This window comes from Seriola dumerili, unplaced genomic scaffold (genome assembly GCF_002260705.1).
Source record: "Seriola dumerili isolate Sdu_G_001 unplaced genomic scaffold, Sdu_1.0 BDQW01000002.1, whole genome shotgun sequence".
NCBI lineage: Eukaryota > Metazoa > Chordata > Actinopteri > Carangiformes > Carangidae > Seriola > Seriola dumerili.
In genome coordinates this window covers 5,255,515-5,399,693 of record NW_019174257.1, presented here as the reverse complement: position 1 = coordinate 5,399,693, position 144,179 = coordinate 5,255,515, and the positions used below count along the sequence as shown (strand labels likewise).

At 39.8% G+C, this 144,179-nt stretch overlaps 9 protein-coding genes across 13 annotated transcripts in view; 5 read left to right on the top strand and 4 right to left on the bottom strand.

Moving 5' to 3' along the window:
* tbxa2r (thromboxane A2 receptor) overlaps window positions 1-6,427 on the top strand; it is a 7,334-nt gene extending 907 nt beyond the window's left edge. The window contains exons 2-3 of the mRNA XM_022739254.1: window positions 1,804-2,691; window positions 5,361-6,427. Of these exons, the coding sequence (XP_022594975.1) occupies window positions 1,894-2,691; window positions 5,361-5,684 (1,122 nt within the window). The 5' untranslated portion in view covers window positions 1,804-1,893 and the 3' untranslated portion in view covers window positions 5,685-6,427. The remainder of the gene's footprint in view (window positions 1-1,803; window positions 2,692-5,360) is intronic.
* A 2,668-nt stretch (window positions 6,428-9,095) lies between these two features.
* gipc3 (GIPC PDZ domain containing family member 3) lies at window positions 9,096-22,201 on the bottom strand. The gene is made up of 6 exons (XM_022738544.1): window positions 21,908-22,201; window positions 16,356-16,541; window positions 15,742-15,922; window positions 11,635-11,744; window positions 11,002-11,083; window positions 9,096-9,274 (listed from the first exon to the last, which is right to left on the bottom strand). The coding sequence occupies exons 1-6, from the start codon at window positions 22,199-22,201 to the stop codon at window positions 9,123-9,125; spliced, it is 1,005 nt and encodes a 334-aa protein (XP_022594265.1). The 3' UTR covers window positions 9,096-9,122.
* A 4,719-nt stretch (window positions 22,202-26,920) lies between these two features.
* On the top strand, window positions 26,921-42,930 carry LOC111217166 (GRAM domain-containing protein 2B-like). 5 transcript variants are annotated; one of them, XM_022738936.1, is made up of 13 exons: window positions 26,921-27,094; window positions 36,668-36,841; window positions 37,586-37,649; window positions 37,885-37,957; window positions 38,055-38,158; window positions 38,264-38,362; window positions 38,600-38,671; window positions 39,154-39,222; window positions 39,361-39,460; window positions 39,755-39,844; window positions 40,147-40,246; window positions 40,745-40,852; window positions 41,510-42,930. In XM_022738936.1, the coding sequence occupies exons 1-13, from the start codon at window positions 27,003-27,005 to the stop codon at window positions 41,526-41,528; spliced, it is 1,164 nt and encodes a 387-aa protein (XP_022594657.1). In that variant the 5' UTR covers window positions 26,921-27,002; the 3' UTR covers window positions 41,529-42,930. The 5 variants fall into 5 exon arrangements, with proteins under 5 accessions (XP_022594657.1, XP_022594648.1, XP_022594639.1 ...); XM_022738927.1 differs by having other exon boundaries at window positions 36,665-36,841; window positions 39,364-39,460; XM_022738918.1 differs by having other exon boundaries at window positions 36,665-36,841.
* Window positions 42,931-45,084: 2,154 nt separating this feature from the next.
* LOC111216979 (lens fiber membrane intrinsic protein-like) lies at window positions 45,085-46,970 on the bottom strand. The gene is made up of 4 exons (XM_022738660.1): window positions 46,793-46,970; window positions 46,009-46,149; window positions 45,521-45,655; window positions 45,085-45,155 (listed from the first exon to the last, which is right to left on the bottom strand). The coding sequence occupies exons 1-4, from the start codon at window positions 46,968-46,970 to the stop codon at window positions 45,085-45,087; spliced, it is 525 nt and encodes a 174-aa protein (XP_022594381.1).
* A 3,397-nt stretch (window positions 46,971-50,367) lies between these two features.
* LOC111234756 (WD repeat-containing protein 47-like) lies at window positions 50,368-59,205 on the bottom strand. The gene is made up of 16 exons (XM_022762975.1): window positions 59,048-59,205; window positions 58,674-58,757; window positions 57,974-58,058; window positions 57,131-57,439; window positions 56,360-56,799; window positions 55,403-55,467; window positions 54,982-55,040; window positions 54,239-54,411; window positions 53,894-54,151; window positions 53,503-53,578; window positions 53,106-53,263; window positions 52,555-52,724; window positions 52,252-52,422; window positions 51,874-52,005; window positions 51,196-51,414; window positions 50,368-50,803 (listed from the first exon to the last, which is right to left on the bottom strand). The coding sequence occupies exons 1-16, from the start codon at window positions 59,203-59,205 to the stop codon at window positions 50,661-50,663; spliced, it is 2,700 nt and encodes an 899-aa protein (XP_022618696.1). The 3' UTR covers window positions 50,368-50,660.
* A 4,137-nt stretch (window positions 59,206-63,342) lies between these two features.
* camsap2 (calmodulin regulated spectrin associated protein family member 2) lies at window positions 63,343-113,711 on the bottom strand. The gene is made up of 18 exons (XM_022746974.1): window positions 113,223-113,711; window positions 107,556-107,815; window positions 92,886-93,047; window positions 90,485-90,568; window positions 84,872-84,904; window positions 83,567-83,708; window positions 82,496-82,635; window positions 75,262-75,358; window positions 74,962-75,058; window positions 74,743-74,774; window positions 74,559-74,628; window positions 72,221-74,351; window positions 70,707-70,843; window positions 69,964-70,187; window positions 69,211-69,283; window positions 67,281-67,396; window positions 66,648-66,766; window positions 63,343-65,988 (listed from the first exon to the last, which is right to left on the bottom strand). Exons 1-18 carry the CDS (start codon window positions 113,359-113,361, stop codon window positions 65,683-65,685), a joined length of 4,362 nt encoding a protein of 1,453 aa, XP_022602695.1. The 5' UTR covers window positions 113,362-113,711; the 3' UTR covers window positions 63,343-65,682.
* Window positions 113,712-114,634: 923 nt separating this feature from the next.
* Window positions 114,635-121,322, top strand: ddx59 (DEAD-box helicase 59). Its single transcript, XM_022768604.1, has 8 exons — window positions 114,635-114,677; window positions 115,029-115,907; window positions 116,568-116,750; window positions 116,876-116,965; window positions 117,448-117,699; window positions 119,373-119,525; window positions 120,488-120,616; window positions 121,024-121,322. Exons 2-8 carry the CDS (start codon window positions 115,047-115,049, stop codon window positions 121,276-121,278), a joined length of 1,923 nt encoding a protein of 640 aa, XP_022624325.1. The 5' UTR covers window positions 114,635-114,677; window positions 115,029-115,046; the 3' UTR covers window positions 121,279-121,322.
* Window positions 121,323-122,552: 1,230 nt separating this feature from the next.
* kif14 (kinesin family member 14) lies at window positions 122,553-141,416 on the top strand. The gene is made up of 29 exons (XM_022769291.1): window positions 122,553-123,616; window positions 124,107-124,361; window positions 124,520-124,607; window positions 124,733-124,831; window positions 125,143-125,195; window positions 125,296-125,326; window positions 125,635-125,742; window positions 125,923-126,039; window positions 126,375-126,493; window positions 126,836-127,008; window positions 128,594-128,741; window positions 129,101-129,164; window positions 129,333-129,517; window positions 129,829-129,931; window positions 130,124-130,281; window positions 130,395-130,542; window positions 130,729-130,875; window positions 131,476-131,608; window positions 132,281-132,374; window positions 132,511-132,652; window positions 133,521-133,627; window positions 134,722-134,822; window positions 134,965-135,195; window positions 135,512-135,699; window positions 136,208-136,360; window positions 137,221-137,343; window positions 137,546-137,620; window positions 139,521-139,671; window positions 140,341-141,416. Exons 1-29 carry the CDS (start codon window positions 122,553-122,555, stop codon window positions 140,706-140,708), a joined length of 4,926 nt encoding a protein of 1,641 aa, XP_022625012.1. The 3' UTR covers window positions 140,709-141,416.
* Window positions 141,417-142,772: 1,356 nt separating this feature from the next.
* LOC111234673 (adhesion G-protein coupled receptor D2-like) overlaps window positions 142,773-144,179 on the top strand; it is a 15,353-nt gene continuing 13,946 nt past the window's right edge. The window contains exons 1-3 of the mRNA XM_022762860.1: window positions 142,773-142,779; window positions 142,890-142,926; window positions 143,379-143,403. Of these exons, the coding sequence (XP_022618581.1) occupies window positions 142,891-142,926; window positions 143,379-143,403 (61 nt within the window). The 5' untranslated portion in view covers window positions 142,773-142,779; window position 142,890. The remainder of the gene's footprint in view (window positions 142,780-142,889; window positions 142,927-143,378; window positions 143,404-144,179) is intronic.

The window sequence follows — 144,179 nt, the reverse complement described above, 5'->3', positions numbered from 1 at the left end:
ATGAATAAGGCTTAAACCTATGTGAAAGTGATAGAATTTAAGGTAACATGAAGACATTTTTAAGGACTTGGAAAGGTCTTAAAAACAACAAAAAGTAAAGGTAGGGCAGGCTTAAAAAAGGCTCTTGTTTGGTGGTTTTTGTTGTTTTGTTGTGGTGCAGCAGAACACGGACAGCTGACAGTTCAGCTGCTTTTGTAATACAATACAGCAATGCACAACTGTGCCTTTGCACATCAAAGTGCAAAAAGGTAAAGAATTTAAATTGATGTTTTTTTGTTTATTGTAGTTTGTTCTTTAAGTTTCACACTAATACTACAGGAAGAGATGAGCAAAAGAAGAAACTTAACACAAAATGTGGGAACACATTAGAATAACAGATAGTACTACTAAAAAGACAACTAATGAAATTAAGTCTGTGCTGCATGCTCTTTCTACTCAAGTGCTTCTGCTTTTTAGATCAAGTTTCTGAATGTGTTACCCTCACTGTTAAGGGGTCAGTGTAATATAATATTAATTAAATAATAATAATTATTATAAGGAAACAGCGTCCTGTTATTTGTTTATTTCTCTTGGTAACATAAGCTGTGTATTATTATTGTCTTTTATTTCCTTGCTGTATTTGCTGATGCAATTACCAAATTTACTCCTTCCTTTAAATTTCATCTCTCTAGAGAAACATTTTCCGTTTAGATCATATTTTACGGGTTTATTTGTTTATTCCTTTATCTTATTTCAAGATGATGTCAATATGTCTTCCCATGACACAAATATTTTGTTTAAAGAAAAGGATTTTTGTTTCTTTCCCTTTTCTTTTTTTACTTCACCTTAATTTCAAACCTAAAATATACTTTCACTTTGCATGAAGCCAGTCTCATACAATCTGACTATGGCAGGCCTTTTGGGGACAGATCACTGGGGACATCATCCTATTCTAATTGTGACAGTGTGTGTGTTTATTTCCTGTAAGTGTCCCTGTCAGCACTGTTCACACAACTGCATTTCCTGGCAGGATATGCCAGCTCTCCTTTTCGCTGTCTATTTTGGTTTCTGTATCACTCTCGCCATTGCTGTCACTGTCTACATGTGTTTGTGAAAGTTTTACGTATGTGCTATATCTTAGCTGTTACATTGACTTTATATAGTTTATATGTATGTTTTACCTCCAAATAAAGTGGTTTAGAAACTCTGGCCAGACTGTTGGCTTGTTTGCAACTTGTTTATCTGACCATCTGTCCATCTCCTGTTTCTTGCATGGTCAGACTTTGTTGCATCAGGTCAGCCATGTTCCCAGATCTCAGCAAATACTTTGGTGAATACAGCAATACAAAAATAACCAATAGAAATTATGACAAAATATAACAAAACAACAAATTTTTAATAAAACAGAATAATCATTTAAAGTTTTTAATATAGAGACTACAATGGACTGCCCACCTGTACAGGGTGTTTCCATTCCACTTTCCCTATGCATGCATGGATGGGCTTCAGCCCAGCCTCACATGGCTCTAAATAGGAGTAAGCATGTATAAAAGATAGATGGATGAATAGAAACCAATTTTCAGCACCAATGGTTTTGCATCATGCTGAGTCTGAATGAAGAGTTGGATAAGCACCATTTAGCACTACATCCACAAAAGTAAAAAAAGGAAAGTGCTCCACATAGGTTTTGCCATGAAGGTATCCACAAGAGCATTTCATTTGTGTTTGTGCATTTTTCAAGGCATTTTTAATATTCTAAGTGTTTTCTAACTTTCATTTGTGATGGCTGTCTGGTGATATAACTTTTCTCTTGTTACTTTTGAGGTTGAAGAGAGAAATTAAACTCCTCTGACTGGTATTGTCTTTCCATCCCTGAGTCATCTGAAATCACTGACCCTGCACCCACTGACCACCATGAATGCCTCAGGCCTGCCACTCGCCAACAACACCCCACTCTGCTACTCCATCAACAGCCCTCCATTCAAGTACAACCCCCCCATTGCTTCAGCCTACTACTCAACCATCTTCACCATTCTCGGTCTCCCCTCCAATCTCATTGCCTTCATAGTACTCGTCAAGGCCTTCCGGCGGACGAACAGTTGTTCACGCTCCTTCTTCCTGATCTTCCTGGGCGGCCTGGTGGTCACTGACTTCATGGGTCTTCTGGTCACGGGCTCCATCACAATCTCTTTCCATGTTACGAAATTTAATTGGCGCAATTTAGACCCTTACTGCCACTTCTGCAACTTTATGGGCATGTCCATGGTCTTCTATGGACTGTGCCCACTGCTGCTTGGTGCTGCCATGGCCGTGGAGCGCTTCATTGGCATCAACCGTCCATTTGCACGCTCTGCCAAGATGCCCAAAGGCCGGACGATCTCCATGGTGCTGATGGTGTGGTTTATCGCTGGCTGCATTGCATTGCTGCCCCTAACAGGCATTGGAAGCTACCACATCCAGAAGCCCGGCTCCTGGTGTTTTTTCCTCATTAGCTCCAAGGGAAATGACCTGATCTTCTCCCTGATCTTCTCACTGGTCGGGTTGATGAGCATCGCTGTGTCCTTTTTGCTGAACACGGTGAGCGTGGTGACCCTGATCAAGGTGTGCTGTGGACAGGACAGGAGCCAGCGGAGCCGAGACCATGAAGTGGAGATGATGGTTCAGCTCATCCTGATCATGCTCATCGCTTCTATCTGCTGGTGCCCCCTCCTGGTGAGTGCACCCTATGTTTGTGCATGTAACATGTTTAGATCATCAAATGTTGTAAAAAGTCATTTAACTGTGCTAAATTTGTTCGACTTACAGTAGAACAATATAGAGGAAGTGCTTTCCCCACTGTGGTGATTCAAGCTTTCTTTTGACCTACTTTACTTTAATTTACTTTACTTACCCCTGTAACCAACATCTCCACAAATGGAAGACATTTCCCTGTTATAACCCCATTTTAGCTTAGCGTGTATATTTACATGAAAACATTTAAGGTTAATTTAAGATTATTTAAGGTTGATACAGAGTATTCCAGATGAGATTTCTTCAGGCTGTTAAAAAAAAACAGCAAAAAAATGTTTTCTGAACTTTGATGAAAGAACTATCAACATCACCTATAAGGTGGTTGATAGGAAGATTCAGTCATGATATTGGGTTTCTCAGGTATCTGGAAGCACTTCAAATACCCTTCAAATGTTCTAAGTCCTAAGCTCTTTTTCTCCCAACCTGGTATAAGGTGCCGATTTCCGAAGTAATTTTGTGTGTTAGCACTAAGCATTTTTCACGTCATTTGATGCCACGTTATTTCTCTACTGACTAACCCCCAATCCTTTAATGGCGTTAAATGACACACAAATAGCTTAAAATGCATAGACATAACACACAAAATATCCTCAAGAGTGATGTGCTATTTATACGCCAACCCACAATATCACATAGTTTCTCCACCGTCCCTCTATATACTTCATTTCACCTTAGCAATTCAGCTTCCCAGCTAGCTGATCTGGAAGTTAAGCTGATCTGAGCATGGATCACACAGTCCCTAAAAGCTCTGGTAGGCACCTGATTTCAATTTATGAGCATGGGTGAAACATTGCCTTTAAAGGAAAACTACACTTTATTACAACTTGGATCTTACTTTTTTTCCCCTGGGCTTTAGTTCTGCTGCCTTTTCAATTGCTGGTAAGAAGGCAAACATTGGCAAAAATAGGTCCAAAGGGGGCAACAAACACCTGGTTAGTCATATTTATTTGGAAATAACATAAAGGTGAATTGTAGAATTATAATCCAACAGTCCAGTGTAAACATTATCTACCGCCCAACCTTTTAAGTAAATTATGAACTCCTGTACACCCAGGTTTTCTGTGCAATGATTATTAGCAACATTTCAGCAGTAGCTAATCTGACAAATCTTTCAACTTATTTCTCTTAATAAAACATTGATTGAGAGGAATTAAGTACCCACTGATACCCCCATAACAAACCTGTTCACCATTATGTCATATTGTCATGATTTATAGGTCTGTGGTAAAATAATAGACCTTAACTCCTTAAGTGTGGAATATTTGACGTGAACTTTCAAATATTGTAATACAGTTATTGTTTATATAAAAAAAGAACACCAGTGCAGTCTATGTTGCTTTCGAGCCATTTAAGTTACCACAGTTGTCATCATTTTAGGAATTCACAATAAAGAATAGAAGGGTCAAAGTCCTTCCTGACCGAAAGACATATTTTCCTGCAGTCTTATCTAACCTCAATTATGTGATACCCTGCGCAGATAAAATTTCTGGTGAGCCCAGTGACTTCTGTTGCTGTATCAGAGGACGAGCTTTTGTTCTTCATACGAATGGCCACCTGCAGTCAGATGTTTGACCCCTGGATTTACATCATATTTAACGTGTCCCAACTGAGGCGAGTAAAAAGTAAAACAAAACGCCGAAAGACTACCTAAGCATGTCCTCTGCCAATGAAACTCATGGATGAACTCATCTCTGTATCACAGCTTACCCAGTGCCCTTCAGCTTCCAATTCATCACCCATAAATTCACAGTATTAGTATCAAGCATGCTTCATAGTCCAGCCAGTGTCCCATCTTGGTTTTGCTGCTGCTGTGTATATTTTATTCCATTCCATGAGTTAATAAACATATTGAGATGGTTTCAGCCCATTCTCGTTTTTGTTTGCTTTTGTCTGCTTTCTCTCCCTGAAACTAACAGAGATACCCTTTGATATCTTGACAATCTGCACATTGTAGTCTTAGTCATTTACTCAAACATTTCTTCAGAGCAGAGCTGCAGAAATCCTTATAAAATAAACATCAAAAGGGGTGTTCAGGTTCAGTAATTGTAATGCTCCTGAAAAATGTAATCAAGGTGCAGTCATGCCTCAGAGTTCAAAATAGCCCTGATGCCAGTAAACAAGACCATGAATATTACTGTTTACTTCTTTGCTAGCCACTAAGCTAACTAGAAACTGTGATTCTTGGTTGTTTCAATCCCTGAAGCACCTCTGCCTCTGAGAAAAGTTTGTTTAACTAAAACTGTGGTTTGAACCCAACACTTGAATGCAAGTTTTCTTCTTTTTTTAAAAAAAAAACACTGTATATAATGGATGATGGTAACTGTTAACCACTGGAGAACAGATAGAACACCATCTGAATTTGGAACAGAGTCAACAATAAGCCAATTTGTCATTCCTAAAGGAGCTTGTTAGCTTGTTTTAACCCCACAAGAGATTGTTGGGCTAATGCTATTAAGGCTATTAAGCCATTCCCTCAGTGGACTTACATGTATGTGTCTCTTTCTATTCTCTCCTGCAAATGTTTGCCTTCCTCTTGTTTACCCTCTTGACCTCTCCACCATTCATTTCTCCATCACTATCTCCACCTCCAGATCTTTATTGCACAAACTGTGCTGTCTGGAGCCGAACTCCAGATCAAATACCTACTGCTATGGCTACGCTTCGCCACCTGGAACCAAATCCTTGACCCGTGGATATACATCCTGTTTCGCAGGGCCGTTCTTAAGAGAATCTACCCCCGCTTCGACTGGTCCCGGAGCTCCATTATGACCTTGTACCCACCTTTAAGCAACACCCTGCGCAGGTTCACACGTTCTTCACTGGGGAGCACCCTGGGATCAGATGAGACAGGAGAGACGGGGAAAACAAATGTAATACCCCCATCTAGCTTGAAGCATCCACCTCCTTCTCCATGATTGGTTGGATTTGAGCTGTTTTTGCAGCAGAATGAGGGACATCATTAGGGTCACAGTATGTGTTTGACTGTTTCCAATGTCTGATCAGTTTTTGTCGACGATGAGGAGCACAACATGCAAGGTTGCTCCTATAATCTGAAAGGATTTTGTTACAGCATACCATTGAAATGTTTTTCAGTATTAGCAGCAACACTTTAATTCAGAGCAAAGTATAAAGACAGAGCAGGGATCAAACCTGCAATCCATCAATAAAAACAATCCCGCTTATCACTATATGAAGTCAGCTAAGGCACCTTTTAAGCTGTCTACATGCACTGCCCTTGTACAGTTCCATCAAGTGTTTTTATGATGTTTGAGTTTTAAACACTGTATTACAGTACAGCTGCCTTTTAGGCACATGTACACTTTTGTTTGGGTGTTCGAGTGTCACAATAGACCCAGGAAGAATTATTTACCATAACTGTGTTTTCAGGCTCATGCCCAGTACTGTTCATGTATCGTTCCCTTTCTGAAAGTATTTAAATGAACAGTTTTGACAGTGGAGCTACTGCAAAGCCATGTGTAATAGCACAGAACATGCATCCACATGGGGCGGCACGGTAGTGCAGTGGTTAGCGCTGTCGCCTCAAAGCAAGAAGGTTCCAGGTTCGAGTCCTGGCTCGGACGCGGGATCTTTCTGTGTGGAGTTTGCATGTTCTCCCCGTGCCTGTGTGGGTTCTCTCCGGGTACTCCGGCTTCCTCCCACAGTCCAAAGACATGCAAATGGGGACTAGGCTAATTGGATACTCCAAATTGACCATAGGTGTGACTGTGAGAGTGAATGGTTGTCTGTCTCTATGTGTTTGCCCTGAGATGGACTGGCGACCTGTCCAGGGTGTACCCCGCCTCTCGCCCGAAAAGATGCTGGGATAGGCTCCAGCCCCCCCGCGACCCTACTAGAGGATAAGTGGAAGAAAATGGATGGATGGATGCATCCACATGATTAAGTTGAAATGTCCAAACTTTGCAAAACCCTGGAAATGATCAGTTGCTAACTTTTCCAAACTTTTGGTTCCCATCTCATGCTTGTCTGTCATATACTGTACGGACCCATGCTAGTTTACCATGAAAATACAGTGTTAATGTTAATTAATAGAGTGATTTTTTTTCAAAGTTAACTTCAGAACTCAGATGTAATAAAAGTATTTAAATTATATTATTTTGCACGAAAGGTGACAGTACCTACATAAATAGGTTAAAATTACAAACTGCTATATAAAAAACAATGCCTGTTGTTCGGGTTATATATTTAGTAAATCTGATAAGAAGAAAGCATTACTACTGTAAATGGCCTATTATCTTTGGCGAGTGATATATAAATATATCATACTAAGATGGTAATACATGACTAGTTTCAAAAGCAGCATTTCCACTTCACTATCACTGGTGTGGTTTTGTTCTCCTAATTAGTCATTGGACCACACAAATATTTTTTTAGATCCAGAATTGCTAAGGAGGTAGGGAATTTCAAAATAATTTAATGAATAATTCAATATGGTTACATAAGACCAGAAACATTCCTCTTTGCATTTTTTCTGGGCTTCAGTCCAGTGTTAATGAAACTGTTGTAATTTCTTCCTCCAGAGCCTCTCTGCCTCTCAGAGATGTTTATCAGAAACTTCAAGTCACTGCCTACAGAGAAGGATAAACATGTTCACAGATTACAACACTTGTTTGATAACTCAGTAATTCAGTCTGATAATTTGGGCAATGTCGTGACGAACATTTTAGCTGGATTGTTATAGTTTTGTTGAAAATGACCTCCCTCCTTTTTGTTACAGTACTGGATTACTCAGTCACCCAGCTATGCACATTGATTGTGCACATCATTTGCTTTGAACGTTGTATTATCACTGGTATCAGTGTGATTGGCACTCAATTACTGAACAAATTGACCTGAACAATTACTCATGATGGCTGAGATTCTCTCTTCAGCAGTATCATCCAATGAAAATGTAAGATGTAAAAGTGTAAATGTTGAATGTGTTTGACAGAAATGGCATGTGATTGTACATATACATAAAGGAAATAAACTTCTCTGTTAAACACACACAAGCTTGATAAATATGATTTCAACCTTTTTACTTACAGTTTAAACATGTAAAATGTACCATACATTTCCAGGTCTTCATAAAGAGGTGTAATCATATACAAAGTGTTAAAACAAAACATCACTATCAGACAAATACTGATGTAGAACAATAGCCAGAATGAGTGAAGTTGAGTAAAACAGCATTTTCAAATTTTGTCAGTTCAGTGATTACTTGCCTACATGTGCACTAAGAATATGATTTAATACCTTATTCATGTTGTCTGGTGAGCCAGAAAACATAACTGTAAAAAGAAAACAAAGTTTCATGTGCACTTATCTTCTCTTCAGTAAATGCTATCCAGCGCAGAGACAGACAAATAAACTAAGAACATTGATAAAGGGTACAACAACCTAGTATATTTACATTCTCTCTGAATATGTGACATGTTATTTTAATATTACTGATGATGAAGACCTTCATTTTTACAGGGAACTCCAAGGAACTGGTTTTCATGCACAATAACTAGCTTTATTTGTTTAGTTTTTTATTTTTACATGGGAAATTATGGCTTGGGTTCCTGTTTGACAGTAATGATCATGTGGGAAACTGGATTGCAGAGCAGTGGTTTCACATTGCCCTAGCTGGTGTTCACTCTCATGATTTAATGTTCAGATAATAAGTTTGATTAATGTCTTAAAACAGAAAAGCAAGTCCTGATCAATAACTTACTTGAAGGACTGTGGATATTTTGATTGCAATGATTTTTTTTTTTTTTGAAGATTTAATTGCATGGGTGCCACTTTGCTTGAAAAAGGTGAACCAATTTTATATAAATATAGTGAAAACCTACTAACATTATGTGACACACCGATCTCTAGCTTGTATAGGTTGTTGTTAATGGAGAAGTAGAGTAATACATTCTGACTTTAAAATGACAAATATGTCTCCTCGTTCCTTACCTGCTTTCCCAGTGGGTCTTCATCAGAGCAAAAGAGTTTGCTTATCTGACTTCCTGGATTCCTAGATGACTGGCTGATTGTCGACTGTTTTGCAGTCATGTTTCCTAACTCACTGCTTATGTGTCCTGTAGCCTACAAAATGGTCTATATGTATGGGGAGGGAGGCGTAAAAAAAACTTATCTTTAATCAAAATTTCATTTGGTGAACCAGCACATTTCACTGTTGCAGTTGTCCACCATCAAAAAACAAATTATTGTTATTTGACTGTTCAAAGTGAAATGGTTGAATGAATAGCAGTTCCAATCATGGTTTTATAGTGATTAAAAATTCATGTCAGGGCTAGGAAGGCAATCTTAAAAGCTTCCTTTTTTTCCCCCACTCTCACTTTTGTCTAAACAACAAATGTTTAGATTCTGCCATTCTTGACGTCTCCAATAGCCCCCCATACATCAAACAAGAACACATCAGGGAAAGCAAAATCTCCCAGGACTGAATCCAAGGCCTCTGCAAAGTCATCAGGGTTCTTCTTGTCTTTGCCTGCTTCCACAATTGTGGTTGCTGCAGAGAAAAAGGGGACACAAAAGTTTAAGTTTTCACAGCCAAATGAGTTCTGTTCAAGTTTTGTTCCTCACCAGCCAAGGCCACAACAGGCACCAAAACCCATTTAGGTCAGATTTCTTGTCTTTTACTGCATAAAAGTGGCCCATTGACAAAATGCTGCTTTAAATTTATCCAGAAGTATCACCGTTTCAGGTTTAATTATAATCTCGATGTCAAAAAGGTAGCCAAGACATTAACTAAACTGGAAAAATGCACAATGCAACCCTGTTGATTTGAATTTACTCATAATGCTGCCATTTTTGTTTAACAAAAACACACGATGAAAGATACATTGGCAGTTTCTTGGGAGAAACCCCAGTGATGTCAAATTGTACTTATGAACCTCTGCAATTTTGAATGTGGGTCACAATATTCATGGAACACCCAAGTATGTGTGGGGAAACACTGAAAAGACAAGATGAGCATGAATACTGTGCATATCCCATAGTATCTTCTTCTCATCTACTTATCTTTACATCAGGGCTTACATTAAATATGACATACAGTAAATTAAAATGTACTCAGTCTGCATCTTAATGTGCAGGAAATATATACATTCAAAATGAAAACAACATCTCCCAAAAACTGTATCTTGCATTATGCAGACATACTCAACAATGTTCAAATTGCATTCAAAATGAATGCACTGTCACATTAATTAAATCTGCTCTCATTCATGTGTCACTATCATCTAACTATGTATATTTTTTACCCAAAAAACAGGATCTCAAAAAGACTACCAAGACTTCTATGTGCATGAATATACAGTATATTAGTAAAACATTGACTTGGATCATGATGTACATATAGTAGCTGAATGTTGTAGAATTAGGTCAACAACAGCATTTCCAGTATTTTTCTTATCTTAATTTTCTTAGACCAAAATATGCAAATGTTTATGTAGGCTAACATCCAAGTAAACAACAGAATGAAGGACACATTGAGGAATCATTAACCCATTTTACGTTATATTTAGGTCTGAACAGCCAAGGCCATTGACCTTGAAAGTCTGGGAAAGGGAAAAGTATGTGCCCCCCTCATTGTTTATCTTAAAGTTGCAGTTGTATTGGTAGGGATCTGAAGTGTCCCTCTAATTATGTATAATATTTCTGATAACACTACTTTTAGTATTTATTCTTGACTTTGACAAAAAAAAAGTCTTCCAAATTTTATTTTATTCATTTTAGCATATTGGCATACATGACATCTCCATGATGATCAAACTTCCTTGGCTGAGAATAGCTGTGAAATGTGTGGAAGAAAGCTCTGGGAAAATAAATGCTCAGCTTTTTTTGTTAACCATCATTAGTGCTCCCTCCATTGCAATGACATGACATATTCATCGGGGGTCATCAGAAGGCATTGCCAAAAATGCAGGAGCTCACCAGCTGAAGCCAAATTAAATGTCAAAAATGTTGAGGGGAAATAGGTGCACCCAAAAAAAATATGAACGTACCATATATAGCAAAAATCACACAGAAAATTTGTCTCGGGATCAAAGCAGGCTGGTATATCCCAGCATGCGAGAGGGGCATGCAACCACCATGGATTGTAAAGCCACAGTAAATCCCACAGACTCCTGGGTTTGTGTATGAACAATCTATATATCACTTCCTTACATTCCCTACATGGACTGAAAGGTAATGTCTATTTTAAGGACACAAATGTTCTGTGGATGGTCTTACCCAGCTCCAGATCTCTGATGCCCATGTAGCTCTCCAGCAGGTCATCCACTTTCTTTGTGGCCTGTTCTTCAAACTCATTCTGCTGGCAGAGCAGAGAGGAAATAATACAGAGGTGTTATTTGAAACTCACTGGTGTTCACGCTCTAAATATGGTGATAGAAACTCTGTGAGAGCTCCTCTTCTCATGCCAAAAGTATGCATCAGCCAAGAATATCCTTGGCTACAGTTTATCACTTGCATTTGTGTTATGTAAACATATCAAAGTTTATTGATGAAGATGTCGACTGTTTACTTGAAAAATGTTCCGAATTTGCTGCTTCTTGAAAACCCAATAAACCTTTTCAGCCTCTAGATCTGTGGGTTTCACATCACAGATCAGTGTGGGACAGTAGGCTTTTAATTGGCTGTTAGCATGACTCAGCACATCAAACAACCTCAGAACAAAGGATGTTCAAGATCAACCCGTTTGTAATCGTAACACCTGTACATAAATTATACACAATTCAATTACAGATTCAATGACGATTTTATTATTGTAGTTAAAGAATAAAAACTGTATGAAAAAGACATTATCATATTGCATTCAAACTAAAGTTCCCATCGTCATTGTTCAGCAGAGCGTGTGAACCTCACCACTTCCTGAACTGTAGCAGCACCCTTGGAGCGAAGACGCAGTGTCTCCCTTCCGTTCACCATCTTGCCCTCGTTGGATTTTGGCACTCTGGTCCTCATTCCAATCATGTCTAACCCCCACACACACACACACACACACACACACACACGGATGACAACATTTAATCAAATTAAAAACAGTCTATGGTCCTCTGCAGAGGACTTCTGAAGTTGTATTAGGATGACCGTTGGGTCATATTTCTGACCAAGGCCCTTCTTCGGTTAATCACTTTGACTGGACGGCCAACTCAAGGAAGAGAACACACAAAGCTTCAAAAATAGTTTTATACCCTTGACCTAATCTATGCTAAAACACAGTTTTATGGCAGAGATAAAAGTACAGAGAGTTCCTTGGACTTCATGGCTTGGTTTGTGTCCTGACATACAGTGTGAATTGTGGGAACTTATATACACAGACTTTCTTACCTATGTCCAGTCAATTCAGTTTGCCTGAGGTGGCTTCCAGTCAAGTTTTAGACACATCAAGGACAATTAAAGCAAACAGTATGCACCTGAAGTTCAGTAACTTTGGTTGTGATGTTGAATCTCATCCAAAGAAAAAGTGTTAGAGTCAGTGATGTTTGTATGAAATCGTTCCTTGATTAGAACACTTCCAGTAAACAAGGAGTTCTGTATTAGTTTGAATGTGATCTCATGGATTTCCAGTCCGTCTGTTTCCCCATGTACTCTTGTTTGTGTTAACAATAAAGTTGCTGACTGTGAATCATCTGCTGAGAATTACAGAAAGATATTACCATCATCATTAATGTCCTTTGAGGCCACAATAGCTGCATGGTTTCAGGGATTTCAATGCCGTGTGGGTCAGTTGGTCCACCACTGTGGTCCAGACTAAAATATTTAAACAACTACAGAATGGGTGCCATGAAATTCTGTAGAGAAACCCATGTTCCTCAGGGGATAAATGTGACTTTGGTGACTTAATAACCTTTCATTTAGTGTCACCTTGAGGTCACTTATCACGAACCAGGGAAAGACCAAAACTTCTAGGCTACTGGGATATGACAAATCTTTGTACAGATGTTCACAGATGAATCCCTGACTTTTCCTCCAGCGCCACCATGAGGTTGAAATTTGTGGTCTTGAGTGAAGTGTCTTGACAACTATAAGATGGATTGCCATGAAATTTGGTTCAGATAGAATGAACTGTAATAACTTTGGTGATCCCTTAACGTTTGGTCCAGTCATCGTGTCAAATTTGTAATTTGTCTAATACTTCGATAAATTACCTGCACTACTAAAGAAATTCCCTTCAGCCTCAACTGTGGCTAATTAGCAAATAATGGCACGCTAACACGCTGAATTGAGATTGTGAAGATGATAAACTGAATAGCTACCTGTTAAACATCTGCATGTTTGAATTGTGAGTATGTTAGCAGGCTGATGTGTGTAGCTCAGTCTTTCATTGACATGAGTGATTTTTTTTTTTCTCCCCTCTTTCTTCTTTTCTTCTACATACCAAGTCAGTAACTGTGTTTCTCATGGAGTTATTTTCAACACACCGACTGGGGTTCTGTGTAAAAATGCACATCTGTGTTTTGAATGATACTGGTTCAGAAGAGGAATTGAACCCTTTCCTGAGGGAGGTCAGGGGTCGAAAATCAACTATGTCAACGATACTGAGGAAGATTCTACTGTATGTAGCCTGCTTGTCCCTCTGCAAGCTGCGTTATATGGTCTAATGGTGATGATCAGACCTCTAAAAGAGATAAATACTGCTAATTGGAACCGAAGTTTCACCCACCTGTGGACCTGCCTATATAAATGCGACATGTACTTGTTGCCACCACAAACACTGCAGAATCATGTGGGGCAAGATTAAAAGTTCAGTTGTAAATCAGCATGGCAGATAGCAAACACTAAATAGAAGAACACTAGTTAAAAACACGACTGAGGCCTCAACACTGACACTCAAACTATCAAACTGTTTTTTTGATTTCAGGATTACTGTATTGTACTGTTATATTACACTCCTATTTTCACCACTGTATTTGTGGGTCTGGGTGTTTCTCCTCCTCACCCATATCATTCAAATTGTTAAAATTTTCCTCTATGTCTTGTCTGGTTAAATCAGGGGTTAAAAGTTCATTACTAGGATGATGTCTTACATATATGCAATCTTGAGTTGAGATTGTTTTCTCAAAGATTTTGTTGTCCCTCAGTAACATGAAGTGGGGTTACACTGCAAGAGATACACATTCCTGATTTCAGGAAGTAAGCCCATTGACCATGGATTTGATTTCCTGTCTGATAAGAGAGATTCTGGGCTCCCACCCAGCCGTTTTTCCGCCTCCACGTTCAAGTCAGATGCAATAAATAAACCACTTATATACTTTTGACAGGTAAAATATTTCTTGCAAGGGAAAGAGAAGAAGGATGACCTCATGGACAGAGAGTGTCCCTAAAAAAGGTCATGAGTCCAAAGTGCAAAAAAAGAGTGATCATTACCAAGATAAATAAAGTAATCAGACCTAATCCAATCTTGCCTTAGTGCAACTTAAGATATAAAAACATAAATACAAAATCTGTTCTATTTTTACGTCTCTATTTCTTATGTGGACCAAAATTTTGTGCAGAGACAGTCATCTAAAGTGCCTCACTTTCTAATATGCCTTGCAGTCACACAGCCAAGGAATTTGTAGGTATATGATCCAAATTTTAACTTGCTATACTTACGTGTTCATGTACTATATTTATGATTACCAGTTTGAGTTTTAAAAGTTCAGAGAGAGGAGATTTTGGCCAGCTTTTTAAGGGGTTGAGAAATCCTTAGCAATAAGCTACAATTGGTTTTAGGTTAAGGTATCAGCAATCTTTTCAGTTGGATGTGTAGTTGCAACATTTAAAGGTCAGAATTAGGGGCTAACAAATGCCTCTTGGGAAAAAGGGTCCTCACAGAAGTACAAACATGCATGTGGATGTGTGTACCTGTCCCTAGAGGGCGTTTCATGGTTGTTTTTGTATTCCTATAAAGCTGTATTTCTTTTCTGCTTGTCTTTTGCCTCCAGTTGAATTGTAAACTAAAAATGAACCTTAAAATATTAAAAAGCATCACTGTGCAGTATCCACTTTTTGAAGAGCCTGTGTTTCTCCTGTGGTCGCGATGTGAAAAATCCCTCAAAGCCTTTGTAATTTTGTCTGTGCATGGTTGGGAGTGAAAACTTACTTCAGTAACTGCACTGATATAGCTGATTTTCAATGCACTGCATACTTACTTTCTGACAAAAACCAAAGTATTTTATTTTCCCTGTTATATCACAGAGTCAGTCAGTAAACAGGAACTGGATTTCCTTACAGCCAAAAAGATTTATTTTGTTTCCATCTTTTGCTAATTTTTTACAGTTTATTTTATTGGATTAGCAAGATAAACTATAAAACAGATCCAATTTTGAGCATCCACTGTCACACAATAATGGCTGAAGCTTAACAACCACTACCATCATACTGGTCAATTAACTGTAGCGACAAAGTTAACAACTTTTCCAGACCCACTGGGAGAGTAAACAGTTATTGCCTCCTCTTCCTGTTTGGCTGATGAGAGGGGGAAAAAAAAAAATCAACAGAGTACTGAATTCCATCAACGACTCAGGCTATATGTGGACAACTGGGAAGAGCCTCCTGATTAGGAATGGTACTTCCATGGACAATCCTATCATAAAAAAAAAAGCTTAGGATACAATGGTAGGAAATAGAAATGTTTCTTTTATTCCACTCCTTAATCCAATGTTTTCACTTCCTGCTTCTTGGCACCAATAGTCCTGCTGGTTTTCATTCATCCATTCATGAGTGGCTTTATATTTTGGGATGTGAGTGAATACAAAGTCCCAGATTCAGAAAGAATGGATACTAACATTTTTAGTCCAAATAAGCGTGTCCAAAGACTGAGTGCTAACGGTATCAGTGCACAGGCTCAGTTTCAACTAATGCTGTAAGTAGTGTAAATAATATGTTTGATCTCACAAGCCAGTTTTGACTGATTTCCATGAAGTACAAGTTTAAGATTTATAGTCTGTATGACCGTATACCCAGCACAAAACATTTTCCACTCACCAAAGGCCTTCTTGGGTCCGACCAGGCGGAGAGTGAAGGGTATGCCTCTCGGTTGCTCTTTTAGCATCTTAGCCACCTCATAGTGTCGACACCCTACAATGCTCTGGTCATTAATGGCCTCGATGTGGTCACCAACACATACAGTCTTCAGCCGGTCGATAGTACTGCCCTCTTTTATCCTCTGAAAAACAAAAGAAAAAAATGGATTGAAATTTTTCCACATACACAGTCCTATAAAAGTGCCTGATATTCTATTCATATAAGATGAGCAAACCTATCATTAAACTTTAACGGTGAATATGTATCCTTAATTCTTTAGCAAAATAAAGCTGTTACAAACTAAACCCTTACCGTTTTATGTGACAATAAATGTGAGGTTATCTCTTCAGAAAGAGAGTTTACATTACACATAACATGGAACCAGAAAGTTTAGACTGACCAAATGAGGATTCAAGAGGCTCAGGCTATTTTACTGAGGGTTTTTTTCCTACAACGAAACCTTCAAGCATTTTTTTTTTTTTTTTTTATATAGCCAGCAAGTAACTCAAGTCAGTTCTCAGTTAACAATGTGAATTTATTGTTCTTCAGCCTATTATGCTCTACCAGTCATTCACCTTAATGAAAGCGTATCCAGCTCCATTGTCTGTGATAGTGAGGCCCAATGCATCTTCTGTCTTTGTCACCTCCACCTCCTTGGTTTCTCCTCTGACGTGAGCAAAGATGAAGTCTTCCAGTCCGATCTGTCCCCCCAGTAGTTTCTGCATGTCCACTTTATGAGAGTTCAGAGTGCAGAACAGGATCTGAGGCAAGGACATAGGGGTGGGGGGTGTTGATTGTGAGTTCATTATCATTTTCAGAATCTAATAATCATATTAAGAAAATCAATAGCCTACATTTTGTTTTCAATACATTTTGGTACCTATTGTCTTTTTTGTGCCTACCAATGCACAATAAACATATTTACAATTTTCCACCAAGATGCAACACCAGAACCAAATGAAGGAATTATATTAAAAATACATTTCACTTGAATGTATAGATTTACAACCCTGTTTACAAAAAAGTTGTGATGCTGTGTAAAACGTAAATAGAAACAAAGTGATGATTTGCAAAACAGTGAAACCCCATATTTAATTGAAAATAGCACAAAGACAACACATCAAATGTTAAAACTGAGAAATTTCATTGTTTTGAAAATTATATGCACATTTTGAATTTGATGCCTGCAACATGTTGCCTCACCTGCTCTTTGAACAACACTGTAAGCGTTTGGGAACCGAGGAGACCAATTGCTGTAACTGTGAAAGTGGAATGTTTTCCCATTCTTGCTTCGTGTACGATTTGTTTGGGGTCTCCTTTGTCGTAGTTTATGTTTCATAATAAGCCAAACATTTTCATTGGGTGACAAGTCGGGACTGCAGACAGGCCAGTTTCTGACCAGGACTCATTTGCCACGGAGCTGCCATGCTGTTGTAATACGTGCAGAATGTGGTTTGGCATCGTCTTGCGAAAAGAAGAAAAAAGCAAGGCCTTCCCTGAAAAAGACGTCGTCTACTTGGCAGCATGTTGCTCCAAAACCTGTATATAGCGTTCAGCATTAATGGTGCCTTCACAAATGTGCAGGTTACCCATGCCATGTGCACTAATGCACCTACATACCATCACAGACGCTGGCTATTGAACAGTGCGCTGATACCAAGCCGGATGGTCCCTGTCCTCTTTTGCCCGGAGGACACGGCGTCCATGATTTCCAAAAAGAATTTAAAATTTTGACACGTGAGACCACAGGGCAGTTTTCCCAATTCGCCTCAGTCCATCTTAAATGAGCTCGGAACCAGAGAAGGCGGTGGCCTTTCCGGATCTGGGCTATAGTCTGTACGGTTTCCTCGTTGCATGGAGTCCATGCCGTGATGTCCACTACAGAATCGTGTCTGTTTTTAATGCAGTGCCGTCTGAGGGCCCGAAGACCACGGCCATCCAATATTGGATTTCGGCCTTGTCCCTTGCTTACAGAGATTTCTTCAGATTCTCGGAATCTTTTAATGATATTGTTTGTTGTAGAAATCCCCAAATTATTTGCAATTTTACGTGGAGAAACATTCTCAAATTGTTGCACTTCATTTGCCAGCGCAGTCTTTCACAGAGTGGTGAGCCCCTCCCCATCGTTACCTATTAAGACTGAACCGCTCTTGAATGCTCTCTTTATACCCAGTCATGTTACTCACCTGTTGCCAGTTAACCTAATTAATGTGTAATGTTCAACCAGGTGTTTTCTTTGAGCATTTCACAGCTTTTCCAGTCTTTTGTTGCCACTGTCCCAACTTTTTAAAAACGTTGCAGGTATCAAATTCAAAATGGGCATAAAAACAACGTTTGATGTTTTGACTTTGTGCTATTTTCAATTAAATATGGGGTTTCAATGTTTTGCAAATCACATTCTGTTTCTATTTTACGCAGCGTCCCAACTTTTTTGGTAACGGTTGTAAATCTATGCATCCCAGTGAAATGTATTTCTGATATCACAATGCCTTCATTTGTTTCTGGTCTTGCATCTTAACTGCAGCTAAAACACAAAAGTGACTCTAAAATGAAAATGTAAATGGCACTTGAGAATCTGAAGGAAGGGAATGGGCACAGAAAACAAATGTGCAACTTGAAGAGCTTCCACAGGTAATATTGACTAGTAATTATTAATTAACCATCAACACATGAGAAAGTCTCTGCATTTGATACCAACTTAAACGTTTTTTTTTTCTAAACTTACATTACAAATTAAATAATTGACAAATTAATTTTGAGTTCATTATTTCCTTGCAAAGTATCTTATGTTTTCGAAGATAAGAATAATGCCTTAGCTGTTTACATTTCATGTCATTAAAGCTGTTTATACACAGAAAATGAGATTGAGGCTAATTGTTTCTGCCCTAATCATGCAGCAATACCAGGTTCCTCCTGTTTTGTTACTTATTTAGATGTGCTGTACAGAGATTAAACACCAGATGGCAGTAGAGCCATACAATTAGTTTTTTTCTATTGTGGCCATTTTGTTGTGAGTCATAATTGTGATGCCTCATCAACACCCTTTGTATATTTCAAGTTTAATGTTTAGGCCTAAAAATCAGCAAACAAGCAAGTTAGATTTGTTTTTTCTGTTCTTTAGGAGTTGAGTGCTAAAATCATTGTTGTTTTCAATGGTCAGTGGTTGAATTAAGCATTAGAGTCATTCAATAATAATAAGTAGCTGGTAGTAATACACACTTATGATAAAAAACCTTTTCTCCAAAGTGTCATATGACTAAATCTCAGGACCAAAACATAATAACTGCCATGTATTTTATGTGTTTTAAATAACACCATTCGCACCTTTGATTAGATTGCAGAATTGAACCTGTGAATCTCTCTTACAGTCTACTTATAGTGTATTTCTTATTCTGAAAAATTGAAAAAAAAATCCCCCCTAATTCTTTTTTATACTTTAGAATTATATTTGGATTCAAAAGAAGATCTTGTTTTTGCAAAATTCTCCCAGGTCTTAAATTTGGTATTCTGAAACCAAAAGTTAAAGGTCATGTTTAACTTTATAATCCATAACGGAAATCCAAGATAACCCGGGTGAACTGTTATCGCAATTGGCGCAGTTCCTCTTAGATATTGCACACTGTAATTCTCTTGGCAAGTAGAATAGTCTGACTGCAGTCCAAGGTCTTCTCTGGCATCTGCTCTATAGCTGTACTGTAACTTTATGCTGCTGCTGTTCAGTCCACAGGAGGTCAAGGAAACTGCTGCACTTCTCACTATCACCAACTAATTGACTGATATTTCTCATAGAAAGTCTGACTGCAGTTCAAGGTCTTGTAGATATACAAGTTGTTAAATAAACTATTATCGAAATATTGTCTGATTTAGAAACAAAACCATTCAATGGTGTAATTTAGTGATTCACTTAAGACCAAAAAAACCCAAGAGGACTTACTGACTGTTTCTTGTCATTTTGATTGTAGGTACATTAGAAATAAATTGACAGCATAGTCTGGCCCAATTTAAAATGCTAAAGATTCAAAATTAGTTTTTTTATTTTTTTTTATTGTAATGTATTTGCCACAATGTGATGCTGCAACCTTTGCATTTCTTATTTGTAATAATGTATCCAAAAACAGACACCTTAAAACCCATAGAATCTTGAATCTTACATTATCAGATTATTCCTCTGTGGCACTCCAAGTCATTCAGCATTTTTAGTATTTAGCATTTGGGTTTGGAAACTTGCATAACACTTGCAAACAGGCCAATTCATAGGACACAATCATGACTGGTTGCCTGATAAGATCATCAAGGTTTGTTGCTATGGAATGTATATTACATTACATTATCACTTCATCTCTAGTCATTTATGTTCAGAAGGTAGCAATACACAGATAGGACAAGCCTTCATGGTGGCCTTCATAACAACACTGATAAGTAGAGAGGCCAATGCCGAATATTTATTGTTCTGTTGCTGAGTGTGTTACCATAACATACTTGAGAAAGCAGCAGGACACCAGCATTTTTGCTGGTCATCTTTACTTAAAATTTATAAAAAGGTTCAAATCTTTTTATAAGCAAGTTGCAGTGATACCATTTGTGAATATAATCAGCGATGATGTTTATTTTACAACAAATTGCTGCAGTAAACCAGTTTCCCGAGAAAAGATGTTCACAAGTACAAGATAGAAAATATTGTCTTTCCTGAACTACCATATTCCTCCTGCACATTCTTTGATCACTCTACAGTTGTGTCTTCTGCCAGCTGTTCTGGATAAATGTCCTCTAAATGCCTTTCTGAAATGCAGAAAATTAAGTGCAAGTTCTTCTGTGATATCTGCGTGGAACTCTTTACCTCAAAGAGCCAGTGGCCTTTTGTTTTGCTGAGTATTTAGAGCAGCATCAGGCTGCAGTTTGGTTTTGCTCCGCCCTGACCTACTAAAGGTTGAGTGAGTAGACTTTTTCTCAAGGATTCTGGTCTTGCTACTGCTGCTTTAGCCTAACTGCAAACCACACATTTGATCCACTACCGTGCTGTGAATTAACTGTTTAGTCCCATAATGTTGTATAACCATTACAAATGCTAATTACCTGAAATTTACTATTTGATATCTCTAAAGCACAGACAATACAGTCACTTGTTATAGCTATATTTGAGTTGGTATTTATTGTAATGTTACATCCTGAATTATCTGAAAGGTGAATTATCATTTTTACACATGCACAAATCATATGGAGTACGACTCAGACTGTGAAAATAGTTGTCAACAAATGTCTTTTAATATCTTTTGACGAGCTTTGTCAAGTCTGAGTAAATAACCCAAGTGATGGCATCAAGGGATTATGATTGGCCTTGCATGCTACAACATAATAAAAAGAAAGTGTGTGTGGGCATTTACAAGGCAGAAATGGTATAATGGTAAGTTTCTAATGTGTGCAACATGACAAATGTAGGATCCAGTGTTTCTGGAGATACACCTATATAGGGACTATCTCAGCCTGTGTTGAGACTACACTACATCACTGGAGAGGCCCTTTGAAAGGCTTTTATTTGACCATATTACCTCCTTAAAGTATGCACTGAAATGAAGAACTGCTGCCTTAATGCTGATAATCATCATTCAGATTATTTCCAATGAATTGGGCAAAATAAGTGCAGTAATTATCTGTAACTGTTCAAACAGATCGGAATTTTGAAGATATTTGCTTTCATCTGACAGCATTATCTCTTCTTATTTTGTTATGTGAATAACTTTTAAAGTAAAAATTTTCATCAGTTGGTTTTGTTTTGCCCCAATGTCACTTTCATTACTGTAACTTGCTGTGCCCTACAGTATGTGTGGTGTTTACTGACTACAGAACACTATGTGGTTATTTGTTTCCATTATTGATCCTGGTCAAGGCGCAGACGAGTATAGAGTCTGGCAGACAGTAGCGAGGGCAAATGATCTTCAATAGTGCATCATGGAAAAAAGCCTAGACTGGAAACCTAACGCCTATTTGCCTGCCAGACCAGAAATGGCCTGCCAGACCAGAAATGCAGGAAGGGAATGCAACCATTTGTTTTTTCTCTACATCATCATAAGTGGAAATGGTAATAAGTAGTCTGACAGTGTTTACAAGCATAGCTGGGTTTGTTTTGTACCTCTGACGGGGAGATGTTGAACACTTCTGCGATCTTGGCGTACAGCTCCTTGACATTGGTGAATCCGTGGATGCGGCCTGTGGGACTGCCATGAGCCAGCTGTGTGTGGAAGATGAGCCTAGGTCTTGGGTATTCTGGTGGGCCCGGTGGTGGTGGTGAAGGAGGAGGAAGCGGAGGCGCTGTTGGCTCCACACACCCTTCATTCTGGCTGTGGTTCTGGGCCTTCTGCTCCTCCATGGCTTCAGCCCCTGCTGCCTTAGTGTCCTGCGGGCTCATAGCCTCCCCGTTCTGCATTGGCCCCAGCTCAGGTGTGTGGTCCTCCTCTGGGAGCCCCGGTGCTGCGCTGCTCTGGCAGGGAGAGAAACACTGCCCTTCCTCCTGTTTAGCTGATCAACTAGCCACCCACAGCTTTGTGTTGAAGAGTGCAGATGAATTAATGATGAGAGTAGCCTGGTAACAGTATCTGGAAGAGGCCAGCCAGGCCCTACCAGGTAGAAACCCAATACCCTTTGAGTTGAGGATTGTATGTGTTACACCTGAGACTCTAGCAGCTCATGCAAAGAGAACACAAACAAAACACATGAGGTAAAGGTTTCTTCATAAACTTGACACGGTTGAGAATCTAATTCCCTATATCAGTCTGGCTGCAAGACGTGTTGCACACACATGATCCTGAATGTGTCAACATTCCTCTGGAGTGTGAAAATGCCCCGCATATCTGCAAACTGACTTCCAAAGTGGGCTGTTTAGAAATGGCCACAGACAATGTCCCAGTGTTGTAGGTAAGATGATATCATTGGGTAAGGAGTAAGTGCCCCCACGCCTTCCTTCATTGGCCACATTGAATGCAATAGCCTGTTGCTGGGGTGAATCCTTGGTGATGCACTGACCTTTTTGACCCCACAGAAAGCCCACAGATACACTGTTGATGACAGTTTAGCCCAGTAAACAGATGTTTTTTAATATCAGTTTCCTAACTTACTGTGCTACACATGACTGGAAGGCACTTAAAATAGCTGAGATGGATAGACTGAAACAGATAAAAGACTGTACAAAACTCATCAGCCAACCCAACATGACACAAAGCTTGAGCGAGTGCCTCAGCAGAACGGTTTTGCGAACAGTCTGTTTATTTTGAATAGTGGATAAATAGCCACGCGCTGATTAGCAATGACTTAATCAACATATTCCCATTTTGTTTCGTTATGGTGATCACTTGCCCTTAACAATCTTATTTGTCTCACTTTGTCCCAGGTGATGCGTTACTCATGCGAATCAGGGAAGTTTTCACGTTAGGACACAAAAATCTATCTATGTCCCTTTCACATGTGAAATTCCAAAACAATCCCATTTAAAACATCAGCTGGGAATGTGTTACCAGCACTGTGATTCCATTGTAATAAACCTCAGACAAAGATTCTTTCCAAATTGCATGTAAGGTATGTATTGACACTAAAAGAGGTTTTGAAATGCTCAAATACCTGATTTAAATTCCTAAGGATAAAAATATTTCCTATTTGAATGGCAATCACGTTCCCACAGTGTATGCTTCCAAACCATATTGCTTTACTTCAGTTCATCATTGTATAGTACAGCACTGCAATGCCCTGTTTTCTCCTGCTTCATAAGCATTTCTATACACCTGTGCTGTAATGTGCGTGGCTGCAGCTGTCTCTGCGTCATAGCCTGCTTTTTCCAGGCCAAGGTGCTACTAGCCTCCCAAGGTTAGAGTGTTTACTCCAGCAGCTAATAATAAGGATCTCTCTGGCAAAACTTTCCTTCTGCTACAGATAATAGGCAGTCCTCGGAGCGAAGGACATCTTCCTTACTCCCCTTGCAGTGATAACCTCCATCGACATTTTTCAAAGCAAACAGATGTCTGAGTTAGGCAACATCAGAGATGACAGACAGGCTCTAGTTTCTCAGATGTGTAACTGACAACACAAATACAAATATTTCTTTCGCTGCTTGTTTCTCACTTCCAAAGGACTTGATCTTAACATAAAGCTGTCAGTTTTCTCGGGAGGTGAGACGACAGCAATTTTGTAAATGCTTTGCTTGCAAATTTAGTAGAAAACTAAAGTCTTAGACAAAGTCTAAGCTGAAGGGATTAATGCATGTAAAACTTAAGTTTTATATAAACAGTTCAAACAACAATGTAACATGCAGGATTCAAAACCACAACGGTCAGCAAAACCTTCCTGACTCTACAGTGATTATGTAAGATAGAGAAGTACAAAACAAAATAATGAGAAACCAGTAAATGAAATCATACACATTTTTAAAATCTTCCTTTGTCATGTGAGTTCCAGCTCATTGCTCATTTTGTTTTCGTTTTTCTCAAGAACCCTAAAGCCATTTACAAATATTGACCAGGTCAAGGGTGAGAAATTCAGGATTTCCTGATTCAGACTGTCAATATTAGCAAAATGTGTGGTCCTATAGGACTAATAGCATTTACTATAATAATTAATTATATATTATATAATTCTTTATCTTCTTATTTGTTGTTTGTTTGTTATTGTGCAGTGATGTTTTGAAGGTAATAATCAATTTTTTTCTAATATACTCTTATACTCCATACTCTTATATACTATATAACCCCCTCTGTATTACAATTCACACACTTCACGAACATCCAGATGGCTAAGATATGGCCTAGAGATGCAATATTTGTCTGCTGTGTGATATTGTGCAGTCTCCAAAATCGTCATTTAAAAATTTAGGAGGAGGCCCAATGCTAAATGATGGATCCCATAACTATATCTGTATCATAATGTGTTACCTTATCCAAAAATAATAGTTTCATATCTTTTCTGATGAATAGATATAGTTATTTCCAAAAAGAATGCTGTTGACATAAACACAAAAGGCCACTCTACAAGACAGGGCCTCAAGGTCAGGTAGAAACAATATTGTACATAGTTCATATTCCCAAACATATTTGGGATCAATCAAATTATCTCAAACCAACTAACACAGTGTAGCCGGGGCTGTAAGTCTTGAGTCCTTGGGTAGCTTCCCATTTTGCCCAATTATTAATCCTGCTTTCTCAGTGATGAATCAGCACAGAAAAGCCTGTTACTGCCTACACTCCATCAACACCCCCTTATTACATCACATACGTCCTTATGAAGCGTGATTTCCTCTTCTCTATCTGCTTTGTTTCCTGGCAGCGGAGACAGAAGGGAAGACCGGGGGCCGGCTGGTGTAGGCCAGATTGTGTGAGGGTGGTGTGTTTGCTGTGTCATGTGGCAATACACTGCCTCTTCTGTTCCTGGTGGCGTGGCGACGCCTGAGCTGCCTGGTGAGAAAAAAAAGGCTTTCAATACTGAGATTTGTGCACATTTCTCTAAACTGCTGCCAAAGATTGGTTTTCTTTTCTAAATGTATTCAAGGTCTTTATCAATAGAGTGGCAAAACACTCTACTGATGAACTAAGAAAGCTGTATTGAAATCATAGGGAATTTTGTAACTCACTGATTTGTCATGATATGACGTATAAAATATGACATCAGGAAAATTTTTTGGACAATTATTGTAATTGACTCATTCCCCTTAAGAATGTATTTCCAAAAATATCACTGTTAAAAAACATTTATTCTCAGAGTACAAATATTAGAGCAAATAAGAAAAGCAGATAAGCAGATGTTAATTTTTGATTTCAGCTGTTTCTCAAAAGTCTTTATATATTCAAGTTTGTAAAATTTTATCAGCCAATACAGAAACTTGTAGATGTTCAAATGAATTTCTGCCATAAAAATCATTAAGATAGATTATTCAGGTTAGGTATTTCAAGTTTTAGGGGGGGGTGGCTTCTCACATAGAGGTGATGGTTCAGGGTGAGCAACAGAGCACAACTTGCTTAAGGACACTTCAGATAATCAGTGTAATGGAAGGGGAGACTGGGGGCTGGAGTATTGGATGTTTTAAGCTCAAACCCTGGCTTTTAACATGACAAGATTGTCACAATACACCACCTATCAAATTATATTGCATAAAAAAACCACATAAGGTAGTCACAAGTAACGCACAAATCCTCTAGTGTGACTACAATGTGACTTCACTGACAGTTTAAACCTTGGTCTTATGGCCTTGGTCTGCTGATTATACAGTAGGTGTGTGACTTTGCCATTTGTTGTGGCAGTTGTTGCCTTTTTCCCCAGTGAGTAGGAGGTGAGAGAATTGGCCCTTCAATTAGCTACATGCACAATTCTGGGCTGAAATAAAGTGTTTTGTGCTGTGGCATTAGGATAAAAACCCCCAACTTAGCAATTGACTTGCCTTCTGAGTCAATTCCCTTCATGAGAATGGGAGCAAATGTCTACTGGTTTCCTTGCTCTTTATGATTCATAAAACTAAAGTAATGTCACATTTTAACTGAATGGTTACTGCCAGCTTTTGTAGTTCATCAGATCAAAATACTCCATATTTGTTCTGAAACTGCTGTTTAAAAAAAAAAATCCTTATTTATTGTGGTTTAAAAAGCACAAATGCAGTATCTATTTAACTCAAAATATTAGTATACCTTATATATCTAAACATTTCTGGTATTTACCCTCATACAGTGAAATTCAGCTTTCTATTGGTGGATGCAAAGCTGTATGTAAAACATTTCTAGCTACTGCCCCACCCTTGTGCACTGAACAGTTATCTTCTTTGTTACATGAGGCATGGTGTGATGTGGCACATGAAACACTGCTGTTCAATCACAATATGTATTCCCCATGTTGTTCACACGTGAAATCACACGTAAATTATTGATTATAAGGTCCACACTAGTGCTGTAATAACACAGGTCCTACCTTTTATAGCTTTCAAGAAAGTGACAGCCCGAATACCATATTAGGCAATGGGCGGTCGGTGAAAGGCAACTACCCCGTTCTGATTGGAGAACCCATCTGACATGACCGTTTTTTCTCAAGTCGTCGCTGACGCTGATTGGTTGGTTGACTTGGTCCGATTTAAGCTCATTATCTTAATCAGCCATAGATGAAGTGAGGAGAAAAAAAAAGCAGAAGCCAAAACAAGAACGGTGGAGTTTGGCGTGGAGTGTCGTTTCAACACGAACCGACCACCACTGGCTGAGGGAAGAATGCTTGAAAACAAGAGAGAGAGATTGAAAACCTTCCTCAGGAAGATCGACGAGAAGGCCATTGTCAGAATCAAGCACTTCATGAAAGAGAGGTGAGCGAAATGAATGTGGCTAGCTGAACCGCTATTTGCCGGTGAGCATCATCAACAGGGTGGCTAACGGTTAGCATTTCTTTGCTGACAACAACCTATCCAATAAGATTCGATTGTATTATCTCATATTATAGTACTATTTATCACAGAGGTATGACTATGTTTTTACGAACTTTTACTAAAATGTATATACAAGGAAAATATTTCTTTTACTCAGTGTGTAGATAATGCTAGCAGGCTAGCGATCTGCCTGTTTAAAGACGTTGGCATTTAAATTAACTTTAGCATTAGCTAACGTCATACTGTGCATTATCAGTTATAATCATTGACATTGCAATTAAACATTAAAAACAGTCCTTGTTGGCCACTGTGTTAAATATATTCGACTGTTGTAAACGCTGGCTGTTAGGAGCATCTTTGTCCATTAGCACACCCATTAGTGGAGAATCTATACGGTTTGTTAGCATAATCCCAACATTACGTCGTTAGTTTAGGTATTGACGGAGCTGTTGGTGACCTAAGCACATGACACCCGTGATATCTTTAATGACAGACTTGGATAACCCTGGGAAAATGTTTTCCAGTGGTAAAATGTAATGATCTTTATGTGAAAAATAATCCCATGGATGAGGATTGTGAAATAAATATATCTGTTATAAAATGGTTAGGCTTTTCTGTGAATTGTTTTTACAGACACAGGGCAGGGTATGGCATTTGTACTCCTTTGTTTCTTTTATCCTGACGCTAATTTCCAGGAACTCAATGATTGACCCACATTAGACCAACAAAGTGATGTGTTATGTGTGTTGTTTCTGTCTAGTAGCTGGCTAATCCATTCCAGGCAGTGTAAATAAACACCATTACATGAGGAAGAGTGGCATAAAAAGAAAGCTAGTTCAGATCTGGTTGGTTCTTAATCTTGCATTTGCCTTCTACCTAGAAATCATGACTCATGTGGGTCTATTTGCCATTACTATGTCACTGGATCATGGATGATCCAGTCCTGCTGAGATCCAGAGCAGAGCATCCTGGCAGATATGCATTTATGAACAACCACATTCACTCGTACACTGTTTTGTGATTTGTGATTCTCTCTACCCACCAGGGAAACACACACACACACATGTCATACATGGGTCAAGCAAGTCTACATTTTCTCAGAGAAGCCTATTTTTAGCTCCTGTGAGGCGACCACAGGTGGTACATGGTGTTATATAAAGGATTCCTGTATCTCACTGTTAGTACTCCCTGTCCTCTGAGCCTTGCCTTTCATTTTCCTCCCCATAGATAGCCACTTGCTGGGTGTCAAGAGCCCCGCCAATCAGACATAACCTGCTACTTATCAGCATAGCTGTGGTGTGTCTGTAGTGTGGAATGTGGGGTGATTATCTGTTTCCACAACACACACATATCTATATATCTATACGAGTGTTGTGGCAGTGTCAGGCCTCTAAAAACGCAAACATCCAGCTAAAGTATTTTCTTCCTCTCTATTTTCTTTTCAGTGCTTTCTTTGAGTAAATAAATCTCCTTATTGAAGATAAAAATATTCACTAAATGAAATGTGTTGCAGAGTAAAAAAAGTAGTTGAATGTAGCAAATGAGTGCACCGCATGACTTTACACTGAACACATATTTGCTACCTCATTGTAATTTGCTCTGCTTACAGGTTTGCAAGGCCTGCAGTCAGAGAAATATGAATTGCCTTGTTTATGTAGGAAAGAACTTGGTATAGCTGCAAAGCTTTGTAAGATGGAGGAGCCTGGAATAGGCTGGGTGGGGCAGATTTGTAGGCGTCCTGTTGGCTCCAGGAAGATGCTCCCAGGACAGAACTTCCTTGCCGCTGTGGGCAGTGTAGACCATGTAGGTCTAAATTATGATATGGGCTGCAGGCGCAGAGGGAAAGCCCAAATTGGAGGATGAAAACCACATCGGCAGGACGTTTTATTGCTAAATGAAGGGTTGCATACTAACCAGCTGGTTTTGGTTGAACTTATCTGTTGCTTCTGTCAGACTGGTGCTAATGACTACTCCTCTGCCCTTGTCACAGAGCCAAGAAAAAAAGGCTATATTATTCTTGGCTGTTTCACCTTGGTACTCACAGCAGCCTGGCGAATTCCACTTTAAGTAGTTGGTATACATCCAATTTCAGATACATGAGGCTTTATGGAAGCTGATCTAAAAGTGTGAGTTAAAGCTTGACAGGTTCCATGTGGCTTTGCTGGCCATAAAAGACTTGGCAAGTCAGCTTTTTTAATAGTAATCTTGATTTTGAGATAAACGTAGTCCTTGAAAAAGTGGCAACACAGGTCTTGACATCATTTTGTCAAGGTAGGATGCTCATCGGAGGCTGGAGTGTCTGTAGGAGAAATAGCAACAACAAAAAACTGCAATCCACTCCTCAGAAAAAGTTTTCACCCTCAGGAGAGTTTTTCCCCTCTACCACTTTATTTCTACCATCCATACAATGCATTAGCCAATTTTTTTTCTTGCGTGAAGAGTGCAGTGGACTCTTTTTTTTTAACCCTTTCCTAGCTCAGTAAAAAAAAAAAAACTTTCATTTATCCAGACCTGTGGTATCTGAATGACTTAATTAATTGAATTGACATGAGCAAATTATGTAAATATGGACTCAAAAGTATTCTCATGGTCAGGAGGTATTCAGCAGGTAGTTACTAATCAATGAAATCACCTGCTGTCACATAGATGAACCCTCCTGCTTATTCAAGATATTTTAGATTTTAAGATGGTGTGTTAGCTGAGAACTGGCTTTTACCAGGTTTTCAGGACAACAAGTGAATGTGCACTTAATTTTGGACTCAAAATGATTTAGGCACATGTAATAGTTTTGGATTCCTCAGCTAGGAAACCTGCTGTTCTGAGGAGCTGAGATAAACAAATTTTACTGTAGATTAAATCCAAGCCCTGTTTGTGTATAGTTGAATGGCTTACTTTCACTTCGAATGATTTTAAAGTCAGGTGGGATTTTCCAGCCACCACCACACCACATCACCCCCCCTTGCTCACATGCCTGGTCGCTGAGAGTGCTCTGTCGCCTTAAAGAAAGACCCTTTCTGTCTCTGTGCCCAGTTAGCACAGAGGAAGTGGAGGGAGATGTTGCGTGCACAGGGCCGCATGACTTCCCACTCACACACATATTCTATTACACATGCACACAGACACACTCTCTGTTCCATTTGGCATAAATACACACACAGAGTTTTCTTGCAGACTTGAGCCCTGGCAGGGTGCCGCAGACTGCATGTTATTTTGCCATGACCACTGGCTATTTTCCCTGCCCATCCTGACTGCTCTGTTGAAGCTCACATGCACATACATACACAAAATCATTTCAGTCCAATCCAGTATAATATTTTGGGTTGTCTTTAATCTTCTTATTGGCTTTTTGTGTTGTTCTTGTTTCTGGTTATGAATCAAATTTAGCTGTCACAGACCCATAACCCTGCTGAACAGCAAAATTAGTTTTAATTGTTGTGGAACACTGTCCTAAAGCTGGATTATCACACATTAAAATTCCCAGATCATGTGGGTGGTGATGAAAGCAGTGGTCTGGTTTAGTTTGTAGGCTTTAACATTTTAACTGTCCCATTTGGCTCAATAAAGCACAGCTGCAACAATCTGTTGTGTTGCTTTGGAATAAACTGTTTTTGATTGGATGATGGGGAATCAGCAGTTCACGTGACAAAAATTATCCACAGCTCTCCAGAAGATGGTGCTCTCACACTATCTGGTTCTGCTTGTTCTCAGCTGATCTCAGAGGGATTTCATGGATATAAAACTTTTTGTCAGCTCACGTGAACTTGGTGCTCATGCTACAGCACTTGCATTGGCTGTGGGAAAGCTTTCAAACAAGAGTTCTATGCAGAAGCAGTCTTGTCTTAAGGGTGCTAGAGCAGCAGACTAGCTGACGTACGGCTGACGTCTGCAGCAGGACTCCTGGGATAATCTGTCTCATCTCGGGACAGCAAATGAAAGCATCATAACTCTTTACCCCCGGGAGTTCTTTTGCCAGCTGGAATGTTTTGTGCTAGAGATATCAGCCCCCACCTCAGTCAAAGCTAGTTTCCAGTCAATTTAAACAGTCAGTCATCTTTTGTGAATCCAGTGTAGATTAAATCTTTAACTTTACTAGTGGTATTTCTATAATGGTCATCATTCAGTCTAAAAGGGCATTTTCTACACTGTTATACCCCATCATACAACAACAGCAATTCAGTTTATTGTTAGCACTGCAGAAAATATTCCATCTAACTGTCAGTAAGCATTTTTGCATGTTAATACTCTAAGTTTAGAAGAGTAACTTAAGTATGAGTGTACTCTGACCTTTGCAGCTCTAAGATGAATGTGGCTATCGTGAGAAGTACCTCCTCAGAAGCCTTGTGCAAGTCTTATCTGTAGATAAAACATAGAGCAACAAATGCAAGTTGGAATTGCTCCTACAGTATGTACACAGGTATTGTGTAACATGAATGACTAAGTGTCCCCTTTTGTCCAGTTGGCAGCATTATGATGCAAATATGTTCTGTGTTTACAATATGTTAAGTAATATTTACATTTTTAAGACAATGTTAAATGTCACAGGGATAAACTAATATTTTAGGAATTAAATAGACTTTTGGCGGATCTCTAGTTGTCAGCATTTTACAGCTTTTAAGTTGCTTGAATAAGATGATTGTTGTGGAATGTTTACAGTCCATAAGGAGACTTGGATTACTTCCTAAATCAGTGGCCCATTGCTCAGTTTAACCTTTGACATCAATTGATAGCCTTTAATTCAACATGGATCATTTATATTGTTGGTACTCAGTACATATGTGTCGTCTTAATTTGCAGAAGTTCCACTGTTGGGCTCAAGGACTCTGAGAGGCCACATGTCTATAGCAAGGATCAAACCCGTGCCGTTTCTGATTATGACCTATTTAACACAGCCATACCATAGTGTTCATCCCGGAGCTCGACACCAGGATGTTTACACTGAAAACATGGCAGGTGGTGGATAGACGGGAGACATAAGGATTGATAAATGGTGGCTAAATTAAGACTGATGTCACAAGTGCAGTTGGACTTTGTCTGTGTGAGTTTCCTGGATGGTGGTGTCATAGGTATAGAAATAGTCTTTCTTTCTCTCCAGCCAAATACAAATGTCCTTGTGTGATGGCTCCATTTGCATCCTCTACAAAGACTAAGCTAACTGTTGTCATGCACATTACTCTGGCTGCTTTTAAAGCCATCTCCTTGTTGTCATTGAGAACAGGCTATTGAATGTTATTGTTAGGCCGTCTGAACTGAGAATAACCTAGCAATGTTTCTGTCACCCCCCACATTTCCACCATCTACTTTCCACTGTTACCTGTTTCCACGACAACACATTGTTAGACGGACTTAGAAAGGACAAAGCTGGGGAGCTTTTCACTCTGTTCTTTCTTTTTCTCTTTCCTGCTGTGTATTCCTGGTTCTGGCTCTGTCTTCACATTGAGCTCTTTGCACTTCAAACCGTTGCAGTAAAACAGACCTTTACACCCTTTCGATTTGGCTTTGAATGCTCAGGGTCTAAGTGCACTTTTGCTACCATACTCTGTCATTCAGCTGCATCGACCAGTGGTGGCTAAAATCTGTCAGACAAGAAGGGAAAATTTAGTTGGTCATGGAGAGAAGGAAAGGTTTTTCGAATCCACATGATCATTGTGAGGATCTGGGAAGGTAAGTCAAGATAATGCCTTTTTCCCCACCAACCTGCTGGAAAGACTGTTGAGTTTGTAAAACTTTTTTGTCATACGTCTATCATGTGGTCACCGCTCTAACATCTGTGCTTCAATTAATTTTTCATTATCAACAGCCCATTTCCCTGAAAAAGTTTTTCTCAATAGATCCACTGTAAATCCAGGAAAACATGTTAGCATAGCAGTGGTCACAGATCTGAGCTAATGACCATCAAGACTGTGATGAAGTGATTTATCTGGTCCCCTTAGATAATACTAGAACAAATGCAGACGGATCAAACTGTAATATATTTGACAGTAATCTTTATTTCACAGAACATGCCATCATGTGAGTTTGCTTTTTGTGCTGTTGTTTTCCACCCCTGAGACAAACTGTACTTTGGAGGGAATCCAGATAAATATACGCCTATAACTTTGTGCATGTCCATTTTAATCTGCTGCTGCAGAGAATTAGATGTGCCTATGCTTGTTTTGAAATGTCAGGCGGGGTGCTAAAACTAGGCTCAACATTGATTTTTGTCAGGCTGTATGACACAGTGGTCCAATAAGGAAGTAGGTCAGAAGTCAAGGCCTTTGTCCATGACCATTATATACAAATATCAAGTCAGCCGCCTCCTGCTTTATAGCGCTCATCAAGCAACACCACTTTCATGCAGTACATAGGTTGTCACTATAAGAGTTAGACGTCATGCTGCAAATGTTTGTCGACTCTTTTTTTTTTTTTTTTAAACTCTGGTTACTATCACACACCTGTTCATGTGTCATGGCTTTGGCCTTGAACATTTATAGCTGACTCTGTTTCCTTGATTGAGACAGACTTGATAATCTTGGCATGAGATGTACTTTTCACGCCAACTTGAGTGTTTCACTGACTGATATTAGATTTCCAGGGGATTTTTTTTCCTTCCTCATGTCCGCATGCCATGTTTCTGGAGATTCAACATGCCAGTATAATGACAATAGCAAAATTTCCTGGAAACTCTGCAATAAACATTATACACAGTAGAATTTGGTGGGTAGCTACAGATTGTGTAAACTAACATTAACTGCAGAGGCGTGATGTAAATGAGGTGTACAGATAATTTTCATCTAGGGTTCTGTCATCATGGTAATACAGGGACATTATCTGCAAGAAATTCAATTTTCTAAACTTCTAATATTTGTGGGGAAATTTCAGCCCTTCACTTGAAGTTTTGAATTTGCTGTGTGCTTTTGTAAATAGTGTCTCAATAGAGTGTCACAGGAAGCAGTTTCAGTATGACCTTGTTAATGGTAACAGTTCAACTGCAGTACAGACAGGAAGTTGTTGAGAAATTCAAAGAGTTCATAGACTTTGAATACTGCTTTTATTGCATTGCTGCTTGAACCCCCCCTGCCTTCTGTAAATAGGTCAGTTGAGCATGCATTAACACACAACGGTTTCAGCTATAATTATGATATTGTTCTGAAAGTGTATAAACACCAGTCACAGTAGCTTATTGGCTGCCAAATTTACTAGCTGCTTATGTTATTTATAGGCATTCATATTTTAGTAATATAGTAAAGGACATCTTTTACAAAGGTGTTATCTGCTCAAGCTTCTGGAGTTGAGAAAATTACAAGCTGCAACTACAGTAGACCTACCACACTGGGTTTTATTTAACATGGTTTATAACTCAACATTCAGAAACAGGCTTAAGCTTTAATGACACTTTAGAATGGAAAGAGATCCCACTGCACAGACAGGAAAGCATTTCTTGAATGGTATTTAAGATCTCTATGTGCTGTTAGCATTTATCATTACCCTTACCCCGCACTTAGACATTCAAGGCTAATTGCAAGGTAAACATCTCGTTGAAGCTGCATTTCATGTTCTTCTCCCTGACCTTTACCCCAATTACTCAGATGACGAGACAAAGAAATTGTTCAGTTATGAGACGGGTTACTGACAGGGTAAAATAGTTAACACAAGTTCCTCCATCAAGAATCCTTTCTGAAAATGTTTATTTGGTCCAGGACTTAAGCAGTGCAACACACTATGTACTGTGAGTAGTATTTATTTTAATGAGGTGGTATGTGTTGCTTTTTTCAAATGTCTGACTTCCTGTATAGAAGTTAGTTGAAGAAGGACTTTTATGGTTATGGTGTGTTGTTTTTCTGTTTCCTTGGTTAGATTCATTGACTGAATGTAGACATGGATAATTCACCACTCCTAGATCGGTGTAGACAGGCCAGTCTGAGCACCTCACAAGTATTTTACTTTCTCATTCTCACACAGAGCTGTTTTGAAAAGTCTCTGATCCTGCTTTGGCCTAAATCCCAACAAGACAAAATTTTGATATTGGACAATGTCTGACAGTGGAAGATTTTATGAGATGGGCCTTGTTTTCTTAAACATGCCTGTGCATGTGTTGCGCCCCGCTGCCTGTTAGGCCCTTTCATGCTTGTTCGGCTCTGGGGGAGTGGTTGAGTTTGACGTCAGCCACTACGGAGTGTCACACCATTCTCAACACAAAGTGGCTTCCTCTTTACCAGCACATTCATACAGCAACACAGCAGACGTTTTTTTTTTTTTTTCTGGCAGGATGTTGCGAAGGACACTGACTTAACTCGCACAAAAACTCATCTTGGACTTCTCCTTTAGAACATTAAATCTTTTTACAGGTGGCATATTGGTGTTCTTTATTTTTATCATTTCTCAGCTTTAATTGTGTAAAGCCATTGTTTATAGCATATAGAGAAAAGAGCGGGGTTTTTTTTTGTTATTTTTCCTTTAAGGAAAGGAAATGCCTACTGTCAGTAGGTATATGAGTTTTCGTTCATCCAAGCGACTTAAATTGATCAGGTAAGGTGGCCTTTGTTGTTTGTCTTTATGAGTTTTGTTAAGCTTAAGGGTTTTTTTTTAATAGTTTTTTTCTTTTAGTTGTGTTGTTTGTTTTTTTAACTGGATGGAGGCTTTACGCAATCACTCAGCTTGTCTTGTGTAGTCTCATGTTTTGTGTCCTGTATCGTCTTTGTTAACATAAATCACAAGTTTAGATTTCTATCAATAGAAATCAGCTGACTCTGTAGTCTTTCACTACATTTGTGGCTCATTTGTTCCTGGTCAAGGACGGGCCATGGCCTTTGAAGAGCACATTGGCTGTAGTAAACCCTGCGATCCTTTTACGGGACTTTTTTACACTTTTTTTTTTAAATGGCATGTTTGTAGATGCTTGCCAGTTTAAGCGCATGAGCATATGTGAAACAACTTGTAAAGAAGCCTGGAGATGTAATTGTCCAGTCATAGCCTTAACCCTGATGCAACACATATCAATAAAACTTTCTGACTTGGAAAAGGTTAACCTTTCCCAGCACATCATAAAGATAAGGCCATTCATCTCTGCAATATCAGTCCAGTCATCACAAAGCCTTTTATATTTGTAGAAATTGAGTGATTTTAGTTAATGAATAAGACCTCGAAACAATGATTATAGATGTGTGCTGTTGAGCATTTAACATGGGTGCTAGATGGCAACACTCAAAAGTACAGGAGATTGTTAAAGGCGTCTTTGCAGAGACTTATAAATGTAAGAGCATTTGGTGGGTGTTTATTTCCCACCACCTATTCATTATATGTGGTTGAGGTTTTAGCTTACTGTGAAATACCTGTGTATTCTAAACCTACTTTGCCCTGTGTCATGAAAGCAATATTCTACCGAGGTGGAGAGTTTGTACGTTTTGTCTTAATTCTGTCTGCAATAACTCCCCCAGGAAAAATACCACATGCTCACTGCATACGCAAATGAAAAGGATTTCACAGTAACAAAAATAATTGGCATGTGACTAAATCTGTGGGGTTTTTTTTCAGCAGCTACCCAGTAGACAGCAGTGGTGGCGGGCTGCCAGAAAAAGTGAAGAAAAGCAGGAGCAGCTTAAGCAATGGCAGCATCAAGAAGGTGGAGACCAGGAAAGCCTTGAGCCTGGAAGCAGCCCAAATCGAGATCCAGCAACAGCACAAAACCCTCACCAGACAAGTAGCCATCAGGTAGGACTGATGGATGCCACAAAATATCATAAGATGTTTGTTAGTTGCATCACCTGACAACATGCTGGCGTTCCAACCTATGAGTACACAGTAGTCATTACTAGAACAGTTTTTTTTTTTTACAGTACCATTCTCATGCTGTTGCAGTAGGTAATACTCCACGCACACATCTACAGAAGTCCCAGAATTTTGCACCATCATAATAAGCCACTTCTTGTAAAACAGTTATGTTTATATTTTCTTATATATGATATATGTTTTTTTTTTATTCATTTAAATCCTCTAAGAATGCATAAAATCACACATTTGATGTAGTGGAGACTTGCAGCTATTCTGAACATGCATCACAAGACCTGACCCAGCTCTCAGCTGTTCAGTCATGACACACACGTGACTGCATAGCTGTTGTAGCCTGACTATTTTCTCACATGATTCAGTGATGCAGTGTTTGAGATTTGTTGGGATGAAGAGCGATTTTCTCTTCTCTTCATCCACAGAGCACTCACTGATGCGTTTTTTTTTTTTTTTACTGTTTAAACATTCGTCTGTTTTCTCATGTTACTGAAGCCCTATCCATTTTTAGCAACTATAGTGGTTTTCTTGGCAAGAACATTGCTGCATGAAAGTGATAAAAATATATTTCTACTGCATGTTCTTGTCTCTCTGTTACCTCACATCAACATGATTCTTCTGAAACCACAGACCTCTTTTTAAACTGACAGCTGTGCCTTTTTTTCTGTGCAGGTCGCAGACGTTCGATGTTGACAGCAGAGGCTTTGAGAAGACAGAAGGCCCAAGCACACAAAGTGTAAGTCCATAACTTTTAATTTAAACATTCAAAGAAATAGATTATTTTACTTCAGGTGGAAGTACAAACCTGTGTGGTACTTTAAGTGTACCATAATCAATCAGTCAGTGTTGTTTGGTGACTGGGTGCAAGGCCTCAAACTAGACTAGTGCATTTATTGACACCTGAAGTGTCTTAATTTTTTCCTTTTTTAATTGTGTTTTTAATTAATTAAAATTTTTTAAACCTTTTTTAGAGTTTCATAAAGCACAACAAGACATTCCACAAGTTGTTTCCAGACATTCCTGAGAGTGAAGACTTGATACATGGTAAGTAAATGAAAATGAAAAGAGAGATTCAGAGGCTTAATAAATGAATGAATGAATCATGTAAAACTTAAGTGTTTGTTCCCCCGTCCTCTCCCAGCATACATCTGTGCGCTGCAGAAGGAAGTGCCCTACCATGGTCGGCTGTACATCACAGACACCCATGCCTGTTTCTACTCTTCAGTCTTACTCAAGGACACTAAGGTAGACAGCGCCTCAGCCCTTTCCCCTCATTCCTTTTGGCTTAATGTTTGATTTGACTGGTTTCTAAGTCTGGTCTTTTCTATGTGTGGCTGTGTGCTCTTACAGGTAGTGATTCCAGTTTCCTGCATTCACATTGTGAAGAAGCAGAACACAGCTTTGCTGGTGCCCAACGCCTTGTCGATCCGCACCACAGAAGGAGACAAGGTAGGTTTCTCACCTCAGTTTCACACAATCATTAATTCATGCTTGGTGTAGTTTGCTTAATAATTAGAAATGTTCAAAATCAAATGTAGGCCTTGCTCAACCACACTGAACTCTGCTTTAGATGTTATCTAATCAATGACTGACTGTATTTTATGTTTCAAGTATGCCAGCAGGGCAGATGGCTAATATTCCCACTTTTTTTTTTTTCCCTTCTTTTTATTCCTTCTCATTGTTCAGTTCCTGTTTGTGTCACTGCGGAACAGAGAATCATGTTATCAGCTGCTGCGTTCAGTCTCTCCTCAGATAGAGGTGGGTGGCTCAGTTGAAATGTCCTCAAAAATTCAAGAGTTCAAAAGTTCTGCTAAGATAAAATGTGGTACCTCTGTTGGGGAAAGTGTACATGATACTTACACATCACAATCAGATTGTAAGCTTATGATAAGTGTTGATGCAACTGTATTGTATTACAAAGAGTATGAAGTACATTGCTAAAAATCCTTAGTTGTGACTGTGAAAGTATTACAACACTGCACATTTTCTCATTATAAAATCTCAAGTTTAGTAAAACGAACGAGGAAAAATGCAATTTTATGACGGGGAGCAGAAACTTTAATGTTGTAACCCTGTTGCACATCTCAACAATTTATTTATACATTACCTAAATGCACAGTTTTAGAGCAAGCGGACTATCAAATCCATTTGTCAGAACGAACATCATAATAAGCAAGTCAAAATGACTGGTAAAATGTCATTTTGGATACACTCGATCTAAACAATTCTTTCTGTTACAGGATGGTAGCACAAATAGTAGCCCGGTCTTCTCCTCAGCCGAGAACAGCTTTGATAAGAGCAAACTTGTGGTAAGAGACCTTTTTCTCCGTTTTTAAAAATGTAAAATAGTTTATTTATTGTTGAATACTTGTATGAGAAGCCAAGTGACCAGAAAGCTTGGTTTTCTGTCTTTGAAGTTTTTGTAACGGCATTCCTTCATCTCTCAGCAGAACTCCAGCCAGTCCAGTTTGGACGACAGCTTCGACCAGTTCGACGGCTCTGAATCTCAATCTTTACAGGACCAGCCTCTGCATAGACCACACAGAGGTGAGAGGTCAACACCAATCCTCAATCCTTTACATTGCATGTAAATGCTTAGCAGCAAACAGTTAATGTGATAAATGTTTCATGAACCTCGAATGAGGATAGAGAAACGTTAATGAATAACATTTGTCTGATCCTCAACTGACAGCCGCTATGCATAGATGGACAAAAAAACTGTTGACAGTTTGTTTTGGTGCTGTTATCTCATGTTGTCATTTATGTTCTAGCCAGTGCACATGCAAAGTCCAAAGTTGTAGGCTGACACACTTCTTTTTCTCCGTCTCTCTTCTTCTACAGAGGCAGTGCCTAATTGTAATGGCTCGCCTTTCAGGAGCCTGCACATGCAGCAGAGTGATAGCTCGTCTTCAGAGGAGCTGTCTGCTTCAGGTAATACACACACATGCACACAAACGTGCATGGGGTTGCATTAGTTACCATCATTTTAGGCACTTATGGGGCGATATAAAGTAGTATGTGTTTAATTCCTAGATTGGCAGACACCAAGAAATACAAGTTTTTAAATTGTTACTTGGAAGACATCTACTACTTTGATTGTAATAAATGTTCTGTTTGCCCATAGCTTCATTTTACACCTTAATACTGTAGATCAATGAAAACTTAGGTGAAATATATGGTACAACTTGGAACCTTGACTCATGCTATGCTTACATTTCTTTTTCCTGGTACAGGTGGATCGTGGGTTTGGAATGTGACAGAAAAGGCTAAGTCCATGCTGGTTCAGAGAGAAACCAGCACCCTCAACACTCTACTCTTCATTTACTTGATTTTGTAAGTAGCATTCTCTTCCTCTTCCTCCGTCTGTTGTTTTTTTCCCCCAACTCTCCCTTCTATCTATCTCCAGTGCCTTATCTTCCTATGTGCTAATCTAAATCTGCTTCTAACTCTTGAAGTTGCACTCCTTAGAGGTAAATGTTTAGGAATTTCAGAAACCTGTCCTGGTAGTTAGCATTCTTGTTGTGTTTCATTCCATAATAGGAAATTCAGGCTTGCCAAGTTTAACTTAAGAAATGTACAACTTGAAACTTAAAAGCTTTATTTTAAGCAAGTAAAATTAAGCCAACGACCTTTTTCTGCCTTTTATCTGCAGTGCAGTTTATTCACAGACAAGTGTGATATGCAGTTCTTTTAGTGCCAGCTAAAAGAACTAGAAAAATATTGTTTCTAAGAAAGTGTTTCTATGCAAGTGTTTAGCTGATATCGTTAACCTTTGTCACAGTTAATGAAAAGGCAAACAATGTGACCTGTCATATATTTTGTTTGTTTCAGGGTTGTGCTGCTGCTGCTGTCTTCAGGCTACATTGGTTTGCGTATCGTGGCTCTGGAGGAACAGCTGACATCCCTTGGGGCTCTGCCTGAGTTCACTTTACAGAGCGGGTAAGAAGTCTTTCTCTTTCGATTTGAGTCTTTTATTGTCCATGGCCGTCTTTCTCTGAGCATAATCTTAGATAAAATAGCCCTATTAATAGGGTGTATGCCGAAGAGATTGAAAAGTTTGAGTTGGCAGTGCACACAGTGTCTACCTAGTACAGCAGTGCTGCCTCACTACTACTCTGTGCCATTAAAGACACATTCAGAAAAGTCTGCCTTATTTGTGCTCTTATTTTCACAAGGCTATAGAAAATTAAAATATCCTGTTCATCTTTACAATGAGACTCATCAGGTAGTGGTTTTCATAAGTACAGTCAATCACCCTGACACGAGATGTTGAGCAGCTTGAGGAAGAAAATGTTTCATTAATACTTTATCTTAACTGTCATCACTCTAAAAAGTTTAAATTGAAATGGACATTAGGTGGTTTCATTTCAATAGGAATGTTTGGTGTTAGTTAGATGTGTTTGCAGAGTGTATTTATCTCATAATTTTGAGTTTACTCTGTTGTTAGCTGTGTTGTATTTCAAGGAAACTGAGAGAAAGTAATTCCTCAAACAGGCGTGGCCTTATTGCCAAGTAACTAAATACCAGAGTATTGTTAGGTGTGTATTTACTGTTGATAATGCCACTCTTAACTGTTTCCCTCTGGTCTTTTCATAGGTACCGCCAAGACACATAACACTCGGTGACTAAAGGAGAGATTGGTTGACCTGTGACTGAAGGATTATTTTAGCCTCTTCCCAGCAGAACCCAGTGGAGAACTTGTGTACTCAGACTGTGCTGCCAATGTGGCCTGTGCTGTTGGCTTGAGGACGAGTGGCCAACCTGTGCAATTTCAAAGACAACTTGTAAACTTGAAGGGCTATACTTCCTCCTAGTGCAGTAAACAAAAGGACATGCCACGACTTAGTCGCACAGAGCCGAGCCAAAATGCATACATACTGCCTGGTTGCAGCGTGTCTGTCATTCAAACCAAAGCCAAACGGCTCTAATTTAGCACGGTGCCACACTAGCCAAGGTGATGGGCACTTTCCTGACAGAAACTGTTCCACATCTGTGAATTTATGTTACCCATTGTCCTTCATTCATTCTCTTCTCCATGAGCATGCAGTCTGAACAGGGCTATACCAATCAGCATTAGCCTGCTATAGTGCTATGCATAGCCAAAGATGCACACAGTGCACGTCTATTGCATGAGTGCACGGAGATGACTTTTAATTGATTTTCTATCTCTTATTTACCCTTCCATCTATCAACAGTATATACAAATCTGTCTCTCTGTTTGACTTCAGTAACCTTTGGGTACTTCTCTTCTTAATGGCTCTTTTCTTCCTAATCAGCTGTGGGTTGAAATGATGATAGCTGAATTCAGATCAACCTATGGAGGCTTGAAACTCTCCTGATGGTCGTATCCTTTCTCTCTTTCTCCAATCAGCAATGATTGCAGTACTACTTTCCTCTTACTTTGGCATGATTTAAACTTGTTTAATGATCAATGCTCAGAGGTTATTCTTTCTCCAGTCTCTACTGGATGAATGCATCATCAATGCACAAATATTTAGTACAATAGGATATGAGGAGGTAGTCTCAGAGGTATTCATTTGTTTTTGTGTACGGCTTTTCTATGACTTTTGTCTTGAAAAGTAGACTTATAATCTGTCTGGTTCAGATGTCTGTCGATGTTCTGTTTTATACCGGGAAAAAATGACCACGTTGTGTTAAAGTACAAACATCTCTTTCACGGGCCTCTTGAGGACCATGTGGCATTTCTAGAACTTTCAGGTTATTTAACGTAGCACCAATAATTTATTTCTAATGTTCATGCACGTGTCTGCAAAATCGACACTTAACTGATACTGTATATGCATTCTCGCTCTTTATCACCCAGAGAGGAGAGTATGCAACCACACTTGCTGTAAGGTCCAAGTTTTCATCAGCAAAACAAGTGGTCCCAGAAAGAAATTTCAATATGCAACAAAATATTATTATTATTATGCATGACAAAATGTAATTTATCTTTGTGTGCTGTTTTTTTAATTGGAGCTTGATGTTTTGGGGGTAAAAAATTGTGGAAGAAGAAGAAGGAAAAAAAACAAACAAAGATGTGAGTGAAAGGAACAGCTCAAGTGAGCGACCGCACTTTAAAAAATGTGTTGTGCCTGTCACAATCCATGACCCCAGTGTTCGGATCGAGAAGAAATGGCAAAGCTGGTGTTCTGTGGTATCTGATGGTGCTAAGACCTCTTTTTTTTTTTTTTTTCTTTTCTTTTTTTTTTAATATATATACAAAAAAAAAATTGTTTTCACTCAGGGGTGGCGGGCACTACCTGCCACGTGGTTTTAGTTTCTCATCTTTTCCTTTGCCATTTCAACGTCTAGTGCTCATGATGAGGTTCACATTCTGTACATCTTGGCTTTGGTGGTTTCTCAAATGTCCTTTTGAGAAAGAACACTTCTTTCTATTGAGATTCACTTGACTTGATTGATGTAACTATTGAGCTTCTCAGAATGATTGCTTTTTCTTTTTTCCCCCTCTCATGGCCCTTTTCAACTGACCTAACAATGCATATCCACACCACATCTCAATGATCCAACATCACCCTTGTTATGAAAGCTCTTCTTGACGAGGTTTAGCGGGTGGGTTTACGTTTGCTACTCCCTGTTTCAGGAGAGTCATATTCATAATGTGTCGCTAAGGTTTTTGTCAACATGCCATATACAGTACTGTCAGTTCTTATAATCCCCCACCTGGGGGCAGCACACACATCCACTGTCCTCGAAAAGGACTCAATGCAAGAATTTTAGTGATGAGGGCAGTATTTGTGTGGTTTTGCACTATTCAAAGTGTTGTAAATAATTTTGTATCAGTTGTTAATGTCCTTAATTCTGCTATGGTCCTATATATATTTATTTGCATTCTGTGTAATTCAAAGTAGTCTCTGTGAGATGGCTTTGCTATTGTTCAAAATAAATCAAACGTTGCAAAGTAAATGTTTTGTGTAATTGTGCTTTACTATTCAAACACAACTTGATCATGTGGATGGAAAATGAACTTGATCAACTAAGGTTTGGGAGTTTAAAAGTAGAGAGAAGTGAAGATTTTTACAAAATACATAGTTTAGACTCACTTACATCTCACACCATATGTTTGGGGGAATTCTTCTGTGGCTAGGCTCAGTCATACTGCACACTGCAGCTTTTATCAGTGCATATACAGATTTTTTCTTTTTTTTTTTTTTTTTTTAAAGAGATTGACGATTGAATCAATCTGCTTTTGAATATCTGACAGGTTTAGGGAGAACTGATTACAAATAGATATGTTATTATTGCATTATTCTTTGGATATTTAGAAGTACAAAATCAAAGGGAAATGGACTTGCTGTAGGTTTCTTGAAAATGTTTTGCATCTCATCTGAAAATCTTTTTGTGACCAGTTCCAGTCCAGCTGTTGGTTTGTTGATTTGGGTTATTTGGTCTAAACCCTGCCTGATTCATATGAATGTGCTTGTGGCTGGTTTGGTTAAGAGAGCCAACACATGCGCAGCTTTGAAAGACCACACAGCCTGAATTTCAGGTGAGTAATGTGGTTTCATTTTACCTTACAGGAATCACTTCCACTTCTCAGCAGTGGTTGTTGTGCCTCCTGTATATGGCTCAATATCGCCATCTAGTGGAGAATCTCTTACACAGGGAGATCACAGTAGAAAAGTACGCTACTGATCAATGTGCCGCACCAAAGTACTCACCATCCAAGGAATATTACTGGAGATCCTCAGATGTTTTAGGAAAATCAGTGATAGTTCATGTGTTATTTGATTCAGTGAAATTATAAGTAGTATTATGATTCAATGTTTCTCACTGTTCATTGTTTTCTCTATTTCTAAAAATAATAAAAAATCATTTTAGAAGAGTATGTCCCGATACAGAATCATCAGTGGCCTAGTGGCCTGGTTTTCTAGAGTTCTAGTCTGGTGGTCCTGGATATGTCGATGTGTGACAACCTCTGCCCTCATGTATGCATGCTGATCTGCTAATAACCTAAAACAAAAAGGTAAGATGTTTTCTAAATGTTGTGGTCAAGATTAAAAAAAAGAATAATAATTTGTCAGTAAAAGAGTGTTACAATTAAACCACACAGGAGTCTATGATTTCTATTTATTCCATTCTAAATGCTCAACAGCAGCCGCAACTTCCATGTCAACAGTCCTTGGAGCTCATCAGTGTGTTCAGCTTGTTCAGCTGTCCGCGTTATTAGTGGGAGCAGGTTCTGCAGTGGTTCTCTGGTAAGCACAGAGCTGAAACACACCTAAAAGACAATGAAATAAATCTTTATTTTCATAAAATTACACATAGCAATCTCCAAATATGATAAATGAAGTTTAATTATTAAATGACATGTGACCACTTTGAAAAAAGTCATATAGTATGACAGGTGATGGATCATTGTAGATTTGTCTCTGCACAAGAGCATTTAAATTAGATTTGTGTGTAACTTAATGTACACACAGCCACTGTGTGTCTTCACTTGCAGGAGAGCAAAAGGTGCAACAAGAAGTTTTGTTCCTACTTACTTATCCAGGCTGCTGACAATAGTTGCAGTCCTTGAAATTTACTCACAATAAACACAACTTTACCTTACTAAAAAAATTCAATGAAATATGCAATAAATACCTGCTGCAAAAGCCAGAATGATGGCCACCCAGCCAATGATGTAGGACCAGGAAAAGCGCCAGTCCAAGAAGCGTTTGCCAAAGAAAGTGACAGTCACTCCAGTGTAAATTGCCAAAGCTAGCAGAGCAAGGAAACCTGAGAACAGACAATAATAACTCATACAACCTGTCAACTGCATACTGCCCAAGACAGATGCCACCTTATAGTATATCAATGGATAGCACCTGTTCTGATCTACAAGTTTTTACCCTAACCCTGAATATCTACTGACCCAAAACTAACACCTGTTGTAGAAAAGTCCCAGACAGGGTGATCACTCTAATACAAAAAAAAAAAAAAGACACAACCTTGGCAACAAATTTTTAGAGCCGACTTGCCCACTTGTATATACTCTGCACATAAGAGACAAGTCACGGTTTTAATCTGATGAACCCCACCTACCTACTCCACCTCTAACCACCAGGTCACCCTGACAATGTGTGTTTTACCTGACAGCACCAAGGCGATGCCTCCTGTGCGGACCCTCCTGTTCTTGGTGCCATTAGTGAAGGCACTGAGGCCGAGCACTACCCCAGCAAAGCAGCTCAGCACCGCCAGTAACATGAAGGCCCGTGTGGCATCCCAGAAAGCTGGACACAGAAAGGCAAGGACCACACACACATCAACAGATGCTAACACTCAGTCCTAGTTGTACACAAATACTGATACTTGTAAGTACTCACATTTTTGGTTTGCATGCTGGAATTTTTATGTTTGCATTAGTTTGTCAATTTGTCAGTGTGGACCTTCTTCACACTCACAATGCAGAGATCTTCTGCAGTATGCTGTTGGGACTTTTTTGAAAAGTTTTCCTGATAAATCTATTGCGTTTTCTGCTCTTCTCTTTTTTTTCTTTTCTTTTCTTTCAAACACTGTTGGTACAGTTTTAGTAAGTGTTCCCACCATCAATACAAAGAGATTGCTGGGTCTTGCGACAGCCCACTTCATATCACTAGTAAATCTATCTAGACAATAGGTGCAATATCCTTTCTCTTGCAGAAATTACCAACAAATTGTAGCTTTGTTTTCTGGATAGACCAGTGTGCTTGGTGTAGTTAATGTGTTATCATTTTCTGAAATAATAACTTCCTCAGAAACTGGCCACTTGTAATATTGGAAATGTCTTGATTTAAAGATATCTGCTCAAAATATCAAACAGCAGCAGCAGCTTAAGTCTCTATCATAGTGGCATTCATGGGAACCTCAGACTGTTCCCACTTCTGGAGTACTCACCTACAGTTATGGTGTGGGCATGGCATTTGTGGTTTATGCAAAATCTCCAAAGCCCCTGATTGGCTGAGCTCCCCGAGTATCGATACTGCATCCAAAAGTCCGTTGCCGTAGAAACGATGAGAAGCACGAGGGCGGCCACACCGCAGAGTGTGCCTCCTCCTGCTAAAGAATACAGCATCGTGGAGAAGCCGGGGGAACCACAGTTCTCCTAAACATTCAGCAACTGTTTGTGGGGAAGAGAAGCAGAGTGGTGGGAAAAGGTGCATCATTTAGAGCTCATACTCAATGAATTACTCACAGTTCCAACAGCAGTTACTGAGTGTTATCATCCGTGGAAACTGTCATTGTCAACTGAAAATTCCCAACCTGTTTTAGAGACATTATATTTTGTTCATCAAGCCAAATGGCTGTCATTGGTTTTCAAAGTTCTCTCTGGTGTGGACTCCCAAGATGCATGCAGCTGTAATACTGCATGTGTGCATCAAGCATGTTAGCCATTATTATACTGTATATCACCACTGTTCAAGATAACATAGGTCAAGTTTCTGTGCCAGTTACGCATAGCAGTGCACCTCCATCCTCCTCTGCTAATCAGACTGTTCTGTTGTTTCAGATTTGACGGGTCATTACATTCCAGAACTTGCAATATTAAACTACCTGAATGTGCTACAATCCTAAACCAACCAAATATTTATGATGGAAGACGCTCCACATGACATAAGCAAACCTGTAGCCTTCCTGTAGTAGCCATGTTCACATGAAAGTGCTCAATGAAGTTTCAGAAAACACATTACATTTATAAGATCTTTTCTACAGCTAATTTCTTTAAAACAAGACGACCACCACCAAAAGAAAGCTCATGACTGTTTGAAGAGGTTTTTGTTTAAAAAAAAAACATTAACAGATGATCCTCATGAAGCATTTTTAAAACAAAGCGGACACAAGTAACCGAGCCATTCTTCAAAACGCTGTCAAATTGCTCATAGCCAGCAAAGCACTTGACCCAAACCGCTGGAAGACAATAAGCTTGCCTATCCGGCAGTTCAGAGCCATTGTTCACCACTAATTCCCCTCCATGCACCACAAACTAATCTTCCAATACTGAACAACTGAACTGTCAGCACTGTTACTCTGTCACCCAGCCAGCAAAACCAGTGATTTCATACACTAATTTCAACTCCTGTACTCCTCAATGTAGCGTGTGAAAAACCCTCCAAATTCCAAAAACACATCCAACTTAGATCTGAACCATAAATAGCACGAACAACTGGGTCTCAGGCCTAGTTTGTCAGATGTGCAGATCATTTCCCCTGTAAGAGAAGTATAGATAGATCTCCACTTTCATCTCTTCTTTGCCTTTCTTGCCGTTCTTGTTGTCTCCCAAAACAGGTGTTTGTTGATTTGCCTTTTAAAGCCTCAGAGCACGTAGTTATCTTCCTGGCAGTGCAGTAAATACAGATTCAGTGTAATTCCAAGTTTTTTTTTCCTGATACCTCTGGGTTGGCTGCTGTCTCTCCAGGGTCGCTGGCTGTAACAGTGTGCCTATCCTTTTTAAGCCCTGAACCCCTGGCTCTCATTGTCCACCTCACAAAAGAGGGAATGATCGAGCGCAGCATGTGAGTGATGGTAAACCCCCCCCCTCTAGCTCTCTTCCCTGCGCTTACCCCCCCAACTCTCCTCCATCACCTCTCGGTCTCTCTAAACTCATGCCCTTGTGTCATCTCTTTGCACCCTGCATAACTTCTTCTTATTTGGCTAATTTTTTTCTCCATGTTTTATCAAAAGTGGCTGATCAGATCTGGCACCTATGGTAGGTGCATCATGAGATTCTTTTCTGTCAAAGTCCACGACCATGTCCCACCCCCCACAGTTTAGCCACGCCAGCGATTGGAGTGTGCAGGACAGGCACTGGCAGTCCCCCTATGCATTGGCAACATAGGCAATTGCCTAAAGCAGAAAGTAAGCATTTGTGCACTGTGCACCTTGCATTGTGTGCATCTTCTACCTACCTATGTGCACCTAGAGACACGTGTGTGGAAATATAAAACACAAACACACGCACACACACACGCACGACTCAACATATTACAGAACAGTGTGATGGCTCCAAAGTGTAACTTAAAAATACCTTTATTTATTCAAAAGCAAGAACAACAGGTGGTATTAGAGAGCCACTATTCCATATTTTTATTTTAAGAGTTTGAATTTCATTGACCCCTTTGGAATTCCATCATTACATGTGTGCACAAACTTTCTTTTAAAACCACACAGGTAGATAATGACACTCGTTTTTGCCACTGTGAGCAACAGATCATGTAAAATATGATGTATAACATGGTAAGCTATGACATACCTTCTCTCCCATACCCCCTTCTCTCTCTTGCATGCATTAGGTGCTTATTCTGTGTAGGTGCTTAGTAAAAGCCTAGTAAAAAGTGAGGATAAAATCAGACCCTTATTTGTAAAAGTTAAAAATGTGACCAGATATGTCATTTCACTCTGTGTGCAGTCTAGCAGCGTTCCTGTCTTTAAAGTGCATCATTACCATTGTCTTAGCTTTAGCCTGTCGACATTTTCTCTCATTTCTTTGATCATATTGTGTAGGAGACATTGAGCTGTTGTCATCCTGAGACTGTCTGGTTGCAATATATTCCCAACATGTACTTTTTTTCTTATTTTGCAATTTATCTTTTCAGATTGAAATTGAAACTTTACACGTTTAAAAATTACAATGTTCATCACTGAAATTCCAAACTTGAACGTACTGTATTCTCAACATCTGTGTAAAGCCCGAATTACTCTCACTTTCTCAATAATAAGAGATGTAGGGGAAAAATCACTTTGGGAATCTATACAGGTGTGCACAACTGCCCAGTGGGTGATCATTTTCTGCATTACAGTGCCATTAGAATAATCTATACATGACAAGGCGTATGGACAAATAAGAAAAAGCTGCAAATAAATAAATAAATAAATAAATAAATCTCTTAATTTATCCACATATCCAAAAACTTCTACAAAAAGGCACATTATGATATGCATAACCAAACGTGGCCTCTGTCCACAAGGTCACTCACTGCTCCCTAAACTACATCCCATCTAAAGTGACCTCCAAGCGCTGACTATGGCTGACTTATATGAAGTTTGGCATTTTGAGAAAATAACTAAACTAACTTGAAAGTGTGCTTGCCCTGAACTCACTCATGCCTTTCAATGCAAGGCGTCATCTCTATAGTCTAAGTACGTCTTTGCCATTTAATCTTTATGCTCTACTTACAAAGCCAAAAGCAGAAAGGTATTAAGCAAAAACACACTGTAAATATTGAAGTATTTAACCTCACATGGACTCCAAATAGCAACACTAAAATATCCTCGTTTTCTCATGGCATTTGCAAAACGTTCTTATTTTCATTGAATTTAATTTTAATTACACTAAAACTGCAAAACCAAATACACACACATGCCTATCTCCAAGAATGCCATGTTTGCTTGCACCCACACTGCCACATACTCACAATACAGATGTATTCACTCATACACACATACACACTCACAACCAAGTATAGACTTCAGTCATTTTTTAAAGTGACTGGAGTTTCTGCCTGAAAAAAGTATCAGTCACGCAATTTATATACACACACACATATGCACACAAAACACACACAACAGTTCACACAGTTAACTTTAAACTGACCAACATATAACCATCTTGATACTCACAATATGTATGCATATGTATGCACATAAACACACATATGGTACATACACCCTGCAACAGTAAGGGATCCCATGCTGGGATGTATGTGGACACTTGTGCTTGCTGCTGCTGCTGCTGCTGTTGCTTAACCAGTGTTTTTCATCTGGATTCTCACGGGCCTGGTGCCCAGAGGACGACAGTTCGGTCTGCAGAGGAGGAGAGGAAGGTCTGGTCATGGGGGTGCCACCTACACTGGATCACCTTGTCCCAGTGTTCCCCTGCCACTGTCTGAGGGAGGGGCTTTGTAAGGTCCCCTGGGGTCAGAGAAAAGGAAAAAAAAAAACATCACACAGTGCAATCACCAGAAACTGACAGCACAGTCACCACTGTCTTCACCTTAATACAGTGGCCAGATGATCAAATATCTGCAAGTATATGGTTCTTTCAACAATAAGTGGGACTTGAAAAGCATCATTTCTCATGGCTCGGAAAATAGAACCTAAACCTGCTTGGAAAAGGTGAAATTCTTCAATCACGAAATGATCGGCATCAAGTAAGTTTAACCTTTTCAAATTGAATTTTCTAGTCAGAAAAATACAAATAAATTATCTTTTTTTAACCCATTGTGTACAGTATGTGTGTTTTTGTTTCTCTCTCTCTCTCTCTCTCTCTCTCTCTCTCTCTCTCTCCATGAAGGTGCTGCTACCTTGTAGGTCACTGATGATGATCTTGTTGTCATATGAACCAGTCAGAAGATGATGGGCTCCTGGTGAGAAGCGCACTGAGCGAATGTCACTGCTGTGGGGGCGGTATGACTGGACTATGCGGCCTCCTCTGATGTCGTACAACATACAGGTACTGTCCTCCTGGCCGGTGGCCAGCAGGCGGCCGCTGGGATCCACTGCCACTGAAGCAACTGCACTTCCTGTGTGAGACAGAGTGGTAATAAATAACTAAAAGAAGCACAGACTGGTTTATCTCACTGAAGAGCCACAGCTAGATTTTCATGCAAACAAGGATCCAGTTTCGGGGTGCAAATATAAACTTTGGATGTTTACATGTTCTAATTTGTGTTTTATTTAGTGTACGGACAATAACTTAAACTCTGGCTAAGACTGATCTGAGGTGTCTAATAATTGAAAACATGTTAAGTAACAGGAAGTTCACACATCCTCATGAAGATAATAATTATAAAATAATAATAATAATAATTAAATGATAGAGATTAAATACAACATTTAAAATGTTGATATTTCTGGCCTTCTCTGAAGGCCTAGAAGGCCACTGGTGTATTGTAACATTGTGGGTTAACTGTGATACCCTATCAACCTGTGCCAGTGTGGTACATGTGATTTGCTCTAATGTTAGTCATGATGTGACTCACCTGAGCCATGCAGTGTCGTGCCTACCACACGGACACAGCTGGGCACCCGCAGGTCCCAGAAACGGACTGTTTTGTCCTGCGAGCCAGAGGCGATCATCCACCCTCCCCATGTGAACAAAGTCAGGATGTGACCTGTTCAAACAAAATGGTCAAGTCTTAAACACATGATACATCCTTACCTTTTTGTACAGAGTTGTTGTGTTTAGAAGTCCTGTTTAGTAGTTATAATGCAACTATTTCATGGTACTGTTCCTAAGAGTTAATTTGTTTCTCATGAGGAAACAATTTTGAAAGAAAATAATGTCTATGTATGAGATGTACCATATCTGTAAACTGGTAAACCCCCAGTGTTCCCTCAGGATAAATTCTTTAACGTACCAGTGTGTCCACTCAGAGCATGAAGGCCCTGTCCTCTCTGACAATCAGTAGTGTAGATGTTGCAGTCTCCAGCTCCGGCACTGATCAAGATGGATCCTCCACTCTCAGGGCCCTCCAAGAAGGCCAAGTCCCTGATGGTGCCATCATGCATGCTGAACTCCAGGTCTGGGCCTGAATCACAGAGACGCAAAGAAATTAGATCCAAAGTTAGATCCATTAGGTCTTCCCTATATTATTCTGCTTCAACTTGTATTTGCTTGTTCTGTGTTTTCAGAAGCACAACTAAAACACATAACATGGTACCTGTGGCATTGCAGCTGTCTGCATTGAAAGGCAGGACTTTGACATATTTATCATTGGAGCCGGTGGCCAGCAGTTGTCCACAGTGGCTCCAGGCTACACAGTAGATTGAGCCCTTATGGTGCTTGTTCCTCCTGAAGCGCACAACCGGCTGCTTAACTGCACCAGAACCACTGAACGAGCAGAGAAAATAAAACAGAGACGGATTCACAAGTGTGCAGGAAGGCATGGAGTGGAGTTAACTGCAACCAGTATTCTCATACTTTGACTTAACACTGGTTTTCTCAGCAGTCAGCATTCTTTGGTCAAAAACTCTTCCGTCTGGTCAAGCTCAGACAATTTATTCAGCAATGATTCTTAATTGTGTCAGAAACATCCATCTTTACTGTGCAAAGATTTTAGCCACTTTAGATGTTAAGATTCAGGCATGCATCTGATTGGTCCCAAATTCATTCTGCAGCATGACAACATATAAAGTATGGAAGTACATCATTTATCATGTTGTAAGAACGTGCCATGGTTTGAAATCGTATAGAGATGTGAATAGCTCCTACCTGGTGGACAGGCTTTCTGGGTAGGCACAGACTCTCAGGGTTTTTGAGTTGGAGCCAACAGCATAGAGTGCTCCTGAGGGGTGGAAGGCCACTGCACGTACTGCCTGCGTGTCCTCAAGCTGGTTGACTTTAATAAACTGGGTTTTGGACTTTCCTGGCTGTATAAGATCAGAAAAAAATGATCCTTAGAAATATAATCTATGATATGCCATCACAGATTTTTACCTAAACTTTACATTACATTCTTGCCATCTCTGTAAAGACATTTTAGAATGTATTTTTAACCATGTTTAGGGACTTACTACACTAAGACAGATAAAGTGGAAAAGCAAGCAAAATAGAACCGTTTAAGTAAAAAGGAGACTGACTGAGGTCTGTACTATGCAGTTTGGTTTACCTCTTGTGTGCTGCGTGTTGCAGAGCAGCCTGAATCATCTTGCACCGTGGGACAAGATGCTCTGATCCTCTCAGCACTGGCATTCACATAAAGAGATGCATAGATTCATTGTTTACCATTATCTTCTTTTGCAAAAAAAAAAAAAAATCTGACAATATAACACATGGCATTTCTCATGGGTCTCTACCACAGAGGGATCAGAGTCAAATGCAAATTATATTTCATCATTAGTGAAACCTTAATATAAAGAGCTGCAGGGCAACACAAGAAGCAAATGTTACATACTCGATCAACATAAATGAGTTCATTTTTGCGTAACAATATGGGACTAATCTTATGATGTTGGTGTTTCTGTAGTGGCTGATAACCAGACATTTTGACAGGCTCTTACCTTTGACTGGCAGGAACTGGAGACTCACAGAGGGAAGGTAAGCCGTGGCCCCCAGTCTTTAATGGGGTGCTGCTGCTCACACCACTTGGCTTGTCCCTCACCACCCCTGTATCTGGAGTGTGGCGGGTGTTGGTAGTCCTGGGACTAGATGTGCTGTTGTTCCCTGTCAGTCCGTTCCACTGCTGGCCCAGATGTGTGATCGCCTCATCTCCTCTGTGGTCAATACCCACATTCATCTCTTCCAACTTCTGAATGGATCTAGACAGAGATGATATCTCTTGAGGCTCTCAGGTCGCGTTACATTCACCAAGCCACCGATGTTGAATCTTGTAATGACTTCCTCACCTGCTGAGGAAGGTCTCAGTGAGGTTATGTTGGGCTCCGTCCTGCGGCTTCACGCCTCCCTCCAGCAGCATCTGCTGGTAAAGTTGCCTCTGCTGCTGCTTCTGTTCCAGATGTTGCTGCACACGGAGACGCTGCCTGTAAAATTCCTGTATGTGCTCGGTGGAGTCACAACGCTAGACAAACACACACACACACACACACACACGCATGCCCACAGTGAGCCAGCATGGAAAAAATGAACACACTGTAAGGCTTGTTGTAGCAGAAGCTGTAAAACAATATTATGTAGAGCGATATTCTGACAGGATTTATCTTAACTGAATGGGTTACACACACACACACACACACACACACACACACACACACACACAAACTCTCTACTAACAGCTAGTACTGACAACTTTTAAGCTCCCAGGGCCTCGTCCTCCATCATCCATCCCATAAAAACTTTTCAAGGACCTCATCATATCCAAAGGGTCTACAGTATATTCTCTCTCTCACTCACATGCGCACACACATACGCACACACATACGCACACACATACGCACACACATACGCACACACACACACACACACACACACACACACACACACACACACACACAAAAAAATCCAATCTCAAGCTACTTTGCTCCTCTAGATGGGACCTGGGATGCATAAAGATGAGCGATGATGGAAGCTGCGGGCCATCTCGAGTGTGACCGCACATCAAAGCAGATTATCTGCCTTCAGTGTCCATGACCTCCAGCCCCTTCACTGAGACAGGGTCAGCAGGGTGTGAGTGTCCCTTGGACAGGTGTGCTAGAGAATTGGGGAAGGATTTATGAGGAAGAGCGGGGTATGGAGGCAAGGGGGCCCATGGGTTCAGGGGGAATCTATTCTAAATATCTTGAATCTGGATTAATGACAGAGTGAGTGACCAGACAGACAACCCCAGCTATTTCTTTTTACAATCTTCACAAGTCATGAAACCAATTCAGCCTGAGCAACCAAAGGTGAGACAATCTACTCCTCCATATATGAAATGTCTTTGTGGTTATCATTGATTTATGGTCTATGTAAGGTCTATAATGCGTGTACCATCACTACAAATACAACAAGGCACTGCTAATAGTCTGAAGTTTTTATTACCTCATTTGTTTCTGTGCTGCAGGGTGGCTCACCATCTTTTCCAGGGGTCAGAGGTGTTCGTGTGGTGTTTGGACCATCCAGCCTCTGTGGGTGCTTCCTATGTCAGTTCACAAGCAATTCTTTTAATCAAACTGATTGGAGGTGAAGTAGAAAGTAAAATAATACAAATCAAGCCAAAAAAAAAAAAAGTCAAGGATTATACTGTATGTAGTAAAAGGAAAGAAACAGTAGAAATGTGGGCTACCAAGTGTTAAATGTGAAAGGAAACAACAAAAACAAGATAAAATGTCAGTCACTGCACTTGTATACAACTAGACATGGAAAATATGTTTAGATGTGTTTTAACTTAAAGAATAACTTCATTGTAATTGTGGCATAACAAACTGATCACAGATCGTAGTGATCTCACTTTGTACCAGTTGTGCACATCAATTCAATCCTGCAGGTGGAGCCAAAGAGAACAACATCACAATGGAAAAACTCTTTTAGTTTGAGTCTAAAATATGAATGAGGAATATCTGTATTAACATTTCAGGTCTAGCTCCTTAAAATTAAATACTCAGAGACTGAGCTAACGGATATCTACACCAGCCGGCCTTATTATTTGCAAAAACAATAGTACTTAGAAAGAACAGGAGGTTCTTTCTAAGATTTTAAATTATAAGTCATCAAGTGAAGGCTTTAGATTATATTGCATCCATCAACACTCAGCTGCTCTGTGCAGCACTGTGGGAGATGACCGTAGTAGGGCTAATGGGATTAATAGAGCTACACATTGTGCCATACAACAAGATGTACCACTGGGTTTAAGGCCTAAGGCTGCAAATGCACAAGCTAAGGAAGACAGCTCAGTAAAAAAGCTTTTGGAGAGAAAAAAATAAAGCTATTGTCACTGCAGACAAATGTTGAGTTAAACTCCACCCATCCATTACTCCAAGCACTTCTAATTAACACCACAAACCATTTGTCCCAGGCTGGCTCCAGCTTACCTCTCAGGTGAATCATCCTGCTGATGCACATTATTCTCAACAAGACTCCGACTGAGAGCAGACTTCGAGTTCGCCTCCATGCCTCTCTTGTCCTGCGCTGCCAGACCGTGGGACAGGCCGTCCAGAGCCGGATTGAGAGATCTGGACATGTAGGTGTCGGCTGAATGAGGCCTCTGGTGGAAGGGCGAGGTAGGGCAGGGAGACAGACGGTTCATTAATGGAGTCAGGAGGTCCGCATGGCCCGCCTTGCTGGGCTTCACCAGCCGGTCCACGTGGATGTTGAGGACCTTTTGCTGGAAGGCGCATGAGAAGGCACCTGGAGAGAGGTTCTGCAGCCAGGATAGCAATGACAAATCCAGTTCATCACAGCCGTTCCCGCAGAGCAAGTCCACGCCAAGCAACACCTCACCCTCTGTGATTTCCTCCCCAGTTGCTTTGCTCTAGAAAACAGACACAGTGTTGTTAAAACCAGGGACCAAGGCTGAAATTGTGAATTTGAAGTGAATGCAAGATTGCAATCACAAATTTTAAAACTTGTCCTGTAACTTTCTACGATTCGAATGAGATCTCATAGGAATTTGACTTTATATTAGATGTTGGCACTTAAAACCAAATGAGGATTTGTAGCAGGAAATGTTACTGTAAGGTTACCCTTCCATTATATCTCTACAGGTTTTGAGAGAAACGATTAGGTCCATTAAATTTTTATTGCAACATCAACACTGACAAGGGTTTCCTTGTAACACTTTCAATGTTTGGGGGTGATATTACCTGACAGAACTCCACACAGCACTCATAAAGAATCCCTTTAATGAGCAGTTGAAAGAGGCGGTTCCCGCTCGCCCTGAAGCCTGCCTCACTCAGCTTCCTGTCCGCAGGGATGAACTCAGCCACCATAGCACAAGCCTCCTCGAAGCAATGGACACGTGCCGTGCTTGGATTCCAGTCTTTGAACTCTGCATGGTGGGTGAGGCGAGGGAGGGTGAGGAGGAGACACAGCTTGCTGTAGTCCTCCTTGGTCGGACAGAACTCCTCCAAACTGTGGAGGCACTTGACGGCCTCTTGCATGGTGAGCTCCAGCTGTAGATGGAAAAAAAACATTACAGAGGATGTGTCAGTACGTGACTGTGATTATGCTTTTTCAGAGTGTGAGGTCTGTTTTTGTAGAATCCCACTGGTATTGTTATATTTAACTGAATTTAAGTGGAGAGTGTACATGCTCCATGATAGTGTTATGGTTTCAGAAGCTTTTTTTACTCTGCAAAAAGTAGATGTCTGATGGTAACATGGTTTTTCATACAAGTCATTTTGTAGTAAATATGGCAACTTTTAAAACTGTGGAAAACTGGAAGACTATAGAAGCTAACATTATAAAACACTCGACCAATTTGTCAGAGAGGTTAGAAATACTGTCCTTTAAACAGTATGTCTTCAAGCGAGATGTTGTATGGATGACTTCTATGTATCTCTCAGTAGGAAGACCAATTTCTCTCTGGGATCATTCAAGTTTAAGGTCATCAGCACTGTTTTCCAATTATTCATATACAGTTTATTCATATCCAGTTCAATCAGAGGCTTATTGCTGACCACTGAGCAAACTGAATATATACATACATTTTGAGGATCTTCAGCTGCAGACATGGCGTTATTTACACACAGAGCTTCCAAAAACTTCTGCTTCAGAATGATGTAGCGGAACCTGGAAACATAAATAAACATAAACATAAATCTCAGTATTAAGAAATATATTTTGTAGTAAATGAATTGATTAACCTTCTGGTGACATTTCTTGGATTAAATTGTTTGTTTTGATAAACTTGTTATTTCATTAGGTAGGACAACTGAGTTTAAAAATCTCTTTGGTGGTTGCTGAGAAAGAGAGGCTACCAGTGATATGATGGAATCGTGCCAGTACAGTACTGGGAGTTGACCTAATTTAGTTCCTGAGGCTACCAGTCTCCACTTCACTGGCAACTCTTACCCACTCACCAGTGAAGGAAAATGTCATCAATACTGTACTTAATACTGTATTGGAAACACATGCAAACAAGCAGTGTGATTGTACTGAAATTAATAATTTCAGCAGCAGGAATCTGACAATTCTAACTCAAAAAGCTGAGTTTCAGTTAGGTCTCCTGCTCTCCTCATAACAACTCAACAATAAATCAAAAACATACTTAAATTACTGCCACTCCCTAAACTCTGTCACACTTGTGACAGCTATTGTCAGTAAAAGATTGATGTAAAGTCATTACATAGAAAAAAAACTTTTTAGAAATCAGGTTAGAATAATCCCCCACATTATGTCTCTCACCTTTTCTTGTCAAACTTGTCCATTCCTTCCAGGGGTTGAATGAACTGCATCACCTCCTCCCATTGGCCGTCCAGAATCAGTTGCCTGTTGAAAGCAGCCCACGGACAGTTAAGAAATCATCTGCAATCCCTTTTCCCATCTCAGTGATACTATTTTGTGAGTCAAAATGCCGCAGTCAACCATGAAAATACGAATTTATGCAACACAATAAAACAAAATGGTGGAAAAGTGCAACTTGGGATATTGAGATGAGTATAAATCCACATCCTGACTAAAACTCAGCTATGCCCCCTACAAATGTAAAGTCTAATCAATCCTTTCAGCCAACTCTGATCTTCTCCTGAGTGTCACATGAGTCTGTTGTACTGTCATACCTGAGGAAGAGCATGTCGTCAGAGTACAGTCCATTAATGACACCGCTCTCCTTCTCTAAGGCCAGCATGCTAATGTGCAGCTTCCTGGAGTTGAGGAAATCCAGGATCAGCTTGATCACCTCTGCCTCCTTGATGTTGATTGTCTCCTCTGCCGTCATGATTACAAATCTGTGATGGCAGCTTATAGAGAGAGAGAGTCGTAGAAAGTCACGTTGATGGCAAGTCGCATCAAAAAAAAAAAAAAGATTTCTTATTTTTATGGTTCATAACCTCAGTTCAAAGACTTTCATTCTAAAATTACTGTACATTTCCACTATTTAGGGACAATGCTGTCTACATTCGTTAAATTGATGTTACAGCCAAAAATAAAGACAAAGTTGATTTGTTGTCAAATTGCATAAACCACAGATCATTATTAACATGCAATCTGTCAATCTGTTATTTGAGATGTTCTGCTGACAAATACTGTTAAAATGTAAAAACATACAGCACTTAATATACAGCATGACCTTTCATTATGTGGGTGCAGATGTGTGAAACCAGTGGTGTGAGTACCCATGCAGTTTAACAGTTTCAGATCAATGCTAACGACATGAACATTGACGGATACTCATGCTGACTTTTATTTCAACACCAATGCCCACTGGCTTATACACTGAGGACCACACTGTGGATCAATTACTGTAATATTCCTACAGGGACTTCTAGTGTTTCTACTCTTCTGCTCAATAACAACATTGACGTGATTGACTACATTTCTACAGCAGCTTATGTCTGCATGTTCCAACAGTGAGGTTTAAGTGAGTTAACGGTACTCCTCGGTACTTTGCATCACCAAATTATAGTATTTCTATAATACTCCTGTAATGACTTCAAGTGTGTTTGTGAGTTTGATATTAAATTTAAAGTGTCCTTACTAGATTTAATTGTTCTATAGGGTGCAGTAGGATCCATATAGCATTATTGCACTTGGTGTTTTGTTTAATCTCGCCATAATACTCCAATATAGTGAACAGTTTTGGTATGATACTCGACAAATATTTAAGGATGCAGTCCTTAAGAGTCGGCCGATTAATGGTTAAACACTGGGACATCATATAGGCAGCTACAGTAAGCCATGAAGGGCTCTCCATTATGCATGAATCACTCGCTGTGTCTATGTAAAAAGGCTGAGACGAGCAGTGATGCCTCCAGGTGTCCGTGCTGGAGGCAGAGCAGCCGGTGACACCGCCCTGTTAGTCGCCGCACACAGACACAACATCCAGCTCTGGATGTGACAGCAGGTCTGCGGCCCAAACCTGACAGCCTCAGCACTTCTGCTGCGCTCAGACACACCTTGTTTACTTGAACATGACAGCACATAGCGCACACTCTCACAGACACACACACAGCCGCTCAATGTTAAACACACATGCAGGACAACAGCATTCAGCAATGTCATTCATTTTCCCTCTAAATGTACAGGACATCATGCAAGACTACACTCCGGGCTAACACGCCACCGTGAATCCGTGTCTACTCCTCACCTGTCAGTCTGCGCAAACAACACGCCGCATTAAAGCCACTCCGCGCCGTCTGCAGTCTCCAAATCTAACAGTATCGACGGAGAAAAAGACAGAAACTGTTGTTTGGATGTTGAAATCCTTCTCAAGAAAGCTCCTTTCTGCCTTAATTCTTGTACACAGCTCGCCGTTGCCATGCGGACGCAAGCCGCAAAACCACCAATCAACTGCAGCGATGACGCCCTGTGGTTGTCACACCCACTGCATGGCAAAGATAAACTTTCAAATGATGTAGAGGGAAATTAAAAAGGTAGGTAGGTTGTAACTATAGTGGTGGGTACCGTGACTAAATCATTTTCTAAATTGTTTTATTAAAAAAGCAACCGTGTAAAATAGTGCATCCGTTCACTTTACTACAAAAATTAGTAACTGGATTTGTAATTAAAATCAGCGGTGGCAGAAATGTGTCCATGAGAGTGTGAGTACTCATGTTGTGTAAATGTGTAATTTAATAAAAGAGCAGTCATGTAATCAGTTTCTATCCCGCATCCAAGGGAAGGACTGGCATGGGGAAAACGGCAGGAAATGAATACAAGCCATCCTGGATGTCAGAACTGGTAATGGGCCGAGTCCGACACGTGTGGTGTACCTAAGCCTGGTAGTGGGTTGTTGGACTCCGGCAGCCAGTCGGACCGCACTTCAGTCGAATTTCTCGGCTAAGGCCCGGCCGAGTATTTTCCAGGATGACATGAATAACAGCAGCATAAGAAAAGTAAACTGGGGAACAAACAAACACATAAACTTTTCATACCTGTGACAACATCGGAAGTAAGGTGAACAGGAAATGAGGCATGCAGGGAGAAACCTAACTAGAGCTTAACTGGCTGCTTCTACAGACTGGCGCGCCATTTCTGCTTTACACGGACGCTAAACACCACCATCGTGAACTGAAACATGACTTCGTGTACAGTCCCAGGCGTTTATATCCTGTTAGCTTGAAGAAATCAACTGCCTGGTACTGGAGGTAAGTCTGACAGCATTCTTTGTGAAAATGTTCATTTCTTGATGTTTCATGCTTGGGACATCTACTGGCCTGAATGTAAAATAGGCAAATACAAACCTTTGTATTTCACAAATTGAATGAAAGTATAGGGATTTTTCATTCATTCATTCTGAGTAAACATCTTTTCTAAAACATGACACTGAGTCTAAAGTCTCAACATTAACAGTGTTATTATGTATGTTTATTATCTTTATTTATTCATGCCATATTTACTCGTATATTTACTATAACGTTGTATATGAAGAAGTGCTAGTTGTCGCTCCCATTATGCTACTCACCAAAACAAAAATAATATACAGTAAATGACTGAATACATAAGATGTCATATAAATAAAACATTTTTTTATGGTGGAGTCTCATCTTGTTATGCAACCCTGTGTCAAATGATAAATAAATGAACATTGTAACCTTTCACTTATTTAGTATAGATTGTGCATTATGACATTCCTTACTATTACCACCTAGAAGAGAGAGATTTATTGGCTGTTCCAGTGACTGTACAGGATTATAGCCTACATGTAGAAAATACCAATTGTGCTGTCAACAGCAAATGGACTGAATGATTACAATAAAGAAATTACACCAGTTATCTCTTTACAGGTTGGATGGGTATGAAATGCATCTTCATCAGCAACACAGTGTTTTCGTTCCCTCATTCTGCAACATGAATGTTTACTGTCGCCATGGCAACAGGTGCCGATTTAGTAGTTAACGTTAGCTTAGCCTACATATTAACAACGAAAATTAACATTGTAATACGTCATTCTTAACAAAACAAATGTAAACACCAACAGCCATACTATCAAAGACCAGGTCTTAACCATAACCATGTCATTTCACACCGTTAACGTAGTGTACGTTACTTTTCGCTGATTATTTGGGGAAATAAAACAGCTCGTAGAAGACTGCGTGCTCTTATTCTGAAGAGCAGAAATGGCGTCGTCAGCATGCGAGCACGTGTTTTCCGAAAGTAGCCGACTGACACAAGTCGATTTTCATGCAGACTGACCGAAAGTTTGTCTCAAAACTAAAATGCAAATCTACAAGCGTAGACCTGAGATCCACAAATGCTTTTTCGCTTCACAAATAGAAAATTGATTCACAAATGTCTTTGAAAGCTATAAATGTTTGGAAGATATTCACAAATGCTTTTAATTTATTTCTAAATATATTCAATGTATTCACAGATATGTTTTTATTCATGGAATTTGTTTGTGTATTTGCAGATCCATGTTATATTTGCAAATCTACATTTTACAAATCTATTTCTTGTATTTGTGGAACTCGTTTTATATTGATAGATTACACATTTACTCACTGATTGTCAATTTGTTCACACAAATAATATTCAGACGAATTTACCTCTACTAAACTCAGCTGTGTGGTATCCCAATCCTCAGTTTTGGGTCCCACTCTTTTCTCAGGATAGAAGTATTTTTCAATTTGTATGTAGATAATACACAGTTATGCATTTCAAGCTTGTAAACAATAGGGTTATTAGTAGCCTTGATGTCTTAAAATTTTCTCTAGATCAGTAAGGATAAGATTGAGGTTACACACCTTGAATTGTTCGATTATGTTGCCTCACACAAAAGCTTTGATATGAAGTGTCCTCTGTAAAACACCTCCTTCATAATTTTCTATAAATCAATACAAAATAAAACCATAAATTCATATCAACCCTGCTTACTAAAGTATCTATCTATCTATCTATCTATCTATCTATCTATCTATCTATCTATCTATCTATCTACCTACCTATCAACCTATCAATCTATCTATCTATCACTTTCCCTCCTTTTAAAGTAGACATTTTGTTTTACAGTTAATACCATATAAATGCTGAGGCCATGCTTAAGTTTATTAAATGCGAAAAGGAAAAAAACAAAAACAAAAATTAAACTACATGTTCAGCAATATGTTGAATGACAGCACAGTGTCTGACAAACAAAACAAGGTCATCATAGTAATAGGTATGAGCGCACATGAACACACTGTACAATATCATTACACTTTAAATAATCTTTTCCCTTGGCCTTAAACAGCCAAAAGCAGGTGGACAGAGCTTTCTGTGGACAAATCCTTTCAATAAACAACAAAGAAACTTCTTCACTTTGTCATATTGTTTTACATTTTCAAAGACATGTATATGCTCTCTTTTGGTCATAAATACCCCCCCCCAGTTGAAAGCAAAGCACCATGTTGGCAGATTTGATTTGTTGGAAATCATACCTTCGAATGGTGTTGACTTGACATTCTGTGGCAAAAGGAACATGTTGCTGACACCAATGAAACCCTGTAGCGAGTCTCTTACCCGTATGCAGCAACAAGGATCTGCCCATTCTGCCATGCATTATTCTGTGAGATTCATTCTCCCAATAATAGGAAAAACAAAGAAATCTAACCTGGCCTGGATGGACGTGTTCCATTTATATGCGACAGATGCTGCTAATACACACTCAGATAATGTTTAGTTTGGGATAACACACATTTGTGTGACAAAAGAACAACTGATGCACAGATGTGTTGAAAATAACAGCCATTTTGTAACAGTGTGGCCATTTTTCATGAGTCAGACAGTAACTCACTGATGCATGACTGGCTTCTTTAATAACAGAGCAACTGATTTTTAACTAATCAGAAATCTAGACTTTGTGTGTGCACTATGTCAACTACATTTTGGTGCTTGATGGACCTGAAGTGCCTTAAAGCTTTATGAGTGCAGACATTATTAAGATGAGTAGTGTGTAATCTTGAATTGAATACTGTCAAGAGAGTACTAGCACAACAATTTCATTTTGAATCCTGATATAGATATAAAGAGAAATGCGTCTTAGGTGTCATTATGTCTTGGATTTTAGTCATGTTCCTGATACCAGTGGCTGAGTGTGTGATTGTGCATTATCTTAATATACTGCAAAGTTTCTACATGGTGCAGTGGGCAGCATTTCAAAATACGGAAGAAATAATACTGAGGTGTTTTTATTTGTTCACAAACCTGCTGTGAACCAGCAGCAAAGTGATCTACAACACTGGTTCTCAACCTTTTTGTCTGAAGCAATGCCTCCATGTAAAGCCCCGCTGTGAGTGCCAACAAACCACCAGGTCAACTCTGATGCAACAAGGGTTAGTTTTACTTAATTATTGGTTTAGGTTTTAAAGTTTCAACTACTTACGAGAAAAAAGAAATGTATCACAATAACATGATAGCATATTTGTATATCAGAAATATGTTTTTCACACATTGTATATTATAGCTCAAATCTTCTGAAGGTGTCCAGACCCAGAGGTTGAGAACCAGTGACCTAGAGTAACGTCCTGCATTCTTTAAAATCACCTTCTCAAAAAGAGTTCTGAAAAAGCTGAAACCGCTTGGCTTTGTTGAGCTGAACACACGTGTACCATGTGGCTAATCCTAGCTGTATGCAATTAGTTTTTTGGCCCTCTGTAGTTTTTACGTACCTTAATATACAAACTGTTTTACCCACGGAGATGAAGAAAAAACGTGTTCCTCCAAATACAAAAAGAGCCTCAGTATATACGCTGCTTTACAACCATCTCATTGCACTCGCACACGCTAAAACAAAACAAGCATAAGGCCACACATCAACAGGATAATGCAAACAAAAATCAATCTGTACATGAATTAAAAACATTCAGTGCTTCACTGTACCGAGTAAAATGTCCTAGCATTCATACTGTCTCTTTTTTTTGACGTTTGGCACATAGGAAACAAGAAGAACACTCATACATGCCTTCGTGAACTGACTTAAACGTGACAGTCTCTAGAAACACAGAAGTGATAAGCATTTACATCATTCTTCAACAGTGGCATACATTCCAGTTGCTCCTAATCTTTGAGTCCTATCATGTCCGGTCCAGAGTAAGGAGAAAAAAGAAGGACAGGAATGCAATGAGAGGAAAAACAAACATGAAAAAAACATATATGCATTCATCTAATTGGCATTGCAGGTGTTTGAATCTTTATGGATATGTACAATGAAGTGCAAATTGAAATGGGTATGTTCCATTCGAGGGGGAAATGGTGATGTTTGGGGTAACAAGTTCCATTAGGACAGGGCAGGCACTACTTTTTTAGGGGTGGCTGGCTTCTTGGTTTGCCAGAGGTGGTTGTGGATCGTCACCGCGTCCACACTGGCCGACATGGTCTTGGCTGGTATCTGACTAAATTGCTTCTTGTCCGAGTTGTACTTGTACAGGCCATCGATCATCTTGCGTGTGATGCTCTTGGGGCCAATACCTGTCAGCTTGTTGATCTCTTCCGTCTCGGGGCAGTAAGTGTAGAGGGAGCGGAACTGGCAGCCGGCATCACGGAACAACACTAAGAAGTTGTTGGCTTCTGATTTCTCCATTTCCTGTTAAGGTCAGGGGAGAGAAGCTCATTAGATACAGTATGGAGGCCATGTATACTAAAGGGACAAAAAAAAGATAGAAAATAAAGTCTCTGAATGGACATCCATGTGACTTAACAATTTTTTTTTTGTATGTGAGGTTTCCTTGGTGGACCTTTGTAAATCACTATGAAACCCTCTTACTGTAAATTCTCAAACAGTGAATGAACAAGATCTTTTATTTTGACCAGGCTTTATTTCTAATTTCTCCTGTTCCCAGTTTAATGCAAAGTCAGTCTTCCTCCATGTTTGCCTGTATTGACAAATTAAATATAATGTACATTTCCACATCACTAATTCCATCAGTACAACAAGGTCCTATCATTACTCACCACTCTGCTGTGTTTTTCCTTTGAACCTAAATACTGTTTTCATTCACAAATTAATTCTAGTCACTCTTTTATTATAGAACAACTCCACCATTATTTGAATAATTGCAATTTACAGTAGAACATTTGTCACACTCATGTGCATTTGTTTCATGCCAGTAAAACCAGACAGGAAAAAGAGATTTTAAACCTCAAAGTGTTGAGGGCACGTGGTGTGAATTATCAATAAAGCCACCAGGACAACTTGACCTCTACAGTATATAAAACAATATGTTAAAAGCTCCATGCTGTTACCTCCAGGATCTTGTTCTTTTGCCCCTCATTGACCTTGCCTGCGAGGCAGCAGTGGGCCAGAGCATTCTGGATGATGTGCTTGTTAGACTTGGCACTGGGTTCTTTGTAGAGCTTCGGTCCTGAATGAGAACAGGGGAGAGAATGTCAGGATGAGGCTGTTGTCATGGCAACCATTCCACTTATTTCAAAGGAAATCCCTCCCTCGTTTTGCTCTTTCTTTTGATAAATCATGTATGAGGATTTTAACTGGCAGCATTTTTCAGTGTTATCGGTCAGTGTGACATAGGAATATGAGCTACGAATGCAGCATTCACAGCACAAAGAATTGTTCACACAACAGAAAATTCTGGATTACACGGAGAGGAAACCATGCCAAGAATACTGTGGATATGAAGTAGTAGACATTTTTAAAAAAAAAGGCCTTCAGTATTAGAATAAAAACTAAGCTAACGATAAAAATGACCCAAGAAGAATTAAATTAAACCCTAAACTCTATCATGTTATTCCAAAACATTAGCTATAATGTTGGCATTTAGCATTCCTTATGTTATAAATATTTGATTATTTGATTTTAAAATTTGCATATAAAAGATATTCTGTGGAGGAAATGTGTTAATGTGTTAAATGACCTACCAGTGTACTCTGTGTTGGATGTCACAGAGGAGGTTGTGGATCCATTTTCCCAGTCCTTCTCTCCATTCCTGCTGCTGGAGCGACTCGGGGACAGGAAGCCATCTGCAGAGTCAGGCCTAGAACACACACACACACACACACACACACGCACACGCACGCACACACACACACACACACACACACACAATTAGTTCACCTTTCTGCATGGGTGCTGCTCCTGAACACTCAGCAAATTATACTGTAGGCAGGGCAGGAAAAAACTGTGCTATTCATAAGCCAACTAGATGTTTTTTTAAATACAGAGCCATCTCCAAACATGATTCAACCCAGCCATTGTAAACCAGTGGAATTTGACTGTTGACTGGTGTCATTTCCCCACCCTGTCTACATCATATTTGCATAGATTTATCCTTTGCTGTGGCGGAAACTATGCGTACTATTTAAGCACACAGTTTGAGTTTGGGCTTGGTTTAGTTGTAGAGCCTTACAGTAACTACTAAAGCAGCAAAGCTTGCAAGCACAGGCAGTGAGTGCAGTGATGTGAAGCAGTCTGGTGCATTGAAGGTCAGTAAAAGAGGTCAATCAATTACAGTGCAGCACTTGGCGTTTACTTGCTCTGCTTTTGTGGACGGCAACTGCATGGTGTGTCCCCTCTGTACACTGGCAACAAGTGATTTACCAATATACAGAGTGACGACCACTATTCCACTGGGATTATAATTCATTCAAAATACACTGCTCTAATTATATGTAATTATGTAAAAGTCCATGAGCAGGGCAATTGTACAGTAAGAGCAACTAAAGCCAACCCTTGCTCACAAGTGTTTGTGGTGCTTTTTTGGGAACATAAGCTGCCCACATTAACAAGTCATTTAGTTTTCTTTAGTTTCTCAAAAAGGCAAAATCTTCCAATAGGATATACAAGTCAAATTTGGATTCAATATATCTTGATATGTTTCCAGAACAGTTTGAGAGAAGTAACTATCTTCAATACCTACTGGGTGATTTTAAGACAAAATATATTGTTGAATGACTTGATAAGATGGGTGTTTTATGCAGGGTGTATTCTACAGGACTGGTGATGTAGTGGCTCTTAACAAAGTTAAACAATTTACTTTGAAAGAAAGAAGTGGAGGAGTGTAAATTGGTGTGGGAGGCACAGCAGAAGGGTGGTGAAGTGGAAAAAGAGAAGTTAATGTTTTGTGATGGCAATGCTGGTAAAAGCATAGCATTAGACCAGTGCTTTGAAGTCAGTCATAAAAGAGAGATGTTGCTTTTATTATAAGTGCTATTCAATCCTTAATAAAACCCAGTGAGGGGACAGGGTTTCAGCATAGGATTGTGCTCAGGACAGCGTGAAGCATCTTAATGTTAAACTGAGGGGCAGAAACTAACCTTCTCCTTCTCAGTTTAGGAGAGCTCAGAAAGTGGAGGAGACTGCCAGAGGCTAAACTAGCACTTCTGACATGTGTGAAAGAGCAGGAAAGAAAGTAGTAAGAAAGGAACATAGGAAGAATACAGGAGAAATGTTAGACCTGAGGACTGGAGTTAGTCTGGAGAGGTCAGTAAATGTCACCATTACTGCACATGAAGAATAAACTGTTAAAGACTTATGTTAAAAATCACTCCAAGATCAAAGTTCGTCAGATACTCTCAGGTTTCACATGAAGTTTAACAACATTATATGTCCAGTCTAATTGATGGCACCACCCAATCAGCTGAGCTTTTCTTATTTTCATACTTTTAACTAAACATATCCCACCGCTGTATTCCTGAATGAATCAGGGTTGTGTATCCAAAAGTGAATAAAACCCAAGAATCATCAAACTTTGAGTTTGGATTAAAAAGTTTCTTATTGCGTTTGGTTTATTGCATTTGACACCAGTGTTCCACCAGCACTCAGAGACTTAGTATATTAAAAACATCTCACCTTGGTGTTCTCTTCTCAGATTGAACGCTGTCGCTGTCTCCCAGGTTGAGGGAAGCAAGGGACAAGCTGGAGACTGAAAAGACACGTTGGCGTGAACCTGGATGTGAGACAATGAGATGTGGCACAGCACGACACGATTACACCGACACCACGAATGATCACGAGACCACTATGTTATGGCCACTGTGTTTTGTGCCAACCCCTTTACACAGCAATGTAGCAATGAATTCTCACATTGATAAAACACACACACAAAACTGATATGGTCACAACTTACAATACATGGTTAAATATGTATAAATGCATATTATATAATGAATTATTAAATTTACATAAAAGAACACAAGAAAAAAACATGTTAGTGCTACATTGCTCCTTGAGTTTGTCGCAGTGTTAAATTTGAAGCCCTACTGTATTATTTTGCACCTTTTGTATTCCATACAACAGAAAAAGACTGTTGCTTGTTATTATTTCCTATTATATATAATATCGATTAGGATCAATTTATCTAATGTATGATATATCAATGCAAATATCAATGCAAATGTCACAGTTCTTCCAGTTGAAAGCTTAAACTGGCCTAATTAGATTCATAAAACAAGAAAAACTGACACATCAGGAATGTAATAAAAAAGACTAGCTGGTTGTATAAGATGTTTTCAGGTGGCACAAAGCAGAGTGGCAGCAAGACACACAGATTCGACAGATGGGATGACCTTGACCTCTCTGACTGGAGGTCATTCCCATGGTTACCTGTGGCAGCTCTGACAGGGGTTTTGGGGGAGTCCATGCTGTCACGGTGGATGGACTTTGGCCTGCCCCTCCTCTGCTTGGCGCCACCGGCTGGTCGAGGTTTAATGACGGTGTCCATGTCCTCCATCAGTTTCAGCTGCTTTCTCCTGAGGTATTCCTGTTTGATGAACTCCCTCCTGGCCTTGTCCTCCTCCTTCCTGAGACGCTCCTCCTCTGCTTTCAGTCTGAACAGACAGACCAGACGGATGGAAACAGAGTCAGAGCAGTGATAAGAAATACTGCATGTGTTTATAGTTTATGAATTATATACGGTTATACACTGGAAAAATAAAATAAAATAAACACTGAGTAATTTCATGTCAAGTGTAAAATGACAAAAAATTTTCTGGTTGCAGCTTCTCAAACGTGTTACTTTTCTTTGTCTTCCGTGACATTAAATCAAATATCTCCTGGTTTTCACTGTTAGTTGGACAAAACAAGCAATTTGAGGATGTCATCTTGGGACTGCATAGATTGCAAAATAACCGGCAGATTAATATACAGATATATAAAATGATACGTATTTGTATTACACTAATATTAGTGTCAAAAAATATTTCTAATATAGGACATTCATTTAATAGTAATCTGCTTGAATAAATTCATTTTCCCCTTCCAAGGCTAAAGAGCACACAACAGTGTGTTTCCATACTTGTGTGTTCTGAGAATGTGTACGGACTTTCTCTCCAGATGTGTCAACATACCGAGCTTCCTCTTTCTTTTGCTCCAGCTCAGCCTCCTGCTGCATCTTCCTCTGCTGGCTCTCCTTCTCCCTCCTCATCCTTTTCTCCAGCAGCGCCGCTCTCTTCTGAGCCATGTTCTCCTCAGCCTTTCCGTCCTCCTGAGCAAACAAAGTCAGTCACCCTATACTGCTTCAGGTAAATGGTGTTCTACGCAGAATAAGAATTCAGGGTCAATTAATTATCAGTTAATAAAGTAACTGTTTTATCTGCAGTTTATTGAGGAAAATAGACCTTCTATAGTTGTGACATGCTGTAGATCAAGAGGCTGAATGTTGAGTGTTATTACAGTCTGATACTCCTTAAATCATTTTATTCATCTGCTCTAATATAATAAATGAGATAATAAATGAGATAATTCCAAAACCTGAACTGTTGGTGTGAAAGGTCAACTTCTTTGTATAATTAAATGAGACAGTAAAAAGGCTGGCAACAGAGTAGAGGATTTTTCTCTGGGCTAGACATTCTTTTATTTATTTTTTTACACTTAAACATATATTGCAATTGATGTATTGAGTATATATAAGAAAAGAAAAACAGCATTTCCCTTATTTCATGGATATTTATGGCCACATCTCACTGCACTTAAGATAGTTTGCATGAACCTTGACTAAAGCAAGAGAGCAGCAGACTATTGAAAACATGGTTTGTAAAATATTGACATCTTATACAGACTCGGAATCTATTATTAATGTCAAATCGTGTTTTTTTACTATGGCCCTACAATAAGAAACTCAATTGGAATTCAGTTTTTCCCAACATAGAGTAGGTATACCAGCCGGCCTGCTATATCATAGAATATGATATGATATAAATCAGTTTCATCTAGATTTTTATTTCATGTGAACATCTTCATTGTTCGTCCCTTGGTATCCACCCTCACAATCTATTCAGTTTAACACTTCTCCAACCCCACATTTCCACAGCTGTGCCTGAATTATTCACAACAGCCCCAGTTTTCTGACCTAAATCGAAGCCCAGACTGCAGATAGCAAGACATCTTACAACCCATAAATGGAAAGATAACACTGTCCTCAAGCTGGCTTGTTTCCGGAACAATTCACCATCTCATATTAGGAACAACAGCGTTTCCTGATAAAAACAAACATGGCTGCCCGAGGTTCAAATGTATAATTGCTTCTTTTCCAGATCTTCACCACTACATTTTAAAGTTTATGCTGTTGGCTTTATGTTTTTATTAATGTTTAATTACACATGTTTTTTTTTGTTTTTTTTTAATGACTGGTGATCTTACTTGCTGGTGTTATTACTCTCTGCTGCTGTTATTCAACTCTCTTGAGTGACTGTACTCATTTTTGAACATTACACATTTGGCCTTTGAGCAAATCCTTCTTTTTATCTGTTTTAAAAAGAGAAGCCGCTACAAAGTGTAGATAATGGGCTGAAATGAAATGAAGGAAAGTCCAAACATTCTTCATGTAATACGGTGAAAGACATTGTCTGAAACAACAGCCTACCTTGAAGAAGAAACCACGACACATCTTCTGCTCCTCATCCAGGCCTTCTGCATTTCCCTGCTGCATCTCCAAACCATCATCAAGGGTCAGGTCCTCCAGTGGTTTCACGACTGAAAGAGGAACCTCAATCAAGCTGCTCTTTGCTTGGCCTGAAGCTTCTGGCTGGGGAGGGATCTCTGTGGGTGTCAGTGTGAAGGTTTCCACCACAGGGTGGGCCAGTACCTCAGGGAATGATGACTCTATGGTAGGTTTGACATCTACAACTGATTTGTGAGCGGCAGTGATCTTGGATTGGTTGTGAGCCTCTGTTTCCTGGGTTTTGGCATTTGAATCTACTTCTGTTTTCCCTCTTTTGTTCTGCTGGGTGGGGGAGCTGGGGGGGGAGCTGGCTACACATACACTGGCAAGGTCCCTCTCTGGGGAAAAGAGGGAATCAATCTCCTTGTTTTTATCTCCATCTGGAGCTACTGTCTCCGGATTGGCGGTTGCTGGTTTCTCTCCCATGTAAACGAAGGAACTTGCCAAAGGCTGGCAGGGAGAAAATCGACGCAGCCTTGGGATGCTATCGACAGATTGCGGGGCGGTTAGGACTCGATTGTAGGGGGCTAGCTTGAGCTCGGTGGGACGAGCAGTGCGGGGATTACGCGAGTGGAAGGAGGCAGATTTTCGTTTGATGCTGGTTGGAGAGCGGTGGGTGGAACGAGGGGAGTCAGCAGGAGAGGAGGGTCCTGAGGATCGAGTAACAGCTCCGGCTCGACTGTGTTTTTGCGGTGAGGGGTTTGTATGTGGAGGAGGGATGACCCACGCCTGCTGATGTTGTTGCTCCCTCATGGCCATGATGACTTCCTGCTGCTGAGCCAGTCGCTGCATCTCAGTCTGGAGGAATGCTAATGAGTGGTTGAGCTTCTCAATAGAACGTGTATACTCTGTGAGGTCCACCTCAGTTAACTGAGCGGGACTTTGTCCACCCTCCTCTCCTGCAACGGGTGACTTTGTCCAACAGGAGGCTGTGTTGCTTTGTTCTGCCCCATCAGGTGTGTCTGCTTTGCTCCTTCCAAATTTAAAGACAGGACTTGTGCTTGCTGCCTTGCCTTCTCCCTCAGTTTTCCCTCCTTCCTCTCCACTGGCAGCCCCATCCCCTTTTCTCTTTACCACATTGAGAAACGCAGAGTGACCCATCTTTTGCCGATGTCTTGTAAAAGCAGCCTCCACTTTCTTCTTCTGTGCTTCAATGGCTTTCCGTTTCTCCTCCAGCCTCATCCTCAGCTGTACCATCTCTGTAGCCATGACCTGAGCAGGGTCATTGGGTGGAAGCTGGACAGGTGTTGGTGATGCTTGTGCAGTAAGGGGCGATTTGGTTTGTTGATGGATGGGGCTGTGCTCAGGGGTTGGGGCCCAGGAGACAGATAATGGGAGGCCAAACTCAGAGCCCTCAGGAGTGGTCTTGAGGGAGCTGCTGCTGCCCCTCCCTGAGTCTGGCGCTGATGGATTGATCTTCTTCAGTTTCTGTTCAGCAAAGCTGGTCAACTTCACTCCTGTGGGGGATTTGCTCTGGCTGCTCGGGCAAGGGCTTGGCGTATCCATATCCAGCTCCATGTTCACAGAGCAGTCTTTCAGAGAGGAATCCTCATCTAGCATGTCCTCTGTTCGAATATGGATCCCAGTGTCCACCTCTGTGGTGTCTGTGGTGCTCAGAGGTCCTTTGGAGTCCACCTCTGACACTGGCTCTAAGCCACCAACAGTAGCCGCATGGTCCTGACTGTGCAGGAAGAAACCGTTGTTGATGCCCTCCACTGGGGGCCTGCTAGGACTATGGATAATCTGCAGGGCCTCCTCCATGGAGGGAGTTGTTGCCATGACACTCCCATGTCCGTTGGGATAAGCTTGCCTGCCAGGCTCCATACCAGCTAGGCTGTCTGGGCAGCCCTCCTCCTCAATACCAATACTCTGACCATTCACTGGCTGGAAAGATAAGTTGCGCTTCATTCCACGGGGCAGGTGGTGGACCTTGAAACCAGAACCGTCATCGGTGCTGACAGACCTGACCATGCCACGTGTGGAGGAAAGAGGTGCAGGAGCAGAGTCCTCTTTGTCAAAGGGGATGTCAAAAGACACTCCATAAGGCCCAGATCTTAACAGAAAAACAAAAAAGAAACTGTAATTTCATCAACAGGCGCTTTTTTTTTTGCTAACAAATTTGAAAAGGTTATTTGAGGAAAGAGTCTGGTTTGGCAACATCACAATACGCTTTTCTTAATCCCCATGGGATGATTAATTCTCTTGGGGATTTGGATATTTTAAATGAGCAGCACATGAACAGGACAGCAATATTGCAAACCTTTTCTCTTTAGGCCAGGTGCCGAGATTGCCATCAACAAAGGACATTGAGGTTGACCTCTTAATCTCTCCTGTGGGACACAAGTAAGCAAAGTAAAATTCAAAACAGAGGTTATTGTACCCACGGGTAATCATAGTTTGATATTTATACCTTACAGTACAATTTGGGTAAAAAAAAGAATTACCTGAGTTTCTAGGCTGGGGTCGGAGGGGCAAACTGGAGAATGAGAGTAAGAAAATGACAGACATTATATAAATTGTAATATATACTTTTATTGTCCTTTTTAGCTTTCATTTATCCAGATAAGGATACAAGGATGCACTTTTAGAAGTACACACAGTATATAACACAGAATTCATGTTACAAAGTTTCACACTGAGTATCATAATTTCAACTAACATACCTGGGTCTTTCAGGACTGGGGGATCTTTCCATGAAGCTTCTCTTAGTTGCCTTGGAGATGGGAATGGCTGGAATACTCTTCAACAAGGAAGAGGGATCTGAGGTGATACAACAGAGACGAATTATCAAACTGGACAGCAACATAACACTGTACCTCATTTTCTCCTTGATCACTTTGCTTTATGTGTGTCACATATAGAATACAGGAACATGCACTTACCACCACTCTCTCTATGCATGATACTGTTGTTGCTATTGCTACTATGAATGCTACTGGAAGATCAGAGCTTTTAAGACTTGCCTGTGCCTTCGTTGCCCAGCGTTCTTGGTTTCACAAAAGACGGCTTGACCACCTCAAACCAACAAAACAGCTCTGCCATGAACACCAGATAGTTATTCTGGGGGGAAAAAATCAAACAAGAATAACATAAAAAACATGGGTTGTATTCAATCACTCGGCTCAAAGATACCTTAAATACCTTAGATTCCCTGTATCCAATTGTCACTTTATTCATAATATCGACTGTCATACAATTGCAGTGTACCTATTTCTCCAGCAGGTGTCTCTGTTGACCCCCTGCAGATACCAGTGCTTATTGTATTTCCACTTTGCATATAAATAATTCACCAATCTTACTCCATTTCATGAGTATCCTCATAAGAGAAAGATGCTTCATAGCTCAAACTACAGTCCAGTGATGTACAAGGGAATATAGCAAAGATATTTTCTCAAATGAGTGAGGTTCTTTTGAATGGAAATATCGCTTCCATGACTTATTCACAAGCTAGACCTTTCATACTGTGAGATTTTTTTTTTGTGTTAGCTAACCAGATGTAACTAGCATCCTGGCTTTTTACATGGTGGATAAGCTAATTGTCCACTTACTAAATAATGTCAATAGTACCTGTGGTAGTACAGAGAAGTGATTAGGACATTACCCTAATTTATAAAATAGAGGTCAGATATTTTTTCTCTTCTCAATCACACAGCATGCAATCCACCAGTTGACCTGAATTAGACAGGTAAGTAATGTTGGAGGGATTTTTGCCACCGCTGTGCCAGGTCATGTCAATGTCCAAATCAGGTCAACATACAGTTGGAGGTCAAACTGCTTGAGGACATTGTACTGCAAAAAATATCCATCTTACAAAGTCATTTCACCCAGGATTATCATATTTTCCTTCAACCAATGTTTTTTTCCTTATAACACAGTAAAAATGTGTGACCTGTGAAAGACTTTTACACTTGTTTTGTAAAGACAATAAATAAGAGCTATGCTGTATAGAGGAGTAATGATACAGTGTGTAGCCTTCAATAGACATTACTGGAGAAGCACCACGTGCTTCAGCCAGCATGGCTGGCATGTCTTTTTGTTGCTCTTTTTGCCAACACTGTAAAAATGTCTAAGTACTTTTTTTTGTAACAAAAGACAATTTTTTGCTGTCATGAGTGAAATTATTCCAACTGTTCTTGATGAAGCTTTGCTTGTTCTAAATAAATATCATTATCCTCGATATATTGTATTGAAAACAGTTTATCTCAAGCAGATTTTTATACACTATAACATATTTAAGGAATCACTGCATGATTAATTATCAGTCAAAACTGATCAGCTTTTACAGTGAACATGCTCACTCACAGATGCTCACAAATACATATGTCTATGCAAAACGAGTGCAGTGAAGCAGGAACGACCTTGAGGAAACACGCCCTCTCCCCACCCTCAGTCCATGGTCTCCAGACAAAGACAGTGCTGCATGGCTCAGCTCTAAAGATACCTGATTCACCTCATCAGCATCATTTCACTCTACCAGCCACACGTTAGAACACACACACACCATACATACGCTCCTTAAGCCCCTAAACTGCAGCCCAAAAGCTCATCAGGAGGGGCAGAGGCAATTAACACCAACAGCACTGGTCTCCCTTGGGTGTTACTGCAGCATTTTACTTTTTTTTTTTTTTTTTAACCCCCTTTTGTTTTTACCTCACGTGCCAGTGTGCAGAGCTGCAAAAGTCTGAGAAGGTGTGTCTGCAATGACAGAATGTGCTGTAGGTGTGGGAAGTAGCGCACATGCCAAAGTAATTAAAGTCAAGCAGAAAAATATCTAATCATCATCTTTACGTGCAAACAGAATAGTTGCTTAGAGTTTAAATTTTTTAACAGTGGGTCTGTTACAAATGTTTCATCGTATCCTTCATCCTTTTCAACATATGTTTGAGTTACATTTGCCCTTCTTGCGCCTCTGGGATTAAACAGTTCTTAAACATAGAATTGCTAACAAACACCGAGTGAAATACCAAAGTGCTGGTTACCTTTAGGTGTGTTCAGCATTTGAAGCATTCCTTGGATAAGATGAACAGAAGAAGGAAGAGCCAGAAAGAAATAAAGAAAGAGAGGGAGAGAGAGAGAGAGAGAGAGACAACGATCTCCTATCTTCCGTTCAGCCCAGATTGGTGGCAACAATCCAAATTCACTTCTCTCCTCCCATCTGTCCCTCTGACTACTATGGACACACCAGGTGTGAGTGTTATCGCTTAATACCACCAGTCAGCAGTCACACACACTCACACAGATCCCTAAACAACCTACCACCGCACCACCACTGCGCCTATCTCCCCACTGACTGGCATTACTACCTCATGGACTGCCAGGTCTGCAGCGTTGCCAGATCTGGCTGTTTGGAGATTTGACTGTCAGACTGTGTCACTCTCAGAATGAAAACAGGAACCTGATTGGTGATTACTAGAAGAGCTCGGGGGGAGGGAGGGAGGTGGGGGTGAGGAGGGGGAGCTAATCCACTCTGCAGGGATGGGCACAAACAGCCCCCCCCCCCGCTGCGCCTCCTCTGTCCTGCATGTACTACATGTGCACGCACTCACACATGAATGGTGTAACGTTTAAATGCACTGTCAATGTATAGGTCTTTCATGTACAAAAATGCAATCAGCAGGTCACACCCTACAAATTGCATTACCCAACTCAGCGAGACACATGACCTAGCCATGCACTGAGCATTCACAGGGCATTAATGTCAACAATCATTGTGCCAGAGAGTTGATTAAAGGATCTAGATCCTGCGGCCAGACAGACAGACTCACTCCAATCTGGAAAACTCACTCTCTTGATTTACCGCCAAGTTTATCAGGCTGCCCTCAGCTGCCCGCTGAACAAAAAAACAAAAAACCCTAGATTTACGTTGTATTTCTAAAAGCAGAAAATTAAAATAACATTTCTAACGGAGGCAAAACACAGACATGAGACCAAAGCTTCATGTTAAGATATCCAGTGATGAATTGACGAAGGTATCATGACACTGAAAAGATCGACCATTACTTGAACATCACATAACCCTTGCACCCCCGTACCTACTCTGGTGCTCTAGGAACTGAGGTTTGTTTTAATGCAATACTTAGTGCAAGTCCCACTGGGGATTATCAGATAATAGGTGGGGCAGGGTGGGGCGGGGTGGGGGGGTAGTTAATCTAAATACTGCATGTGACTTTTGTCAACTGATATCTCACAGTGGACCAGATTGTAGACAAATGATAAACTAACTGAGAGCCATGTTGAAGAGGTAACTTATAACTCACTGTCTTCCTTGGGGCAACCTCAGCATCTCTGCTAAAAGAAAAAAAAAAGAAGAAGTAAACACTGGCGAAAAACCAAAGCTGGTGAATTTCATTTCTCCTTCTTGGATCCACAGATGGTAATCTACATGTGCTGTGAATTAATTAAAAGAAGAGCCAGCAAATGGGAGTGCGTTGATGTGATTTACTAGCCATGTCCATTAGGAAAAAATGGCTTCGTAAGTAATGTGTGTATTCTATAGCATTGGGGGTTGGGAACTGAGGGTTAATCCATTGTCTCTTATTTGGGAATTTTCAAACATAATGTTGAATGGATCCCTACTTCACCAAAAATGCAAAATGTACCTGGTGTCTGCAGATGACTAATAATATCTATTAAAGTGTCTAAGCCACACCAGCTACAGTCTAGTTCTTACATTGAAACTGAACTGAGGTGTCTCCTTTAATGCTTATTTTTCAGGTTTTGTCTTTCTTGTGTTTTGATGTCCTCTGTGTTATTGCAGATCAGACAAGAAGTCAAATGTATGACATTTATCTTGTGTCAATAATTTAAGACTTACTTATTTTCAACTTTGCAATGCTATTTTAATAATCCAGTCCTTTTTCAAGGACAACAAAACATTCCCTTGTTTCATTTTCTTAAATGTGAAGATTTAGCGCTTTTCCTTGTCATTTTTTGATAGTAAACAGAACTAGATTGTTGGTCAGACAAAACAAGAAATTATAATAGGTGTTTTTATGACAATTCATAGAGAAAGCAACTAATCAGTCAATAAAATAATCAGTTGCAACTATAGAAATTTAGAAATTTGGGAAATATTCCTTCATACAGTTTTGTGTTCTTCATTCTAAATGGAAAACATCAGGTCTAATAATCTCTAATCACATGTGATGGAAGAATTAGCACAGAAACACATTCAACGTCAAGTGTGATATTTATCATGGTGTGTGCTCCTCTGTGTTTGACTGTGTGTATGTTTCGGTGATGGGACATGTCTAAACACATAATCAAGTTCCCAAATGATGCTGTCCCTCTTCCTCTCTTTTTACACTTCAATCTCCTCTCTAACCATTTCACTCCTCCTCATTTCTTCTCTCCTGTTTCCATTTTCTTCCACATCAACACCTCTCTCGCTTCCTCCCTCCCTCCAGTCTGATGTCTCGGCTCACTCTCTATAATAAGGTCTCCATTAGTATGACGGGGCCAAGACGTACAGCTGCTGAGGACATGACAACCTGGAAACTGGGTCAAGGTTACTGAATCTATCTGGTTCTGTGTGCAGTTCTGGCTGCAATAACTCTGCCCTGCTGGGATTTTTTTTTTTTTTTTATCCCTTGTGAAATCAGCATCAGCAAAATACTGATACTGGCTGCTTCGCACGACTCAATTATTTTTTTTTCCATGTTGTGTGTTTAGTCGATGTACTGTATCTGAGCTTTTTGCTGCTTAGAGTGTGAAATTATTTTCAGCATTTCAGCATTTTATCACCGAACTATGATTTATATATATATCTCTATAATATTACTACATATATCAATACCGCTGGTGCTGCACTGCTCTATTTTTCATGTCTAAGCTTCTGAATTCAAGTCTCGGTTTCATAATGTTTTTTGGGAGCACTTCAACTCAGCTGACTAACTTATTTAACTTAGTGTGTGTAAAGGATAAAAGCATCGCCACAACTGCAAAGCCTGTTTTTTAGGTTTAAAGTAGCTTGAAAATTGATGTTTAGCCAGTTTGAACAGTCTACTGATGTTGTCCTTTCAGTGACCTGTATTCTATCTGTGCTGAGAACAACAGTCCTGCATCAGAGGACATGCTGAGGTGACAGTCAGACAAAGTCAAACTCATCCAGACACAGTCCCTTGTTTTTTTTTTTTGTTTGTTTGTTTTTTTACCACTTATGCAGCTCTCAGGCAAAACACATTGAGATGTACACAAGCACAAACAAACAGCTAGGGAAAGTTACACACCAAACCACCAGACAAATACTAGCACGTTGCCACTGCGGTAGCCATAATGCTTTTTATGTGGCAGAATAGTGACAGAGGCTGTTTTTGTGGACTCCAGTGGCCATTAGAGCTGTTTTATAAAAAGGATAAGTTCCCTGCAGCAACAAAAATACAAACATGTGCACACAGCAACTGACCAAGAAAACTATCATCTATCCTTTAAAGAAGTGGAATCACTGGGTGGAACAATCTCACACATACTTAAATTAAGACCCTTTTCCCATGAATTCTTTGGCATAAACCTAGTTTTGAAAAACAAGAAGAACATGAAGAGAAGGAAAACTGCACAGAAGAGTAGAGCCGTATAACGTCAGCACTCCCTTTCTGTTTTGAGTCAGACAGCAATCCAGCAGTGTGTCACCTCTGCCAGTTTAAAACAATAAAGCTTTCTGACTTATTACTGTCACCTCTGGATATTTTTACCAGACCTGTGGCTGAACTAAGGTGACTCTGCAATCTGTAATCTCACATCAGCAGCAGACAACCCTCAATAACGCACACACATACAGTATATATATAGGCTATGGATGTCAGAGGAGAGGTGTGGGAACAAACACAAGATAAAATGAGCTTGTAAATGAGAGATGGAGTGAGTCAGTGCGAGACAGAGAGAGAAAAGACAATGAGTGATTAAAAAAAGATCAGAAATAGAGAGACAAAGTATGATAGGAGGAAATTAGTCAGAAAGTAACACAAAAGAAAGAAAGAAAGAAAGAAAGAAAGAAAGAAAGAAAGAAAGAAAGAAAGAAAGAAAGAAAGAAAAGCGCAAGCAAGTTCAAGAAGAAAATTGGAGAAGGGAATTAGGAACGAAAGACAAGGAAGGAAAGATAGGAAAAACAATGGAAACGAAATTAAGGAAGGAAATTAATTCAAATTACTTAAGAAAGACAAGGAAAGGAAAGAGTGTGAGGAAAGAATGAAAAAACACATGCAGACATGTTGAGAGAGCAGGCCGAGTGAAGCTCTCTGTGCTTGTGGTTGGTGTAGACAGTTTGGACTGAACGGTTTTTCCACAGCATGACTCACCACACTGGCCCACAGAGCTGCTCATTTCTCCTGTTTCATTTAGCCCCTCTGACTGAATACAACACCATATGGTTTTCTAATTTGTTTAGTCAAAAATCCATGAATGAATTAACACATACAGGATTTGTGTGAGTTTATGGAAACAATCATTAACTTAACATTTGGACATTTGGATTTGTCTGTAATTATGACTTATATCACTTATCTGGATTTTAGTTTAACAACCATTTCATATGGGGTTACATTTTCTCACATGGTTGTTTTTCTACTACCTACCACTGGCATAGCTCCTTTCTGGCAACACTTGAAAAGGGACAGTTTGAATATGGTATCAGTTCAGCAGTTTGAATTCTGACATTTCTGATATTTCTCCAAGACTGTAATGACTTTTACACACTAACTGTAAAAGCTATTTCAGAGTGGAGAATTGTTTTGCAGAGAGATCTGGACACCAACCAAACAGGAGCAGTATCACAAAACATACAGCTTGTTAAGTCAGAGCTTTCTGCTTGGTGACATTTTGCACATGTTTATGTTTAGAAAGAACAGAAATTCCTTCAAATTATCATTGAGCTCAAATTACAAGACCAGCTAGTGCCTCCAAATACAAACTCTTACACAGAAAAAAAAAATTAACAAATAATTTCATTTCCAAAATGATTTCAGCATATTTAAAAAAAAACAAACAATAATTAACTTTTACTCATTAAAAATCTTTAAAATTCGGGCACTGATCTGTATAAATACAATAACCATGTCACTCAAAGACTTACTTACCTTACTTACCAACTAAATTTAAATGGTTTGATACAGGAGTAAGGGTCAAAATGATTTCAAATGTAAAAGTGAATATCTCACTTTGGAAATGAAACTCCAACTAACTTATGCATTATTTGAGCAGTACCTTAATAGTGGAGGAGGCGTAGAGCATGTCTTCCAGGCTGAAGTGGCAGCAGCTGTTCAGGTTGTCTTTGCAGAAGTCTTGGATGAGCTGCAGGTTGTACAGCCGATCAGCCAGCGTCATGTTCTCCTTCAGACAGACATCTGGGAGGGCAGAGGGAACCATCAGGAGTCAGGGTCAGTGTGACGTCAGTATGAATTCGATGATTAAAGGGGTTGTGGTCGGATAGTGCTGATGGTACTGATGGTAAAGATCAGAGATGTGTGCAGTGTTGAGGATCTTCAAGCGAAGAGCTGCTGAGGTGTTTAAGCATAATGGCTTGTAAATGACTGACCAATCATGACGGTGGACTGTCATCAACTGGTGGGTGGAGCTGTGTGTTAATAGATTTGAAGAATCGCAACTGATTGATCTTTTGTCCTCGTGAGGTTTTCAGTTTAGTTGAATACTTGTGTATGCATGTACTGTAACCATTATCAACACACTTCATCAGCAAGTGATGTGATTATGTGGTATCATTTGTTGGCGACTGATCTCTGCTCTATTGAATTAATCATTCAGAGGAGGAGGACAAAATGACACAAATCTACCCCCAAACAGTATAACTGTAATATAAAATAAAATATTTTCAGACTTCTTAAACACCAAAAATTAGTGAGAAATAAAAAAAAAGCCCTGATTCTGTATCTAAAAAGGCAGAATCACTGAACTGGTATTTGCTATGAATACATAAATAAATAAACTTTGCTTTGCCATTTCTGGTTTTGTTAAGTTGAAAAGTTTTTTTTTAATGTCAGTTCTGTTGTTTTGGTAAAAAGACCTCCTTCTCCTTCTTTTGGAGATAAATAAAGGTCACCTTGCACTTTGTGGCAGGAACTGCAGACAGCCTCCCCTAAAACCTACACACACACCCACACACCCACACACACACACACACACACACACACACACACACACACACACACACACACACACACACACACACACACACACACACACACACACACACACACACACTCTTCCTTCAGACCACTCTAACTGTAAGCTCCCCACCTTCTCATCCCAGCTCCTTACCATCCAGTTGTAGCAGCTGAGGGCAGTAGAAGTGCAGCAGAGCGCCCAGGGCCGAGCCGTCTGTGCTGTCTTTCAGCAGGTTGTCCACTGGGGGGATCCAGGGAACTGGCTGGGTCGAGGCCTGCTCCTTCCTGTACCGAGCCTGTAGGACATAAATTATATACCTGTAAACCAAAGTGCCAACATTACCTTCCCTACATCTACAGTTCCTATTGTTTCTTTTCTTCAATCATTACCCATGCCTGCAGAATGAGTCATGTACAGTATGATGGCGCAACCATCACAACGGCTCTATCTTTAATGTCTCTTTAAAGCAGCAGCAACACTTTAAAACTCATGGAAGCGTCATTAGATTTACTCATGTATGAAGGTAGTTGAATGGTTCTGCAGCCTTACAGCATTCGTAGTAAATGGTGAGCCCAATGAGAGTAAACAACATCCACCATGGCAGTGAGTCGGGCTGCACAATCAATTTTTCCAGATGGTGTGATCTAATGTTGTGATGAAGATCAAAATAAGTACCTGCTCAACATGGTGAGTATTTTGAATAAATAAATAAGTATTTACAGATAGCATTCAAAATGAAAAACACTCAAAACTGCTCTATCAGTGTGTCACTTTGTATGTATAGTAATAGTAGGTGCATAACATACATTCGTCTACACAGTCACATATAATGTTTACGGTGAAAAGAGACAATGTTACAAGAGGGCGTACAGTGAGCGCTGGCACGGAGACTCATGAAATCATTTCATGCAAAATGCTCCCAGACATCCCATCTGTGAAATGACATTCCAATAAAATTAAGCTTTTTTTTTTTTCTTTCATTTTTTGGCTAATCTCTTGGGACCTCTTCAGTGATTCCCCAAGGGTGTCCTGTTCCACTGAGAAGAAACTTCCTATTAGCAAGTACAAGCCAGTATGTTAGAGAATAGTTCAAACAAACATATTCCTAATATATAAACCCAGGATTTCGATAAACGTAACCTTATAGTAAACAGCAGTTCATAGAGACTAGAAAATAATGAAGGACAACTGATTTCAAATGTCCTTCACACTCTACAGCTACAGTTACTGACGTGTCTTTTCTTATTTTTGCTGTACATTAAATCACATGGATACAGCACAAGGGAACATTTGTTAATCAAAACACAGGATAATAGAGAAAAGCTGTGTTTATGTAACAGTGAAGTCACAGGCTGATGCACACTTGTGATAAAATGATGGCAATCAAGACAGGCAGAGGGAGGAGGCGGGAGAGGCGGCCAGTATGGATACATAGATAAGAAAGCGTAGTTGACTTACAGGCACAAGCTTCATGTACCACTTGGTTGGAGACTGCAGCAGCACAGCAAATGAAAAAAAAAACAACAACAACAAAGAAATACCTGTTAGTGAGATTAGTTAGTAATGCGATTAGTAATACAAGGGCAGACATGACAGGTGTGAGACCAAAGAGAGAAAACCTGTGTTATTGAGGGTGCAAGAAAAGCAGCCCACATGACACAAATAACCCTGAAATTGTGTTTACTGTAATGTGGTGTTAAGTTTTGAGTATTTATCCTAGGCCCGAATATTAGCTACACTGGGGGTTCGCAATCACAATTTTACTCAAGCAAAATGGCACTGCTAATCTAAACATCATTTCCCCCCCTTTCCAAATCTCATCTGTGTGAAAAGTAAAGCAGATGAAACATTTCAAATCCCATTTAAAACAAATGCATGACAAGAAACTGGAAAATAGACCTTCATGTTACCTGTATTTGAAGCGTGAATGGAAATTACACTGGTGCAAGATTTGTGCAAACCAGGCTGAGTCAGTGTCAGACAACTGGATCAGAACAGGAGAAGCATAGGTACCAAACATGTTGAGGGCTTTTGTTATTGTGACTCACAGTTTTGTCTGGTATAAGTCATAATAAACGTGCTGCATTTCTTGATTATGAAAGACAGTTTGTTTTTGTGTGTACATGCAGGGTTAACAGCCGATGGGCCCAATCAACAGGCATACACTCCTTTATTTTTTTGTAATAGTGTAAAAATGAGCTGAGATTAATATTAGAATTAAGGGACACTGTAGGGCACCAACAAAATCAGGAAATGTATCTCATTGTCTCCAAAGGGAGAAGAATCAGCTAAAGTAGAAACCAAATAACAATCCCACCGGATAAATGGAACCAAACTGTCAGCCATCCACTGAAAATGTAAGCTGACTCCAGAAGAGGAGAGGCTTGCCTCAGTAATAGCTAATTCCCACACTACCTAGAAGCATCAAAGAACCAAATGTAAGCGTCACTCAAATTGGCTGGCACGTCCTCAACTTCAAAGGCACGCAGCGACTCGTGAGAAAACACAGCCGCTTTGTAATGTACCCCTAAAAAATAAATATCTAAAGTGGCGAGAGGATGAAAAGATCGATTGTAGCCCTCTTGGATTCTCCTGATTTGATTTACGTCACAGCTGTCTGAATGGTAATATGAGTTACCAGCAAGAGACTGATGCCATCACACCTGATGTAATCAAATCTACAGTATATTAGTTAATCAGTTTTATCAATTTGCCAGTGAATGGACTCCCTGTGAATCTGATATCACAGCATGAATGTGTTTATCTTGATGTGTTGCAGGAAAGTCATAATTGTATGTGTTTTAGCACATTTATTTTTTGTCACGTATGTTGTCATAATAACATGATGAGGCAGATTCCTGTAAAAATTAAGTGATTCTGACAAACGTCTTAACATTAAGATTCCTGACTCCGCACTGAAATTCAGTGGCATTGCACATTGTATTTATATGCAGAGAGTGAGACAGACAAACTCTGCCCTTACTTCACCTCTCCAAGCCAAGCGCCTGCACTCCCCAATACCAGACCTCACAAAGTCAATGCTGACCTCCAGGCCAAGTTGAACATTTGGTTGGGCGGGAGGGGAGCGTGGCATGACACGGAGCAGGATCAGGCTTTGGGTAATCATTTCGCAGGCTGTCATTGAAATTCTGTCTCTATACATTCATGATAATCACAAACATAGGTACTGCAGACGTAGATTCGAGCATTAACAATTACTAGAGAAATTTTATATATAGGGACAGAATTTCAATGACAGGCTTTGAAATGATTACCCAAAGCTTGATCCTGCTCCGTGTCATGTCATGCTCCCCTCCCGCCCAACCAAATGTTCAACTTGGCCTGGAGGTCAGTTTATAATAGTACAGTATATCAGCATGGTGATAAAGACACAAATTGTTACTAATGCCCACGTATTGCCTATTTGAGCTCAACCTGAAATGCTGGTGCTTGGTAATTCTGAATACACGGCACCAAACCCCTCTGCCCCAGTTTGAGAATAAGATAGGGGAGATGAAGACTGTCTGCATCTGAAGTAATGATCTAACTGTGGGCTAAGCAGGCTCAGACAGAGCACCAATCAAACCCCTGGGGAGAAGTAGGGCCCTCATCCATCATCTCCTTACAGGACACACCCACAGACACACACACACACACACACACACACACACACACACACACACACAGACACACATGTTATACTTGTGTATTTACACACACATGCACCCCACCCGACTCCACTTCAATCAGCCTGTGACTCTCCCTCTTCCCATCAAAGTTCATCCTCTGAAGCCAGACATGTCCGGTTCAGCTGCAGCTCAGCTTTTGCAACTTAAAAGGATTAGTCCTCTCTTCTCTGTCCTGACGTTGCCTTTGCGGCCCCCCCTTACCCTCCACCCACCCACTCCCATGGGTGCAGCACAGTAGGTTAAAATAAAAACACTGTTGCCCTGGTGAGCTCTACAGTGTTGTCCTAGGAGGTACGTGTCTGACTAAGACAGAGGCTGCCTGTGTGACTCACACTGCAGTCATACTGCAAAGACAGAAGAGGGGGAGGTCTGGGGAGGTGGGGAGTGATGGGGGGGGGGGCGAGGATAGATGGAGCTGCTGGGCATCAGCAAAAAAACAGTAATGCACTACTTTTTGTGTATTAGTACAGTTTACATACTTTGTTTCCCTCTGTTTTTCCCCGCAACGTAAAAATGTCATCCTTCACAAATTATGAAAATTATGAAAATTCCTCACCTCGTTCCTCCTCAACACCCAGTAGTGATTATGGTCATAATTTCCATTTCCTAATAATATACACATCTACATTAAGATATGTGACACTTATACCTCAGCTGCGTAAAAAAAATATACAAACTAAAACATTGAAAAGGAGAAGAAAAATGATGCTGCGATGGAAGCAAACTTGAATTCAAATAGCCAAAAAGCTGACTGTACTTCACCTGCCAACACAGTGAGTGGTATATTACGCAATGTCTCGTGTCTGACGCAGAGAGGGCTTAAAGTCAGACACAAATGAAAGTTCACAAACTGTATATAAACAACATGCAGAATTGTTTTAAAATGGTCCCACACAATTCAATACTTTGTCAGGCTATGGTTACCGATTAGTTTTTAGTTTTTGCTGTTGGAAAAAAAAATCACCTTTTCAACACCACATTTTACACATTGTTGTTTTCTTTGGCAGCCATAATAACAATAGCAGGATACAGAATCTTATTATCTCAGCAGCTGGAGACACAAACACTGACTGATACAAGTGCACTTTAATTCAACTTAAGGCATAGTACTGCATCATTCAATGACTGTGACTTTCACCCCAGTTCAGACTGGGACAATATCAGCCATAAGCTAAGCTACAAGACACAAACACAGTCAAAACACACAGACGCACATACATACACGGACGCACATACACACACACACACACACACACACACACACACACACACACACACACACACACACACACACACACGCGCGCACACCGCAATCCACGAGACCTGATAACTGAAGGGACAACTGTCCAGCCTAGGGGCCAAACAAGCGGGTGTTTTAACACTCGCATCATGAGCAGGCATGGCTCTACATGTGAGACACTTGGCCAGAGTCTGGGCAACTACACTGTACAAAAGTGTCTGTTGTAACTTCAGTTTTGTTTATCAAGCATTAAATGATGATATGATGTCACTTATTTTAGATTCAACTTCACCAGTTAAAAGTGTGTGCATCTTCCTGCGTGTCTGTGGGACAGCTGAGGCATGCAGTGCTGCGTCTGCACACTGACTGGTCAGATCAGCATCAAACACTGTGGAAGTCTGCACAGCCCTGGGACAGGGATGGGAAACACACACAGTCACTCACTCACGCACGCACGCACGCAAGCACGCATGCACGCACACACACACACACACACACAAACTGCAGTGCTCTATTTCAACTCCCTGCAAAACACATGTGACAGGGTAGCAATATTTTCCCTTAGGTAAACCTTCTAACTAAGCCGCATCACTGACAGTGTTGTGTCATAGTGTGCTGCCTGACATAACCTGTGACAGAGAGGAAGCTAGGACAGGATGTGTGACCCAGGAGCAGTGGTGAGGACAGGTCTGAGGAAAGGAAAATGTAAAGTTGAGTGTGAAGGGGTCGAGTAGACGTCAAAGGCAAGGCAGCGTTACTTTGTAGAAGGGTGAATTAATGAGGCAAACACAAGGGAGAGACGAGCAAACTGCAGCTGATGAATGTGACCTGAAAATTCTAATGGTTATCTAACATGTGTTGAGGGTGTTCATGACTTTCAGGGGTAAATACAACTTGTTAAAGCCCTGTGCATCGTCGGGAAACCACAGAAAGGTCACTGTTCTCAATTCCTGAAAAAATTGCTGATGGTGCATAATGAATGATGTGGAGGTGAGAGGCAGAAGCATGAAGGATTATGGGTGTGGAGTGACATCATTCACCATTTTTTGGTGCAGCTGCTTCACAGTAAAAGCCATCCAGTCACTGGAAAATTGTTTGACTTAGCTTAAAAGGTTAAAATGCTACTTGATAAAAACAGTTCTAAATTTGTATTTGTAATTTTTATGTTGTCAGAATGAGATATTATCAATTGCATATTGAAAATATGTTGTATATATATATATGTATATATTGCTATTTTAATGCTGAAAATAAGCAGGGCTATGGTTACAACATACCAAACCTGAGACACAGGAACTATTTTATCTCATATCACCACTGAAATGTTAAAAACATACTATATCACACATCCCATTTTCTGTAAGCATTGTACAGCCTTAATGCATGTATGCACATGTGCACAGACACACACGCACACACAGACATGATTGTGAAATTAATAAATGTCTATACATTAATTTGATATTGTATTATGGGGCATTTTAAATTGATTTATTTCCAGTGAATGAATTCATTATTCAGTGGATCGGTGTATGATTTATTGCAAATGCAGTGTCAAACTACAGAATCCAAACACAGATTACTCCAGTCACTCAAATACAAATTGCATACATGTATAAACACACACACAAATAAACAGGCCACAATAGCCTGTCCCATGGCATTAGAAGTTACTGCTGAGTCAGTTATATAACAGATATGGACTGCAGGCGGGACCCTGAACATGTGTGATCCTGCACGAAATGACTACTGGCCCAATTATCCTGGAGAGCACTGATCTGCTGGTTAAAGTACAAATAAAGTGAAGCTCATTTTGATGTTAAAGATGTAGCCTGGCTACAGACTGAGCTTCAGCTAAAGCTCAGACATTCTTTATGTAAGTGAGATTTTCTTCGATGCTAGCTGGGGTTTAACAGCTTAAGTTCTGTCAAGGCCACTGGTCCCAGATATCAAAGTGACACAGAGGTCTGGGACAAATAGCTGTCAGTCAAAAGGAGAATGCTGTTGTAAATCCAATAAGTGTAGCCAAGGATTTCACTTAGCTTGTTTGAAAGTGTCCATCAACCTATTGATGTCTACATGTTAATGTGTAGTAAGTGGAGTATCAAAGCTGGGAGAGGAAAGGAAAAGAAACACACTCACCCGAGGACTCCCAGCAGGCTCAGCACTCTGCGTCTCCTTCTTCCTCTGCTCCTGAGCCACAATGTCCTTCAGATATTCATTTACCTGGGAGAGGGAGGGCAAACAAGATTAATCATCACCAAGCCAGCAGCAGCAGCATCATTGAATAAAATTCAATATAACGAGCAGACTATGACTAATACTTCCACTCATATTGCTCAAATTAAAAACTAAATTTGTTTTGATACTTAAAGTGAGGCTCCATAGTTAATTGTGTTAAATATTGAAATTTTAGTTCCTACAATAATAACGATGGAACAGTAGCAAGCACATAATATTGAAGCAATTCATTTGATTTAATTTGGTTGTAAAATACACATTTATAACTGCACTATTATGACCACAACTGGCCTTTATTTTTCATTTTTTCATTTTTTTTTTTTTTTCATTTTTCATTACTTTACCATTATTATTCAAAGAATAAAACTATTTTATTGTGGTTTTGTGTCGGTTCCATAAAAGACCATAACAGAAGTCTGTGTTTAAAAGCGTACATTGTAAGACTTTTTGGATTTTCTGAATCAACAGACATTTAAATTTAATCAGAATGAAGTTGAGTGGAGTTCAATTGAACAGAATCAAATTTAATCTCACTCAATCCTGAACTCTGGACAACTTACAGTATATCTCTTAAACTTCATATGGAACAAGTTAAAGCAGGAATCAGTTGTTAAGCTGGTGATTTTTGGTCCTCTGGAACGGATAGGGACTCCAACAGAGAGCCATATGTCAGACCAGTAGGACTCCATGACCACACCCCCTGTTAGCTACTTTGTGTGTGTGTGTGTGTGTGTGTGTGTGTGTGTGTGTGTGTGTGTGTGTGTGTGCACAAGTGTGTGTGTGTGAAGCCCAGAGTTGGCAGTAGCCCAGCGTTCCTACCAGAAGAATGTAAACAGACTGGGCCCTGTAGCACTGTATGGAGGAGTCAGACCCATCTGCACATGCAGGCCATGTAGACAGCCACTTATACCTTATAATTCAAAAGAGCTGATTTACGAAGTGCATGTAAGTGCAAAAAGTGCTACATATTATATGTACTGTAGTAATACATTTAATAAAATGCTTTAAAGAAGTGTGCATTTGATTCATTGTAGCTGCTAAAAAGATTAAACATAGAATATGAAAATTTGCAAATATAAGAATGTGTACTGAACATTAAAGTGATACTCCACCCAAACACAACTTTCCTCCTGTAGACTTGAAAGGTAACAAAGTTTTTCCATTTTGTCAAAATATGGCTAAATTCACTGCTTAACTGCTTCTGTGTTGCATAGTGGTGTTCTGATGACAATCAAGTTTCTATAGATACTTTTAATTTAATTGGTCCATAGACACTTGTTTCCCGCTATGCCGTTGGAGTCATATATTGCTGACTGAACTATCACTATGTAAAAGCTAAATAATATTATCAGTACGAGCCTTTAAAAGCCCTTGTAAGCTGAATCATGCAGAGTGTCAGAGGGGAGGGCCAAGTACCACAAAGAGCTTTGTGTCATTATATACAGCTAAAGAGACCAACCAGCTCTTACATTTGATACTCTACTGGTTGCAGGGTGTGGACAATGTTTAAGTACATCATCTTCAAAAGGAAAAGTAGACAGATTTCATGTGACATTGTCATATCGTCATGTTTCGATTCTCGTACACATGCAGTGAGTTATGCACATGCTATACATGTGTAGAAAACACGTGTCAATCCTAGTAACAACAACAAGGTATTCCACCGTCACTACACCCAGGAGGACGTTTACTCAGTTCACCTGTGCACGTGATATGGTATAACCTCAGGGCATGGAGACGTGGTGTGTGTGTGTGTGTGTAGCATATTTGATGGTATTTAGGTCAGTGTTTTTCACTGAAATATTTTGTGAACTTGAGTTCAGAACTCAAATTGTCTTGTGCACAGAATGTGCACCAGCGTTCTTCTTTGACAGACACTGAAACAAGTTGGTTTAGTTCAAATTTATCATATGTCACAACCCAAATGGCAAGTACTGTAACTCACATTCTCACACACTTCTGTTGTAATACTGATTCTTGTAAAGTATATGTATAGAAATGCACACATGCAGGTTTAGGATGCAAGACCCAACAATAGCTTTTATCACTACTCTCATATGCATATAATCAGAAGATAACTAGATAACTTTGTTGAGTCATTGTCTAAGGTGATCAAATTTTACATCCTGTAACAGATTTCCATTTACCTTAGAGTATGGACACAACACCTGATATAACACATGTATTAGCTTCAGGAAACAAAGGTTCATAACAGGTTCGCAGGCTGGTGGAAGTTGAGACAGGACTACAGCCGTCCTTCTTGTAAAAATCTACATCATCTTTGTCTTTCACCATTACCCACCTTGTTGATCCAGGTCGTCACTGCATCTTCTGTGTCATACGGTGTTTCCACATCAGGGTTGGAGGATGAATACTGACAAATGCAGGCCATCACCTTCTCCACACTCACAGTCTCCACTGTGTACGCCATCATCAAAGTGTCTATCATTGCCAGATGGGCGCTCTGGAAGAGAAAACAACACAGAGAAAGATTTAGAGAAAAAAATGATGGTAGCTGGAAACACCAGGAGATGCTCAACTTCCTGCAGATTGTACCGAATATTTGCTCTCATTCACTGCCACTTCATAGCAAATGCAATACTATAAGAATGTAATTCCTGTATCATCTGTTTTATGAGTCAAACGCAACAGCAATTGTCAAAAGCCTTAGCCAAGTGTGAAATGGTGTGTGATAAGAAAAATGATAGATGAAGAAATGGGCTCAGTTTATTTCCTTGACATTTAATCCAAAGAAACAGGTCTGACCACTTTGATGAGATCAAGATAACACAAACGCTTAAAGAATACTGTGTCCTTCATCATATTGATTGCAAACAAAAGCAAAGACAAGTCCGGTCCACAGACATGAATCCAAGTAGGCAAAACTGGCTACTTAATCTTAAAACAGGTCATTAAGTTTGAGAAAGGCACATCCAGTCTGCAACAGGGAAAGTGTAGTGCAAAAAATATTCTTTTTAGTCCTGTAATGAGTCTCATATTTCTGTTTTTACTGGTAAAAGTAAAAAAAAACAGCCATTCATATCAATTGTAATGAAAATGTAAATGAAAGTTGCATTTTGAAGTAAAGGGAGAATCACTGCATTAACATCACAGTTGGTAAGATCTACTGAATCGTAGGCTATACAATGCAAGTCAATAACATCACCAGCATTTGACATTACAGGGATAAACAATCATAAACAACGAAACCCAATAAGAATCGCGCCCTTTGGGAAAAAAATCAAAAGAGGCAGGGGAGGAGGAGGAAGAGGAGGAGGAGGAGAAGGAGGAGGAGGAGAATATGGACCAGGATAGGAAAAAGAGGCCAACTTCGGATGCCAATTTAGCAAAGAGAGCTTCAGGTAAGTAGTGTTTAGCTGTGGTGACTACTGATGTGATCTTTTTCCACAGACACACTACATGTAAAATGAACACTTGTGATGACCATTGCAATGTTTTAAGATGAGCAATGTCTCGGGGCTTGTGTTAATATGCTAAACATCTGCTGTTTGTTTACACAGTGCATCATTTCATGTTTCATTCCTGATGTAGGTTGTAACAGCATTCACACTGTGAGATTGTAACCCTAAATTCCTGACTGTCAGATTTTTTTCCCAGGCTGTCCTTGGTTGTCATCTTTGAACCTCTCACACAGTGCAACGTAGGACCACCGTTTTGGAGCCTTGACCAAAGATATCGCCACGTTTCTGTCACAATTACTATCTTTCATCTGGGACAGCTCAAAATCGCACAGCGTAAACTGGGCTTAAGTTGTGTGGGGAGAATAGCATTGAAAGGACAGTGATTTATAGCGTGTGACCAGGACTCCAAATCCTCCAACGTACTGTATATCTGTAAGTCTGCCTTCATTCGAATATTCCCTTGTGGTTGTTGCCCTGGAAACAAGTGCATCCATTACTGGTTACACGACCCACTTTGCTCACAGCGACTGCTGGTCTTTGAGAAGCCCGAATAAGACATCTTCCTGACATCAGAGGCCAATCATTAGAATTGGCAACCCATATATTCTCATCATTATCACTGAAAATACTACATATATAGATCCATTTTTGGAAGGGATAGCATGGCATTCATCGTACTGTGATGAATAGTTTTGACCAACTTGTCCGTCTTTTCATTATGTAAGACTGTGGTTGGTTAAGTTCTCTGTTATTAGTCATTTTGAAATTGTATTTCATTTAATCAAAGATAAACATCAGACTCCAGTGTATTATATCTGATGCATGTTATATGACTACGCCTGCACTTTGGCTTTGCTCCCTGTTGAGAAATACTGTATTACATTTCAGTGTCGCTCCTGACATACAGATATATTTTTCAAGTCTAGATTTCCCCTTTATTTTTGTATGCCGCTACCTCATTAGTCATGCTAACTAGCTATGTAACATCATGAATATGGTGCTATGTTATGAGAGGCATGTTCAAAGCAGCAACAAATATATGATTTGCATAAAAAACATTATTCCATCAGTTCAAACCAGCCAAATACAGAGACACAATCAGAGTCTCTCAAATCACCACAGTCAGGAAACAGTTCTATCACCTCTTATACTGTCCTCATGTATGTTTACATATTACATATATTCAAGCAAGACAGTGCACTGACATGTAACCAATCATTTTAGTTTGCAATGTGGGTAGTAATAAAAGCTAATAGCTGTGGAAACTTAAAGTAAAATATAACATTGTCTTTACTGCACCATGGTGATATGGGTATAGCCTGTCATCTGTGTATTTTAGTTCTTAGCTCTTACATTGAGTTCCTTTTAGTCTATACTGTCTTGTGTATCCAGCGCACACCACCCAGGAATCACTCTGCCAAATATTTATACTTGGGCCGCAGCTTTTCCATGAGCTAATCCAATTAATCAGCCATAAAGTTAAAGTGGCTTTGAAGATCCACAATGATTCAGTGCACTATAGCTGAATAAAAGGTATAAGGTAATAAAAAGTAGTAGTTTTTTTTTCCATGTCATTCAGTCATGTTGAAGAGCTACGTTGTTCACTTGCTCTGTCACAGATAAACAATGTGTCATTTTACACTAATAATAAAGCGGAGTAGCTGGTAAAGTGTGTTTGATTCTCTGTTGAACTTCTCAACTTCAAAAGATGTGCACTCATGTGTATAATTGGTTAGTAATATAGTAGCTTTACAACAGCTGACAGGTTGTGATTGTGAGCTTTGTGTGATGACGGCTAGAAAAAACACAGGACAAACACTGATGCAACACGTAGCATAATATAGTAATATGTGGTGAGATTGGTTGTCAACTTAGTGACTGTAAGTGCATTTTTAGCTTTGAAATGAATTTGCTGTGTGATACAGAATTAGCTTAGTGCTTAATTTCCACTGTCTCTGATCTGGCAACCCAGCAACAAACCCCTCCCATCTAATAATACACTGCCAAGATGTTTCCTATTGGCCTTCATTTAGCCTGTCCAAACATTGTAAGACATAATCTCAGAGACAAACTAACTGACTAATGCACAGCTACAAATCTGCCTGGTATTCCCACAACATTATCAACTCCAGGCAAGAACAATTTTAAAAAGGCCAAGGGACCAGCGCAAATCCTCAAAGGCCTCTTTCCCCTCCTGCATCCTCCCCTCTGCTGAGCAATTTCAGGATATTGACTTGGATCTGCTGTGGTCTGATGAGATAAAATGACAACAAGGTGAACTAATCTTGTTTACTAGACCACAGGCCTGCAGTATCTAATCATACTGAATGAATCCAAGCTGTTGTGTGGGAGGAAGAGGCTAGTGTAGGACCACATGGTCATTCCAGGATATGACAGTTTTTTGACAGTGGGATTGTGAAAACTTTGCAATGTGGCTTCTTCTAGCACTTAAAGTCAGAGATGTCAACAATCAGCGGTAGTTTGGATAAATTGTATAAACATTTTTTACACAATACTTGAAGTTTGAGACCATCAGTTTCATTCCCTTTCTGCAAACTCCGCAAGTATAAAGTATTGCTAGAATTCTTTATCATGTCAAACACTTGGTTATCAACTGACTGATTGGAACACATTTTGTCATTCAAAATTGTCAATTTCGATAATCGAACATCGATTTTGCTGTCTCTTGGCACAGCCTCACAGAAGTATCATGGTGTTGAAGAACTCAAACTGTGGATTATAGCGAAAGGTGTAATTAGTTTGACTCTTGAGATCAGAGGAAAAGTGAGCTGCACTCAAATTGCTGATTTGTGCATCACTTTGATGAACACTGCATCACATTAAACATGGATTTCTGAAGGTTGATGGAGAGGCTGACATTTCTGCATGTCCATTTTTTATCCCCCAGAATGGACATTATTCAGCATTTCATCCTCAGACTTTATGGCAGGATGGAAAGTCCTACGGCTAAAATGGCATTTGGGACATTAAAACTCGTTTGTAATCGCAGTGCTGCTGTATGAATCAATTTCAGTACGTCCAATCTGATCTGTTACTGATCTGTTGTGAATGTGAGGTAAACAAGTAAACAATCTGCATGTAATGTAACAATGTGTTTTATGAGACAGCTCTGCACTTTGGTATCAGTTTAACAGCCGAGCCTGTAATTGAACTCTTCTTTCCTTGTTGCATCAAATAAGACGACTCTGCCTCTTTCTATTTGAATAAATGTGGAACATTCTCCTCTTTAGTGGCCTCCAGCACTCAGCGTTCATGAAGCATCAGACAGTGTGCTGCAATTGAATTAGTTTGGAGTGGGAGTAGCTGTAACACTCACAGAAATGGATGGTCAGTGAAGGATCAGCTGACCATGTGTAAATGCCAGATGAAAGCGAGAGGTAGGAAAAGAGGCTTCATAAACCGAACGGATACGAAGCGGTGTAAGTGGTTAGAGAAAAGGAATGGAGCATGTCGGGGGGAGAATTTGAAGAGTAGAGGTAATAGTTCATTGCCCTAAGGAAGAGTTAGCCTTTCTCATTACAGCAGACCTGCCTGCTGTTTCCTCTGTGACATCTCATGACGTAATGCTTTCTAACCTTTATGTTAGCTGAGCACATACAGTATGCTTTTCCTTCAGCATCACTTAACTTCACATTCAGTTGGACGGATCCATACCTTGGAGCTGCCCACCACAACCACAGTCTTCCACTGCTGACACTGAGCAGCTCCATTGGAGCATTCAGGGATCAAATGCTTTGCATGGGGTATCTAGACAGCTGTCAGAGGGGAAAATGTTACTAACTCACTCCAATCTATTAATTTATTTTTTCTCCAGGATTCAAACTGGCAACTTTCTAATTATAATACTGTATTTGTAAGCTTTGGTTTCTGCTTCCTCCAAGATAATAACTTTATCACTTGCTGACTATCAAAACTATCTATTAACTGCTAATTTTTTGTACTAATTTTTAGGCATTTCAATCAAACATTGATGAAGTTACTGCATACATTCATGGTCACATGACTCAGAAACACACATCTACACACTGATTTTTTTGCTGTCTCATCTAAGCTGATTGTGTCCATAAATCTTGTAGTGATTTCTTAGGGGCTAAGAAGACGCTCCTTCACGGTCAATATCCTGTTTTTATTGTACTGTTACACTGCTGGCTCTGAGTGTTTCCATCTGGGGAAATAGGCAAAGACTCTTCATCTTTAATACAACTCCTTGGTGAAAAAGCAGGGATGAAAATCCACCGTAGAAGCCTGATTTAACATTGCACAAAGGAAGTGCAAATAAGAACTGCAGCGACCTACAAAAGACAGTGTGTGATGCATTTCACCTCACTGTTGTATGTCTGTTGTAAACGAACTAAAATCTCTATTGTCACAGCTTTGAGCTGCTTGTTGTGGCCTGAACCAGATATTCATAGCAGAGGATGCACAAAATTTCACATCCTCATCATTATTGTGGATCTGTGAAAAATTGCTTCGAGGAAGTCATTAAAATCAACACGCTGACTTTATTCCACTACAAAATGAATTGATGTAATCACTATGGTAATGTCTTTACTATGACTTACAGTAAAACCATTCCAAAGGGCTCAATTGGGTCGTGGCTAATGATCAGTCTGTGTCACTTTTTATTGGAGTGCAAGGTTTCATTGATTATTTATGATAATCCCAAAAGTTTTTTTTAAAGGGACTTGCATCACAGAGTGGGAGCAGGAATCAGCCATGACCCGAACAAGCACCAAACGCCTGCACTGCAGTCTCCTGGACCTCCTCAGGATGGAAGAAACACATACACATATACAGTGAATCAACATTAGCTCAGGAGTGATGTAATATTGAAATGCAGTCTGTTTTTAGTATTACAGCTCTCCTGTCCAGGCCCAGAGGTTCCATGCTGGGGGAGATGTCAGAAAATTGAATCTGTCTAGCTTCAGGTAACTTCACGCCAACTTAGCCGGACATGGAAAAACACTCAGCTGTGCTTCTCTCTGGTCTCTTTTGAAGGTCACCATAAGTACTGTAAAGCAGTAATAGTAAGTAAAAGGAAAAAGCAGTACTGTTGGAGAAAAGTTTTAACTTTTTTATATATGCATTTATTTTTTCTTTAAATAGGATAAAAGAATAACAAACAACAAAGTTCAAGAGCTACTCTACTTACAGTTTTCAGCATTACTTATTGCCAGATGGGCAGTGCAAGCAGGAAATCTTTGGTTTTTTTTAACCTTTATTTTACCAGGACAGTCCCTAGAGATCAGGATATGGACTCTTTAATGACAAAACTGAAAATGTAGTACTTACCAGCAAAAACACGTCTCTATATACTATGACATCATGTACTTGCTATAGCAGTGGTTACTAAAACTACAAAACTTGTATTAACACTAAATATGAAAGAAGAGTTTACAGCCATGATAGCAGCTCTGTGAGGCTGTGGTGCTTTAAACTAAATGCTAACATGCTCACACTGACAATGCTAAGCGATGTTTAGCATGTATGTCTACAATTTTTACCATTTTAGTTTATCATGTCAGCATGCTAACATTTGCTAATTAACACTAAACACACACAAGTACAGCTGTAAGGCTAAGGGGAATGTCATAACTTTGCAGGTATTTGGTCACAAAGCAAAGTTGTTTGACATGATGATGGTGCTAGATAAAAAACATAGGGTCACCAAAGTTATAACAATTCTTCCTCTGGGGAACCCAGAACCTGAACCAAATTTCATGGTAGTCCATCCAATAGTTTTTGAGATATTTCAGTCAGGACCAAAGTGGTGGAGCGGCCAACAGACAGACTGACATAACATTCCATGAGCCTGGCCGCTTGTGTGAGTAAAAGTCATAGAAGCTTAATTCCAACTGAATTGAAATGAACCATTTAATTATCCGAATCATGACTTTTCCGAGTAAACACAGCTGATCAGTCCCCACTCAAGCAGATAATGCTTCATTTCACCTAAACTGTTTGAATGACACAGAACTGCATTTTGAATTTGGATAAATTCTCCCATTATCATCAGGAATCCTCGTTGAAGTATAAAGCCTTCCCTTTTTCTGTCTTTTTTAAGCACTCGCCTTTTCAAATGGAGAGCTGGCATGACTCCTTTCACAGCCTGTGCCGTTGTGAGCTGAAACAAAAAATGCTCTCACGCACACAATTGCACTTATGCACACATTTGGATTCACAAAATACCAACTGTGAGGTCTGGCATCAGTTGTGGGAATGGAGCTTTTAAGCAACATACCTTCCCCCTCCATATGCTCCAAACCCAACCTAGCAATTATATGGAAACCTCAAAGCTAACCTTAGAACACTATCTGGGGACAGGATCATGGCTACCAGCCAGTGTTGACCTACCCTGGAGATAGGCCTGCGCAAATCCTTCCATCATGTTTGAAAAGGCCTTCTGGGTTGAAACTGTTTCATGTGTGGATAGTGATAAAAGGCTGCTTGATTTTGGTGGTTGATTAAATTTTAAGCGAAATAGCACTTATTTTACATAAACATGATGGACATTCACCTGGTGTTCATCCTTGAGAATTGCAGATAGGATTTCACTGCCCATTGACCATAGAAGGAATTGTGTTATCAGCTAAATGTTAAGTTATTATTCTCATATACTGTCTGTCTGTCACACTACATGAAACCTCATTGCGTGCACCTAAAACTGGGTCTGAGCATAATAAAGCAGATTATCTGCAGAGCATTGCCAGATTTTACCCGGTATCAGTTCAGGATCAAGGTTGTCAATGACTGTGCGAGAGAAAGAAGGAGAATTTTGCAGTTAATGAATTCTTCTTTCATAGAAGTCATTTCATTTGAATTATGAATCTGTTCCTGCTATATTATTGTATTGTATGATTGTGTGTTTACTCCATCATACCTGTTGAAACGCATCAAAATCCTTTTTAAATTTGAATTCTTCAGTGAATCAAAACTGTAATGAATACACATGTTGTAACAGGATAACCAATAAATATGAATGTTCAATCTAATCTCAGGGATTCCCGTATAAACCACTGTATATGGCCAAATCTGTATCAGCATAAATTCATTATGGATTAAGTGCCAGTCAATGATGGGGAGAATCAGGTGAATACAATATTTTCAGACCTGCAGAGTGAGAATGATTAATCACAAAATCCCTGCTTTAAATTCTAAAGAGAAAATGACACAGATTTTCTCTATGATAGTATAATAAGCTTACAGTGCTGTAACACCTCATTCAAAGATATAGCATTTAGTAGTGATGTAGTTTAATATATGCACTTCCATTAGAAACATTTTACTGTATATTGATTTTCAAGTCACTCCCATTACAGTAAAATAACTACACCTCACTGTTAACTCTTGTAAGTGTTGTATCTCTAGCACTAACAAAAACAGTTTTGTTAACTAGTTAGAGTAGAACAGTAAGTGAAATATACATCTATGGACAGACCGAGCCTCTAGGTACTTATCTGTGATCCCTATTTCCAGGCCTTGCCTCTAAAGAAGCCCCTAATCTGGGCAAGGTTGCTCTTTCCTGAAGGTATTAATCCACAAATGTCTTGTGGGCCCTCACCTAGGATCAGTCTGCCTAGGAAACGGAACCAGGAGCTGTTTGCTCTGAAAGCAAAGCTCGCAGACTCTCAGGGAAACACAATGTTAGTTCAACAAGACTTGAACTGGAATACCTTAAAATAAAGCTGCATTCTTCCCCTATATACATCATTTTACATTATTTCTACAACATTCCTGCACTGATACAAATGATCACAGAGACAAGAGACAGAACACTTACAATCAATCAAAAACAATCATTGTCAACTGAACTCTGCTGAATCAACTGATGAGAAAGATTATCTTGAGTATCTTTTCCTCTGCACTGTTTAAAGGCCACAAGGCAAATATACTCCTGTGTTGAGGGTTGAAAGCAGAGAACAATCCTGAGGATGTAAGACCCCTCTCCCATAGATCCAAAATGAAGACCCCCCCCCCCCCCCGCCACTCCCCCCCCCCGCCACCCCCACCCCCCCCCCCCACCCCCCCCCCCCCCCCCCCCCCCCCCCCGCCCCCCCCCACCCCCCGCCCCCCCCCCCCCCCCCCCCCCCCCCCCCCCCCCCCCCCCCCCCCCCCCCCCCCTCCCCCCCCCCCCCCCCCCCCCCCCCCCCCCCCCCCCCCCCCCCCCCCCCCCCGCACCCCCCCCCCCCCCCCCCACCCCCCCCCCCCCCAAAAAAAAAAAAAAAAAGCCCCAAAAAAGGAAAATAAAATTAAAAACGCAAACAAACAAACACAGAAAGACGCTAAGGACTCAGGACATCAAATGGCATCTCATAATGTGCTCCCTGCCTATCCATCCATACTGTACTGCCCGAGAGTCGCCGCTGGCATTGAGCATAACATACTGGCTGTGACTTCACCGAGGCCGACGAGGACAGAAAGTACTTGGACGGGCTTCCCTTCCACCCTGCTGCTTCAGCTCGTCTTTGTTCGTGAGATCAAGTGCAGAGGAAAAGAATAAGGACAGAGGAAGCCAGTTTGATGTTGAGATGTATTTTTTTGGCACACAGGTTAGCTTTCTGCACTTCACCCTGTACGTGTGTACTGGTGTACCAAATGTCTTTGTGTGCGATGCAGCATCTTGGAAATGCTGTCTGCCTGCTTGTATGAATCCAGCATTTCAGCATTCTCTGTCTCAGGCAGTGTTCATCACTATTACAACCCCCACTAGACACACACGTGCACACATGCACCCTCAGAGCACGTAGCTGCACATACACACTGCACATGTGACATATGCAAGCATAAGCACCCCCACTCTTGCACCCACCTACACACACAGGCACGCACAACACCCTGCCTACTGGAGTGTAACCATGGAAACGGAGCGCCTGCCCAATAGGGGTTGTGATGGAAGCAGCAGAAGAGAGGAACAGGAAGAAGTGTATTCACCTCTATTCATCCATGCCATACATGATTTGATGAATCAATCTGTCACAAAGTAAAACTGAACTGGCAACCACATTTTTTAATCAATTCAGGCTCTTAAATATCAATATAATAATGTTTATATTTGAAATACCTATGTCACAATTATTTTAGATTAATTTCACATATCCAAGTTTCTTGAAATGGTTCTTCCACATTTAAATTGTGCTGTAATCAATTTGCCGTAAAGGTTACAATACATCCAAAAAAAAAAAAATCCACAAATTTAAGATAATAAGAGAATGAGCTGATTCTCGTTAATTCTTTCATTATAAAGCAGCATGGTTTCAAAAATAGCTACAGTATAAATCTGTTCACAGGGACATTAGAAGTGCATATGCCATTAAGGTTGGATTTGTAAGCATCCTCTAACATATGTATGACAATAAACCTGCCTGTTTTATTGCTCTTCTGAAATACAGTCACAGAGACAGCACCCATATAGACAATAAAGCAACACAGAAACCATATAAGGTACTATGCCACTTAATGTAAGTAACAGCTCACAGCATCCATGATAGAGTCTCATTTATACAGTACATTAAAAATCTTGGCAGCCACATGACCTATTTACTACAGTTTTATTAAATATTAAAGCTATTAAAGCTATGACATTCTATGACATCAACATCAACATCAATCTTTATATTGGCCCTGGTGGCCCACCTCTGCAATACAACATGGTATGAAACTCTGCTTGGATTTCCTAAGAAAAAATTGGGATTTGTTCTCTTTAACATAAAGTAGGGGGTTGACAAAATCGCACCAACACCTATACCATCCACTGCAAACCAGTACAACTACCCTGTGTCTTTGTGATGCTGATTTGAGCCCAAGACAGGCAAAGAGAGTATGAGCAGGATAGTGAAAGGGCAGCACTTGTCCCTTTCTCATTATCACTGCAGAGGTGCCCTTGAGCAAGGCAATCAACAATCGCTTCCCCAATGGGGCTGCTCAATATCTATCAGATCAGACGCTGTTGCAAAAGTGTCTAACTTGATCGAAACTACCCATAATAAATGAAGTAGAATACTAAATGTCAACCACCATTTTGCATGAACCACCTTGTCTGTGCATGAGTCTTGTCATACAAGAAGCACTTCTGTGTCACTCTGCTGTGTCCAATTAGGTCCTTAGATACCTACACACAGAAAAAACACTTCTGCACAAGCACAGGTGTTGGGTACCTTGGCTTCTTTTTGGATCTTGACATCACTCTCATCACACTCAGTGTGACATCGCCATAGCTACAGGGTTAGACTTTAAATCAGGTTATCGATTCATCAAGCTAAGACATTAGTTTTTAATTCAGTAGAGATTATCTGGCGGTGAGCTGACACTTTGAAAAGAACACAATTGAGAATTAGTACGAGCAAACTTTGCAATTAAAACCTTTTGATAATGACTTTTTGCTATTATCACGCTCACAGCGGTGCTTCATGTGGGCTGTAATGTGTAGTGCTATAATAATATTTTCAGATCACGAGCCCACCTCCGCATCTCTCTCTCTTTCTCTGTGAGCAGTACAGGTGGAGGAGAGTGTCAGTAAGTGTGTAGGCAATCGAGTGGGCGGCAAGTGCGATTTGGAGCCTGCGTCTTGACATGTGGGAATCCGTCACATGGCTGAAGGCAGAAGGATGAGTGGGCAGGACAGTGACAGAAAGACAGAAAAAACTAAGACTACGATGCAAAGACAGTTTGGCAACCTGGTGAAAACATCGGTAAATGTGCTCAGTTATGACACATGTCAGACATGACATCAGCAGCATCTGACTCTGCTGCTGACTGACCCACTGAAGCTCCCTCAAACATCCTCTAAACTTGCTTATTCTGAAAATTATTATTCCTTATGCAAACTGCTGAGTTAAAAAAATAAAGATGCTTAGCTTAAATGCCGTGAAGCAGCATTTAATGACATCCCTGGCCGTCTTATCCAGAGCAGCTTACGGTTACAACGGCAGGTATAGGTGCTCAGTCTCTTGCTTTTTCACAGTCTGCTTCAAGAGTAAAACAAGTCATGTTTTTATTTTAGGAAAACCTCTTAAGTCTTCCAGAAGAAATGCCTTGCTGTTTCTGCTCTCCACAGCCCCACAGAGCTCAGCCTGGACAGACACCTTATATGTCAACTTAACACAGTCTCTAAATAATAAAGCATCCTTACACCCGAGCTGTCATTTCAATATGCAGCAGGTAACCTAATGCATATAAATGGTCTCATAGTGCTTTAAATCCTCATTGGAAAATCACTGCTAAACAATTTTGGTTGTCAATCTCATTAAATCTGATTAAAACATTGAAAATAATATAAAAAAGACAGCATTTCTTAAAGCATGTTTCTGTGCATCTAGAGCTCATGCATGTGCTCTGCATGAAGATGCATTTAATGCTCTGCTTTGTAAATAGCAAGGATTCAGTTGTGACCTGTGACATGTGTCATTAAATCTGAGCCACTGAAATCCACAGACAGTGGAACGGACAAAACAAGAACAACCGCTGCCTCTGCTAGAGATGGAGAGTGTGCTGGAAGGAAGAAATTGAAATGCATATTGGCAAGGACGGATACAAGTATGAAGAGAGAAAAAAAGGTGAGGGAAGGTGGAAAGGAGAGGCATGTAAGACAGAAGGGAGTGTGTTCAGAAAGGGGAGTGTGAAAGAGAATGGGGATGACTGAGGAAAAAGGAAGGAATAAATGAAGAGAGCAGAGATAAGGATATACAGAGGGAAATGTGTGGAAATCAAATGAGGGAATAAGTAATAGGGAGGACAGAAATATGTATGGGAACGATGAAGGGGTAAAGGGCAGGAAGGAGCAAGAGAAGTAATAAGAGAGGGGTGGGTGAAAAGGAAGACAGATAAAGTGGAGAGAAAGAGGAGTCACGGGAAAGACGTAAGAATGAAACGAATGCAGGATGAGGTTGAAAAATGGAACAGTGGAATGCAGATGATGAAAAAGTGAAAAGGGAACTTTCACAGCTGTCTAGCAGCTCATTTTCACATTCACAGCAACCTTCTCAGTCACACACGCACAAACACACACTGTCGCTCGCTGGCAAACCAGTCAGTTATGATCTGTGGTCTCGGGCTAAAATCAAGTATAAAATGCTTATTCAGCTCCGGACAGGAAAATGAAACTAAAAGAAGTGAGAAAATATGTTAAAAAAAACATAAAAACAAACAGGTGCTAGAGCTGGAGAGCATGGTCAAATCACACGCACGAACGTACCTATGCACAATTATGAAATTCACACACATACAACATGAAATTCCACTTAGTTTAGCTTTAAATTACATAAAGGTTTTGAGAGATAGGCTTGTACTAAAACACTTTCTTCACAAAATAAGTAAACCAAATGTAAACCACAACAAAACTTAAATAAGTTTTGAATTAGCATAGAAGAGAAATTAAAACCAGCAAGACTCTACAAACAGACTGCAGGCATACTGTGTGCTAATCATGTCTCAATTGCAATTCAGTGAAGCAATAAAGCCTCCCATTGAGATTTCGCCCCAAAATAATGAGGATCCCTTTCTCTCACTCAGGCTGCTTACAAAGTCATCTCTGTGGTGAGTTGCGATACAGAGAGACAGAGATGTAGAGGGAGAGATGACAAAGACACTCACAGCGCATTGGAGGCCTTAAGGTACAGCTCAGCTTGTAACTGGAAACAGATCAGCTTGAATCTCTAGACAGTCTGTTGTTTTTAATTTTGTCACCTCTTTCCTGTTGTTAATGACCTGGTTTGATGCACTTGTTTATCGGGATGCAGTGGTATTTTATTCTCTTTTTAATTAAATTTGTTTTATAAATATTGTTCTAATCATCCACAGATGTAGGCCATAATGATACTTTTTCCTCACTACTAAAGTGTTTTTTCTTTCATATTTTGCTTATCTGGCAAATGCAAAATGGATGGGAATCTCATTTCAGCAATGCCTGTGTTTGGCCACTTTTAACTGACACTGATTAAACATTTCACAAATTATATACCAGATGAACAAAAACACTGAATAACGTCAGAGATAAGCCAATTTTATAGGTTTTATTACATTTATTTTCTATTTCTATTCTTTCTATTCTGTTCTATTCTATTTATTCGCTATCTGTGCTAACTTAAAATAAAATACCCTGCCTAAAGGCTGACCAGTATGTACATCATGCGATCAGAGAATATCACCCAGTTAGGATGCAGCTTGTATAGAAGCACTTGTACCTTGCTTCTCCAGAATGTCTACCTTCCTGGTTAAGTAAAGTTTAACAGACAGGATGGATGGAATGACGCAATGAATAAAGCGATTATATGCATGAGACATGCCTCAGGGAACAAGGAAAAGCAAAGTCACCATCACTGTGTGGTATGGGACTTGTGTCAAATTCTGCTGCTGGGAATACTCAAAACATAGAGTTGGGTGATGACCACTATGACATAATATTGACTTGATGCCAACAAGGCAGGAAGTTGAGTGTTTCTGCTTATAAGCCAATACCATTATTACTTATATTGTACCACAATCCTGTCACCCTTAAAATCTGAAAAAAAAAAAAGATCACAAATCTCTCCCACCATTTGTAGAGGCCTCTTCCGAAGGTCCCTCTCAGTGACCAGTCTCTCCTGGTCGGTGATGTAGAGTCCACGCTGTGCCAGCGCCTGGATCACGGCATCATGGCCCAGCAGAGGCTTGGCGGCGTCCCTCTTCAGGATGAGGCTGCCGGCCCTGCAGTAGAGGTCTGCAGACAGCAGGAGGCTGGTCACGGGAGGCTTCAGGTGCTCCTGCTCATACTGGTCTGTGTAGAAGGGATCCTTCAAGTCTGTTGGGATGCTGTCTGTGTGATGGAGGGGAAAAAGTTGTTGTTTTTGTAAGAGATAGAAAGAACATGCAATGCAACTGTGTTTAATTTTTGGCATATGAATCAGCTGTACTGTAACATCATGGCAACCAAGACCATCACCAGCAACAAATGCAACAAAATACTTGACCCACTGAAAAGAGTAGAAATACGTGATTTAGAAAAAACATGTTGTAGACAGAAGGAACATTTTCAATGCATTTTCTAAAATATGGACAATATAACAACTTTTTCCTATCTTTCCCCCATTTCTCACAAGGAATAGTTTGAATTCTTTAGCAAGACTTTGGAATAAACAAGTGAAAAGTCAGGTAAACTTGAAATGAGTAGCACAGTGTATGTACAGTGCTGGCAGCTTTATTCCAAATCTGCAAAAGTTTGGCTTTATTGAACATTTTCCACTCAGTGCACAGATTCTCTGCCACTACTTTACTTTTGCAGGTCTGCTTCATTTTTCATTGCCATGCTTTGACAATATCTTGACAAGGATATGTGTGAATAGATCTCCGCGTTGCTATAGCAACTGCAGGGGGAGTGGAACCCGATCGATTCATCTACTAGTCTGTATCTCTGCAACTTCCAGCTCCCTGGGAACACCCCTCTCACTGCCTGTCTCATCAAAGACAGAGCCTGTACGTGTGTGTGTGTGTGTGTGTGTGTGTGTGTGTGTGTGTGTGTGTGTGTGTGCGTGCGTGCGTGTACCACCTCAAGCAAGTCCACTGCAGGGGGATAGTCTTCATATAATTCAAAAACACTGCTTTTTTTATCGCCTTTGTCTGGTAGCTTTCTTGTCAGTGTTTGCTGAGCTGGGCAGCATTTTTATAAACCACTGCTTGAAAAGAGAAAGTGAGGCTTTTGTACAGAAAATATCAATTAGAGCCAAGCAAAAGCAAGTCCCCCTCTCTCAACAATAGATTAAACAATGAAACCATATTAAAGTGCTTTCAAATGAGATGCTACTGCAGTGTAAAAAAAAAATTAAATTACATCTGCACACACTCCAGATGCAGAGCCATCACTCTGTCAGAAGCAGGGCAATAGATGCAGATTCTGATACTGCTCTGTGTGTGTGTGCGAGAGAGAGAGTGTGTATGCAGAGAAAAATGTGACATGTGGTGAGCTACACCGACAGCTTTACACTCCCAAAACCCTCTACTCATCTCTCACACACACACACACACACAGAACAGTCAATGAATCACCTGCTTAGGCTGACCGCTATCAACAAGGTCATCTACAGAGGGACTCAGTGTTATTATGGAGCAGAAACGCAGACAGCAGTAGTAGCAGCTACCCAGGTTATATGCTTTTCCTGTAAGTACTATGTTCAGGTTATTGATCCCAACAAATAAATTAATCCTTCTTCTAGCCCTCCCCCTTCATCCTCCACAGGGAGGTCAGACAGGTCAGGCTGAGCTACAGAGAAACACCCCTGGAGCTGGTAGTGTGTCTGCACTTTGCTTAGGTAACAAAGAAACAACACATGACATTTTATTTAATGTTGTGTTTCAACATGCAGGCTTTCCTAAAGCCCAAACTGTGCATTCCACTATTTTCTGGCCCTGGTTCATGTTGTCACTTTATTCATGTTTCATGTCATACATTTCATGTATTTTCTTAATCAAAAAAAATTACAAAGTCAGTAACACTTGTGTGCTGTGGCCCAATGTACCGAGCTTTAAAAAACATTTTATTCTGACATCAAGTAACCGAACAAACTGAAACCTCTGCAAGCAAACACAAAAGCATCAATCCAAATCACTGCAGTCAGCAAACTCAATGTGCAATCACTTGATCAGTTGTATATTGGATCAAATACCATCCAGAAAATCTACTAACTCCAATTTAACATTCAAATATAGGATTACATTTTATATCAATCTTTATTTATGCAGAGGAGTCTGACTTTTGTGGCAACGCTCTGTTTCACATTCACAATATTTTAGTCTTCAATTGCTGACAGAGCAAAACCACTGATGTTTTGAGTTTAATAGCTTTGCTCAAGGGCATCTGTAAAGTATTTGGTAAGAGAATACAGAGAATTACACTGGTTTCCTTTCACCACCTTGGTTTTCCTTTTATTTCTGGTCACAATGACTATTCCCTGAGCTCTGCTTATGAATTAAGAGTTGTGTAGTACATTTAATATTTGTATCAGTACTGTTTGATAGTATTTCGTGGTAGCAGATGATCTGTTGTTTAGCTTGCATCTTGCATGTACTTGACTGTGTATTGATGCACTTCTGCATTGGTGTAATGAAGCAGATGCATGTGAAGTATTCAGAGCAGCGTAGGCAGGGATCTGGAGGCAAGCCCGCTCTCTCTCTTTGCACTCTCCCTCACCCTCTCTCTCTCCCTCTGGAGGGCTGTATTTTTGGAATCAACCCATTTCATTCAGTCCTGATTGAAAATACATAGAGGATGTGCAGGAGATCTCATGTTTGGTGGACTATTACAACATAGTGGCAATGAGTAATGTGCTCTTGTGGCTACAGCAGCAGAATACCATATTGTCAGCTTTGGTAAGACAAGCTGATTGTTGGTTTTAATGCTGATGTGACCAGTGAACAGATAGCACTATAATAACTACAATAATAGGGATTGCAACAAATAAAACTAATGGAAAAGAACAAAGTACCAGAGCCCTGAAGAATCTAATAAACAAACTGTTTATTTCTCTTTGTGCAGCAAAGCAACTCTAATATAAAAGTCATCTGTGTGGCCCATCTAAATAGTTTTTATGCTGAATGTAATGCTGTTTTGCCATCCACCCTCACACGTTACATGTGGGGGCCGACCATCTCAAATATATTCTCAACCTGTGGGAAAGGTTGTTCTGAATGAACTCTGAATTTTTTTCTGATATCAAAAGATGAATGAGGTGTATAATTCTGCCACATTTCCAAAACAATCTGGAATTTAAACTTACTAAAGAATCACTGTTGCAAAGTGACCGCATTACTGTATTTCTGTATTTCTCAGCAACAAACTCCTGAGGTCAGATTTCCGAAACCCAGGTTTGGACCTAAATCATTTTCATTTCAGTGTAACTGGAGCAAGGCCTCATTCATACTGCAGGATGTCTTTAAAGCCCAAACTACTGCACTTTTTCATCTTTCCAAACACTAATCAAGTTGGATATAAGCCAAAATTCTAACACTGTTTCACGTAAATGATGAACATTGAGTTACTGTAATTGCAATGCTGAAATAAGTTCATATACAGCAGTGTGGTTCACGTGGCTCATTATCAGATATGTGATAATCCCATGTGTCACAAGGGAAATAAAAGCAAACTTAGGACACTGTCAGCTGCAGTGTGAACAAAAAAAACTGAGCAAAAGTTTGCATATAGTGACACCAGCCTTGGTGTGACACACAAAGGTATTCTCTCTTAGCTAGTTTAGATGCATTTAGAAGAGTTTGTACATCCTATTTTATAATATGCTCTTAAATATGTAGAAAATTGCAAATTAATTTGAACTAATGGAAGAAGCAGGAATTTCATCAGCGTAGTATCAGAGTATGTTTTAACAAATAACAATTTCCTGTAAATAAGATGAACTGCTAAACTGTTAAAGAGCTGCACGCTTGCTGTAATTTCAAGACGCTCCTAATCTCCACTCAGTGTATAAACATTTCAACTTCTTAAGGTTAAAAAATGATACCATAACCATGTGACAGACATCACAATTTAGCACATTTCCACTCCATGTATCATCATATAACACACCTGATTCTTGGGTGTGTTATATGATGATAAATCATGTCTTCATTAGACACTTATGCTGAAATGTGACTTAAAGGTGTGTCAGTTAGAAGCCACCATAGCTCAAAGGCACAATATGAGGAGGGGTTATTTTAAGGAGAGGAGTTACTGTGCTGAGAGTTGTCACTGTATGACCATGTTGTTGTAAGTCCTGCTGATGGACAACAGAGGGTCATAAAAGTTATACGTTACACCTAAAATGTGCATCCTAAATCCGTTAATGCTGATCTATAAATGTGAAAGGCATCACATATTTACACTTGCAAACAACATATTTGTTAATGTATAAAAGAGCATATCCATCCATCTGAAATCATAGTGGTACAATAAAACACATTATACATGTTTAATACAAAAATACTGCATTAGAATGTGCACTGCAGTTCATTTCATTATTATTTTTACTGTAAATGTTCATAAAAGCATAACTTTTAGCCATTCAGAATGTAACAAAAAATACTTTGAGCATTTTTTACAGCAGCAGATTAAGAAAATGAGTGCTTTGCAGTTCATTCTAACAAAAACAGGTGGTGAAAGGAACAGGAGATCCCATATCAGCTAAGGAGCCACGGTTGGTCCTTTTAAATCTGTTTTGGGTGAGGTGAGTCTCTACTAACCAGATAACAGACTCAATTGCCATTTTGTTTTCACTGCATTGCTGGTGATGTGGGTGGTGATTCATCAGTATGGAACCAAGCTATATCCTTTCATTCCCTGCATTAACATACCTTCACTCTCTAAGATGAATGCATTTTTAATACTTTAAATACTACCTCATGCAGTGGGGTTGTAAACCTGCTTTTATCTACATTTTCATTGCAAAACAGACTTTAACCTTTGATATTATATACTGACAGAATATCTATATATATATATATATATATATATATATAAATATATGTTGATATTTTGATTATGATGCTTACTGACTACACCTTCATAACTTTTTCATTTAACCCACATTAATGTTCAAAAGCACAACCTTTGTGTGCTATATATCCTGCTGACAATGTATAAAAAGGCCCACATGTGATGCATCTGTTTCTAAATTTGACTTGGATGCAGCACCCTGAAGGTGAGATAATTTGGGACACCTTCATACCTCTTTAGTTCCAAACTGAACGGTCCCTTTCCATTAAGTAGAACAACATATTTATTGATCAGGGGGTTCCAGTGGAGCAAACAGTTTAATCTTTCCTACTGGGATAATATTTACTGTCTTTCCAATATGCTATTCATTTAAGATGGTCTGCAATGGGGCAACAGCAACAGAGCACAATAGCGTTCGTGAAACCACTGAGGCTTTACTCTGATGGAAAATCACTGTGGATATCTCTACAGGGAATACTACAACCAGGGGAAATCAATGGTGAGACCTATATAGTCCAAGACGTCTCTACCATACAAGGAAGAGACCGTTTTGAGTTTGTTTTGGTGTCATGGCCTTTTAAAATGTACAGACATATTATCCATTTATTTCATCGGGTTTTGCAGTAATTCATTTAAATTATGACAAAACATGCACTTCAAAAGAAAACAACACATCAAATATGATGCAAATATTCATGCAGCGTGCAACTGTATAACTGTTTCGAGGTACAGTAAAGACACCTACCTGTCCCGTACGCCTTGGCTACCAGCCATGTGAGGCTGCAACAGATTTTGGCTCGGGAGAAGTCATAGTGCTCAAAAGACTTTATTGCTGGAGCAACGAATGTCTTCTGAACATCCCTGACGTCCTGAACTTCACCCATATTTCTCCCTGAATTGTACTGTTAGACCCTAGGAAGCAACACAACGCCAAAGCATCCCACTACTGGAATTTCGCGGAAAACAATAAATTGAACTGTAAATTGAAAAGCTGCAGTGTCTTTCCGCAGATTATTTACAGGTTCTTTCAGTCATGAAATGGTAGGCTGGCTGCGTTTTCGTATTTTTCAGTCTTGTTGACACAATGAATCGCTAGTCTTGGTGTTTTCCATCCATTCTGCTCCCTACCAGTTCAAATGGGCTCCGTCGGACCAAGCTGGAAAGGTTTCCTTGGATTTCAGAGGAAAAACTGCTCTTTGACCGGAATGAAAACAGAGAAATTTCCATTCTTTGGGTTCTTTGGTGGCAGACGGCTTCTGCCTTTCATGTCCATGTATTCTGGTATGGATAACCTACGTGTTTAGCAATCCCTCCTCAATTCAATCTCTTGGTGCCGCGGTGCGGTTTTCCTGCCGCACTGTGGCTCTCCAAGCCCTGCACCTTTGTTGCGCAATGCGCATGCGCGTGGGTTATCTTCAGATACTGTCGGAAATATTACAACTTTTGTTTTAGTTTCTTAGTTTGAACGGTCCAAATGCATATTTTACCGTGGCCGATTGGCCGAAACGGCGTTCACTGGCTAAAATTAACAAGAATGAAGTTGCAATAACAACTGATTAAAAAATGTTTTATAACGATATTCAGCTTTGGAACTGTAATGCATTTTCCTGCTATTTCATTATGGCGATGAATACCAAATATCTGGAACATGACAACAGGCCAAGGGTATCTTGTAACACTACTAAGCAATATATTCATAGGCGTACCACACGACTGCTCTGCAGTATAAACGGAAATGTTAACTTTACGATGAACACATGAATGTAGCATAAAAAGAGGGCAGGGTGCATGCAATTAGCGAGAAAACAAAGCTGAAGGGGTTTTATTAATTACATAAATCTAGACAGTTTTTCAGTTACTGTCTATCGTATTGCCCTTATTCCAGACCAGTTTAATTCCCTTGAATATTCGACAGACTTATAAAGCCCGATTCAATTCCCCAGCCACATCCCACATCCACAATGCACATGACCTCAGTTTGAAGATTTTGAAATATAATAAGCTGACATATTTAATGATTTTTTGGCATATTTCAATACAAAAGGTGTCAACTGTGTCTGTTATAGAAGGCTAATTACCCCTCTGAATCATAGCAGAGAGGTTGTTCTATGAACTACATTTCCCGTCGTGCAAAGTAGTAATGCGTCATCGGTGTGCGTCGGTGATTGTTTTGAACTGTTGGAAGATTTGACGGAAGGAGGTTTGTGTAATGCTCTTAAATGTATATGAAACATTCAGCTAAGATACTTGCTGGAATTTCTGAGTTAGCTGTGGCCGAACCGTGGTCTGAGAGGTGCAATTTAAAAAGTAGCGTTCAGGAGTTGTATTTGTCTTTGTAACCAGCATTTTAGGCGGATTTAACATGAGATGCAAGTCTATATGTTAATCACATTTTAACTTTGTTAGTGAACTAAAATATGTAATTTCCTGACTCTTTGTTAAATATATTGTACAAACCCAGATATAGCAAGTTCCCACCACTTGGAGAACTTGCCTAAATCACTGAAATGACAACTTAATGTTTACATGGGTTTTTTTCTGGTGGCAACAGGTCAATAACTCCCTAAAAATGTTTATGCCAAGAGCCCTGAAAGTGAAGAGACCTGTCCAGGGATCGGGAAAAATTTTGAATAAGAAAAGCAAGATACAACAAGATGAGAGAAAAGATGAAGGTACTTCAGAGACACCTGTTCAGAAGGAGGAACCATATGAAGATACCAAAACACAGGATGAGACAATACACGCAAGTGGAGACTCTGCAGGTTTGACAGAGAGCTCAGTACATGATGATGGACACAGCTCTTCCTCCCATGAAACAGAAGAGGAGGAGGAAGAGAATGAGGAGGAGGAGGAGGAGCCGGTCAAATCATTCAAAAAGAGCCAGAGATGGCCGGAGCCAGGGGAACCTGTCTGTGTGATGTGTGGTCGCTATGGGGAATACATCTGTGACAGCACTGACAATGATGTTTGCAGTCTTGAATGCAAAGCTAACCATTTGGTGCAAATGGGAATGGGGACTGGGGCGGATGTCTTTAACCGTAAGGACACAAATGGAGATGGAAGGACTCCCCAACCTCCACAGTCAGCAGTTGACGGTGGTGGGACGGGTGAATGTGAAGCAGGGTATAACTACAGGGAAGATCCATTCATATCAGGCCTTACAGACGAACAGGTGCAGCGCATTAAACAAGAGCTAGGCATTGAAACCCAGGGGACAGAAGTCAGGAGACCCATCATTGAGTTTGAACACTGTGGGTTCCCTGCCACGCTGAGTGGGAACTTGAAGAAGGCTGGCTATGAGGCGCCCACACCAGTCCAGATGCAGATGGTGCCCGTTGGTCTCAGTGGCAGGGATGTGATTGCCAGCGCTGACACAGGCTCAGGGAAGACTGTGGCCTTCCTGCTGCCAGTGGTTGTGAGAGCACTCCAGGTACAGTGGTGCAGAAGAAACAACAGAATTATTTGGGTTTTTTTTGTAATGTAGTTCACATCATGAAACTGCCTGTTCCTACACAAATGAATTCATATTTTAACCTATAGAAAACTTAATTAACTATACTGATTCTGGATGAAATATAATAGTGGCTGGAATTTATGATTATTTTTTTCATCAAAAAATCCTGGAGATGAGTTTTAACTCTCAGCATTTTGTAGGGTTTTTTTTGTTGCAGGCCACATTTCAGCCCTGGTATTAAGTTCTTCATTTACCAATATTACAAGCAACCTGCAGTAAGGAATGCACAGGTCAGGTCATTTTGTTCTTTAGGACAAAATTAAACGGAATTGCCTGAACATTATTATTATTGTTATGCAGTAAACTGAGCAGACAAAATTTTATTCAGACTACTGTAGCAAGCATCTCCTCTGCTGAGGTATCCTTTAACAAGACACCAGACCTCCACCAGCTGACAGAGGAGCTGTCCCGTATCTGGCCATGACCTGCCTGTACAGAGAATTTTTTTAATAGAATGTAACTATTCACTAAATGTCTCTAGTAGACATGGGAGGAATAACGTTACTGGGTTCATCTCAGGGCTTTTGGGCTTACATTTGTATTCACATGCTGTACGTCTTCTTTTTTTGTTTTTAGAAACCAGCACACACTGTGCACAGCCCCGTTGCTCTGATCCTGACCCCGACCAGGGAGCTGGCCATTCAGATAGAGAGACAGTGCAAGGAACTGGTGAAGTGCCTCCCCAACATGAGAACTGCCCTACTGGTGGGCGGCATGCCGCTTCCCCCACAGCTCCACCGCCTCAAATCCAGCATCAAAGTACAGTGCAGAGTGCATCACTACTTTTACTATTTTTATTTCCTGATTCACTTTATCAAAACATTTGTATATAATGATATAACTGTTCAGCTTTCTTCATGAAGTTCTTCTTTTAATCCTCTTAGATTGTCATAGCCACCCCTGGGCGACTCCTTGAGATCTTGAGGCAGAAAGCAGTGCAGCTGGACAAAGTGAAGGTTGTGGTGGTTGATGAGGTATGACAAACACAGAAGGTCAGCACTTAAAGGGCTTCCAACATAAATTTAGAATTTTGTGCCTTTGAGAACAAAGGGCCTGTAAGGTTAAATGAATGGGTTTCATTTAAGTATAAATGTATCTTTCAAAGTAAAGACAATAATGTTTCCGCTCACTGGGTGCTCTCGGAATCTAACAATCAGTTCTAAACATCCTCCAGAAAACCTTCAGTTGTGGTGATACAGCAGCAGTTTTGAAATTCCAATTCCAAATTTCACTTTGATTAGATTATGATGAGCAAACAATGGCTTTCATTGCTAATTTTGACAAACATCATGTCATGTCCTCAAACATGCTGTAAAACTGAAGATTTTACCAAACAAAATAATAATAGTTGTGCTGAAAAATCCTTGAATTTTCCCACAGTATGCTGTTTAGTGTGTAGAAATCATACAGTTTTGAAAGAGACAAAGTCTATAGGTATTTGTGATGTATCCTGTAGGTGGACACTATGTTGAAAATGGGCTTCCAGCAGCAGGTGCTGGAGGTTCTGGAACAAGTCCCTGTAGAACACCAGACTCTGCTGGCGTCAGCCACCATCCCAACAGGGACAGAGGAGCTCGCTGGTCGGCTGGTCCGTGATCCTGTCCGTATCGCCATCGGAGAGAAGAACCAGCCCTGTGCCAATGTCAGGCAGATCCTGCTATGGGTAGAGGAACCTTCTAAGAAGAAGAAGCTGTTTGAGATTCTCAATGTAGGTTGCAACCTGTTTTGATTTTTAATCATTACTTTGTGAGGTGTGGTTAAAAAAACAGACTGTTTCTCTTTTGTTTTGTTTTTTTTTTGGTCAGCAAATCCAGTTTGCACTAAAAGTCTCAATAGAAAGATTTTGGGTGGAGTATCACTGTAAGCCCAGGGTTTTCAATTCCAAACCAAGCTTTCTTTAACTGGTCAGCTGTTTTCATAGATTTTTTTTTGTAAAGCCAGGACTAAATGTACCAGAAAGTGCTCTGGTAGGGACAAACACAGAAAGTGGGTTATTGTCTCAGCTTTAATTTATTGTGGATTTATCGCTCAGTCTTGACATGCACTGGTACCAGCTTGATATTTTATTAACTGGCTGTTTTAAAGGTGGGAATTCCTAAAGCTCCAAGGACCAGTCTCCCCACTACACCATATTTAGACAGCCATTGCTACAGCCTTGGCCCCCGTCTGGAGGAAATGGGTGGGTCCTGAGCCATGGCCCCACTCCAAGAATCCCAGCAATGGCTTGTACCATTTATACTGGGCAGGACAGGAAAGGTCTGCTTTAGTTAACCCAGTGAAAAAGTGTTGTTAGACCATTGTGAGAGTAAAGGGAGATACTTTTCTGCATAGAGGGATGTTGTGATTGTTGATTTTTTTTTTTTTAATTCATGACTACTGTTATTTAATCCAGCATTGTAACAGTACACTGAAGTGGGTGGGTCCAGCAGGATTCCTGTAGGATCATTGGGCTGTTAGACTGGATTTAGAGGGGACACTCGAAGAAATCCAAAAGTCTGGAGTGGATGGGACTCTGTCACAGTCGCTTTATATGCCACAGCCCTCACAGCATTATATATCATCATTTACTCAACTTAAGTCAGAAAATCATAGCATGTTCTCACAAATCGAAGCCAGATCAGTAGGCTGAGAGCTGAATCAAGTTTAATGCAGGAGCCTCATCATTATCACATTACCTACCCTCCTGCTTTAGGCAGAGACACTTTATTAGTTATCAAGGGAAATAACAAGTTAGATTAGAGCATAAGGGAGAGACATGAAGAGCCCACTTTCATAACATTTATTAAGGGCTGTGTAAAGCCCTTCTGTCACGATCTAAGTAGGAAGGCAATAAATACACTGGGACTGGATAAGTAAGGAAGCAGTTTTCACTCATCTGTTACCTTGCAGTCTGGCTATGCTTAAATTTTGGCTCTGCTACATCCACCAGTCAACTCATTTTAGTTGGAGGAAAACCTGGTATATAGCCAGACAGGTGAATGTGATCATTTTAAAGCCTGTCAGCCAGTCCTGCTCCTTATTTTCCTTGAACATGTGTATCACTGGCTGAAGCTGCTCCACTGCTGGAGGATTCTGACTTTTCAATCTGACCCAAAGTTTCTAAGTTTCTTCTATGTCAGCATCTGGCATTGTAACATACAACTTTTTCATAAACTAAAGTTAAAAACTCAATAGTCATGCATCACGGCTGAATATAGTTTCTGAAATGTCTGTATGTGGAGATGTAAAAATGTTGTAAAATGTTTTTTTTTTTTTTTTTTTTTTTTTTAAATCCCCCCTTTTTTTTTTTTGGGGATTTAAAAATTTTTTAAAATGTTTTTTTTTTTTTTTTTTTTTTTTAAATCCTCCCTTGTTTCTGTCTTTTTCTGCGTGGCTCTGCAGGACAGTAAGCTGTACCACCCTCCAGTGGTGGTCTTTGTAGACTGTAAACTGGGGGCTGATCTGCTGTGTGAGGCGGTCACCAAGGTGACAGGCCTGAATACAGTGGCAATCCACTCTGACAAGAGCCAGCGGGAACGTAACCGCATCCTCAGGGTGAGTCCAATGGCAGCCAGGACATGTACAGTAAAGTGAATAAATAGCAGTGGTCCCATGTTTGGTGTTCATCAGTGTTTGTTCCTGAATTTCTTGTTGCTGGAAGAGCGCAGCCACTCAGAGCTGAGACTTAACAGTGCTGCTTTTATCAGTATATTGAATGCACAAGGATTTTTAACGTTATTATATCAACACTGAAAGAACAAACACAGCGTTTCATTCACTCAGCCTCTTTGTTCTAAAAAAACACATGAAGGCCAGACAAGCTCTTTGTCAAAGCCACAACAGCTATAGAAAAAGCAACTCCTAAAAGACAAGAAAAAAAGCAAAGTGGAGAAGTAAAACATAGGGGTTAACGGCTGTAATTAAGCAGGGCCTAAAATCATCCTGATTTCATTTAGATGCCATTCAACAGCAGATCACCCTTCCTGGTGAAAACAGGAAAAAAATAAAAGGTACTAAGAGTAATTTAACTTTTTAAACTTCCCCCCAAATGTCACTTTTAAGTTTCTATTTAGTAGGAAAAAAGATTAATCAATGCATGGCAGTATTGGTCATTTTATGTTCCGTCTCTGCTAGTTCTTACACATCATTTAAGCTATTTATACTCACACTAAGGAGTGATTCAGGCTGATGTCATATTCACATAGCTGAACCATTACATCAGATGGAAATATACAAGTTATCTTGTGCATTATTCTACACACATTGTGCTGTGATTAAATGTAGTATGTTTGGAAATTTTGGGATCTTCACTGTAATGTAAAATAAATTCTGGGGTTGGCTTGTTTTTAAAGCTGGACCAGCCAGATCATGCAGAGTTTATAGTTAAATTTGAGTTCCGTAGACCCCAGTTGCACATTGGTGAAAATTACTTTATTCACAATGTTCACAGTCCTTGTAGAGTGCTGACCATACTAAACATGTCTGACAGTGTAATATTTACCGTGTTGTGTCTTCAGGGTCTCCTGGATGGAGACTTTGAGGTGGTGATCAGTACAGGAGTGTTGGGCAGAGGACTGGACCTTGTCAACGTCAGATTGGTGGTTAACTTTGACATGTCAAACACAATGGATGAGTATGTCCATCAGGTTAGTAATACCTGATGTGGGAAGGTGGTAATCTTACAGTTTTATTTTGCAAGATTTTTTTCCAGTAACATTATACTGTTTCTTTAATGCACTTGTCTGAGTATTGTATTGTCTAGTTGACACTTCCCATCACAGACAGATTTTTCTGTTCAATATTTTTCATTATTTAAATTTGTTATCATTATATTGAGTCATTTTTAATCTTTATGTAAATATCTGACACCTTGTTGACTGTCATAGCTAAAGTGGGCAATAATTTGCATATAGATAAAAAGCAATATTTGATCATCTGGAATATTGACTTATTTGCAAAACTGAACATTTAATGTCACCAGTAATGCCCTAATATATATCATGGAAGGCAAGCTAAAAGTATTCTATTCATACCTTAATTTCTTCGCATACAGGTGGGCAGAGCCGGGCGGCTGGGACACAGGGGAACAGCCATTACTTTTCTCAACAACAACAACAAGCGACTGTTCCTGGAGGTGGTGAATCGGGTCAAGCCCACAGGGTCCATCCTACCCCCACAGCTCTTAAACTCACCCCACCTCTATGAGCAGCAGAGAAGAGAAAGACAAAAGACCAAGCATGAGGACACACTGGTCACCAAGAACAACCTCATAGACATCATAAGGAAACATGACCGTCGCAAGAAGTAGCAAGTTGTTCCTTTCATTCCTGCAACGGTGCTGTATATTTATTAAAGAAATGCTAAACGTTTATTTTGTATATTGTGTATTGAAAAAAATAAATGTCATTATGTTGTTTTCTGAAAAAAAAGTATTTTGTTATTGATAAGAAAATTTATTTAAATAGAGAAAATATCTTTTCTTCAACCTAGGCCCTCCATTTGAGGGACAGTCTTTCTTGCCACAGCTGTGGTGTACATGTGGTGTCTTTTATTGAAGACCAATCCAGTAAAAAATAATACTGCTTTAAATTTCATGTTTGACAAATTGCCTACAAAAAGATATAAAACTACAAAAAGATGCAAGTAACTACAGAAAGACAAAAAAGGATGACAAAGGGACACAAAATGACCACAGAGAGACAACATGACTAGAGATGCAAAACAACTACAGTGACACAAAACAACTACAGAAGGATGAACAAACAAAACCACTCTTTTAGTCTGGGTGTTTTGTGTCCTATGAAGGTGAGCCTCTCACATGTTTTTGCCCAGGGCCCATTGTCTCGTAACCTGTCCGTATGTAGTTTACCATGATCTTTGAGGACTGTGATCAGTTTTGCCCCTGGAGGCCAAGAGAAAGCACAGCTTTTCTTAATTTTAAAGTTTATGTCACCTACTATACCAGTCCTAAACAAAAAAGTTTCACTGAGTGTATTGACAAAGATTTGGAGTTTATGAAGTTTTTTAAACCATATTTCACAGTATTCCTCAGCAGATGGAGTTTGAGATATTTCAGTTTTTGTTTAAACTATGGAGCTTACGTCACCTTTCTAACGGCAGAGCGTTAATTTTAGAATGGAAAACATGAGTACCACTATTGTTGATTACAGTTAACAGTTTATACCAAGTGTTTTTGGATACACAACGATATAACCTTGATTATGCTGCCACCCAGCGTCAGTCTCGGGTACTCGTATGTCTTAACCATGGGGTGACGTAACACTTTTCCGAGAATTTAGCCAATCAGCTGTCACTGACGCAGTCGATTTGAAATTGAAGCGGGCGAAGGCGGAAGAGGGGATAATTATAAACAACAGTAGCTCTGTTAGCTTGGACACAGCTTATATTTTATTCACATGCATTTATTTTCACCTTTAACTGATATGGGGAGTTTTAGTTGCGTTCGTTTTACACATGTTTCATGTCGTGTAGTGTTGTAGTTGCCTGAGTGGAATTATCGTTTGCGTACTTAGCTAACCCGTAAATTCAACTTAACGTTTTTGTTTTTAGCAGCCGGCAGCTATGTCGTTATTTAGTGTACAAGCGAGGAAACATACTGCTTATTATGACCATCTAATGTCAACGACATCGTCCAAGACACCGGGCAGAGAGCGCCTGGCAGAGCGAAAAGCAACAGACACAACACTCGGAAAAAGTGATATAACATCTGAAGCCTCTGCGTGTGAAGACAACAGGTCATCTGATAAAAGCCGACAGGTTAACAGGACTTATGTCATCTCTGCGCTTTCAAAAAGTGGCAGCGGGCAGCAGACTCCTTACCGTGGCCGACTCACCCTGCAGAGGCGGTCAAGGAGAAAGACCGGGGCTGAAACAGCGGAGAAAACCATAGCTGAAAGCAGCCAGAATACCACACCAGCTCCGGAGAAGAGACTAACCCTGCAGCGCAGGACCAGGACTCCGTCCATGGATAAAAGTGCACAGGGGCAGCGTGGGGTCAGCGGTACTGGCCTGCAGCCAACGCCGAAAGTCCTCAGTGAACCTAATGGTAGAGCTCCTAGTTTATTCAGGTCTATGAGTTTAAGAGAAGCAACCTCTAAGAGCAGAGCCAGAGAAACTGCAGCTCATGTGGAAACCCAGGGGAGGTTAGCGCACAGCAAGACACCTTCCACTTCTTCTTCCTCCACAATTAGGCAATTAGAGGACCAGGCCCATACCTTTAAAACCCCCACCAAAAAGACCCCGTTTGAGAAAATCGCAGCCAAGAGAGACGTGTTCGAGAGGCTGGCAGGGAAAGAAGCCCCTAAACTAGTTGCAGTCAAGTCCGCAAGTCTAGAAAGGCCTAAATCCCGAGTACAGCAAGCTGAAGACAATAAACCTGTCCCAGCTCCTCGAGTCAGCAAGGCGTCAGCAGGTGTGCACAAGCCAAACGCTGCGCAGCAGGTGAGGAAGACATCCACTTCAAGCCAAAAGGGGGATGTGACCCAGCCCAGGACTTGCACTCCTGCTCCAGCACCTACTGAGCAGGCACTGTCTCGTCCCAGTGAGGCTCTGAAGCAGCAGGATTCATTTAAGATGGAAAATAGCGCAGTGACTGTGGCTGTCCGTGTCCGCCCTTTCAATGCCAGGTATGTAATGCAATGCTCGCCTTAACTGATGTGATATCTGTCAGCTGGTTAGGGAGTGGGTCTACAAAAGTTACTGCTGACTCCAATAATTATGAACCAAGGTACAGTTTAATCAGATCTTGTGTGACTAAACTGATTTTCCAGTGTTTCCTTGACATGCAAAGACAGTGAATTTTATTATGTCTCAGAAGTTTTGGTAAAGCTGACAAATGTAACATCATATAGGAATATGAAAATGTATTATTGAGATTTTGCTGCTTTTTATGCCTTATGTGATAGTAAATGTAATGAAATAATTAAAAAAATATATATTCTTTAGGTTTTGGATTTTTGGTTAGAGAAAACAAGCAATCTGTATGGGAATTTTCTGACCTGAAAAATGACCATCAAACCACCAAGCAACAAAAATTTACATTTTTATCTTATGGAAGTGTTCAGATATAAGTTCTTACCTGAGATAATGTGTTTGAATATTTCTGCTCTGGTTTAGGGAGAAGGCAGAGAAGCCATTGCAGGTCATTTTCATGAACGACCAGGAGACTGTTGTCCAACATCCAGAGTCCAAACAGAGCTACTCCTTCATCTATGACTTCTCTTTCTGCTCGGTGAATGAGAGTGACCCCACCTTTGCCAGCCAGCAGACGGTGTATGAGACCCTGGCCAAACCTCTGCTACTGAGGGCCTTTGAAGGATTCAACACCTGTCTGTTTGCTTATGGCCAAACAGGCTCAGGGAAGTCATACACGTAAGTATTTTTGTTTTTAGTTTATTACAGTCATCCTTTCCCATTGAATCAATTTCCTCTCATCTCCTCACATCTTTTGGTCTTAAAAATGCATGATGTTTTTGAAATTAAAATATATCAGCTGCCAATTTGACTTTTTTAAAATTGTTGTTTTGCAGGATGATGGGCTTTGGAGAAGAGGCAGGAGTTATCCCACGTTTCTGCCGTGAACTTTTTTCTAGATTGGCCTCCATGGAAAATAAAGAGGTAAAACGTCACATAGAAGAATTTTATTTTTATTTTTCTAAGGCAGTTTTACTTTGAAAATCTAGAGGTTGTGTATAACACTTATATGACTCATCAAATGACCCATTTGGCTTGTTATATTTCAGGTGAAATGCCATGTAGAGATGAGCTACTTTGAAGTGTACAATGAGAAGATCCATGATCTCCTTGTCACCAGAGATGAGCCTAACCAAAGGAGGATGCCAGTAAGTAGTTTATAGATGACTGAAATACATTTCATAAACCAGTGAAGTAATGGTAATTTTTTACTGTGACACATAACCCATCCTAAATTTAAGATTTTATTGTAAAACTGTTGCTGGGAGTTAGGAAAATTGGCTTATACCTATTCAGATAAATCAGTATGCTGTCCAGCTTAGAATGGAAATACTTTCCTGTCTATCAAGATAGAATGAAACTACTTCTACTTGATAATATGTCTTATTTCTGAGATGCATATGAAGTATAATAACCTATGAATCCATCAAGATAAAACCCAGTTGATTTGTGTTTCCAGCTGAGGGTGAGGGAACATCCAGTCCATGGTCCCTATGTCGCTGAGCTTTCTACGTAAGAAAATCCTTTCTTTCTTTGGCCTCCAATAAAGGCCAAAAGAACATTCTTGAATGATGCGATTTGCAGAATTGCTCACTTTTTTATTTCCTTACAGGAATGTTGTGAGTTCCTACAATGACATTCAGGTAGGTTGAAACTGCAGTCAAGATAGTTTCTTCTTTCAGATCCTTGTCCTTTAGTTAATGCTCTTTTGAACAACTTTGAATGATTGAGCAAGTCAAGACTCAGTGTTGGGTAGATTTAGAGGCCACGATGAAGTACAGACATCCCGTTTGACTGAATCATAATGTCTTGAATGTACAGTGCAGGCACAACATGGTGATAAGTGCTGAGCTTCAAAGATACTGTATATCCAAAGGGTAGCATGGTAAGAAAATAATGCTGCCGATATCACATGAGAGATTCAGTTATGATTCACACTGTTCTGGTTTAGGGATGGCTGGAGCTGGGCAACAAGCAGAGAGCCACAGCAGCTACAGGAATGAACGACAAGAGCTCCAGATCTCACTCTGTCTTCACTCTGGTTATGACCCAGACCAAGGTATGGCCTCTTGACTTAACTGTATCATTAGCAAACACAACAAAATGTTTCCTAGTAAAGTCTGACATATTTTATATAATTACAATGAATTCTTCAGAGATACAGAGACTTCGGCTGTCATGTGTTTTGGTCAAGTTTTACACATCTAGTCATCTAATCATCTGTGTGTGTTGTGCACAGACAGAGTTTGTGGAGGATGAGGAACATGACCACAGTATCACTAGCAGGATCAACCTGGTGGACTTGGCAGGCAGCGAACGCTGTAACTCAGCCCAGACAAGTGGAGACCGATTCAGGGTACATACACATACACACACACACCCTGGTTATTGCTGCTCATACATAGAACTGACTTTTCTGCATTTCATATCCATTGTTAATTGGATATCTGTATTTTTTCCTTTTCTCAGATAGTATATGCAAATACCACAAGCAAATGATATTTGCTTCTAGGTATTTGTCATTATAAAAATTCACTTTGGGCCCTGTTATTCATGAGGGCCAATGTAATTATATTGCAGACTCAAATGAATGTTCTTATAGTAAGTTGAGGTTAAGTCCAGCATTGCTTTTTTGTAACTGTATTTGCATGTACCCTAATTCAAAACAAGGCATTTCCTGTATCATTATAGGAGGGTGCTAGCATCAACAAATCCCTGCTTACCCTTGGAAAGGTCATCTCTGCCCTGTCTGAACAGGCACTGACCAGGAAGAAGGTCTTCATACCATACAGAGAGTCTGTCCTCACATGGTGAGAGTTCAGTATGCTTGTACACATATAGCTGTTGTAGAATACAATGTTTACTTTTTTGTAAGCTCTCTTTATTAGTTTTATTTTTCAAATTAAGAAACATAAAGTTAACAAAGTTTGTCCACAGTTTCACACAGTGTACTAAAGTTGTGTGTGGTATATACACATCGAACACAGATTTCTAGGAATAAGAATACATTAACTGATTAATTAATCAAATTCATCATTAATCAATTCAATTTTAATCAAAACTTTTTCTCTAACCCACAGCCACTGTGCAGATCTCTGACCCAATGAGCATTTCCAACTTAGGAGCATGATCCTCACTTTTTCCCTCCGCAGGCTGTTAAAAGAAAGTCTTGGAGGTAACTCCAAGACGGCTATGATCGCCACACTGAGCCCGGCAGGCAGCAATGTGGAGGAAAGCCTAAGCACTCTGCGCTATGCCCAGCAGGCCCGAACAATCATTAATGTGGCCAAGGTCAATGAGGACACCAGCGCCAAGCTCATCAGAGGTCAGACACTCAAAACATTCACATTCCAAAAGCTCAATTGAACTAACTGCAACAAGCTTCTTAAACCTGTCTATTTATACAGTATTTTAACGTGTCTAAACCTAAATTGTAGTAAAAGTTAATAGTTTCATTATGTTTTATCACTATGTTTGTGAACCCGTTTGTATATGCCTGACCCCCTTAATGTGAGTTTGAGATTTAAAAAAAGATGGATGTGACCTCTGTGACTACAACAGAAGGGAACGTGGAGCAAGACTAACACCTTTCTCCATTGAGAAAACAATTTTGATGTCAAAAAAAGTTCTTTCACCTGTGCACATTCATGGACAGTAGGACATCTTTCTTCTTTTTTGAACCTGAACATCTGCCATTCCACACAAACAGCAAACACCTGCATGTCCTTATTCACAAGGAAAACCAAAGATGACTTTTCTGTGCCCAGACTCCTGTTATCACAGGTGTGAACAGTATTTGTGCACTGGAAGACCCTCACAGCACAAAGTCAAGTTTTAAAACCACGGAGGGTACTTCTTAACAATCCCAGTATCATCAGTAACTTAATCACATGCATATACATAAACTCAATCACACTGTTATCCATTCTCAGTCTTGCTCTCATCTGCTTCTTTGTTTCTGTCTCACTGTCTCTGTCTGTATATCTTTCTCTTTCTTTTACATGTGCATGTCTGTCTTACTACTTGTGTCTTGCTCTTGATCTTCCCTCTCCTTCTCTCCCATATACCGCCCTGTCTGCCCATCTATCCATCACCAACTTATGTACTACCCAGTTCAATTAAGGCTTGGCCCTAACCTTGCCTCCAGGCCATATTTATGCACTGTCAGCTGCACATGGCGGCTAACTGTCATACAAGTATTATTTTTCATGAGATGATTGTGCTGCTGTTTGAGGTTTTTAGCACTAAGGGGAGCTCTTGCTGTGGATTTCTCTCACGTCGCCTGTCTGTGGGAGACGCTCAAAGTGAATATGACTTTAACATTACAAATCAGGTCAATGCTGCTCAGTAAATTGTTATCAATAACTGAAAATGTTGGCCAAATCTTTAACAGAGGCCACAGAAATATTCAGATTTTGTGAAAGCCAGACCTTAAAACACATTGTCAGGAATTTTATGTAACTTCCTGCAATTTTATATTGACTGGTATTCATCTAATTTTATATCTGTTCAAAACTGCTACACAAAATTTAGCTACATGAAGTATTTGGACAATATGCCAAAACAATCATCTGCGATTATTTTGACAGATATTATGATTGCGATATGAGTCTTAATTTTATTGGGATTTTTTTTATTTCATTTTTACTGGAAAAAATAAAAAATATACATGATAATGTGATTTTTGCTGGGTTCTGTCCTAAACAGGCATGTTCCCTTACGTCTGCAGAGCACGATTTGTAGGCTGGGGCATCTCTGTAACACCTCAATGTATGTTGTGACACATTTTACCTTAATCAAAAGATTGCAGCTCATGCAATTTGGATATTTCCTTATGCCATTTTGCGATTTTGATGATATTTCAATTAATTGATCAGCCTTATTTTAAACAAACTTTGTGTGTGTTTCAGAGCTGAAGGCGGAGGTGGAAAAGCTGCGAGCAGCCCAGACGAGCTCCCAGGGAATTGAACCAGAGAGGGTCAGGCTGTTCCAGCAGGAGATTGTTGCCCTGAGAAACAAACTCTGTCAGCAAGAGAGAGAAATGGTCGAGGCCAACCGGTCAGCATCACTGCAATCATAATAAATTTATTAATTTTATTCATTTGACGCACCACACCCGGTGATTATCATTCTCATTTTTTAGGGGATCATAGTGAAAGCTGTAGTGGATTTTCCACGCTTTAGAAAAACCTATTAGCAAGTAGTTCTTCATATTCCTTGTTATATCATGAATGTGCTGATATTATTTTACATTCTATTTCTATTTCTGCTTGTGTCACATTAGTAATATTTTAGCATCAATGTACATATGTTTACATATGTATCTTTGCATATATACAAAGACTAAATTCAGATTTGTTTTTTCTGTACAGGGGATTTGTTTTGCTTTACCGTTTTCTTTTTATATTTTCTGACAGGGCATGGAGAGAGAAACTGGAACAAGCTGAAATACGCAAACGTGAGGAGACCAAAGAGTTGCAGGTAATTTGTTCTGAACAGAACATTTATGTCTTATTTATTGTTTAACTTCTTGTATATAGTAAATTTACCTTAATTTAAGTGCCATGGCTCTCATCCACACTTTGCAACAGTACAATAATTGTCAAAGTAATAAGCTGAAGAAATGTTCTTGCTCTTGTGTGGTCTCAGAAAGCAGGTGTGACGTTCAAAGTGGACAATCGCCTTCCCAACCTGGTGAACCTGAACGAGGATCCTCAGCTGTCTGAGATGCTTCTCTACATGATAAAAGAGGGTAAAACCACAGTTGGCAAGCTCAAGTCTGGTTCCAGCCATGACATTCAGCTGACTGGAGCCCTCATTGCGGACCAACACTGGTGAGAAAGTATTGCTGATGTGAAAACAGTGGTGTTTTGATGAGTTGAATAAATAGTGTGTTTAGAGTCTTTACAGTTGTACACGTGAGAAGTGTACCTATGCAGTAAGGAAAAGAATCACTGTGTCTATGTAAAAGTTAAATAAGCCACTACTCATAAAAAAGATCTTAAAATTAGCTTTACATAAATAGTTTTTATTAATGTAACAGAAATTATGAATTCTTTCAAAATGTTTGGCCATTATGGTTAATAACCTATGTTCATTTTCAATTTAAATGATGTGCTTTTTTTTTATTTCTTTATTTTCATAGTGTCATAACCAGCATCCATGGTACTATCAGCGTCACTCCCATGGAAAGTGCCAAGACCTTTGTAAATGGGAACCTCATCTCAGATTCCACTGTCCTACATCATGTAAGTAGATCAGAAAGATCTTCTACCTTTTCTAAAAGTTAAGCTTTGCCTTATACTATGAGGTTACTCAAATTTGGGCAATAACTTTCTTTTTACATGTTTTAAGTCAAACATATAATCAGCTGGTTTCACCAAAGCGTTTCACAAATGTATTTCACTCTCCCCATCTATGTTTGTGTATCTGGCTTCCAGGGTGACAGAGTGATTCTGGGTGGAGACCACTACTTCCGCTTCAACCATCCAGCAGAGGTGCAGTCTGGGATGCGGGTATCTTGTTGGACAGGCGCAGGCGATGGACACAAAGATTTTGAATTTGCCAAAAATGAACTACTTGCGGCTCAAAGAGCTCAGTAAGTTAAAAAAGACCAGATTAAAAAAAACAAAAAAACACAGGGCAACATTTTTATGTGCAGACTAAAAATTAAAGTAAGACTTCCCCTAAAGCCATTTTTGTGTGTCGCAGGCTAGAGGCAGAAATTGAAGAAGCCCATCTGAAGGCGAAAGAGGAGATGATGCAGGGAATCCAGATGGCAAAGGAGGTGGCTCAGAAGGAGTTATATGATCAGAAGGCTCTTTATGAGGACAGGATCCGTGTCCTGGAGAGAGAGCTGGTACATAACACTATAATCACATATTGAAATAAATAAGTATACAATATATTCTTAAACCTTGTGTACTAGATTGCATTATTACAGTGACATCGGATAGTTCTTGTCATGTATAATTTTACGTATATCCTCAAAGCCTCTCAAATTGTGCAACCACTATTGAGTAATGCCAAAATATAATTTCTTTAGACAGAGGAGAATCAGCGGAAACATCAACAGGAGTTAGACCAGCAGAGGGTGGCCACTCAAATGGCAGAGCTGAAGATGGCCAAGCTGGAGCTGGAACAGGAGGTGGACACACACAAGAAACGCCTCCGCCTGCACATGGAGTCCCAGGTCAGGACACAGACCAACGCCTGGGAATGTTAAATTTCCTCTTCACTTGACTTGACTATTTTAAGTTCTTGGAAAGTTGTCCTTGTGCTGGACAGGATTTGTTCCGTTATAAAAAGTTTACTTGCTCCATCCCACTGTCAATGTCCAATGTCCTTTTCAAAATATTTGAATATTGACAATTTTAGAGCTCTCAATTATTGATCTTACACTAGTGAGCTAAACCCCTTTTGAAAGAGACTGTGCCCTACTAGGTACTAACAATTTGGCCTGAAGTCCGAGATCCAAGCTAGTGGGTAGTAGAGCTGCAGTATCTAAGAAAAGAGAAATAACATCTTATTTCAGTTAGCTTTCTGCATTTTTCCCTCTTGATCCTCAGACTTCACTCTACAGGAGATCATCTCCTTCATTTGCTCATTCTCGTGATTTCTGATCATCTAAAACAAGCTTGAGAAGCTCAAGCAAATATGCTGACACCAGGTTTTATGTTTAACTGATGGGCCATTTGGGATGTGTTTTGAGTCGTGGCAGAGCTTGGCTTTAGGCATAATGTTCTGGCCTGCTGGTTTTTAATGTTGTGTACATTACCATGATTCACTCCAGGCGATGGAGGAACACCGTGTGTGTCAAGCAAAGATTGTTGACGCCCTGGAGGCAGAGAAGAGAAAGATCAGCAAAGAGCTGGAGGACATGCAAAAGAAAAGAGCTTTAAGGGAAAACCACACTTCCCGAAATGGTAAGATCTTTCAAGTCTCAACCACATACTGGAATTGGGAACTATAGTGACAATATACACCAATAATAATATTATTATTATTATTATTATTATTATTATTACACCATATAATTGGAGTTCTAAATGAGTGGAATATGTCATTTTAAGCAAGAAACATTAGAATAGAGTGTTGGCAAGTCCAGATATAAATATTTGAAAGAACATCAGTTGAATAGGTGGACGGAGGTAGTGAGGCTATAGAACATAAGTAATTTAGCAGTTTGTAGTGAGGTGGTAAACCGCTTTCATGGTCATTGGTTAATCTACAATAAAACTATACAATGCAAAGTAAGAATTTCAGTCTCACTAAACTGCATTATTATTATTTATTGAATTGACTATAAATACAAATTTCAATAGAAATATCTTCCATGGAAACAGGAAAATGTATCTTTGTAAAAAAAAAATTCCCACTCCTCTACTCTTCTCCGCTGTGTCGACGTGTCCCTACAATACCATATACGTGTCACTCTCTCAGGCCAACGATGAACAATATTGCTGTTGTGTACTCGGGAACCTATATAAGAGTATTTGAACTTTTCTAGTATGGTGAACCCCTTTCATCTAGTACTATCAAATCAGGCTCAGGGCTGTTGGTTGTGGTGTAATTAATGTGTCATTTCTGTATTGCAGTCTCTCCACAGTGGGATGCCATGAAGTTGTCCTTGATGATTGAGGAAGCCAATAAGATTAGTGCTAAACTGAAGAAAAATACAGTCTTCAGCAGGTAATGAAAATGTTGATGTCATTGATTTGTGTCTTATTTTATTGCAAGACTTTCCCTCAATTACAGTATTATTTCAAGCTTGACATTATCAATACAGTCAGATTTTGTATCATCCCTTGACTCTCCTCTGTTGTAGACATGAAAGCCTTGACAATGAGAATATGGAGCAAGGTGATTTGCTACAGGTGCGGGTTCAAAACACAAAGCTGGGGATCTCCACGTTCTGGACCCTGGACAAGTTCCAAAACAACATGGCTGCCATGAGGGAACTCGAACAGGTTCGTCTTAAAACACTTATCCCGTTTTTGATTTTATGATTTTTTTTCATGTCTTAAAAGACATTAAGAACAATCTGACACTTGACTAATTAAAACTGAACTGATATTTTACAAATAGAGTTTTTTTTATGATTTTAAGTTATTATAAATAAGCATGAATTTGGGGCTACAGATTTGCAGTGGTATAATCTCCTCCGTCAGAAGAGCAAAGGCTATGGGAACATGTTTTTTTTTCAGTGGTTTACCAGTTTTCTGCACCTGTCCAAACACATTTAGATCACATGAACTGGAAACTAGGTGTGAGTTGTGAATATCTTGGCCCTGTCCTAGGCTTTTGACTCGTCCAGGGTGTTTCCTAGTCTTTCGGCCAATTTTCGTAGATTAGCTTAAGTAGCCCCTGATCGTTATTAAGAGTAAGTATGGATTAATATGTAATAGACTATTTTTATGGCATTTTATTGGACAGTATTATTGGATCTTGAGTATAGAATCAGAATAATTATAGGTTTAGTAAAATCAGAAACCTATTTACACCCTTAAGGGTCTCATAATGATGCAATGAGTAGACTAATGATGAAGCTGATAAACTATCATCAACTACCAAGGACCAGTGCTCCAATAAGCTGATGGATGATGTCTGTTGAATGAAGCATATTCGGTCAGCCAGCCTATCTCTTCCTCATTCTGCATATTCCATCCAACATCAGCTCAAGTGCAATTGCCAATTTCCCAAGTGTTTGACCTTATTTACAGTGTAGAATGGGCTGTTTTATGCCTGGCAGAGAGATGCTGCATCACTTTGCCGTGCTCTTCTCATTAAGTTGAGTAAATGAGACTGGTCATGTCAGCAATAGTTTACTCTCCGCAGGGGGATTCCACTTCTAAAGATGACGATGTGTTTTATGCCCCCGATGATGAGTGGGAGCAAGATATATCGGCCTCTTCTGCTTCTACCTCCTCCTTCTCGCGCCGAAGGTAATTATCCAGCTCTTCCTCTCTCCTCCTATCTGTCAATACCCCATCCCAGCACCTTACATTTACATTAGATAGAAAATTGTTCAGAAACACCTATAGCATGTTGCTGAGGTACTGTACGTCACCGGACTATCTCTTAGCCCACCTTACTATCTTTCAACGATGCCTAGGGCTTGGATATAAAATGCTTTTGCCTTACAGCCTATGAGTCTTAATTCCACAGCTCTTGTGCTCACCTTTTAATGTGAACAATATGTCAGGCAAATGAATGTGTATGGAAAGTTGAAAGGTATGTGTAAGGAACTCAGAAAATCACTTTTTTTAGACAGTTTGGAAGATTTTGGTTATTTTTACAAAGTCTTCATATTTCCATCAATGTGATTTCCAACCTGTCAACAGAATATTTCCCTCTGTATTCTTTTTCCTCTGTTTATTAATTTAATTTCCACAAAGGCCAGGCCAAGGGGTTTAGAAAGGGAAAGGGCACTAAGTCCTTGTGTTTTTCACTCTTGAACACATAACCCAAACACACAGAGCACCTGTGGTACATGCAGATCCCCAACATTTTCCCCTCACATTGTTGTTATTCTTGTGAAGCATGTTTATGGTGCTTCTGGTGGTGCCTGAACTACCAGAAGACCTAGCCAAATCAAACATGGCACCGGATCTGTGGTGCCTTCTTATTTTTTCTCTCTCTGACTCTGTTAAACTCATGTTTAAGCCTCATGGCCACAGTAATAGCTGTTTATTGACCTTTCCACCTCTAGATTGTTCGTAATAATTTTATTCTCCTGCAGAACTCCATTTAACCCCTTTTACACATGAGTTTAACCTGCATCCTAGCAAAAAAACACTTTCAAAATCAGATTACTTTAATCATGTCCAAAGCCTGTCAAAGATGCCTACATTTAATAAGGGCAAATGCCAGTCAGTGAATGAATTATAGAAATAAGACATACCAAATTTATTCTCAGTATAGCGGAGGACCAAGTCATTGTGAATGAGAGCATCAACATGCATAAAAAGTGTGAGTGTAAATACAAAATCATGGTAAGGTACTCAAAGGGTTTTGAATAAGATTTGTTTGGAATCAGGAGCAGGAGTTTGTTGAAGGGCAGAAGAATCTCAGGGCGTCTATACGAGATCCGGGTACATCCAATTCAGAGCCTCCACAATGGCTCCTCCCAGTCTGCTGGTAAGGAACAGAACAAAATTACTTACTTACTTATTTTTTGCTTTTTGATTGAAATGAACATTCACAGTGACAAAGTGCTGTAAGAATGATATTTAATGAGGCCATCACTGCACACTCTATCTCTTCACTGTGTTTGTCCCAGGCTTGATGGGTGTTGCCAAACCTCCTTCCACCCATTCCAGCAGCACAGACTCTGCCCTGCCCGGCATCTGCAAGGAGCTGATTGGTCAATCAGTGGCCCGTCTGCGTGGTTGTACTGGGACAGAGGAGAGTGTGGCTGACAGGTTGGCCTCTGATCTGAACCTGATGTATGCGGCAGTCCAAACTATATCTGACCTGTATGACAGCATGGATGACAACAGTCAGGAAAACGGTGAGATTTAGCCTAATTTTTGTGTATAACAAGTGAGAAGAGGAGCAAACTGGTGGTACATTGAGTTCAATGGTAGTCGAAGTTAGTAGAGAGTTAACTTAGACAGGCCATGACTAGAAAAATCACATAGCATGTGATTTTTCTATGTAATTGTCTGACGTTGCACAAAGAACATAGATAAAAATTGCTCATGTTTTTGGGGTGACATATCAATTCTTCCAGTCATTCAGGCCAAGGATTATCCTTTTCTTTGTTTTCTGATTTACTGTGTAGGTGTTTTTGAAACAAATTTTTATAAGGGATTTTTCTCCTGCAGTGTTTGTGTGTAACTTGGTGGCTCAGACTCAACTGGTCAAGGCCACCACAGCCATAGAGAGTGCAGTGTTTGTTACCACGCAGTGGTTGGCCAGCGTTAAACCCTCCTCTGGCCTGCCCTACACCATCGCGGAGGAACTCAAGAGCCAAGTCAAGAAGATGGGAGGATTCTTTCAGCTGCTCATTCAGGTAAACACAAAAATCACTACACTGTAATAAAGGCCACACAGTGACATTATATTGTGCTTTTCATGGCACGTACAGGATATAAATGAGTTGAAAAGAGTACAAAATCTGAGCTGAAAAATGATTTTCAATTTAGAGTAGTTTGGGCAGGGGGTAGCTAATCAAAATGCAGAGCATTGATTGACGGGTCTTAGCTCTGAGCTGTTTGAGCTCTGTCTATGGAAATGGCCAAGCGGAGGGAATTCTCATCCTTGAGCCCCAAACAGAACATGAATATATGAAACGTAAATCTAAATTCCTTACCAGCCTCCGCACCTAAACACACAATTTTCCCCTCTCACTTCTGATTTTCCACATTCTCTAGTATTTTAATTTATTTACCGACCCCTCAGACTATGTGGACCACTTTGTTGGCTTGCTTACATTGATTCACTATTAAATCAATTTTAATTCAAGCTGTTAGTTTGTGCTGACTTGATGTTTACTGAAATGATAATTTTACCCCATCCAGGGTTGTGAATCTGAGATCACATCAATGGTGACGGAGGCACAGAGAAAGAGCAGTCAGTGCCTGGATGCAGCATTGCTTGCACTTGGCCATCTGGCGGCAGTGACATGCATGCCGCTGAATGCTATGGAGCTGGGTGCCCAGGCCACAGGCAAGGTAACACCACCATTAATACCACAGCAGCTACTATCTCTGGTAAGGCTCTGGGGTCCACTGTAATCAAGCCCCCACTCCACAATACTAGAGAATGGAATATTAGCTATGTGGATCTCAGAGCAAGGAAGATATTAGGAGGTGGGGGATTATATCTACACATATTTGTATATGTTTTTTTTTTTTATTTATTCTTTTTACCCTTTCTAAAAAAGAGTCAAAACAACCACAGGGTATATCATAAGCAGCGACAAACAGCATGACTGAACCAAACAAAGAAAAACTGCCAGAAACTCACCTACAGAAAATCCAATTTAAAAGATTCCCAATGCTGGAGGTGGTTTGTCTGACAGGCGATCTTTGGGAAATGTAGTGTAAAAACACATCAGTGATCAATGAGCACCAAAGATGTGTAGGCTGATATCAGATAATTACAGACATATACAGGGTAGATGCTGATCCATAAAAAAAAGTTTTCAAAGGTCTTTAATTTGTAAAATTTAAGGCCACAAAATTAATAAAATTATGAAATGTCTTGAAAGTCACATTGACCCACTGGATTTTACGTTACATATTTAAATATATTGTCAGTTTTTATTTGGTCAGACTGCCTCATATATTCACAATATTCCCATATTAATGATGCTAAGCTAAAGACAGCCCCAAGGGTTTTCAGGGAGGAAGCCATATCTTTGTATAGCATTGTTCGTGCTGTAGTTCTCATACTCTATCCTAAACCATCAGGGATATCTTGTTTGTTGTGTTTATTGTGTTTTGTAGATTTCGTTGATTGATTAGAGAACTGCTATCAAAAATATAATAGAAATATGATTTATGTTATTATATGATTACGTCTTTTTCAGCCATCAATGGCCATGTGTCTGCTGAAGGGGACCAATAAAGGCGTGCACTCTCTCTTAGAGGAGAGCCTCACCATCACCAGGGAAATGCTAAGAGAGGCACAGCTGGCCTATCCCAGAAATCCAGTAAGAGAAAAAATGCTTTGGCTTTTGTCCACCTCCCTGTTTTATTTGTCAAAGGGAAATGTTACTTTAGTCATCCCATCACACAAAGTTTGTCATGATCAATTTTATAAACAGATTTTTGGTTACTAAGTTCCGTGATTGTGTACATAAGTATTTTTTTTAATAAGTTGCTGTCATTGATAACTGTCCCCTCTGCTTACAGGTCCTGCAGAGCCTAAAATCCAGGACACTTGATTTAGCACGTGCTCTTCAGAGCTACATGTATTGCCAGATTTCGGTGAGTTTCAACAACACAGCCAGCTACAAACTAAGAGCTATGGTAATATTATAAGAAAGCTTCTGCACTCTTGAAGTCTTGAAGGTTTTATTAAATTTTAGAGAAACTACATCTTGATGTTTCTTACTATGTTACTTGGGTATTGATTGTGCTGCCCCCTAGAAATGTCATCAACAACTTCTTAGTGCTTTCCTGCCATACGATGCTTTCTTCATTTTCCTGGTGCTAATACTGCAAAAATCAGAGGGGTTTTTTCTGTATGAATTACAGTGTTGTATTGTGGCATTCCTTTTGAGATGGGACTGACAAGTTTATTATTTTGGTAGTCACCTTTCTGACTTGGAATTATTAACTTGACAAATTCAAAAGGTTTTTAACTAACTAGAACACTATACTACAACAACAGATACATTTTATTGTCAGTCATAGGTTTGTGTGGAGGTGTAATATAAGAACAGCTTATTGGTATAATTATATATTCAAAACCATAACTCGCCTAAATAATTTATCACCCTTTACTGTTCCATGATGAATACTTTAATTTAACAGTAATTTAATACTAGGTGAATTAATTACTAATGGTCAGAATGAAAGAATTTGATTAATGGTATTAGCTATCAGCTATCTGCAGCTTCATTACAAAACCTGCTGCTATTTGTTTGCATAGATCATGGCTGAAAGACAGAATACAAGCCCAGGCAGCAGAGCTTCCCTGGATATGTAAAGGTTAAAAACAATCTTCCATCTTGACACAGGCTTAAAGGTTACAGATTAATACCTACTCCCACCGCAGCCCCGTTAAAGATGCCACTCAGCCTTTTATGGTTCCTATAAAGCTCAATGCTCTGTAGGCTTATCTCGCTGCAGTCGCCCCTTAACGTTAGTTTCAGGTAATGAATGTGTTGAATGAAGTGGCATCAGTCACAGCTAACAGGCTTGTTTGCTGTTATCTTAGTCACACAAACTAGCAGCTTTTTTTTGTTAAAACCAATCACTGACACATATAGGCGCTGGGGCATTTTGCTATCCACTGGATTTGTAGTCAAATAAAGCTGAGTTACAGCTTGAAACAACTACTTTCATGACGTTTTTGAATAAATCATGTGAAACAGGACTACACGTATGCATGATTGTGGCTGTAAATGTATCTAAAGTATCAAGAGGGTGGAGTGGATACTGTAGCAGACATTATCATTCATTCAGCTCTTCAGAAAGGGTTGATTTTCCATTTATATCAAAATTAAAATTTTGGCATAGATGAGGGAAAAAAACAAATTTTCAAGGTATAATTGTTAGAATTGTAATTAGTTATATGAAATTGCTTAGCCTTTTTATTATTATTTTAAGATTAAGTAGTTTAAGAAGTTAAAATGTAGCTTAAAGATTGGACACACTGTGTTGGAGGAAATGGCATGATTCATTAGCATTTTCTTTTGTCAGTAGTGAACTGGGAAAGAGGCCATCAGGTTTATATCATAGGAAAGGATGCCATGGAAGCCCCATTCATTGAGTGACATAATTTGCTACTGTGTGGGTATTGTGTCTTAGCATGTATCTGTATGATCCTTAAGTGGCATTAGGCTATATAAAGAATTGAAGCAAATAACAAAAAGGTCCCTGGTTGAAAGAGGAGTTGGAGAATATTAGGATAAGGCAATTTGATGAGTAACAGTCACTCGGTCACTATTCATGTGCCAAGGATCTCAAGTAAACTGATGCTACCGCAGAGCTACTCAGTGATTGACGGTCTAGTAGGTATATTGTATAAAAGTATATATTCTCCATTGGTATGTTATGTTGTGTATGCATGTGTCTTAGTTATGCAAATGTTGGTTGCATTACATTTGGAGCTGCTTATTTGCTCTATCTATATTATTTTTTGGGGGGTGTTTTTAAACAGGAGGGAGAGTCTAATCCAGAGGAGGTGGAGGAAGGGGCGGAGGAGGTTTCAGCTTCCCATTTGAAGAAACTGAGAACAACAGCGACCAAGTTGTTCCAGCTGAACCAGGCCATCAGACAGCTGCATTCTTCTCTGTCTACCGCACTGCGAGGTGAAGCTTCTGACATATACAGATCCTTGGTGTTTAATTGAGATGTATCCAGAGTGACTTACACTGAAACATTCCAAAATCACAAGCATTAGAAACAGTATGTCTAAGGTCAGAGCTCTTCCAGGCTTTTGCCTTTCACCATTTCAGTTCATTAAGACAATTTTCTAAATGTACATTTACAGTACAATAAAACAGAAAGGCAAAATGCCAAGATGAGTAATACATTGTATTTTTTTAAAGAGCAAGTATGTTGCTGTTTATTTTACAGTATTGTGAACCAAATTATGAAAGCTGTTGCTTGCTTTAAATTCTTTACCAGTTTAAGAACTACTGAATTGCTTCATGCAATATTGCATCAGCATGTATAATGAACTGTTGTGCTCTAACAGGCGTGGGTTTATTGGGTTTTATTAAACCTTTGCCTATGTCTCAGCCAATCGAAGCTTAAACTTGTTTTAATTATTGCCATAATAATATCAGGTTTGTTTTGGATAAATAATGAAGATTTTGTGTATAAGAGTTTTGATGGTTGGTTGGCTGACAAAGTGGCTGACACGATGAAGGAATTTAACATGACCAGCATAAACAAAAGCAGCCTCAGTCAAAATGTACCAGATTATTGTTGCTTTATGTGTCACTTCCCTTGCCTGACTGTCTTTCTCCTTCCAGGAAAAGACAGAGACTTAAGCAGCTGCAGAGAGCTGATCTCTTCGTCTGCCAAGGCTGTCAATGAGCTGCTCAGTGGTCTCTCCAAGGAGGGAGCATTGATGCTGTCCTTACAACTTCCCTGTCTTCAGAGCGTCATGACTGCACGAGACGAGCTCCACTCTGCCCTGCAGTCCCTGTCCTCCCCCTGGAACGAACAAGAGGCAGAAGAGAGCAGAGGCTCTGCCGCTTCAGATAAGAGTATAGAAGATGAAGTCCTGACTAAAGGGAGTGCTACCACTCACACTGCTCTTAAAAATCGAGTTGTGAGTAAGATAGTGTACTCTCTACCTCCAGGTGTGTCCTCCAAAGGCAGCCCGCACTGGGTGTAATTTGTACTTACACTATGTGTTACTCTTTATGATGTGCTCATATCATGTAGGATTTACTGTAAAAAATTAACTGCTGACATGGAGAGACCATTGAATTGAGCTACACTTTGGTAATAACAAGTGGGTACCTTTTTTTTTTTTTTTTTTTATTCCTTGTACACCAGCCTTACATCACAAGCAGCAAACATAGCGCAAGTCAGTTATATTCACACTTTAAATCAATTCTGCTCACTACATGTTGGCATGTGTCACCTCTGATATGATGTAAATGCAGTACTAGTGTTGAGGGACTGGAGGTTTTCTTCTAAGTGTGGTAAGAATTTGCTTCTTTAAAGGTATTTTTGCATGGGGACAAAGACTTCGGTCACCAGAATATGTAGAGTTTAACAGAGTTATTCATGATGGATAAAAACAATAATGATAAGTATTTGTATGTACGGAAAATGTTCACTTGTGCTGGTGGCGGGCCTTCTCTGTTGTACGATATTTTTTCAGAGGCCACTAAATTATTCTATGTTGCATTTTTATTAATTCAAACATGCAAGAGTTCAACATGCAGTTGCTTTCTTAGTGTTTTGTAAACAACTTCCTCTCCATTTTTGTATGAAGACATGTTTTACTCACATTTGCATAAAGCTTTGCTCTTGGATGTTGTACGCATACTGTAACAATTTGCACTTAGTCGAGACTTGTATACTCAGGGTTTCTTCTAAATACATGTACTTTAACAAAGGATTGTTTTACGTCCTATTAGTCTTCTGTAAGACTTGGTAAAAATTTGATATGTCAAAATAATATAGGAACTTGTACTACAGCAATTAATCATGTGGCTTGATTTGACAAGAACCCAATAATTTCATACTGTAGAGCACTGTTCACTAAACCATGGATGCTTGGTAAAGACTACTACTATGACAAGATTTTACTAGTGATTATATGTCAATTCGCACTGCAGTACAGTAAAGTCTGCACAAAGTGTGAGACATGTTAAATGTTTTTATCAAAACATTCATATACACATTCCCTAATTGGTCTACCTTTTTAGAGAACGAAATACTGAAATTTTATCTCAAGGCCACAGAGTTACAAATACTGTACATATTTACTTCTATTATATGTTGTCTTCTGAATTTACACCTGGTAAGATTGTATTTGTCTTTCTTGTAGTAGTAGTAGTTGACAAAGCTGTAAATCCATCTTTTTACAGTCATATCACTGTGTTAATTTAAGGCATGTAAGATTGTGGTGTAATAATTGGCAGGGGACTGCCTGGTGGTCCCTGGACCCTATTTTGGGGAACTACTACATTAGCCTAAAAAGAACTTTTACGTGGTGGACTCCTTGTTGATAGATTTCAGGGTGCAACACCACTCATCACCTTTGATTTTTGGGGATTTTATGTCAAAAGTCGTACACATTTGACTATAATTTTACAGGAAATGTTTCCTTTTTGCAGCTGGTGAGATACAAGCAGAGTGAAACAAAACAATTTTTACCTTACCTCAGAATGACTACCTTAGGGCCCCTGGAAGCCCTATGTAAGTTCTTGGTGGTCCTGGGACCTCATTGAGGTCACCCCACATTCAAATGAAACCATTTAGTGTGTTTCTAAACACACAAAACGTATTTTAGTCTACATATGAATAATACTTGGCTGCACATTAAGTGAAGCAGGAAAGGGTGATTCCACTAAGCTGATTAATGGATTCACATTCATTGGTGTATTACATCATTGTGCAAGCCTCTAGCTTGACTAGACCACTGGAACCCACTCAAAGTCCCCTGGAGGTCCTTGAACCCTACTTTTATTAGCCGTCTGCTCGCTGCAGGTTACACCCACTACTCCGCCCTGCAGCCTCCTCCGCATCCTCCCCTCATGCTCTCTGGAGACGGCTACTACCAGGGCTCTTGTACTGATAGAGCACAGCTGAGAAGAACTACTTCGGTAAACTTTAAATTTACCGGATTAAAAGAAACGCTTTAAGGAGTGGTTGAATGCTGCGTTCACTGACACTACGCAATTGGAATGAGAAGACGCGCAAAAAAGTTTTTAACAAGACGAAAACTTCAGGTAAAGAATCTTTGTTCGTTTTTGCTTCTAATGCTTCTGCAGTGTCACAAAACAGTACGAAGAAATTGTACTATTGTACTATTCCCATCTAATGAGGATGTTTTTTTCAGGATGCACTGGTTATTGTTCCCCAATTTAGGGCTGCTTGTAAGTACACCATCTTTGTATTTATGTTTTCTCTTCGTTAGGATATTACTGACATGTCACCATGTCGACTTTTAACCAGAAGCTTTTCAGAGTTGTGTACAACGCCTGTATCCAAAGTCTTAATTTGTCTGACTCATTTCTCTGTAAAAACAATTAGGCAGCAAATGCAACGATGCTCACCGTTTTTACACGTGTGGAGTGTTTTTTCTTTAAACTGGCCTTACAGGTTAAGAAAAGACATGATTATCTTAAATATTAAGAATTTATATTGTCCATGGCTTGATGTGTCTTCGTTCGTATTATATTTGTATCTGTTTAAATATACCTCGAGATCAATAATTAATCAGTACACCTGTTGTGTATAATACGTTATCATATCAGTAAAGATGCCTTTGTTCTGTCGCTTTAAGAATGAGCTAAATTTATACATTGTATATGTTATCTCGTTTCAGGTGTGTTTTCACAGCTGTATATCAGGTGAGTCACTTTCTCGTGTCACTTTTAAGTTAAACACAATTTTATTTAACCAAAGGTGGTTAGACCAAGTAGCTAACCCAGCTACCTAGCAAGTATCCCTTACTAGAACTCTAACTATTGATAAGCTAAAGGTCTCACTAAGGCTAAGGTGCTTTCAAGTGTTGTCATCCACCTTACACATTTGCTCTAGTGGTATCTAGCTAAACTTTGGTTCATATTTCAAAATAGAAAAGTTAAACTCCAAGAAAAAAGTCAAGAAAATTTATTTTTAGCTTATTAAGAAATGTGTAAGTGTGCAGGCATGCACAGATATACTTGTGTGTATCACTTTTACATGCCTACCTCCAACCCTTACCCTAAACTGAATCTAAACCCAGTTCTAACATGAACCTTCAAATCCATAGTTAGGACTACACAGAATGTCCTCGCTTTCCAAAACTGTTGCACACAGACACACATGGAAATATATAGAGAAACACCCAGGTAGTCAACAACACAAACAAACGAAATGGTATGTTGGGAAGAAAAACAGTTTCAAAATCATGTTTTCACATGATTTTCCATAATTTGAAGTGTGATGCTATTTTTTAATTATGTCATCATCTTGTTTCACCATTCTATGCTACAACTGTTAAATGACACACAACTGTTTATCTTGATGTGCCCAAGTCCTGATATACATATAACAGCAGTGTAAGGAAATCCTCATTAATTTGTATTTTCTTTTGCCGGTGTTTGAAAATTTTAAATGTGCACTGTATTTAGATGTAAACTTG

Coding starts and splice junctions, on each gene's coding strand:
- gipc3 (XM_022738544.1), bottom strand. CDS start 22,201: ATGCAGAACGGGGAGGCTATGAGCCCGCAGGACACTAAGGCAGCAGGG. Junction 11,745..15,741: donor CGGACCCAAGAAGGCCTTTG/GTGAGTGGAAAA, acceptor TGTGGGGGTTAG/ACATGATTGGAATGAGGACC. Junction 11,084..11,634: donor CTGCTACAGTTCAGGAAGTG/GTGAGGTTCACA, acceptor CTGCTCTGCCAG/CAGAATGAGTTTGAAGAACA.
- LOC111217166 (XM_022738918.1), top strand. CDS start 27,003: ATGCTTGAAAACAAGAGAGAGAGATTGAAAACCTTCCTCAGGAAGATC. Junction 38,159..38,263: donor TCTTACTCAAGGACACTAAG/GTAGACAGCGCC, acceptor GTGCTCTTACAG/GTAGTGATTCCAGTTTCCTG. Junction 39,223..39,360: donor TTGATAAGAGCAAACTTGTG/GTAAGAGACCTT, acceptor TTCATCTCTCAG/CAGAACTCCAGCCAGTCCAG.
- LOC111216979 (XM_022738660.1), bottom strand. CDS start 46,970: ATGCTGTATTCTTTAGCAGGAGGAGGCACACTCTGCGGTGTGGCCGCC. Junction 46,150..46,792: donor TGCCCACACCATAACTGTAG/GTGAGTACTCCA, acceptor TTCTGTGTCCAG/CTTTCTGGGATGCCACACGG. Junction 45,156..45,520: donor CATTCTGGCTTTTGCAGCAG/GTATTTATTGCA, acceptor ATTGTCTTTTAG/GTGTGTTTCAGCTCTGTGCT.
- LOC111234756 (XM_022762975.1), bottom strand. CDS start 59,205: ATGACGGCAGAGGAGACAATCAACATCAAGGAGGCAGAGGTGATCAAG. Junction 52,725..53,105: donor CCAGAAAGCCTGTCCACCAG/GTAGGAGCTATT, acceptor CTGCTCGTTCAG/TGGTTCTGGTGCAGTTAAGC. Junction 52,423..52,554: donor AGACAGCTGCAATGCCACAG/GTACCATGTTAT, acceptor TCTGTGATTCAG/GCCCAGACCTGGAGTTCAGC.
- camsap2 (XM_022746974.1), bottom strand. CDS start 113,361: ATGGGTGAAGTTCAGGACGTCAGGGATGTTCAGAAGACATTCGTTGCT. Junction 69,284..69,963: donor CCCTGTCAGAGCTGCCACAG/GTAACCATGGGA, acceptor GTGTCTTTTCAG/TCTCCAGCTTGTCCCTTGCT. Junction 67,397..69,210: donor TCTGAGAAGAGAACACCAAG/GTGAGATGTTTT, acceptor TGTGTGTTCTAG/GCCTGACTCTGCAGATGGCT.
- ddx59 (XM_022768604.1), top strand. CDS start 115,047: ATGTTTATGCCAAGAGCCCTGAAAGTGAAGAGACCTGTCCAGGGATCG. Junction 115,908..116,567: donor TGGTTGTGAGAGCACTCCAG/GTACAGTGGTGC, acceptor TTTTGTTTTTAG/AAACCAGCACACACTGTGCA. Junction 120,617..121,023: donor TGGATGAGTATGTCCATCAG/GTTAGTAATACC, acceptor CTTCGCATACAG/GTGGGCAGAGCCGGGCGGCT.
- kif14 (XM_022769291.1), top strand. CDS start 122,553: ATGTCGTTATTTAGTGTACAAGCGAGGAAACATACTGCTTATTATGAC. Junction 126,494..126,835: donor AGAGAGTCTGTCCTCACATG/GTGAGAGTTCAG, acceptor TTCCCTCCGCAG/GCTGTTAAAAGAAAGTCTTG. Junction 129,932..130,123: donor ATTCCACTGTCCTACATCAT/GTAAGTAGATCA, acceptor TCTGGCTTCCAG/GGTGACAGAGTGATTCTGGG.